General features: G+C 41.0%; 5 protein-coding genes across 19 annotated transcripts in view; 4 read left to right on the top strand and 1 right to left on the bottom strand.

Moving 5' to 3' along the window:
- Positions 1-1,246: 1,246 nt before the first annotated feature.
- stx2b (syntaxin 2b) lies at positions 1,247-8,508 on the bottom strand. 2 transcript variants are annotated; one of them, XM_084947139.1, is made up of 11 exons: positions 8,121-8,508; positions 7,946-8,020; positions 7,748-7,847; positions 7,091-7,165; positions 6,938-7,011; positions 6,214-6,322; positions 4,863-4,936; positions 4,573-4,710; positions 4,101-4,211; positions 3,845-3,953; positions 1,247-3,675 (listed from the first exon to the last, which is right to left on the bottom strand). In XM_084947139.1, exons 1-10 carry the CDS (start codon positions 8,148-8,150, stop codon positions 3,858-3,860), a joined length of 882 nt encoding a protein of 293 aa, XP_084803265.1. In that variant the 5' UTR covers positions 8,151-8,508; the 3' UTR covers positions 1,247-3,675; positions 3,845-3,857. The 2 variants fall into 2 exon arrangements, with proteins under 2 accessions (XP_084803265.1, XP_084803264.1); XM_084947138.1 differs by having other exon boundaries at positions 1,247-3,953.
- A 1,153-nt stretch (positions 8,509-9,661) lies between these two features.
- On the top strand, positions 9,662-44,115 carry adgrd1 (adhesion G protein-coupled receptor D1). Of its 4 annotated transcripts, none has more exons than XM_084946184.1 (26): positions 9,662-10,101; positions 10,211-10,247; positions 10,598-10,714; positions 11,186-11,281; positions 11,663-11,785; positions 11,889-12,065; positions 14,096-14,356; positions 15,737-15,804; positions 17,130-17,270; positions 17,393-17,443; positions 17,919-18,042; positions 18,349-18,456; positions 20,612-20,687; positions 22,319-22,460; positions 34,748-34,821; positions 35,450-35,573; positions 37,271-37,374; positions 37,585-37,696; positions 37,902-38,055; positions 39,218-39,284; positions 40,299-40,365; positions 40,470-40,561; positions 40,685-40,811; positions 40,894-40,935; positions 41,138-41,230; positions 41,320-44,115. In XM_084946184.1, exons 1-26 carry the CDS (start codon positions 10,048-10,050, stop codon positions 41,413-41,415), a joined length of 2,727 nt encoding a protein of 908 aa, XP_084802310.1. In that variant the 5' UTR covers positions 9,662-10,047; the 3' UTR covers positions 41,416-44,115. The 4 variants fall into 4 exon arrangements, with proteins under 4 accessions (XP_084802310.1, XP_084802308.1, XP_084802307.1 ...); XM_084946183.1 differs by having other exon boundaries at positions 9,939-10,101; positions 17,916-18,042; XM_084946182.1 differs by lacking the exon at positions 11,186-11,281 and having other exon boundaries at positions 41,320-44,112.
- Positions 44,116-44,503: 388 nt separating this feature from the next.
- On the top strand, positions 44,504-58,262 carry ulk1a (unc-51 like autophagy activating kinase 1a). 3 transcript variants are annotated; one of them, XM_084946179.1, is made up of 27 exons: positions 44,504-45,001; positions 45,108-45,200; positions 45,285-45,326; positions 46,626-46,658; positions 46,777-46,813; positions 47,996-48,169; positions 48,281-48,354; positions 48,450-48,551; positions 49,778-49,836; positions 51,236-51,318; positions 51,414-51,464; positions 51,560-51,648; positions 51,764-51,920; positions 52,032-52,092; positions 52,178-52,267; positions 52,481-52,594; positions 52,694-52,821; positions 53,266-53,360; positions 53,633-53,751; positions 53,997-54,112; positions 54,419-54,538; positions 54,918-55,057; positions 55,171-55,346; positions 55,437-55,555; positions 56,684-56,841; positions 56,974-57,109; positions 57,226-58,262. In XM_084946179.1, the coding sequence occupies exons 1-27, from the start codon at positions 44,912-44,914 to the stop codon at positions 57,279-57,281; spliced, it is 2,712 nt and encodes a 903-aa protein (XP_084802305.1). In that variant the 5' UTR covers positions 44,504-44,911; the 3' UTR covers positions 57,282-58,262. The 3 variants fall into 3 exon arrangements, with proteins under 3 accessions (XP_084802305.1, XP_084802303.1, XP_084802306.1); XM_084946177.1 differs by having other exon boundaries at positions 53,630-53,751; XM_084946180.1 differs by having other exon boundaries at positions 44,505-45,001; positions 51,764-51,863; positions 53,630-53,751.
- A 1,074-nt stretch (positions 58,263-59,336) lies between these two features.
- ep400 (E1A binding protein p400) lies at positions 59,337-87,410 on the top strand. 6 transcript variants are annotated; one of them, XM_084945885.1, is made up of 54 exons: positions 59,337-59,533; positions 60,737-62,088; positions 62,190-62,297; positions 62,408-62,492; positions 62,743-62,862; positions 64,515-64,909; positions 65,004-65,303; positions 65,558-65,743; positions 65,864-66,004; positions 66,092-66,164; positions 66,325-66,362; positions 66,456-66,513; positions 66,605-66,688; positions 68,527-68,640; positions 68,758-68,945; positions 69,062-69,239; positions 69,341-69,477; positions 69,636-69,805; positions 70,003-70,177; positions 70,271-70,407; positions 70,719-70,905; positions 71,084-71,253; positions 71,388-71,572; positions 72,969-73,256; positions 75,141-75,314; positions 75,773-75,910; positions 76,831-76,901; positions 77,030-77,319; positions 77,534-77,733; positions 78,593-78,762; positions 79,160-79,356; positions 79,493-79,604; positions 79,733-80,032; positions 80,144-80,218; positions 80,314-80,448; positions 80,546-80,590; positions 80,751-80,904; positions 81,037-81,272; positions 81,376-81,549; positions 81,646-81,693; positions 81,785-81,921; positions 82,047-82,103; positions 82,196-82,274; positions 82,692-82,856; positions 82,950-82,995; positions 83,120-83,226; positions 83,367-83,556; positions 83,656-83,747; positions 84,005-84,184; positions 84,403-84,580; positions 84,752-84,885; positions 85,013-85,174; positions 85,281-85,358; positions 86,295-87,410. In XM_084945885.1, exons 2-54 carry the CDS (start codon positions 60,772-60,774, stop codon positions 86,613-86,615), a joined length of 9,279 nt encoding a protein of 3,092 aa, XP_084802011.1. In that variant the 5' UTR covers positions 59,337-59,533; positions 60,737-60,771; the 3' UTR covers positions 86,616-87,410. The 6 variants fall into 6 exon arrangements, with proteins under 6 accessions (XP_084802011.1, XP_084802012.1, XP_084802010.1 ...); XM_084945886.1 differs by having other exon boundaries at positions 66,599-66,688; positions 75,141-75,305; XM_084945884.1 differs by having other exon boundaries at positions 66,599-66,688; positions 81,040-81,272.
- Positions 87,411-117,457: 30,047 nt separating this feature from the next.
- ncor2 (nuclear receptor corepressor 2) overlaps positions 117,458-121,896 on the top strand; it is a 90,121-nt gene continuing 85,682 nt past the window's right edge. For all 4 annotated transcript variants that reach the window (XM_084946870.1, XM_084946869.1, XM_084946865.1 and 1 more), the window contains exon 1: positions 117,458-117,712. The gene's annotated coding sequence lies outside the window, so the exon portion shown is untranslated. The remainder of the gene's footprint in view (positions 117,713-121,896) is intronic.

Raw genomic sequence — 121,896 nt, 5'->3', positions numbered from 1 at the left:
TCAAAGTCAAGAAAAGTTGGTCTGGTAGTTGAGGATACTTATTCCAGCCAATCGCTACTCATCGTTACAGATCAGTAGGGACTATGATGTAAGTAATGCAAGCACTTAAAAGAAATTATTTTATGTGTAAAGTAATACATTTAGCACAGTTGAGGAGACTTGTAAGTATTGCTGTGCCATACTGCAAATTTAGTACAGATACCAAGTAAATACAAGACCAGTATTGCTGATACCAAGACTTTTGAACTTCGAGCCTATCGCGCTAGTATCAGTCTGATACCAATACCAAGACTGGTATCAATGCTATTGATATTTGATCAAACTCTGCTGGTGAATAACACTGACCACAGCAGAGTAAGAACAGAGTATTACCTTTATTGACAGAAAATTGCAGTAACAGGGCAGTTTAATATATTTCTTTAGCACTCCTGACCAGTGATGGAAGATGATCACCACCTGTGGTGAGTCACTAAGAAGTTTAAATATCTCTTATTTATAGTTCACAAAATGTATATTTTTTTATAATTTCCCTTTCAAACTGACAGATGGCTTCTTACAATTCGCAATCTATTCTGTGGAACGTGGGAGATTTCCCACTAATGACTAACAGTAAACTATTATTCAAAATTTGAAAAGGCACTTACCCAAATAATTAGTCAATGCACAAAATACACTTTGTTATCACTCACCATGCTTTAACATCGACATATTGCCACAGAAATTACTCATCTGAACCAACTGCTGTGACGAAGTTAAATCACAGCTCTTAATGTCCCCTGATTTGACATGTAGGATGAATACTTGGGGGGGGGGGGAAAGTCCCAGAGCTCATATTTAAGGACATTCTGTGATATTTCATTCAAAGTACACCTCTGAAAGAGCCTTTGATCTAAGTCAAAGGAGAGAAAAAGAGAGGAAAGGGAAAAAAGACCTTGCCCTCCAGGGACTCACTTCCACTTTCCTAACTAATCTTGTTTGGTTGATTACACAGAAGACAAGTGCTTTGTGCAAAGCACTCATTAGGCCCGAAGTAAACAGCAGCCTCTGTTTCTTTCTGCTTCTTTTAAACAAACTGAACCTCCAAATGTTTGAAGTGTTATTAGAGCAGGCAAAATACCCCTAATTTTGTCTTGAATAGTCAGAGATTTTATTTATTTATTATTTTAAATATCTGGATAGCCCCTGTATATTTAACTAAGAAGTTTTTAAGAAAATAAACAAGGACAGGACTTTTCATTCTGGATTTTTTTATTTATTGCATTAGTTAATATCTGTTTTTTCAGTATAAAATACAAAAATCAAGCAAAAAACAAAAAGGTATCAAAATAAAAATGTGTGTTCTTGAAATATTCTTCCAAGAGTCTTACATTACTGCATGACTCTTTTCACAGCAGTATTTCAGTCATCACACTCAGTAGCTGTGACAAATGCACTTAAGGTTTCATATTAAAATGTCAAGAAGGCACATTTACAGTATAACAGTGGATTCAATGTGACTACATGAAATTCCTAAAGGTCTCTGAGCTGTAGTAGTTTAACATTCACATCACACAAATAACATTATATATACACAACAGGTGAAAAGGATAAAGCACATACTTGAACATGTAAACACAAAGTATGCCGTCAGTGTACAGAGAAGTGAGCTGGTCACATGTTTTGACACTAAAGCAGCAGTTTGATAAAATTGTGACATGCATCAGCTTACCCAATTCAGGGTACACAGCTGGGACAGGGTACCAAACTAGCACTTGGAGAGAGACAGCCATTCATCTACAGTCAGTTAAACAAACCCCACGTGTGTCTGTGGGAGTACCTAGAGATAACATGTGAACTCCACACAGAAAGGCCCCAGCTAGCTGAACCCAGGACCTTCTTTCTGCAAGGCAACAGTGCTAACCAGTGCACCACTGTCTGGGCAGTTGTTGTAGTTTTATTAAATTATGATAAAAGAATGATATGCTCTCATGTCTGTGTTTAATGTGAAGCAGCAGCCAGCAGCTATCCTAAGTGTCTATGGCATGTTTATTACTTTAAACATGCAAGTTATACTTAATCCTTTAATCGAACCCTCAATAAGCACCCAAATCATTTCCCAAAATGTCAAACTGTTTCTTCAGCACAAAAAAATCTATTTAACAGCAATATAGAACAACAGTAATCTGCTGTACTGAACAGACATGCTCTACTTCAACATAACACAGGGGCCAATGTTGTTGTGTCTATTGTAACTGGCTCTGTGTGTTGACTGTTGCGTCTTTGTTCAGGGCTGATAGCAATTATGATGTTTTACAGTTAAGAAGAGAGAAAGAACTGATATTTGGAATTGATATATTTTTGCAGTGAAAATATAAACCTTGAAACTTTAGAACCACACAAAACAGACTACTGCTGGACCACTACTCTGTGACCTAGAGCAATGTCCCAATCACATCCGATTAGTTACATGCATATAACGAACAATCAAAACTAAAGGCTATTCTGGCACAGTAAAGTACACACAGACTGGAGCTGACCAGTAGCTAGATGAGCTGTGTCTTGAAGGTAGAATAGCAGATATCCTTGAAGTGGTACATCTTACAACCTACTTCTGTTATGACAAGTATGCCCACCTCTATTCCAGTTTTATTGAATTCAGCCCTCATCCTTAAAACTCATCAAAAATAGGAACAAATTTCAGAGTAATTTCAGGCTCACCAATTTGCAAGACCAATTATGGAACAATTTCGGAATAAATAATGCTTTATTGTTTCATAAATTATTTCAGCATAAACATTTGATATGTTTTCTGTGTTCTATAGTGAATGAAATATGAGGATTTGCTTTTGAATAATTACATTGTGCTTTTTTTTTTTACATTTTATCCCAACTTAAATTTTAAATTGGGGTTGTGTAGGTACTGCTGGCTAAAATATATTTTGTCTCTTTATCATCAAATATAAGCATCATGTTTTTTCAGGCATGAAACTGGCAACTGAGACCAAAGGAAAGTGTTAAGGAGCCGAGGAATATTTTACCCACCAAAGTCTGTTGCACTGGCCTCTGCTGACCACGAGAAGGAATTCATGCTTCTAATTGGACAGACATGCCCTAACTGCCATAAAACAGTAACAATTAATACTTTAAGATGTTGTCTTTAGTGAGTGATTAAATTGCTAAAAAAGCGAAAAATTTAAATAAAATAAAAAAACATTCAAGAATAGCAGGGAAGATGAGACAAACAGATCTATATCTATATACACGAAGCTGCTAAGGTTTAGGCTTTGATTATTTTTTTCTTTTAATTAAGAAAATGTATTAATTAACACCAACACTTGTGTCCATCATGTAAATATGCCAGATCTGCTTTTTTCATTTGTAGTGAAGTGATGTAAACATTAAAACTTTCTTTTACCGTAAAAATGTATCAATTCCAAATATCAGCTGTCAGTTGGTTGTTATCAGGAGTCATTGTTTTTTAAAAAAATAACAATAATGGGGAAAAAATTCTGCTCATGACATCTGTCCTGCACCTCTGCTGGATAGAGGCTGACAGTCCTATTATGAAGCTTGTAAAAGTTTCATCACTTCTGACTGCTGTGGAACTGCACACGATGGAATTCATTACTCAAAGACTCCGACTATTATGATGAGTAAAAGTATGAAACCTCCACACATGGCAAGGCAGAGAAGCTTCTGTCAAAAACAGGAGAAACGAGTAGTCAGAGGAACTGGCTGCATATGAGAAAGCGCAGATCCAGTGAAGCATTCGGCAGATAAACATAATATATAAAATAGATTCATAAATTAAGAGATGGATGTTTGGCTCAAGAAAAGGAAGTTGTGGTTGTGGAAGTGTTGTTACCTCACAGCAGGTCTCATGCAGGGGGTTTGGTTAGTCCGACAGACAGGCCGACAATTAGTGCAATAACAGCAAGCAGGATCAACAGAGCAAAGGCAAGAATAATGTATTTCTGGCAAGTGAAGAGGAAGACGGTGTTATTTAAAGTTCATGAATGAAAAGAAATGCTGCTTAGACCTCAATCTTATATCAAATTTACCTTTACAAAGATTTATATTTTTTAAATTGCATCAAGAAAGAACCAGAAAGGAGCACATACCCTCCGGGATTTCTTCTGGTACCTGACTGCTTTTTTGGTCTCTTCCTTTGCACGACAAATGTATTCAGCTGCATTAGAGACGTTCTTCTCAATGTTGTTAACCATATCCCCCTGTAAATGAATGCAGATGCTTTTATTTATGGCCGGGATGTCAAACCTATTTTACATCCTGGGCCACATACAGGCCACTTTGATCCTAAGCAGTAATGTCTATAGTAGTGGAAAAACAGGGACTTTATGTCCTTTAATTTTGTAATTTTGTAAATAGTGAATGACAATTTGGGGGGGTACACCTCCTTGCTGGACAAGTCTTAGTGGCCACAAGGCTTATGTTTTACACCTCTGACTTGATACTGGTATTTGTGCTATGAGCTCCATTCTGATATACCTAGTAGACAATATTAGAAACAAGTTTTAAAAGAAAAATCAACAGATCTGCTTGTGAAAGTTTCAACTCAGATGAGGCTCTTACCTGAGTTTCTACCAGCATCGCCATGTCCATGAACATCGCATGGAGCTCCCTGATGCTCGTCTCCAAGCGCATGATGTCCTGGTGTCGTGACTCTATCTCGTTCACGGCTTGCCGTGTGATTTGGGAATCAGAAATGATCTGAGGGAGAAAGATTTAATACCTTCAAAAATCCATCCAAAATCACCCCATCGGCACACAACCCCAACTGCAAAAAAGATTTACTCATCAGCCACTAGATGGCAGTCGTGGCATTTTACCAAGCAAGCACATTAATGCTGGAGAAACCGTACATCAGAGGTGAAGATGGATGGATTTCCACTTTCTAACATGTCTTCTAGTTCTTCATTGGTGGTCACTCTTCCAGCTAGAATTAAACAAATAAACAAAGAATTAAAAATTGTCTGGCAGTTTTATTTGATTCATAAGTTTTGGCATTCCTAACAAAAGTGACTGTTTTGGACCATGTGTATTTGCTCCCACCCATGAAAGTAATATGCCTTCATTTGATGTCATTATGGAACGGAGGAAGAATCCCTCTGAATATATTTTATTTCTTTTGCCCCATCTCTGCCTGCTGCAGCTGTCAGTGGATTCATGCCAAAGGGTTGCATAAGAGGTACCTAAGGTACAAAGGAAATCCACACAACCCCCCCAAAGCTCCTGAAACAATCTCTACAAACAGAGGGCTTTCTTTTACTGCAACCATGCCTCCTGTTGTAAAGTACTCTCCCTGGAGTGAGAGAGACCGCTGTGCAGGTGCTTACTGTATATCACACACCTTTATCGGTGGCTGTTCCTCAGAGAGACACTCAAAGCAAAACACACCACGCGCTCAGCTCATCGCTACACATCAAGGCTTTTACTTGTGAACGGTGTCAGTTATTGGTGTTTGGCGACAGCACAAACTGAGTCTGGTCAAAGACAGGTGAACTACTGTTGCACAGGCCACTGAGTGCTCTGCTCGTATCCCGGGCAACGCAAACACAGAGAGGCGTCTCCAGTATCAGGCTCGCCCATCTGCAGAACTAGAGCCTCTCATTAATGCCGGCCGCAGGGACTGGCTCTGGGAGTCAACCCTTTTTTATTTTTTGCTTTTCACTATTGTTACTCACATGTACTTAATACAATGGATCTGCCTGTTTGTTACAGGGATACTGAACAGCAAGGACTTAACACAATAAGCAGAATGCATATTACAAATCTGGAGTTATAACAAATATGAATCTTATTGTACCTAAACAATCATTTCTATCTGATATAGAATATTTGTTAATGAGACTACGTTATATGTTGCTAAAGCGGGAACCATTTTTAGTACATTTCTTTCCAAAACACTGGAAATTTATTGTCTGGGCATTGCAGAAACCCTATGCTATTGCTCTTCTCTGTTTATCAGCACTAAGGCTGGTGTCCAGAGAAGCAGAGAGGAAGCTGGTGCTGTCTGTTTCCTGGATCCTGCCCTAACACAGCTTGAGGGTTTTACTTCTTTTGTCGCCCTTTTAGCACTACTTTTTTTAGGTTTGTCAAAAGAATTGAAAGTGTAATTAATTTCAAGTCCTGTATGGTCATCCATTGGTAGTTAATGTAGCCCATTATTCCTGGGCTTATTCAGATACAGGAGTACAATTATTTGTCACTCACTTATCTCCAGCTGTCTCTGGATTCTTCCTTTGCTTCTTTCCCTAAAGGACACTTGAGTCTCGTTGTACTGGGTCATGACCTCCACAAACTTCCTGGAGAGCACAGTGTGCTGAGGACAAGTCAAAACACAGGGACACAAAGTGATAATGTGCTGCAGGCTTTCCAGACTTCTGCTTATCCAGCTCAGGGTTGCCTATCCCAGCTGTTTTAAGGGGAGCGGCAGAGTAATCTGCCACAGAGGTAACACATATTGAGAAAACCATTCACCCTTATGTTCACACCTGCAGCCCATTTAGAAACAGTCCATCTAACCCAGTGCATTTCTTTGGACTGTGGGAGGCCAGAGTACCCAGACCGGATTTAAATCCAGCTCCCTCTTGCTGTGAGGCAACAGGGTGAACAGCTGGATCATCATGTCACCCCCTGCAAAGTTTTAAGACTTAATACCTTATAGTTCAGAAGTACAAGATACAAAGTACACGTTGGAAGTGTTGGAAGGTTATGATACAGTTTTTGCTCTTAAACTAGAGAAATATACCATCAACAAAATACAGAAGTAAAGCTGAGAACTGGATAGTCAGAAGTTATTTTGTCTGGATTTATTTATAATAAAAACAAAACAGCTTTTATCTGTATGAAGTTCTGCATACAGCTGACAGTGTAGTGCTTGGGTCGTCGTGTGATCAGGTATGTGATAAGCGCGCGTGTGTGAGGAGATCCTGACCTGTGTTTTCTGGATCCTGAAGTCTACGGAGGCCCTGTTAGCAGCATCGTCTTTGGGCATGCTCAGCTCAATGGCTGTGAAAAAAAATGTAAAAATGACATTGTTACACAATTTGAAACACATGAAAGAAATGTGGACAACAGCTGAACTCACATTTTAGTTTGGTTCGCACCACATTGGCATTCCCTTTGATATCATTGGTGAGTGCAGCCAGCTGATCCTTTGTTCCTTCGCACACAAACAGGAGATGTGTTAGATTTGAGTTTGTTTAGAAGAAAAGTCGTCATCCAGGTAATCCAAATATTTGATCTGCTCTGATTTCAGCTGGTCACTTGGCAACGACCCCAAGGCAATAATGGAGAGTTTACAAAATAAAGGACAATTTCCACGTCATGGACACTGTTATGAACTACATTAACTGATTCCATGGCAAAGTAAACTGAGTTATCCTGTGACCAGATTTTCCACTCACACAGTAAAGAAGGCTAGACACTGATTCGGATCTTGTGTTCCAGTCATAATTTTAAACCATTTGGAATTTGTAGATATTATTTTTTAGTAAAACAGCATGTTTAAATCCCTGATTAGGTCCTGAATCTCACAGTAGTTTGTCAGGTTTGATGCAAATTTGAGTGCTACTTCCTTCACAGGTTTCCGGTCTGCCGGCCATTCATCGCAACTAAGGAAGGAAGACATCTGAAGCACGTTGACTCTGTGCCCAAAAAGACTACTTCCATCCATGCATTTCTAAAAATAAAGCAATAAAAAAAACCCTAAAGGATGTTAACATCCTAAACGACCCACACTTACTGTCATCTGTGTTGGGTGCTGACAGGATCATGCTGTGGATCTTCCTCACTTCTTCCACTTGTATGGAGATCTTATCGATGACTCCTCTGACTTCTTCCACCTACACCAGCCGATAAATAAGTCAAGAACTCATCAGTGTCCTCAATTATTATTGCTTTTAGTCTTAATACACATCCTGGAAGTCACAGTAGTACACACCCTTCTGAAAAAGCTATCCATGAATCCATCTTGGTTAACTGTAACTGCAACATCCTCTTCTGTTTGTGAAGCGGCCTACGAGGATGAAAATGTGTTTGAGTGACTTTTTTTTTAATGCCGCTAGGATATTTCATGTCACGATCCACGAAGTTGAAGCTAAAACAAAAACACTTACAGCGGTCAGTTCAGCCAGTCGATCCTTCATCACACCGGTCAGCTCGTCTCCCGCTCAGCTAGTTGTAAAGCATATGCTGGCTCTATCCTGTACATCTCCATGTGGAGAGGAACATTGCCGCGCAGTCAGGTCAGGCAAATAAAAATAGATTTAGTTTAATCTCTGAGATCCAGGCCCACGAGGTTGTGAGATGACAGTCGCAGAAATAGGAAGTCAGTGCCACAGGTCGAGCTTTGTTTGATCAAAACTGGGTCCAAGACACAACTCAGAAATAAACCCAGAAAGGGCTGTTCCTGTTTCAACTCTGCCGATATTCCCCGCTCAACAAGTGCATCGGATCCGTAATAGATCCACAGTAATATCCCTCTCCCCGGGATACGCCTCTCTCTCTCCCTCTCTCTCTCTCAGTTTCTCTCTGTGAGGTCTCTCTCTCTCTCTCAGATGACGTTGATGGAGAATCTGGTCCTCCCTTAATCACATTTGAACTTTATGATAAGTAAACTAAATGGCTGCAATCATATTTCAAAAGGGCTGAACTATTACACAAATCTGAAACTATTTGAGGTACCATTGTCAGACTTTAATCTTTTGTGGCATTTCTGAGTTTATTATGAATCGATTTTTTTTTATATCAATTTGTTTTCTTTATTTAATTTTTTTTAGACAGCAACAACAGTTTGCGGTTACATGAAAAGGTTTTTTATAAATAATATATAAGCGCTGCTGGATGGCCGCTAAGCTATTATTCACCTGGCCACACAGTGGCGCTGTTTACCTGCGTAAATTGACTTTTGGAGCCTTCGACGGGACTCCTGATGACTTCCCCATATGTGGATGTCATCCAAACTCTAAATGCCCAACTCTCATTACGCATTTCACAAACCGAAATTACCGAGCCAAAAGTCAAACAAGGGCCCACTTCTCATCTGACAACAACATATGTCTTGTTTTATGTTTCCACTTGGAGTGCTTGGAGTTCTTCTTTAATACTGATCTTATTTACAGAACTTTCATACTTTAGTGTGTGTGTGTGTGTGTGTGTGTGTGTGTGTGTGTGTGTGTGTGTGTGTGTGTGTGTTGTTTAACTGTAACTCAATTTGTTTTTAAAAAGGGTTTCTGCTCCTTTCCCACATATCTAGGCATATCTGTGCAACTTCGCAGATTTACACACTGTTAAAAAGGAAGGAGCACTCAGCGTATTCCTATTATTCCTAGAAAGGTTTTGCATGCTGTTTGTCTAGCTACTCAGTCATCCAGGTTATTGTAGTCTTCAGAGCTTGAAAAGAAAGCAGCTAGACAACGCGACTCTCCACCAGTTGTCGGAAGAAGCTTGCTCGAAACGTCTTTAAAATCGTATGCTATTTACAAATATTTTGAATACAAACTCAGATGTGCATCTGTGGATCACACGGTGCACACCCTGATCTCACTCCCCGTGCAATCTCCAATTACGCATAAGTAACGCCTTTTACGCACAAACTTTACCGCCCCTTCTTAGAAGATCCAAAGAAAATGACTTCACGTTTTGCAATTCCCACGTTCAGTCCAGCAGCAGCCCAGCGGAGCTCAGCGGAGCTCCTGTACTCCTTGAGGCTCCCAGATGCAGGCAGAGAAATTCTAAGAAAACGGCTTTTTAAATTTTCGGATAAATATTAAGGATTACAATTTTCTGGAGTTGGGCTTCAGTTTTTTATCATGAAAGGACAACTTCTGAAGTTTTTCGGCCTCACGCCACAACTCTAAATTGAATGCTTTATTGAGTCAGTGCTTCTATTTATTTTCTTTGGGTATTTCTAACCTTGGACAAATGGACTGATCCGAAGTTTTATTTTTATTCTATTGGAACAATGAGCGGCGCTTATTGGATTCATCTTCACCCGTGGAATTAAGTTGTTTCAGAGAATTGGTGCTATATTTTGCAGAGACTATGGCATTTTGTTTGCGGATTCGCATTTTTACAGCTTTTGTCTCCTTTATTAAGGTAAACTTAAGAAAGGCACATCATGATGAAAATGACTAGCAATTCCTCCCATATAGCAGAACGAACTGTGCACTGCAGACTTTATAAGTTATTTTTAATTTCTTAACAGGTTTATGCTCAAGTGGCGCAAGCTCAGAAGCATCCAGGTAGTAAGAAATTTCTGGACTGACAATTTTCCTGTGTTTTCAGTTGCTAGATTAAAAATGAAAAAAAAAAAAAAGAAAGAAATAATTTGTAAGATCCTGTTTTACCATCTGCTAATTTCCATGCCAGAGGATGTTATTGCTTTGTTTACTTTTTCTGCTTAATCAAAATAGTCTGCTGCATAAACAACTTTTTTCCAGTTGTTTGCATCATTATTATCATCACTGTCTTTTTAACCCACCCCAAACCCAAAATGTGGTTCTGGGAAAATAAATTCTGATTAATGAGGCGGAGCTTGATTGGATGAAAAGCCCTTTCTGGATGCCTGTTTATGCTTGACTTGTCCATCCAGGCCTGGAGGTGTTGGACACGGCCTCGCATTACTGGCCGCTGGATGCAGTGGAAGGAATCCATGAACTGTGGGATCATAATGGAAACAGATCAGGTTATATTAACGGAAGCAACATAAGTATGTGAATATGAAAACACCTGTTCGATTTAAATGTGTTTTTACCACCCATCTTCCAGCCAAAGCTATCGTGATTTTAATTTTAATGCCAGATTTATGAGTGAAATTACAGTCAATTAAAAAAAATATATAGGATTTAAAAATGCTGCAGTACATCGTTTACAAAAATCTATAGTTTGGAGATGACATTTGCCTAATTTTTAATTAAATATCATTTGCAGCAGTGTTGTAGATTCCTCATTCAGTGAAAGATTAAAGTTAAAGAGGGATCGGGTATAGACTTGGGCATGATGTGTGAAGTCACACTGAGTTTTCTTTGACCGCTGCCACCTCGCACGCTGGTCACCATCACTCTGTCTCATACCTGTGCATCACGTCCCTCCCATTGCTTTCCTTTCACTGTTCTGTCTTCTGTTTTTTTGTCCGTATTGGTGTGAATCACTTTTTTTTGTCTCTGTTGTCTTTGTCCAGCTATCAGAATCCACAACCACACTGTGCTCCCTTCTTCCCATAATTCTTCCTATGTGTACAATGACTCTGCCTACACTAACATTTCTGCAATACTAGGTGAGGATCCATCACTTTTCCTCTCACTGAAAATCATTTGTGCATCACCCACTGCCTTCTGTTGTTCCCTCTGTATTGCCACACGGTTGAGCTGAGCCCTCCACACTTTTCTTCCCGTTCAGTCTTCGGTTCTTGCAGACTGAAATGAGGACTTCTTGGTATGTTGATGATAAGGGATTGTTCTTTAACATTAATTAAACCTGAAGTCAAGTAGGAGACTTATTGACTGGCTTCTGACATGAGATGCAAGTAAAGCTGCAAAATCTTTATGTTCATCATGCAAAACAGCGTGTGGTTAGATGACTATAAAGTCACTTAAACGGTTACAACACCTTCCTGTTTTTAAATGAAAATTTTCCTCTAAATTGTGCTTTGTCCCAGACATTGTTGAAGGAATGGTCAACAAGGGCATCTTTCTGAATGGAGATAACGGTGGCACCTTTCTTCACTTTGGAAACTACCAGAACACATGCATTAGTGACCCTAATTTATGTGGTCCTGAGGGTGAGTGCACTGCACTTAATCTATAATTGAACAAGTTATCATTTAGCTTGTAAAACCGTTCAGTTCCTGTACTGACGGCTGCTGGGTTTTCATCATCCCCTAGGCATTACCTTCTCCTTTTTTTGGAAAAACCACGAGTCAGCCTCCCGCTTTGCTGTCGCTTCTGGAGGAAAAGTTATCTCCAATGGCTTCTCAGTGTACACAAACCCTTTAGGAGGATATGTGGAGTTTTACACTCGTAGCAACAAGCACAGATGGCGGGCCAACATCGACGTTCCAGGTACTCTGAATACATTTCCTTTCACATAGTTACATTTCCCACAAGGAATCTATTTTGGTCTTGAACACACCATAAACTAATCGTTATATAATTGCATTCATGACTTCGTTAACTGAGACCAGATGTAACTACGGACAGTTGATTTGGCAAAGACGGGGGTATATTTCTCAAATCTTTTGCCGTAGCACTAAACATACAATTTGTTGGAGATGGCAGACAACATGTGCAAAATAATGTTCGGTGTTTAGTTTTGGTGTCAAGTTAGATGAGATATGAAACACAATAAAAGTCAGAGTGTGACCAATATTTTGAATTAATTTCTGAAAATGAAATTACTTTCTTTTCTTTTTTTTCATGAGATGGGCTGATACTGTAAACAGTTGACAAAATGGAATAAACCATGTGAGATTCAACATTACGTGAAACTTTTACCAATCGCTATTCTCTTCTCAAATGACTTGTGTCATCCTTGTTTTTCCTGCAGTTACTCAAGGTCTTGGTTGTAACTCAATTTTGATGCTAGTGTTCGGTTATAAAGATCCAAACGTCATCTGGTTCTCATACAATGACATGTTGAGCCTTGGGGACATAATGTCAAAATATGTCACATCTCTTTCTTCTGATTTGGGAGAAAAGGTTTTTGTGGGTGAATGACTAAGACTCGAGGGCCTGTGTGACCCAGTGTGTGATTGTAAGGCGAAGTTAATTATATAAAAATGTACATATAGAAGTGAATGAGAGACTTGCAAGCTGAGCTTGGTCTTTGGTACATCCAGTACTGCTTATATTGCCACCACAAATGACATGTGTTTTGGTGGTTTTGGCTGTCTGGCATGTGTGACGGGGAAGGCATTGTCTTTTGGGACTTCTCTATTGTTCATTAATTTCTCTGTTCTTGTGATGCACAATTCATTGTAAATATTGGCTGGAGTTTTTGGTTTGTGCAAACCATAAAATCTAGCATCTGGAACTGAAGGAGTAATAAATTACTCAATCAGTCAAAAGATTAAGCTCGATCAATTAATGGAAAAATCAAACATTTTAGTTGACAAAGTTAATTCAATTCAGTTCTGCTTTATTTATAAAGTGCCAAATCACAACAACAGTCACCTCAAGGCGCTTAATGTTAGTTGAGTTCTGGTTCTTCGCTTAAGACAGCGCCATCAGCTGGTCAAAATGTAAAATTGTGTAGCGTTCTTACTATTCTAACTATTCTTGCTAAACTAACCCAGCATCTTTCTGAACTTAATAGGCTATCTCACAAAAGCCATGTATCTATGTTCAGCCTCACATAGCTGTTAGCACGGCTAGGAACTTGTGTTTAAGACACACACAAATTCTGTTCAGTTCAAGCCAATTGTGTTTTTATATTCTCGGGTAGTAGAACAGGTCACCTACAATCTGGAAGGCTTGCGGGTCGATCCCTGGCTGCTCTCCGATGCATCCATCGGAGTCCAAATTTGCAAAGCACCTGGTGACAGCGGGAATGAAAAACTCCCTTTTAACAGGAAGAAAGCTTGAGCAGAACCAGGTGCAATGAGGGACAGCTATCTGCCGTGACCGGTTTGGGATGAGGGGTGGGAGACGGGCAAAAAGACACAATTTAAAAAACAAATATTAAATTTAAAAAGCTAGAACCAGCAAATATCAGTGTGAGTTTCATTTGATGAAAGCTACTGTGCATTGAGTACACGTCATCATTTACTTTCTGGGTTAAACCAAGCATGAAACATGGTGTCTGCAATATCAGTCACTTTAAAAAGGCGACCAATGACTGAGAACATTTGCAACACCACACACTCAGTGTATTTTCCTGCTAAACGTATTCACACATGAAAAGCTACAATACCTAAAACATTATAAAGAAATCCCAACAATCAGGTAACCCCCTGTGAGCAAGCACTTGGCAACAATGGGAAAGAAAAAACTTCCTTTAAACAGGAAGAAAGCTCTGGCAGAATCAGACTCAGGGAGGGGTGGATTCAATTCAACAATTGAGCGTTTCTTTTATTTTATGTTTACGTTATTAGGGCCATACTGGACGCACATCCTCTTTACATGGACTAAGAAAGATGGCCTGAAGGTCTACATCAATGCGACCCTAACTGCTGAGAACAAAAACGGAAGCATCTCAGAGGAAACCTATGGAGACCCCTACCCTGACCTCGTCATTGGAACTGCCAACAATAAGGGATATAGTCACTATGTAACAGGAGCCTTTGATGAATTCGTCATCTGGGAAAGGGCCCTTTCACCTGAGAACATCTCACTCTACTACAATGCAACTATAGGTAGGACCTGTCTACTATTAAAAGAAACTTCCTGACATTCTTGGAGATGCTGATTTATGAAAATGCTTCCTCCCTTTTGACTTTGCTCTGAGGAAATCATGGGTTAAAAAGCAATTTCCGTCTTTATCCATGCTACATTCCATCCACAGAATTCATGCTTAACAGAAGCACATCAAACCATGCAAATATAGCCTGCCTCACTGTCAAATGGCTCTTCTTGCAGAAACCATTTTCATGACCTTCAAGTGCCATGGCTTCCATATTTTTGCCTTATAAGTATTTATAAGAGTGCAAAGACCTGAGTTGAGATGCAGGGGCCAATCATTTTAATATAATGTGACAAGTTACAACACGCTAGGACAAAACACCCAGAAGCTTGTCTGTTTTTGTTCAGTAGAGAGCCATAAAAGGACACAAAATGGCATTTATGAGAATGTAGAAAAAAAATTAACATTCTGCTTTGTGGCGCTTTATATTGTAAGGTAAAATCTTACAATATGAAAACAGAGAAAACCACAACAATGAGCTTTGGGAACATTGGGAAGGAAAACCTCCCTTTTAACGGGAAGAAACCTCCAGCAGAACCAGCTGGGGATGAGGGGAGAAAGACAGGAAAGACTTTCTGTGGAAGAGAACAAGAGATTAATAATAACTATATTACAGTATATAGTTATGATTATATTTTCTAATATAAGATATTAGAAAATTTCATTTTAATCTGAAAAATATTCGACACTTAATGAAATGTACCTTTTTAGCTGAGCGGTTAAAGCATTTTTGGTTGCAGATAAGTCTTACCGATCAGTAAAGTTGAACTCCTCTTGTGTATGGTGTTGATATATAAAGACTGCTACAGAGAATTATTTTGTGGTCACGATAAAGCCAGAGAGTCTTGATTTCTTTATTACCTGACAAGAAGAGCCTGACTGCTGTGGTTACAGAGAAATATTTTTACCTCTGCAGAACATGCATATAAAATGCTGTATTGAACTAAAGAAGAGCTGACTAATATGTCTAATGTACATCCATATATGGTGTTTTTCTGGTAGCGGCTTAGAGCTGTTTTTATTAAATGACAGCAAATATATAAAATGTGTTTGAGCCCGGTACAGAAATTAGTGGCAGAGTATTATGTGGTGGAGTATCCCACTTTTGTGGAGGCTGTAAAATACCTCCTCTCATGACCGGGCATTACACTCACACTGTAAGCTTGAAGGTGATAAAATCCAGCCACACTACTGCAGCCTGACCCAGCTGCATTCAACAAAGGACCTAAAAAAAGTCACAAAAAGGCAAGGTTAGACTACACCATGATTAAAGACAGGAGTGATGCTAAGCTATACCCTGTCCTGTTTCAACCCTTTGTATTGTCTTTTCTAGCTTGGGACATGGTTTCTAAAACAACACCTAGAATCTCCAAGGAAGTGATCTCAACTACGCCGATGGCCGTAAGTGTCTCAGGGTTTCTTTGAACAATAAAAGCCCAGTAGAGGGGACAGTAGAGCAGGGTCTCGCCACAGAACACCAGTGAGAACTAAAGCCCTAAAAAATTGGTTTTATATCATTAAACAAATTAGATTATTTTTGTAACAGAGAATGACTGAGCACTCAGTATCTTGTTAGCTGTACAGAAGGTAATTTTAGCTCCTTGTTAGCAAACTACATTTGTTAGCTACTCACAGTTTGAAACCCCAAGAGCTACAAATCCATGGGCTTCAGTTAGCATGCTAAATGTTAAAGTTCATGATAACACAATTAGAAAAATGCTGTATGTCTTTTTGGAAGGACTGCCAGGAGAAAGCCTCTTCTCTTAAAAAAAGAAAAAAAATCATGGCGGCTTGTCTTTGGTTTGCAAAGCTGCAAACTAATCATAAGACTTCTGGAACAGTATCCTTTAGATAGATAAGATAAAAGTGGAGTTGTTTGGGCAAAATGCCCAGCGAGACGTTTGGCAAAAACCAAAGCATATCAGCACAAACACCTCATACCAATTGGCAAACACAGTGTTGGAGGGGTGATGATTTGTGCTTATTTTGCAGCCAAAGGACCGGAGTGCCTTGCAATTTTTTAGTTGACCATGAACTTCTCTGTATACCAAAGTGTTCTAGAGTCAAATTTGAGGCTAACTGTTCGACAGAAGCTTTACCCAAAATGGATCATGCAACAGGATTACAAGCACAGCAGCAAATGTACAACAGAATGGCTGAAAAGAAAAGATTGACAAATACTATACGACGGTAATTTCTCAGTTTTGGTATAGATTAGGATTAACTTATTGGATGTTAAAAATATAGTACTCTTACAATGTGTGGGTGATGAAACCCCATCTCTGTACCTCAACATCATTGGGAACTATTACCAGAGCGTCTTTGAGCCAAAACACATATGAAAGTCAATAAAGAAGTAACAATGAAGGACTTTTAGTTGAATGCACACAAAGAGTTTATTTCCTGTTGAGGCATTGTTTCCTTTTAAAGACAAATGGAAAAAAGCAAATAGATAACACATGTGAATAGAAGCAACCTTTTTATCGAAAGGCTTTGTTTGTAGGAAACAAATAAAGAAATAGAAGATGGTAGGCAGAGTCAGTCAACAGTGCACACTACAGCGCACTCCTTGTTGGGCACTAATCTGAAAAAGACCAATGCCGAAACTCTGGTCCAAAGAGTTTTCTCTAAATTCAAGCTATCAGTCACTAAACATCCTGTGTATACTGGAACTCGCTGCTCCTGGCAGTAAACTTCATTTGATGCCCGATGTGCTGTCTCCCCAGAGAGCCGCTGATATGAGTCCCCCTGTCATCAGCAGTCTCCAGGAGGAGCTCCGACCCACAGACTTCTTGCCAGTGCAGAGTTTCCTGAAGACGCTGCCCAATGGAACCATTTCTCGTGATACTGCGAACAACCTCACGCAGGTCTTGGAGCACAGTCCAAAACACATGTTGCTGTTGCAAAACCAATTCATACACACAGATACAATGCCCACCCATGCGCATATGATGCAACAATTCTATGATGTCCATTTTCTTCCACCCAGGGTTTGCTCAAAAGTGTGGAAGAAGTGATGTCTTTTCCTGGACTGACAGAGGTAAATGGGTTCACTCTGTAGTTGTGCAGTGTCCAAACATGACGAAATGTAACGTATGCAATGTGGCGAATACGTTAATGTAACACACCGAGGATATCTGGATGTTTAAAACTGCGTAACTGACTATAAAGATTTTTGCTTCCTCCACTGTGCAATTGTTATGGCCAAATCACAAACACAAGAGAGCGGTTTCAGTACACTGGGTGTTCAGAACAACCTTGCTTGTTTTTGTAAGAGCAAGCTGAAACAGATGTTCACATCAAACTTGGACAGTAGATACAGTGTAGAGTGAGTTTGAGCCAACCGAATTATCAAGTTTTTGTCAGGTTTTTTGTCAGGTTTACAGTGTAACTCTAGACGGTGACACTATCACCTGTTTTTATACTGTGAACAGTACTCTCCGTGACAAACAACAAAATCAGAAACAGTGAATCAGTTGTCAACTTTTTCTTGTTGGGTCATTGTTCTCTAGCAGCAGTCCACCCCTGTGGTCAGCGGACTGGTCAAGACAGTGGACAGAGTGATGGAACATGTAGTGACTAACCTGGAGGACAGCCCGAACTCTCTCATCTCCCTGGATGGAACATCTTTTGTTGCAGGTCAGTAAAGTGTCAGGTTCTCCATAAAGTAAGTCATTGTTTGTAGCTTTTGCGGACTCCAAGCCTCAAGTTGACATCATTAGTTTTGTAATCACGTCAGGCCAACATTTGTTCAGAGAAGCACAAGTTAAGCTTCTCCACTTTTCCTCTCCTGAGTTTTTTCCTTATTTTTTATTACTGTCTCTCTCCCAAGGGGTCGTTTGATGTTTGTGATTCCCCCCCGACAAAGCAAATCGGTCTTGTTACTTGCTTGTCACTTTGTTTTTCTCAACAGTTCTCCCTTTTCTTAACCTCTGACCTCCACAGATTACTCTCTGATGAAACTCCCACAGAATTTTGAGCTGTCACATTACCGCTTCCCCACAGAAGGCAAGAGCTACATCTCTGTGCCTGGAGAGGCGTTCGCAATGGAGTGTAAGTACTAGCATTACAGCCTCTGCATGTTCACTGACAGGTGCTCATCGACGTGCAAGGAGGAACTTTCGGAGGATTCTTTGCGTAGACAGACTAGTAGTTGGGTTTGAGTGTGAATACCTCACATTAGCCGTGCACTGATTCTGCCAAGAGAAAATTGTCCAGCTGGGAGACTCTTGTTACCGGACGGTAATTTATTATCGTAAGATTTAGGACTACTAACATGGCATACAGTTAAGGACAGGAGTGCCATGAGAGCTTTTGTGTGGCTTTATGGTGTACTGTAGAAACCCAGCTATGACTTTAATGTTGGCAGTTACCCTTTTATTCAGAACAGAAAGAATGAGAGAGAGCGCACTTTTTCTCCACTTTCCTCCACCGTTAAAAGGAATGGATCCACGTAGTGGTGCAAGGGAGAGCAGTAATTACAGTGGGCATTAAAACTCTGTTTGTTTGACTTTGTGTTTAGGTCAGATTCCCTTGGCTCCACCTGGCTCTTGCATGCACTGAGTTGCCATACAGAACGAACTCTTAATAATTTGTTAAAGGGCTATTATCAGAAGTGGAATACATGTTATTGCTTAACACATTAGAGCCAGGACCAAATTAACTCTGAATACCTGGCTGCCCATAGTGCTCCAAGGACAGATTTTATATTCTAATTAAGAACAGAAAATGCTGCATATTTTGCGTTTTGTTTTTTCTTGTTCTCTCGCTCTTCTGTAGGAGAGTTGTACAAGTATACTGGCCCAGTCTCTGCTGAGGCTCACTGGGATGCATTCTGTTGTAATATATATATGTATTCCACTACAGATTACAGAATACATGGCCCAAAATGTAGTTTGAAGCGTATTCTTAACTTGATGTGAGTAACGTATTCTGATGCTGTGTGAATTATTACTATTACTGAAGGCTACTTGCCGCCGAGCTAACATTGTTAGCTAGCGTTACCTGAGTTCATAGAGCGCAGACTGTAGACTTGATGGATAGCATTAACAACCTGCTAGCTGCAAACGATCACATGCAGTTCTGAAAACAATACCAGCTAGATTTTTAAATCTTAATATAAAATGAGTAACATTAGGGTGGACTTTAGGTAAGGCTGCAGTTTTTGCAGTGATCTCGCATAGAAAACTCTTTCTGTATCAGTAATATGTTTTCTTTTTGTCTGCTTTCAAAACTGCACACGATTATTTGCAGCTAGCAGGTTGTAATGCAGCTTTCAGTAATAGTAATACATCACACAGCAATGGTACATCGAAGATACTGAAGTGGCACATAACCCAGGTAGCTACTACAACTAAAACAAGATAGCTGCAGTAGGCTAACCTTAGTTTTTTAAAAAGAACTTACTCCCAGATGTTTCTTTAGGTTGGAGTCTTTTGATGATGAGAGCAGCTTGGTTGCTGACAAACAGAGTTTGCATTGCGCAGTCAGATTTCCAGTCAGAGCCTCTTATTGGTTTTGTTTGGGTTTCCACTGGCGTGAAATTACCAAAATTAGAGAGGAGATAGAGAGGGGATAGCCTAACATATGAAACAGAAAAAGACCACCGTGTAATCCATTGATTTTAACAAAGTAACTGTATTTCCAATTATCACCTATTTAAGCAGTAACTGAAACGGAATACCGTTACTCATATTTTGTATTTTAAATACGTAACGCCGGTACATGTATTCACCAACACTGGATGGATTATATATTTATTAACAGTATTCTGTTGCGTATCCATATTGTTTGACATCTGCTTTTGTTGTTCTAGAGCAGTTCCCAAGTGAAAGGCCTTTGAAAGGAGGAACAGGGCCATTAAGCATTTCCTCCAATTTCATTGTTTATCTTAAAGTATTAAGGTGGGACCGAGCTGAACGATAGGTCAAGTCAGGGGTGGGGGAGCAGACCCCCAGCTCTCCTGGTGAAGTCATTTAGACATTTCACAAGCTTTCCAACATCCACATGGGTTTGCGGCAGTCTTGCTTTTCACCCCGGTGCGAGTATAGGACTGTCCCATTAGCCCGCCGGTGCCACCACACTGTAGCAAGCCAATGTTAATTAACTTGCCTTCTTTGTGAGTGTTTTAGCAGCACTGCTTTACATTCCCGGCCCTCAGCTCATTTCTTTCACATTCAGTCTATGCGTGTTGTCTTCTTCTCCTCAGCTCAAACCACCATTGTTGGCCTTTTTTATCACAACATGCACAGCTACTACAAAGAGATCAGCCCTGTGATGACCAGGTAAGATGACACAGCATGCTACCAAACGTGAAAAGTAAAATCTTGAAAGGTCTAACTAATAATAAACAGCAACAAGAACAAAAGCGCAAAGTCAGGGACACTGTCTTTGTACTTCCTGTGTGGGAAATGGGTAAGCTGGCACCAAAGGCGCCCCTGCTTCCTGAATTGCAGAACAGCTGATGCCCCAGGCCAAGGCCTTATCTGTTTTTTTCTCTCCTATCTCTCGTCACACCACTGAGCTCCTGCTGAATGATACACCCTGCTATTAGCTCTTTCACTTACTGTTCCAACACTGGATCAGCTTGTTCCAGCTTTTAACCCAGTTTGACATAACGGTGATTAAGCATCTTGTTGTTCCCCACTTTTGCATCCATCTAAATTAAGTCAGAAATGTTTACGGCAGTACATTTGGAGGCTGCTAGGCCTCCCTTTGTATCGTAAGAGGGAGACGATGTTCGTGTGACCGCAATGTCAAATTGGGGTCACATGATCATCTCGAAAAACTTGTCATGGAATAATTCTGGCACTAAGTGTGATTCATTAAACAGACAGATGGTTAAAGTCTCATCTAAATGTCAATGCTCTGGTCCTGTGTTTAACACGTATGTGGGAATGCCAGTTGCAGATAACAGTGGTGATAGATGCTATTGTGAAACAAGAGATCTGGAGTACTTCTCCTTTTAACCAACTATCAACTTTGATCCCCTGATGAATTTGTAAGTTTGCTCACTTACCAAGAAATGAACAGTCTCCCATTTTTATGCAATCCTCTTTTAATGAAGAGACAGATAATCTTAACCAAATATCCAGAAAACAAAAACGCATTATGTAAAGGTTATAAATTGATTTGCTTGTCATTTCCTGAAATAACTATTCGATCCCCTACAACCCAGCCAGAATTCTTGCTTAAACAGACTTGTTGTGTGCCCACAGTCATGCACGGAGGAGGAAACATTAGGTAATGGATGAGGCCATGTAATGTAAAATCAGCCAGTACACTGAGAATGGGTCATGGATGGGTCTTCCAGCATAACAATGACTCAAAACATACTGCTAACTAGCTACTCAAAGGAGTAGCTAAAGAAGAAGCATATGAAAGTCAACTGCGTAGACGGTCTTCAGACTTAAGTCCTATAGAAAATTTGTAGAGGAGCTGAAGCTTCAAGTTAGCAAACGACAGCCAAGAAACCTAAAGGATTTAGAAAGTTTCTGTAGAGAGGAGTGGAACAAAATCCCTCCCAAGATGTGTGCAAGCCCGGTGACCACCTACAAGAAGCATCTTACTGCTGTGTTTGCCAACAAGAGTTTCTCCAACAAGTGCTAAGTCATGTTTTGCCTGTGGATCAAATACTTATTTCACTCAATGGTTCAATGTCTTTTTTTTCTATATTTTTGGTATATATTCTTCCTTTCTCCATTAAATGGAAGCTACTATAAAATTGGAGATGTTTCATTTCTTTGTAAGTGCGCAGACTTACAAAGAGTTGGGATCTGCAGGGCATCAAATAAATCTCCCCCCACTGTATGTCTGCCATTTCTTTCCGTCTCTTTCTTTTGTATGTTTGTCTGGCTTTCTGCTTCAGTTTCTTTCTTAGATTATCTAAGCCAGTTCTCCCCTTTTTATCTCTTAGGATTAATGAAGCAGCTGATTACAAGGATCACAAAATCCATGTAGCAAGCTGTCTGATTTCTTTGAAAGTGGAGCCTCTGCCAGCCCTGTCGGTCAACCTTTCTGGAGCGCCACTCATAAAGATTGTGCTCACCCATGTTTTGGTAAGACTGTAATTTGCATGTCCCATTTCTTCCTCTCTGACTCATTTATCTTTTTTTCCATCTTGGTGAGTAATACTGGGAAAACTAAGAGAGTTTCTGCTTGTCACAATTGTTGGGTGTGGGATGTTATCAGAGGGGAGAGCTCTGCCTATGGTTTCGATAGCGGTCGGATCTCTTCACATGAAAACTGTCGGCTCTATTTTTGGTATATGCTTACGTAAGACGATGGCTGTCCATCGCTGACTGACTGAGGTTTGCGCAGCTGGGCATTTACCAGCACAAAGAGCGAAGCCTGGTTTGGTTTTCATTAGGCTGCCTAGCATTTCCCTTGCGGAGCATTTGGCTTCTAGAAAGCGAGCTGATTATGGGCATTTGAGCTGCAAGCTTAGGGCACTTTAAAAGAAACAATAACTTTATTTTATGAACAACATATTTTTCTTTGGTACTTTATGGCAGGGACAGTGCCAGCTTTCCATGGGAAATTCAGTCAGAACTGGAAATTAATTGACCAGTGTCTATTGCATTAGCTTGTGTTCCTGTAAACTCATAAATGTGGTGGCAAACTTCACAGTCTTGTGTTTGTTTTATCTTAATTAGTTGTGTTGATAAGCTGTTAGATTATCATGCAATGGCATTAATGAGGCGGTTGACTTAAGCACACTGCAATGTATTTCTGTTTCTTTTACAAGTCCTGCATGAATGATCGACTTTCTGTAGAAGTGAATCAACCCCACTCATAAAAGCAAAAAAGAAACTCATGCAGCTTTATGAAACCATGGTAATATTGCTTTGTTTGCCTTCATCTTCCCTGGTGAAATAAATGTTTATGCTGTAATTATCTGGCCTGGTTTCTGTGACAATGATTGCTCTGTTTGTTTTAGCGGACACCATGGGAGAGGAGTTAAAATTTCCTTTGTTATGGTAGTGCTGGAGATGCTCAGCAGTTCTCCGCTCTGTTTCTGTTTTAAGGTGTTTCTATTTTAGTTGGATTGCCCTTACCACTGACGTAAGGATAAATCAGGTTACATGCATTCTTTCCTCTCTATCCCATTACAAATAGGCTGTTATACTTATTAGTAATGCATGCTGATTGGAACGCACCGAGCCAGCGTATTTCTGTTGCACATAGCTCAGGCTGTGATTTATTACGAGGAGCCACATCGTAATTTGGCATGCAGAACTTTTGGCTCTGGTCGCATCCAGAACAGGTTGTTTTTGCTAAAACTGCACAGACCTGTTGTTGGATTTAGTCAAAAAGAAACTATTTTGGTTGTTTTACTAGTTTTGGCAAGGTGTCGATACTTATCACCTCCCTAGCTTGAAGGCAGGGTGGGCTGCTCACACAGTATGTGGCAGACATTACCCGTCATAGTCTATGTTGGTCTTTACTGTCCGTACTAAACCTCAAACATGTCTGCTCATGGCACCGGTTCACTGGGCTGGAGTAAGTGATTTGCGGCTGACCTCTCTGTTTACCCCCTGAGAATAGGTAAGTGCACAGTGACTTCATTAAAGCCCAGTGGGAGTGTTGAATGTGTCTAGCACAGAAATATGTCAGCTCCCTCATCCGTCTTTTCGTGCTGTCGTGGCTACAACAAGCTCTGTGTTTCGTCTCTGGTACTGTACAGTCAACTACTATCCTGGCTCAGACACAAAGTCTCATCCATTTTCTCTATCTGACACTTGGAATGCTAAAACATATGATATCATGGAGTGATGGAGTCACCAGCCTGTAAATAAACCTTTGTTATAGCAGGTACTACTCACTCAAGTCAAGGTCTAAATCATGTGGTTGCCATCTGAGTGACCTTGCATCCTTGACTGATGCTCTGAGCTCAGAGACTCAATCACTTCTGCAACCACGCTTTGTGGCATGGAGCTGGTTTGATAACCTGACTAGGTGTTATCATCAAAGGCCCACAGGCTTTCTCACGCCTTTGAGCTGCGGTGGTGATTGGACCCTGGCTCTTTTGGTGATTTATTACGGCTGTCTGACTCTGGTTTACTTTGAGAGGGGTGAAGGCGGCGAAGAGGAAAAAAACGGTGTGAAGCACTGAGGTCTGTAGTTAAACATTAATATATACATTTAAAAAAAAGAGGCTGGCACCTTCTTTTTATCCTCTACTGGCATGAAAGCATCACACTGATGGTATGAAGTGAACAAATGGAAAGATTGACTTCATGGGTGAGGTCTATTTATAGAATTAAAACTATGAGGATTAAATAAATGATTTTGACAAGGGTGCCTGACTTTAGAGGCATATAAAGAAGTGTGTTAGCTGAGAAGGTTTATAAGAAGATCCAGAGTCATGAGTGGAATGGCACGGCAGTATTTTGCTGCTAGTCTCTCAATTCACTTGAATGATTTTTATGCTGATGTTTAGCTTTTAATGACTTCTTTGAACTGTTGTTTTTCCCAATTGGAATGACTGTACACAGCATACATCTTTAATGACTTAAGGAAAGATTTGGGTGCACAAGTTTAAATGTATATGTGTGACAGTGACTTCTGTCGGTAGCCTTATGCAAAAGTAGGTTATAAACTCACAACTTTAGTAACTTTGCACATCTGTTCAACTGCTTAATAATACAAATACCTAATCAGCCAGTCACATGGCAGCAACTCAGTTCATTTGGGCATGTAGACATGGTGAAGACAGCATGCTGAAAACTTGAAAACTGAGTATCAAAATTGCAAAGAGGGGTATTTTATGTGGCTTTGACTGTGGTGTGGTTGTTGGTGCCAGACAAGCTGGTCTGAATATTTCAGAAATTGCTGATTTGTTGGGATTTTCCTGCACAACCATTTCTAGGGTTTATAGATAATAGTCTGAAAAGCGAAGCTATGCAGATCTGATTGGAAGGCAGTAATAATTCCAACAACCTCTTGTTACAACCAGTATGTGCAGAAGAGCATCTCTTGTTGGCAACCAGTGTTGGGACTAACGCGTTATTAAGTAACGCGTTACAGTAACTACGTTATTATTGTGGTAACGAGCACGGTAACTAGTTATTATGCCAAAACCAGGAACGCGTTACTCGTTACTGGGATTCAAATAGGCTCGTTATTCGTTACTTCGTGTGGTGGCTATCGCGGAGCTTCCACGGATTCAATAACATTAGCAAGTGGTGGAAGCCAGCAGGTGGATGAAGGAAAAGGGAGGCAAGAGGAGAGACCCGAAGCAGCCGCCGGTCCGAGTATCAGGTGAACTGAACTTCAGGTAAGAAGTTATGACCTGCAGTGTATCTGAGTCACATATAAATCAAGTTTAGGTGGAGTTTATTTTCGTTATGCTGACTTTTTCGTACTGCGTACTAGCTAGCATGACGGAGTTTCTATACAGCTGGGTGGGTGCTATGATGTTACTGATGTTGAACTTTATTTTGTTCATAGGTTAATTATTAGAGTTGCCAACTGTCCCGTAAAAAACAGAATCGTCTCGTATTCAGAGAAAATATTACGGGTTTCGTATTGAGGTGAAAAGGAACATTTTGTCTGGGACTTCAGCTACAATGAAAAAGACACAAAGCTGGATTTATTCTGTGTTTACGCTGCACAGCTGCCTCTTCTCCTCTCATTCTCTCCCCTCCCTCTCCTGTTTCTACTTCAATCATGAAACTGATCAATGATCAGCTGATCGGCTTTTCTCTCTTGTTTATTTATCGCCTACTTTGCGCCAGAAAGAGGAAACCAGCGGGTGTCGCGCACGTTTAAGCTTGATCAGCTGTTGTTAGAATTTATTTAATATTACTTTCTACTATCAGCTGATGTTTGCTGGAGCCACAGCTGTAAAGCTGCTGGTCATGATGTCGGTTTGGATATGTGGTGAGAGGGAAACATGAAGATGAAACCAGGAGATGTCCTTACTGAATCATCAGAGCTGAACAGGTGATGGAGAAACAGGTTTACCTTTTAGGTGACATGAATGAGTTGAAGGGAAGTTATGAACTGTTTCTGAGAGACAAATAACACCAGGATCCTTTTTTTTACTTAGCTGACAGCTGGTAACTGTGCAGGGGCGGGTCTAGCAAAGTGTTGCCAGGGGGGCAGGTAGGGCATTAACAGGGAAAGGTGGGCACAAGGAAATACTTTTCTTTCTTATTCTCATTTAAAATGTCTCGCTTTTAAAAAAATAATTATCTGAGTCTTACAACAAACGATTGATAGATTAATGCATATATACCATCAGAACAGTGTACATCACTGTCACAACAGAGTTTGTTTTCATTCAAAGGCTTTATGATTTTTCCTATAATAGTCAAATTCCCCGGGACGATTTTTTTTTTGTCCCAGTCCAGCCCTGTAAGCAGCTCATCTGCAGTCCGGTGTTCCCTACATCTTCCTATTCAGAAGGCAGAATTTCCGAGTTCTGAGTACAATCAAAAGCACCACGACTGCAGTTTTTGTGTTGGATGTAAAAAGCAGGCTAGAATCATGGCGGCGGTCAACGACGGTCCAGGCGTGGGATTTCTCTCGTGGAAGTGTGCACATTATTTTTTTCAATTTCTATTGGTAGGTGGCACAGTGCACTTGTGGCAAGTAAGCAAGCTAGAAGACTGGCAATCTTGCTGGGTATCCAGTTACGGAAGCAACACATTAACAAGACAATTCTGAGTAAAACCAAAGTTACTTTCCCTAGTAACTAGTTACTCTGAAAGTAACGAGTAACTTGAAGTAACTGAGTTACTTTTGATAGAAGTAACTAGTAATGTAACTCAGTTACTAATTTAAAGTAACTTACCCAACACTGTTGGCAACACATTGCCTGGTCCAATAAATCTAGATTTTTGCTCCAACATTCAGACTCAGAATGCTGCATAAATGAAAGTATGAATCCATCCTGTCTTTTATCAGTGGGTCAGGCTGCTGCTGGTGGTCTAATGGTTTTCTTGGCACACTTTCAACCCCACAGTACCACCTATTGTTTAAACACTGTTGCTGAGCACACTGTACGCCTCTTCTGATGGCTGCTTCCAGCAGGATGGTGCGCCATGTCACAAAACTCAGATCACTTCAAACTGGTTTCAATGGGATCACTGTACTCAGGTGGCATCCACAGTCACTGCATATCAGTCCAATATAACATCTTAGGGATGTGGTGATTCTCATCTTGGACATGCAGCTGACAAATCTGAATTTATGTGATGTTGTCGCGTCATTGTGGCCCGAAATCTCTGAGGAATGTTTCAAGCTTCTTGACGGAACTGATCCAGAAAGCATTACAGCATTTTTGAAAGCAAAAGGGGGTCCAACCTAGTACCTGAGAGGTGTACCTATTAAAGTGTCCAGTGAGTGTGTTATGCTTCTACTCTTAAGGACCTCAAATATTTACCAGGTAGCCATACAACCTCTGAGAGGCTAACTTTTTGATTTATTTTCAACTTTCTTATAACAAAGAAAATGAGAGTTCAGCAGGAAGTAATTCTTGTAATAAGGTCAAGAGAGAAGAAGGAAAAATGCTTACTTGTGCATGAAAACATGTCAAGGCTTGTTAGTGTGGAAAATAATGGACTAATTGTTCAGTACCATTGAAAATAAACACGCAAAGGTTATTCAACACATACTGATACCCACGCTCTTATTCGTTTAATCACGCCAAGCCATGCTGATCCTGATCAGACCTTTCTGCCACAATAGCATATCTGCTCTTTTTTGCCAGTCTTTTTATAACTCCAGCACACGCCCAGTTTGAACCTTATGGGCAAAACCTATCACTCTGTTTTTCTCTCTCTCTCCCTCTCTCTCCAGATTTCCCAGCCACCCACACCCACCCGTACACTTGCGCACACAAACACAAGACGTGTGAGCCAACTCACTGATCAATCACAGATGGAGGTCTGGCTATTGCAATTCCCACTGCAATAGACAGCTCCTCCCATTTAGCGCCCCCTTTCTGTCACCGCTCCAACTTTGCGACCACCACCTCTCGCTACGTGATAAAAAGCAGATCTCTTTTTTTTAAGCAAGCCCCCCATCTGTGCCCACAGACACAGGGAGTTTTGTTAAAAGAATGATGAAAAAAAAGGATTTGGTACTTGTGAAGTAATGTTCAAAAAGAATTTCATTGCCTAGTAGAAGCAGTCTTATGTCCGCTCTTTTAAACTCACGGCAAAACGATGAAATAGCAATTCAAGATTGTAAATGTGCAGAACAGATTTATAGCCGTAGATTTAAAAAAAATCTCGCCAAGATAAAGACAAAACAAAAAAAGCTGCTTTTATGGAATAAGTTAGTCTTTAAAAAGTCAAAGTGAATTTATTTCCCTCAAACAAGCTCTTCAGTTTAATAAATGGCTGAAATATTCTCCCTCCCCCGCTGCAGGCAGTAATGTTAGTCATGCAGTGTCAGGGAAACTAAGACCTAAACTAAGACTGGGATCTTTGTAATGAGGGATATTCCTGCACAATATAGCAGATTTTTTGGTATCGATACCATACCAAGTACATACAGTCAGTGGGCTAAACAAAGTATTGATCCTCTCATGCTAGCATCGATGCAATACCAATATCAGCATTGATACTGTTGATTTGGAGCAATCTACCCACCTCTAACAGTTGATCGTGCACACAGGAAGCTCAATAATTTTGGACAGCACTATCAGTGTCACACTAGCTGGCAAGGAGGCTCATCATCTCATAGTGACAGTGCTTATTTTTCATTTAAAGAATTCATTTAGTTAAGTGCATCTATTTCTGTTGTTTATCCACACTCAGGATGCATCGATCTGGTGCTTATATAATAAGGAGTTATTGCCGTACTCTAATCGAATGGAAAGGGCAAACAAATGTATCCAATCAGCTGATTAACAGGTGTCGTCGTCATCATCTGAATCTTGGAATTTTCTCATGATAAGCACAAAATTAAAAATGCTTTTCTTTATGTATTGATAAAGATGTATGATTGCTTAAAATTTTCATGAGTTACAGTTAGCGTGAGTCGTCCCAAATAAAAGCTCTTTCTTTCTTGGCGTAGCCTCAGCGTCGATATGTTTACATACCAATAGAGGTGCAAGCTTTATCGGGGAACATTATCACCTAAAAATCTTATGTATTGTTAAACTTCACCACAAAGACTCTAAATATGCAGCCCTTTGACTTTTTTTTTTAAATGTGAATGTGTCATTGCTCTGAAGCAGACCAGAAAACAGAGAAACATTGCAGTGGTTCCATGTGAAACCCCTTTGGATTTAAACTTATGAATTCATGCATGTGAAGCTGGTGATAAAAAGGGGGGAGGGGATCACTTTCTCTTTTCTTCTTTTCTTTTGAGTCGACTTCATATCAGCGATACAGTACATCTGCAAATCAAAACCATCTCGCTGACTTTTAGAGCTGTTTAATTGTTCCTGGTTTTCCTCACACCCAGCGTGACTATCAACACTCGTCTCGTTGTTTTCGATGTCTACCTCCGAGGCTGAGCTGGGACCACAGCTGCATGTCTTTTTACATTTCCCCTGACAGCATGATCTCACTCATGGCCAGTTGTGTTATGCTGCATGGATTTTTGTTGTTGCTCCTCGTGCTGTGTGTGGATCAACCTAAGTCCGGACTCTGATTGAAAAGCTGTGTTACAGCAGCGGCGCGGCCTGCGCCTCATCGCAGTCACAGGATGTGTAATGCTTTAGTTTATACTGAGTAGAAGATTTTTTTTCTCAGGCTCCGTGTGTGTTTCTGTGACTGAGGAATGTTCCACCATACCTCGTTGTGCGTTGCCCATTCATAGTGCAATAAAATATTTCCTTCCCTTACTAAATTTAACAGCAGTCAGTTCAGCTTTCTAAGCTTATACGTGTATGGCCTCATTGTTTTTATGCAGAGCAGTTGAGCCACTGTCAAACCCTGTGCACCTCACAGGCCTACTCTAAAAAGTGAAGGTGATTTTAAATTATGCCTTTCAGTTTTGCAAAAGCAAGATGGATCATTGTTTTTATGGCGCTCGCTGCAAAATAAATACGTGTACCAAATCCAGAAATTGCAGCCCAAATTACACCTCAGCTCTCTGCGTTTCAAATCGATTTGGAACATTTCAGGGAACGGGAGACGAACGCTCCTTTTCTCTTCTCACGCTCACACCGCTCTGTAATTTCTCTCTGGTTTTTAAATTTAGCACAACTGAAACTGTCCGATTACTCTTGCGGCCGCATTTTGTTGTATCAGTGCTGGATGGATGGAATGAGTGGGTGAAGCAGGACTGACCTCAAGCTCTAGAGGATAGTAGTGGATATATAAAAAAAAAAAGAATGTTTTAAGACTGAGGTCAAGATTGCTGTTACGTTAGCTCAGACTCAATTTGTTTCATTGTTGTCAGGGTTCCACGATTTTGTGCTGTTTCTGAGTTTTTAATCTTTAGTTAATATTACCTTCGTTGAGTTTCTGTTCCTGTTTTTTTCTGTGTGAAGGATTTTTCTCTGGTTCACTTTCTAGTTTTACTTCTTCGGCTTCTAGCTCTGCTACACGTGGAAGGCCTAAAAGACTCCACAGAGGACAGACAGGCTGGCACACTATAAATTGCTGGGTTGTGTATGATGTTAAGATTTTGTGCTGTGTGTTATTTTTATCCTTCATTGTCTCACCCAAAAACCACGGATGGATGGATGGATGGTGATCAAAACCATAAAGATGAAGAACTGATTTGGTTTAGAGGGATATGTGCGTCAGACAGCAGATTATCACTTTTATTCTGAAGGTGGTGTGTATGCCTGGTAGAGATGTGCTGCCATGAGCAAGACAGGAATGGGTTGTCCTAACTTCCTCCCCTCTGGTCACAGCAGATGGCATTCCCTCCCTAAGCCTGCTGCAGGTTTCTTCCTGTAAAAAGGGAGTTTTTCCTTCCCACTGTCGCCAAGTGCTTACTGATAGGTGGTCGTTTGTTTGTTGGAGTTTTCTCTGTATTACTGTAGGGTCTTTACCTTACAATATAAAGTGCCTTGAGGCGACTGTGAGTGATATATTAAGCTATATTAATGAATGAAATTGAATTGAATTTCAGAATACAAAACAATCTGTCTCACATTGGCTGGTTGTTAGTCAGTCCAGGATGTACAACAGCCTCTAATATCAGCTTATACAGGCTCCAGTGCATCTAGTACATGACTGAAAAGATGGAAGTTACAGGTGCAAGCATTGATCCAACACCAACAGCTCTAAAGCTGGAGTCTTTCCATTCAAGCCCTCGGTGAATGGCTTCATGCAGTGTTGATTAAGGCTTTCAGCACTTAGTAAATGTCTCTTTACTCCTCCTGAGTTTAAGCGTGAAGCGAAGCACTGGTGGACCAATGTGATGCATCACCTTAACATTTAACGTAGCTGAAAAGAGTCCAGATAAACCTTTTAGAGGAAAGATTAAAGTCTGACAAAGTGAGCTATTGACCGCAAAGACATTTTCTTGTTAGAACTGAGTTCCCTAATGTTTGTGGAAATGCTCCCACAGACAAAATGTCCACTCTGCTGATTTGATGCTTAATTCAGAGTTTACCCACTTTGCTGTTGGCATTAAGTGAAGAAATGTTTATTTGTTTATTTTTGCTTTTAAGTATTTTAACAGCGCATTATGCTGTATAAAAATAAATGTGAAATGAGTCTGTTTTGAGTAATTTAATAACGGCTTCTCTTGATCATGACTCAGTTTATACAACTATTCACTGTGGCAGTGAAGAAAATCCCACCTGAACCCTGAACAAAGTAACAGGATGTGTGATTAAGCCAAAATAATACCTCACTGTTTTTTTCTTACAAATTCAGTGACAGTAGCTAATCTCTTGACAAAAATGTTATCAGAGTCTTTTGGGGAAAAATATTTAAAATATCTAATCGGGTAACAGTTTATTACATAATCTTCTTATGAGAAGAAGAAGATAGGAAAGCTATCGACTGCAAAAAAAAAAAGAAGAAATCTGCCAAATCAAAGACTTGGATTTATGGGAGCAGCTACAACTGCTTTTAACATATTATTATTATTATCAAAAGAAGCGGTATGACTGTCCTATACCCCCCCCCCCCCCCCCCCCACACACACACACACACACACACACCCACCCAAAGAAAAAGCCAGAAACAAGCATGCGCCAGCATATGCTTCATATCCCAAAAGTTATATCAGTGTCGCAATAGCTTCAAACAGGACCGAGCCCCTGCTCTCCCAAGTGATAATCCTCCGCTTAACCCGTTGCACCGTCACATCCTATTCTACTCACGCAATCGGGTCTGAAAAGACCTCTGATTGGCTCCTTCACAGACTCCGTGTGCGTGGAGTTGGGTTCTCTCCTGAAATTCGTGAATGGCAATATGCTGAAAGGTTGTTTTGATTTCTTGTCCGGTGACAGCAAAACTGTGTTGCCTTCTTCAGCTGTAAGATTTTTAAAGGTTTTACTAAGAAACTTGTGAATTGGGATAAATTGCTAAGTGTGAATCATGCCTGCCTGCCTTTTGTTGTGCTTTAAGTCATTTGTCCACATTGATGCATCAATAATTGTTATTAAATAATATTATATTAGATGTTATATATGCAAGCATTTGTATCTACATTAATTACATTTAACTGATAAATCTATTGCACGCTTAAATAACTAAGAATTTTAAATGGTTAGTTTTTACTCATACTGGCATATCCGATATGTTTGAAACCACAGGCAGCTACAACAGACACTGTAGTGGGACATTGTAACAAAGAGGCACCAGAAACATCTTGTCTATCTATGATTTATCAGCCTCTCTCTCCCAGGCTCTTCTCCTTTATCAGCCTGTCACTCTGCATCACTCTCCTGTCACTAGTTTTTCCTCTCCCTTATTCCTCCCTGTTCTGCTCGCCTTACAAGGCTCAAAGTGACTTCCAGGGCGGTGTTTCCTGGCCCTCTGTTGTTAATAAAGACTTGGAGCGCCAGCTGCAGTCTTGGCTGGTAGATGCTGAGGCCCCGGGGCACTGGGGAAACAACAGCGTGCTCTCAAAGCTCGACCAGATCTCCAAGTACATTTTAAGCGCTCACCAGTGACTTTCGGGGTCCTGCATCTCTCCTCAGATATCAGCTGGAAAATGCAAACTGGACACACCACAAAACAGTTGTTAGAGCAGGAACATGGCCAAGAAGCGTGCTCATACTGTATGTGTGATGGTCTGTTAGTTAATGTATGTTTCACTTGTGTCTGGTACGCATCAGGGTTTGATGATTAGTGTTTGAAGCTGAGTTTACATTGTATTGTTAATAAGAATAATTAGTCTTCCTATGCTCTACAAAGCCCCAGTTAGAGCAGATATGGCCCTTTAGTGGTGGACTTCCAGTGGGCAAGTTGCAGTTTTTCTTATTTCCATCTGCTTTCATTTACACCCAGCAAGAAAAAAAGAGCATATTAGAGCCCACAGGAGACCAGTAAATTCATCCACGGGGTTGCTTGCAGATCACCAGAGCTGGCCAGCTGCTGGTGATGACGGGGTACTTTCTAAGCGCTCTCATGGCTCTTGCCCTGCTTGCTGTAATGGGCCACATAAATAGCTAATTGTTAAATCCATCTCGGGGGTCGCAATACACGATGAGTAAGGAGGTGAATCTGCGAAACAGACAGAATGAGAGCACGCCGTGACATCTAGGTATCGTGCTATGCTTTTATAATATGAATCTCGGGGCCTATGGGCCATTTAGACAGCCTGACTGTCAGTTTCACTCTCACTCTCACTTTTTCCAGGAGGAAATAGTGCAGACACACTCCATGTAATCATATAGTTGTTGAGTCTGAGAGGAAAGGCAACAGTGCCTATGAAGAGGTGTGCAACACTTAGTGTTGTTTTCCTCAGCTGACAGATTGAGGAGGGTAGTGGTTTGACCCGTAATCAGGGCCAAGTCCCAATTACTGCAGTCTTGCACTGTAGCCATTAGCTCACTGTCTCTGGAGACTCCAAATCTCATTTTAAGGGAATGACTCAGAAAAAGTGATTTATAATCGAATAAGATTCTCGAAGACAGCAGGGATTTTCGCTCAGCGTGCTAATCACCTTAGCCGAGTGACGATCTGCACTTTGTCTTTCCCAGCGAATGATCTCAGATCTCCTTAGCTGTCATGTTTTACGCTGGTCATTTAAGCATCAATGAAGAATTTATTGTTACTTTAATATTGCTTAATGTGTGCATTGAACACAGAGGTAGAAAGATCGAAAAGTCAAGCAGCCTGTAAGAAATAATGATGCTGACTGCTGTCTAAAATATTCTAGTTTATACGCACAAACAGTCCACAAGCGAGCACGTCCACATCTCACACACTTCTCTTACTCTCTGCCTTTTTGACTTTTCTATTTTCAGACTAAAGAGCAACAGGACCAAGTACAGAATCAGAGCAATAAAGTCTTCCTCTACTGTGCCTTCTTGGACTATAGGTGGGTTTGTGTTCATGATTTCGACACAGAACTTCTGAATTATCCATTCAGATCCAGCGCCAAAGGGATGTTTATCTTGATTGTTCACTCGTTGCATGCATTTCTTTCTCGAGTCTTTAAATCATAAGAAATCACTGGTGATTGGAAGAAGGTGGTGGGTTTTTTTTTTTTCTTTTACTCTTTCAAATCAGAAACATCCAGTTTTACACGTGTCGCTGTTTCGGCTTCTTGAGCCGCAGCCCTCAATGTAAAACAAAGAAAAAAAAAGCTGAAGCTCTGATATGCGGAGCCAAAACACTTTTTGGTAAGCTTAACTCATTTTTAAAAATAGGGAGTCCAATACGTTGGATTCAAACACATCCTTCTCCTACTCCACTTTGCCCTGAAGCTTAAGAAAAATGTGAATAATTGGGTCGCCCTGTCAGATTGCACTAATAAAGTCAACTTAATCTCTGTGTGCCTCCCACGGGGGGATATTGGATTATACTGAGTGCACCCTCTCAGCAGCGTTCCAGTAAAGAATTGCCCCGTCTGTTTCTCTGTATCCTGTTTGTTCTAGTTTTTTATGTTTGATCTTGCATTAGATACATTTCCTCTGCTAACAGCACCTAATTGTCATTCATTTCAGTTCTAAAGAGGGAGTATGGTCCAACAAAGGCTGCGTGCGCGCACATGGAAACATGACGTACTCCGTGTGTTTGTGCAACCACCTTACCAACTTCGCCATCCTCATGCAAGTTGTGCCCTTAAAGGTATGAATGTTCTGGCTGCTCTTCAAAAGTCTGAATATTAGGCAGCATTTGCAACAGATCTCATTTTTCATTTTGTTGTTTTGAAGGAGTTCAACACAGTTTGATGTTTGTAGTCTTCAGCTTTGTATGTTTCTCCTAGTTGTACTGAAGCTTCTAATCTCACCAGACTCCAGACTTTTATCAGCACGGCGCCTGGTAGCCAGTAACTCATTCTTCTATTTTTCTTGTTCAGTGGTGGTTTGCAAACAAATTTTTGGTGGAATAACTGCAAGTAGTAGTGTTTTACATACTATCAGACTCCTGCAACAACAAAGGAAGATGTATATTTTAAGAAAACAATAAAACATTTTAAAATCATTTAAAATTATTACAGTTTAATGGAAGACTGAGAAGTGAAAATGGAATCTCTGTAAAATATAATATTCAAGTGCAGACAGAGCCAGTGGCAGACACCTGGGCCAGGTGATGTGGAAGCCAGGCAACTTGGTCGGTGCACTCTGCAAGCAACTTTACAAGTGAATGCGCAGCATGAGTGAGTGAAAGGATGGAACCACTATATTACGCCATCCAACAAATCAGTTGGATTTAAAAGTGTAGCCCTCTCACCAAGACACAAAATACGCTGGTTAGCTTGTAGAAGAGTAAGTAAACAGGAAGCAGTGGTTTACCAGTGCCTTCTTTACTTCTCTATCAAACCACTAGTTTCACTGGTGGTTTGATAGAGAAGCGCTTTGTGCAACCATGATTTGTGTGGTTTTAGGTCACTGAACGGGTCAGTGGAGCATTCCTCAAAGTTATGGGCTCTCAAGGGGCAAATAAACAAAAATCTCTTTAAACCATCCTTCATTTATTTTTTTCTGTTTTCTCTTTTTCACGTTTACATCATCTGCACGTGGAGCACTTAAAAGCACAAAACCTGTGCATGATTTTTTCCTCTTATCTAACTCTATTGCATCCAAGAATACGAACCCATGGGAGTATGGTTAGCATCCACAATGGCTTCTTAAAATAGAAAAAGCAGACTTCTTATTGCAGCTTAAGTGCGCCAGTGCTGTATTTATGGCACACGAGTCTATTTGATGCTATGCTTTCCCTTAGCGAGTCTCTAATTAGTGGGCTGCCTCATCCCTCAGTTGCAAGGGAACATCTCACGTATCCCAGTTCTGGATGGCTGAGACTCCTCTACTCTTGTAATGACAAGGCACATGAGTAGACAGTTAATGGAAAATTAAACCCAAACACTCAAAATAGCCTGAAATCCAAAACAACATCAACACACTGGGCTGGACGCACACTGCGTCGATTATAAACATTTTTGCTTTTGCTCAAAATATAAAAATCGGTGTTTAATCTTTTGCAATGGCTGTAAGAGGACATTACCTCAAAAACTTGTGAACAAAACATGTAAACAAAAGCAGAATATATAGTTTTGTGATCAAGAATCATTTTAATTGCAACATCTGTGCTATTCTATTTGACATGAGAGGTTATAAATAACTTTTTGAGGCTATGATATTGTGCCCACTTGTGGAAGTACTAATGGTCTTTGTTAGTCTTGTGTTCACAGTAATAAACTCTAGAGACTCCCTTTGTTGAAAAAGGATGCACTAGATTTGGATGTATGTGGGATGGCACATGTACCAACACTCCATGTGCTGTGTTGTCAGATCTGATGCTGACAATGCCTCTCTCCACAGATTTCTACTGGCCACAAGGTGGCACTATCAACCATCGGTTACGTTGGCTGCTCTATTTCCATCTTCTGCCTTGCCATCACTCTGGTCACCTTTGCAGTCTTATCGTAAGTATTACTTTTTAAACAGTAAGTAAATTTACAAGAACTCAGTGGAATTACCTTTTTTTTTTCCTTCATATGTGGCCAAAGACATGTAGTGTGATGAGTCGGATGTCAGAATCTGGAATGTTTAAATGCAACAAAGCCTTTTTTATTACCATAGTAGTCTATAAAGTTATACTGTAGTTAAGTATTTTTCCTTTTGCTTCTTTTCAGGTCAGTGAGTACCATCCGTAACCAGCGCTACCACATCCACGCCAACCTCTCCTTCGCCATCCTGGTGGCAGAGATCTTACTGCTGATCAGCGCTCGCTTTGACCCTGGCACGGTACGTACACGGCACAGTGACTGCTTGATGATTGCAGCATAATGATGACAGGAGTGGCAGTGGTTTTAATGGTTTTACAGCTGTTACCAAGACAAGGATAGAAATACATCATGTTGAAAATGATGAGAAGTATAAAAAGCAGTATAAAAATGAGGGTTTAAGAAAAAAATACACATTAAAAGAGACAGTTTTGATCTTTTCCCAGCTGCCATGTAAGGTTATGGCTGTCCTGCTACACTTCTTCTTTCTGAGTGCTTTTGCCTGGATGCTGGTGGAGGGCCTTCACCTGTACAGTATGGTGATCAAGGTGTTCGGATCTGAAGACAGCAAACACTTCTACTACTATGGCATTGGCTGGGGTGGGTCTGTCTTGCTTCTTTCTTTTTTTTTGAAAATATGTATTTAAAAAAGATAACTATTCAGTAATATTTTCCTCATTTCTGTCCTTACATCATCTTATTTTATTGTCACAAATCTGATCCAAAGCCCTGCCTCTACCCTGGGCGACCTCGTCTAAAGATGATTTCGTTAAAATTGATCTTTCTTTGTCAAATATAATAAAAACAGCTGTAGCAGTGTTGAATAAATCAACTTTAAGGTTCACTACATTCCAGTCTATCTTTTAGGTCTCATCATCTTTGTGAGCTCGAGTGTGATGGACAGATAAAACAAATCTGGAACATACGTGTCCCATCTCTGGCTGCTGGGGAACGCCTCTCTTACATGTTGAACCCATTTGTGGAAAAACATTGGCTTTTTTTAATTACTTCCTTTCTTCTGGCTAGAGTATTTTTTTCATTTTGTGTTTTTTTTTACTGCACATTACTCACTTGAGACTTCTTCCCTGTCAGCTTCAAGTACAGTTGTTATCAAAAGAAAGTAAATACATGCTTTTATAAAGAATTATTTCTCTGTTACGCTGTGATAAAGGCTTTCAACTACTTCATCCTTCATTTCCTCACTCTAAGTAAAAAATTCCTCCCAGCATAGTGTCCTCAAAACCTTTGGACCTCAGAGGCCAAGAGATCAAAGCAGTGAAATCTAAGGACTTGTTTTCAAGGAAACAAGCAATTAGCAGCACCGCGGAGAAATAAAAACCTCTACAGGGAGTTTATACAGGCCCAGGTCCTGCACGGTGCACAGTTCCAAAGTGTTTGCAATGAAGTTTATCCTGTGGAGCTTTGACAACAAGGCAAAGAAAGGAAATGGGAAGGGAAAAAAACTCTGCGAGCAATCACCCTTGGATTTAAAACAAAACATTTATATTTGTAGGCATTTCTATGGCATTTATCTAACATAATGTACAGTAAGGTACAGTGAGAACATGTAAACTGTAACAAATATGTGTTTTATATACTATAATTACCACAAACTAAAATATACAGCATACTATAATAAAGCTGCCATGCTACTCTATGTGTAGGTACTGTACGCAACCCCCATTTGAGGAGTGTATGGAGGAAATAGGTGTCTATGGTGCTGCTATTACTGAATATGTGTTTGTTTGTTTTTTTGGACCAGGTTCTCCGTTCTTGATCTGTGTCGTGTCCATGACATCAGCACTTGACAGTTATGGAAAAGTTGATAAGTAAGTATAAAAAAGAAATCTTTGGGGAAATGTACTTTACTCCATTAAGGCTCTTTGCAGTTGCATAATAGTGACATCACCTGTGTGCAAGAAATTGCAAACAGAAATTGTTATTTAAAAGCATTTGGTTACCAGTGTGTTGCTCCATGTTTGCATTGCAACATTATTTCCTTTTTGTTCTGAGGGAAAACAATCCAAAGTCTAAATGAAGGAGGTATCCTCAGCTCGGATGCATAATTTACTGTGGGTGGAGAATACTGAAGTTTTCAGCTGGCTTTTCCGTGAAAAACATTCCAAAAACAGAGAAATTCCAGTGCATGTTAAAATGCCTACTACACTAAAATACTTACTTAATTTGATTGAATCACATTGTTGAAACTTTATATTAAGGTCAGATAAAGTTTTACACTTTTTTGTTTTTTTGTATAATTGAACAGCAAGTCACAGAGAACGGTATAAAAGAAAGAAAAAAGATCAAAATTTTCAATTCAAAATTATTGCGAGTTGGTCATCAAAATTCTGATATACCAAACGTGAAATTTTGAGACATTGTGGATGGCAAAAAAAAAAAGTTTGTCCTTTTTGTGGTGACAAAAAGCATCGTGGGCATGTAAAAATAGAGCCAACCTTTTACTTGTGAACTGTGGATTCCTCTTTAGTAAGGATTACTGTGAGAGACCATGAGTTGTTTACTTATTTAGAGCAAAGTGGCTCTAAAGTCATATTAAAGATACATTTTGGCCTACATGTTATGTGTATAAATGCTCTCTTTTTATATTATATACAGTAGTGTTGGTTTCTTGTTGTGGTATTTGTCATCATCCTGGATCTACTAGAAAACATCGTTATACAGTTATACATGCATAGACTACATAAACACTGACTAAAAATCTTTTGGGGTTGGAATGTGATTATCAAATAATCGTCAGTAAAAGCCTTTCAACATTTCTTCCATTGGATAATCTTGTTTTTGTCTTCTATCTTTTTGAACACTGTCTCATCTGTTTATTTCAGCTGCTGGCTGTCACTGCAGAACGGAGCCATCTGGGCATTTGTGGCACCGGCTCTTTTTGTGATTGTGGTGAGAAATTTGCAAAACTTTCCTTTTGTTGTTTTACACGAGTCACAATTTGTCACCTAATTTACAAAAAGTCTGTTTTCTGTTCAAACACGGCTTTGTTTCAGGTAAACATTGGCATTCTGATATCCGTGACCAGGATCATATCTCGAATCAGCGGAGAGAATTACAAGGTTCATGGAGACGCCAATGCAGTCAAGTGAGGGGTTTTTTGTTTATTGCTTTTTTTACATAATCAGGCTAATTCTTGTATTATTATCAAATGCTGATATTTGAATAAAAATTCACAACATAACCATGTTATCTCTTGGATTGTCTCCAGGCTGACCATAAAGGCAGTAGCTGTGCTTTTGCCTATACTTGGCATTTCCTGGATCTTTGGTGTTCTCGTGGTCAACACACAGTCTTTGCCATTCCTTTATATATTTGCAGTTTTCAACTCATTACAAGTAGGTTCTTTACAATATGATCAATGTTAGATTTTGTAACGCTATTTCTAAAACTATGTATAAATTCTTTTCTCTCCTTTAGGGGTTCTTTGTCTTCTTATTTCACTGTCTTCTCAACTCTGAGGTATAATGCTGAATATGTTTTCACTTCCCCACACACAAACAACTAGAATTTGATATTATGTATATGATATTAGATATTTAGTCTAAATAGCAAGAAGGGGGACAAAGTTCTCTGCTGTAACAACTTCTAACTTGTGATGAATGCACAGCATACTTTGCCTCATATTTCTCAGTGTTTGTGATGGATTTACTTCTTACTGTAGGTCAGAGCTGCTTTCAAACACAAAACCAAGGTCTGGTCTCTTACCAGCAGCTCCATCCGAAACATTAATGTGAAGCCCTTCAACTCTGACATAGTGAGTCCTGATCATGGGAAAAAAAAGAACAGATAAAGCAAAAATGGCTGCTTGAGTCTGACTTTCTCTCTGTTTTTGTTGTTTTATAGATGAATGGACACAAGGAGGGTGTAACTCCCACCAAGATGAACACATGGGACAAGAGCACCAACTCAGCCAACCGCATTGACCTCTCTGCCGTGTAGAACCCCACATCACTATTTCCACCTGTGGTGGGAGAGCAGTCTGAAGCCCCCAGAGTGTCCTCCCACGTTATTATGTAATGAATTGGACAGTAGTCTGCTTAAGTTAAAAATGTCACCAAAAGAGGTGTTTTGTAGCTACGCGATAGCTTCATCTTTAAAGACAAACAGATTCTTAGGACTGTGCCTTACTATCCACTCAAAATAACATGCCGCGTTCCCAAAAAGAAAACCAGAAGGAGAAAGAAGGATCTGTGAAGTTATTAGAAAGATCCATGAGCGTAGCTCGAGGCCTGATGATGAAACTCTGTAGTGTAGCATGTCAGCTTGTCTACCTGCATACTGTACTGTAGATAGGGGAGCTAGGGTTAGATGGCACAGCTTTTATGTATGTTTAGTACATATGTAGAATGAAAAAAGGAAGTTATTTTTGATGCCAAGGGTGTACTTACTGTTCGCACTCAAAGAGTAACATTTATTAATATTTTTTATGACAAGAAAGAAAGAAATAATTGAAAATATTAACTTTATCTCTGGGCATCGAATGTCGTTTTCAAAAATTTCAGAATCTCTGTTGGTTGTACTTATTTTTTCCACAACTCCACAAAGTTAGCGCCACCTACTAGCTAGCTAGCATAGCTTAGCACAAAAACGGGAAGCTAGCTAGCTTGAACAAAGGAGACGAAATTCACCTACCAGACACCACTAATGAGGCTCATTTGTTAAATATGTACAAAAACAGATGTAAAAATAACAAGCTGTAGCTTTACAGTCATGTGCCAGATTAGCGGTATCAGTCTTTCTGACGAATCTGTGCTCTGCCAAACTAGTTTGCTGCTGTTTAGCTGTAGACTCAAGAGCGGTGGTGTCTAATCTTTTTATGTAACTCTTGGCAAGAAAGCAAACGAGCTTATCTTCCAAAATGTCAACCTGTTTATTTGAATCACAGGGACGTGCTTATCATAGCCCAAGCTGTCTCACATGATAAAATAGTGCAATTACATCCAATGAAACGCAGTAATAGGCTAAGTATTTTCAAGATATAGCTGAGTAAAAAACAAAACCATGCCATCGGATAGAAAAAGACCAAGGAAAGTTTCTGTTTTCCTTTAACTTAGTGTTATATTTATGTTTTAAAAACTATGACAAAGTGGTTTGACCAACAGGCAACAGAATTCATCATCATAAGGGACACATTGTAAATTTTATCTGGGTGAAACCTTTTTTATATTCACATGATAAACACAGCTTTAATTCAGTTCTGGTGATGGCACAACACAATAACGACATAATAACCATGGATGATGTAAAAGTGGATTAGAATCTTATAACGTATTTATTTATTTTGTGAATCTGAATCTTTATCTTGTCTTCTGCAAAGTGTCACAGCTCAACAATCAGTATGTTCTTATGTTAAATTTGTGTGTTTGTTTCTGTTTAAAGTGAATAAAATTAATTGACTGGCACAGTTGCAGTACCTCACATCTTAGTAAGCTGCCATATATTATTCTTTTCATGGAATAATGAAGACTAGTTGTGTATCGAACACCGTTCTGTGAAGTTTTGATTTCGTGTTTAGCCTCGTCTGTTGCTATTTCTTCTATAACAGAGGGACTGGATAAGGTTATTGCTTTTTTTTTCTTACTATACTGTGAGAATTAGAGGAGATGACATTATTTAAAACATCATCGATCTTACACTGAGACATCAATAAGTTTCCTAGAATTGGATTTACTGTAAGTCACAGATTTAAAATGAAATATTTCAGTACTCCCAAGCATGTTTGTGATCTTTGATGTTTGTTGTCTTACGGTACTATGGTTTGAGCTTTCGGTTATCTTTATTAAAAACCTTTTAGTATAAGAAATCAGTGTGTACTTAAATAAACGATTTTCAGCATTATAAAAACATATTTATATGACTTATGGGACAGTTTTGGTGGATACAAGTGTGCGCACCTGTTATTTACACTCTTATAAAATTCATTTTTGGCAAGAATGATTTTCTGTCAGACAAAAACTGCATTTCACAAAAGTACAAGAAAAACTGCTAAACACTATTGCTTTTTTAAATGTATTAAAGAGTGACTGAAGATACATACTTGATTTGATTAAATCACATTGCTGAAACCTTATTTTAAGTTCAGATAAAGATACATGTTGATTTAAAGTTCACTGAACTAACACTGAACCTTGCTATGACCAAATCCTGTTTAAATTCAAGAAATTGGTTGTTGTTTTTTTGCTATTGCTTTGTGTGGCCATAGAGAAAATATTAGCAGAGAAACTCTTCATTTGAATGCGTGATGGCCATTTACCATTTGTTAACAACTGAACTGCTAATTACAGAGCTTAAAGAGCTTAACCCCCTGTGGGCACTGGGCCGTGGGGTTGGGTTTAATCGCGGGAGGCCAAGAGCCTTTGTAAATGGTAAATGGCCTGCATTTGTATAGCGCTTTTCTAGTCCATAGGACCCCAAAGCGCTTTACACTACATTCAGTCATTCACCCATTCACACACACATTCACACACTGGCGATAGCAAGCTACATTGTAGCCACAGCTGCCCTGGGGCGCACTGACAGAGATAATGAATGCATATTAGTTGGGGGAGGAAAGATTGAGTTTATCTCACTAAGTGAGGTTAAATGTAATGGATTTTATTGTAACAGAATGCTATTCATGTCTCTACTCTAGTAGTCCTCCACAGCATAACATTAGTATTTGATTTTTATTTTCTGTAATTAAAAATACAGCAAGTAATGAAGAACTGTGTTGAAGCTTGTTTCTTCAATTGAAAAAAAAAGTTTCTCAGAGTTAAGTTGACATGTTATTATTCAACCTAATTTCTACGTTTTTAATGATTAAGTATCTGCGTGAGTTTTTAAAAGTTATTTCCCCAGACGTTTTCGCCAGTAAGTAAAAAGTATGTGATACCAAACTTTTAAATTTTAAGATAATACAGTAGCCCCAAACCCTGAAACAAGCTACCAATGCGAAGTGGCGGACTTTACGAGTTGTCCCTGAAGGCGACACCATGAAACAGCTGGCTGCCTGTTTGCGCATGCTCACCAAAAGACATGAATATCCCCTGGGTAGATGGGTAGAAAGGTGAGGAGGAATACAACAAAGTTTAAACATAGTCGTGTGGACACTAACTGTGTTGACGAGCGGTCATTTGAACTTTTACCTGTTCTAGCAAAGCGACATGGACTAGTTAACCTCGTTAAATAAGCACAGTGTGCTGCTAATATTTTGTTTACATACTGTTTACGACGAGGTTATTTCAACTTTTTTTGCTTGTCGAAACTTTTTTATGTTTTTTTATCGACATTTGCTATGAACACAAAGCTTGCTTCGTGCCATGACGGTGTTTTTCATCAGTGGTATGGGATTTGCTAGCAGGAGAAAACTGCCGTGGGACCGCGCGTTTGTTTCATTTGGAAAATCAACCACTTAAACACTGTCGGATATTTTAACACATTTATTTTTGTAATATCCATGGAGTCTATCGGGAAGTTTGAGTTCAGCAGGAAAGACCTGATTGGTCATGGCGCATTTGCAGTTGTGTTCAAAGGCAGACATAAAGAGGTAACTTTCATATCTGATGTTAATTTTGATTTATGTGGATCTCTGGAGATGAAGAGGTTGTGTTGTTGTTGTTGTGCTTATGTACTCCCTTTGTTTACCTTCCAAGAAACGTGATTGGGAAGTTGCCGTGAAGTGCATAAACAAGAAAAACCTTGGCAAGTCTCAGTGTTTGCTTGCCAAAGAAATCAAAATATTAAAGGTATGTATTTTTTTAAGATGGTGCTGTGGCATGTCTCCAAGAATACCTTTGACAAATATGTTTTTTTCCCCACACCTCTGCTAGGAACTGAAACATGAGAACATTGTTAGACTACTTGACTATCAGGTAAGGTTGCTCCCCCCACCCTCATCTTCACAGCACATGCACAACAAAACACACAGACATGCTGTACTGTTGACTTTGCTGCCACATGATGCAAATGTTGCTGAAACACTGGCAACCAGTTACACAGCCAAGCCCAGAGCTTGATCTGAAAGTTTTAAGGTTCCTCCATCACAAATAAATTATTATATAAAATGCATAAAAGTAACCATGTGATTGATGGTCACTTGTGATGTATAGCGCTAAATTTTGGATTTGCTTCTCGGGCTAACTGCTAGAACCTAAAAGGCTTTTAGCTTAGCAGATGACTCTAGCAGAGAACATTAATTTACCTGAGTGTGCGCTTTCCTCTTCTCAACTTACTGACACTCTGATAGCCAGGCAGGCAGACATGGGTGAGGTGATCTATTTCTGACAGATGGCAGACTGCAGCCAGTGAGACAATGGCTTATAAAACACACAACCCGAGAAACACCCACACACAAGAAAAATGACTGCAGGTTACACGGGGAGATTTCAGGGGTGATGGGAGAAGCTTATGCAGGCATTAATGTGTGTAATTTACCTGGCATCTGTGCAATCTAAACCCTCTGGTATCTGTTATAGCCAGACACATTACACCACCACTAGCTTTATTATGGCTCTTCTCTGTGGTTGTTGTTGGTAAAGGTGGTTACATATATATGTGGTTTTATTTATATATATATATATCATTTTAATCCTGTATTTTTCCTGTAGTGTAATGAGGTTTTAAAACTGAAAACCACATTGCACCATAATAGCCTTAAGGTATTTTATGCAATAGTGCAAGTGCGAGTGGTAAACAGTTCTAAGGTTTCAGTACGGCACACAGAGAGCTCATCGGCTTTAACTTTGTGTAATAAAAGCAAGACGCAACTTGATTTCCCACTTGTTACTTTCCATTACAGTCAAATGGACCTGGCTCGCTGAACATCTCTCGCTCCACTTCATATTACCTCGTTAGCTTTTTCAGTGGTATTGACAGGATCGGGTTTCCCTGCATCAAAGATGAGTTTCTAGAAGCTGCTGCTGATGGGCCAAAAGAGTCTTACAAATCAGCTGATGTAACTCGTTGTGGCTATTGCAACACTGAATAGCCTGAACTTCTAATCCAATGTTTACAATGCCAGTGTTGTATTTAAGCAGTTTAAATATTTGTGACTTTACTGACTCAAACTTCAGCTCTGTTTTTTTTTTTTAGCTATCATGTAGCCAGTGCTTAATAATACTGCATGTAGCTTCATTGTGAATGATTTGCATATTATCTGCTTGTATTAACAGGAGACTGGGGGATGCGTGTATCTTGTTATGGAGGTGAGTTGTGTTTGAAATGCTAATGGTTGGTCTTGTTTTCATGGGAAAATGCAAATCTCATCCTCTACTTGGGCAGCATTGTCAGCCGAGCTGACGCTTTTCTTTCTTGTCTTTTCAGTATTGCAATGGAGGTGACCTGGCAGAGTACCTTCATTGTAAGTTTGCTGCAAAACAAATGGCTTAAAGCTCAGAATCTGTGCTGCACAGTTTTTGCAAAAGCACAAAAGAAAAACAGGACATTCACACCTTATCTTTCCATTGCATTGGGGTGCTTGTTAACATGTCGTACTGGTCTGGCTTTTAAGGGGCTTAGCTCAGCTTTTTTGTAGTGTTTTAAGGGACTAATAGGATTCTAACAGGGCAGTGTGACCTAAGAAGTCAGGTTTAAAGTTCATTCTGTGAATTATCATGAATACTACCAAGTACTTAACCTAGATAAAAACCTGTTGACCTAAAGTTTCTCTCCAGTGTTTGCCTACAGCGTGAAAAAACAGAGCAAAATGAGCAGCCTAAAAATAAACCCCCACCTTTTTTCTTTTTTCTTTTTTTTACAGTACAACATTAAATAAAACTTCTCTCACTTGGAAATTCCCCTACTTCAAGTTTCAAGCCGTGTTTCAAATAATGATGACACATGGAGTTAATTTTTCCTGGGGCTAGGCTTGCCCCGCTAGTGTGGAGTGTCGGTCTAATACGGCCCCAGTGCCAGCGGTCCTTAAAGGCTAGAGCTGCCAATTCTGTGTCTCTGCCAAGGAGACACATACAGCTATTTGCAGCGCAGCACTCGGGCACATTTGGCAACATTCTCGCTGCTCCCACATGACCTCACCCATCTGTCACTCCCTTATGCTCTGTCCTCTGGTGGAAAACAAGACGGCTATGGGGTGCTGATGCACTGGGAGGGAGGGGGGTGTTTGGTGCAGCAGTAGGTGGTGGTGGTGGTGGAATTTGTGGGGGGGGCTAGTGTGTCAGACAGCCTTGACTTTAATTTCTAATTGAGGCATTATGAATAAAATCTTCCTCCGTGAGGCATAGCAGCATTGACGCTGACACGTTACACCATAAATAAGTTACGGTGAACATGTGATAGCAAACAAAGTATATATTTATATCGCAGTCCTTACAGTATGTACATGTCAGATATTCCTCCAGATATCTGCTGGTAGCTGCAGCATTTCTATGCTTGGCTTTGCTTTCCTAGTGTATTTTCATATTTTGAGCTTTTTTTTTAAAAAAAAAAAGAAGTCTCACATAAGTAAGCTAATGCATTTTCTTTTTATCCAGCATAATAAATCTTCCATCAGGCTGAATTTCTTTTTCTCTTTCTGTATCGACAGCTAAAGGCACTCTGAGTGAAGACACCATCCATGTATTCCTGCAGCAGATATCACGGGCCATGAAGGTCCTACATAGCAAAGGCATCGTCCACAGAGACCTCAAACCCCAGAACATTTTGCTCTGCCATCCAGAGGGGCGCAGGTCCAGTTCCATCAATACCACCTTTAAGTTAGGTAATGACTTACACCAGCATTGCATTAGATGGTCTAAATGTAAAATTAATAAAAATGTGTTCATATAGATTTAAAAGGAAAACACTGTCACCTGTTTCTCTCACCCTCCAGCTGACTTTGGGTTTGCGCGTCATCTCCAGACAAACACCATGGCAGCCACGCTGTGTGGCTCTCCCATGTATATGGTAAGCATTAAAGTAGCTCACTCTGGTATCCTGTGCCAAGCAGGTGTGATGGAACCGTGCCTCTAAGCTGTTTTGGGGTGTTTTTTCGGCCACAGGCTCCCGAGGTCATCATGTCCAGGAACTATAATGCCAAGGCTGATCTGTGGAGCATCGGTACCATCGTGTACCAGTCTCTGACTGGAAAAGCACCATTTTATGTGAGTAGCACTTAAAAAAAAAACAAAAAACGAAAAAAACCCATGTGAACCAATACTAACAAAGACTTGCTAAGGTCCCTTGCATAATCACAAGCAGTCATGAAATTGTTTTGCCTCAGTTCACACAAAGGACAAACTAACTGATGTCAAAGTGTAACATGATGCATCTTGTTCATAACATTAAAAATGGAAAAACATGATTCGCGACACTGCCTGCTGGGTGACACTTTTCAACATCTTCTGTGTTGTTAGCTGGAAAACGTTGGAGCGTCTTGTTAGAAATGAGCCTTGTTTACCTAAGATGGGATGATGAGAGAGGCAGCTGGAAATTACTGTGAGCCATTTCTGTGAACCCAGAGTAAATGCTGTTTCACAACCCCAGCTATTACTTTCCCCTCTTCACGTGTCTGCTCAGATGCCACTGTTGCACTGTTATTTGCAAGCTGCCTCAGCTGTGATTCACACATATATAGACACATGCCAATAGTTTTACCTCCTCGTTGGTTGTGTATTTTGTGCTAAAGTTGCCCCTTCTGTCCCCGTGTAGACAGAAAAACATTGTGTTTGGCCCTTTTGTCCGTTACGTCTCTTGAGGTTATTTATATTGCAGTTTATTTCCTCTGACAATGAGAGGGAAGGTTGCCTTTTATTTCTGCCTGGCAGGTCAGTGAGTTAAGTCCAAAGGTTAGCGAAAGGTGAGGCGCTGCTGCTGATGTCTCTGAGAGTGATGTTTGCTTGGTTTAGCTGGCAAGCATTCGTTACACTTTCGCCTTTCTGGAAACCTGATTGTGTTTATGCTTGGGCTATATGGACCATTACACAACAGTTCATTCAGTTCAAATGCTTTTATATAGTGACAAATAACGACAACAGTCACCTGAAGGTGCTTTATTTTATAAGACAAAGACCTCACAGTATTAGAAAGAAAAACCACAACAATCAGACAATCCTTTATTAGCAACTGCTTGGTGACAGTGGGAAGAAAGAACTCCCTTATGATGTCAAGAGACCTCCAGCAGACCTAGGCTTGGGTTATGGGGTGAGGGGATGGAGAAGAGAAAAAAGCAGTGGAGAGAGATCGAAATTTACATTTGTAAAGCTTTAGGCCAGAAGATCGGTTATTCAGATGCTTGTTTGTAAAGTCCAGACTCATTCATTTGCATTGTTATAGTCTGTGGGTGGTCATCTCCAAGTCTTACTCTCGTCTCTGTGTCTTTTGTATACAGGCCAGCACACCACATGAGCTTCGTCTCTTCTATGAAAGTAACAGGAACCTGTTCCCCAAGTGAGTACGAACAGCTTTCACCCAAGCACTCCAGCCCCGAACATTTTTAGACATTACCCTGCAGGTATATATTTCTAGCACCAATGCAAAACATCACAAAACTTAATTGTTTCCCCAAATGGAAAAAAGACTGAGTTGAAAACATTTAAAGATGAGCCTGGAACAAAGCAACATGCATAACAAACAGAGGAAGACGGTAGAAAGGCGACATAAACTGGCATTACTAAGAAATCTACCCTGGATGCTGATAATGTTTGTCTATAAATACACATTTCTGTCTACGTAAATGATGTTTGATGTATATTTGGACACATGCACACACATATATAATTAGCTCTGAGTAAATAAGTCGCACAACACTTCTAAGAATAGTGCTGTTGTGGAAGAAACCCATCCGGACACCTGACGGGAACGATCATCGACAACATTCTCCATCAGCAACTCTCACACAATTCATATTTTAGAGTTACAAACAACAGTGTGGAAATATAGAGAAATTCTTCTTCCTGTGAAGGATTTAATTCTCTATAAACAATTCTGCCTCGGCTTTGTTATCAGTGCATACAGAGGCCTTTGCAGCTAGGCCTCGTGGCTATTTGCAGTCGTTTTGAACGCAGCTTCTCTGATGTTCAGAATTTGGACTTGGAAAGTGTTCAGAGGGATTTATGGATTGTTTGCCCACTGCTTTCATGGTGTACTTTGCCTGCCTGTGTGTGGCTTGGAGCCATGCTTATCTTTTTCAGTGATTAAGCCGGGAGATGAGAAAGGCTCTGCCTGTGTGTGTGTGTGTGTGTGTGTGTGTGTGTGTGTGTGTGTGTGTGTGTGTGTGTGTGTGTGTGTGTGTGTGTGTGTGTGTGTGTGTGTGTGTGTGTGTGAGGGAATAGTTTGTTGTTTTCCTTTGGCTCTATATATATCCTGCCCTAAAGTGCCAGCTACTGGTCTGTATGGCTATTACTTTCCATACTACCCACATACTGTAGGTCAGAACTTACATAAACACATACACTATGGCTGACTGCCTGGAGTGTCATGACACCTCAAGGTCTTGTACTGAAGCCATAAATTAGATTAAGATTTCATATTTTAGAGTTCACAGTATGGAACGTACTGAAGCAGTCTGTTTCTTAAAGCCATAAATATCCACAAAATAACTCAGTGAACAAACTTGAACATGAAGTCAAAATATTAGCATGATCTAAATAAAGGCTGTAATACACTGTAAAAAGCTACATAATAATGGTCTCATACTTTCTCCTCTCCCTACATCTTATTTTGTAATTAAAATGATTAGAATGATTAAATAGTGATAACCTTTAACAATTTGTTCTCCTGGGATTTGTATTATTAGCTGTGTTCTTACACATGCAAGTTTTAATAGAAAGCTGTTGTATTTTGCCAGCATCCCAAAGGAGACCTCTGATAACCTAAAACACCTGCTGTTGGGGCTTCTACAGAGGAATCATAAAGATCGGATCAGCTTTGGTAAGTCTGCCCCTTTTTATTAGTAAAAAACATAATTTAATAATTGAATTCAAAGTATTTTGTTCATGTCTTTATCTCTCTTTTTTTTTTTTCAGAGGAATTTTTTAACCATCCCTTTTTGGAAACAAGCTCATCAACAAAGAAATGTAAGTGTCGTGTTGTTGTGAGGACAGCTTAGTATCAGTGACGCCGTTATAGCTGAGGTCGTAACACAAGTGCTTTACTCTATTTTTTGTCACAGGCTCATCAGTCCCCGTGCACTCCTACCCCAGTTCTGGCTCCGGCAGCTCCTCTAGCAGCTCCTCCACATCTCAGCTGGCCTCGCCTCAAGTATGCACAAAGTTTTCTCATGAAGTGAAGTGACCTGAAACCAATTGGTCATACTGTGAAATCCATAATTAATATTAGTTTTCGTTACATCTGTGTTTTATCTTCACTCTGTCAGCATTCCGATGGAGAGATGCACCAACCTCAGCCCAAGCTGCCTTACACCCCTGTGCAGGACAAGCCTGGCTTCCTGCAGAAAGAAACAGCTAATCAAGATGGTAGATATATCCAATCTCTCACAGAAGATTATGTCTTGGTGCCTGCCCAGTTTCCCAGTAAGACCTCTGAGCATCAGGAGCACATCAGATTTATCAGGATGTTTTAGTGCATTATTTTTTTGACATTAGCACAAAAAGACTGACTGCTCCTGTTGTGCTGCTTTACAGGTGAGCATATATGCGAAGTAAATGTTGGGTCACCCCCAGAAAGTTCCCTTAAAGACCGTAGGTGAGTGTTCCCTTCATGGCCTGAACACTGTATGGGTTCAGTTAAGTTTTATTCTTTTATGTAATTTTTAAATGTGTTTGTATAGGAGCTCACCACTGGCCGAAAGGGGTGCTGGTCTCACTGGAAAGACACCCCCACGCTCTCCTATGCTGCGCTCTCCGCCCAAGCCTGTTAGGTAAGAGTAAGCCAGACTGTCAGAAAGCCAATTTTAGAGTTCAGCTGGTGGAAAATAAAAGAGGTCCGATATGGATAATTTAATTGAACGTGCAGCTAGATCAAACAGTATTTATATTCACGGTATATAGAACATGTTTGTTCCACTGCTGTTTATAACTGCTTTATAAAATCAGCTGCCCACTCTTCTATGTTTCCCCTTTTAACCACGCAGCAAGCCAGCTGAAACACTTGGCGGTAACTTCAGCCCGTCTGTTCCCATTCCCGTCCCAACTCAGATCCAAAACTACCAGCGTATGCAGTGTGTCGGCTCTCATGGCTCCACCAGGCATGTCCATCCATCTTATCTGTGCACCAACCCCACCTCAGAGTCTTACTCTTATGTGTTCTCTGTTTCCTTTGTCTAACAATGTCTCATCTCATTCAGGGTCACGTTATACTGTCCCAGCAGTCCCAGCAGCAGTGAAAGCCCACCACAGTATGAAGAATGTGGATCTCCCAGTCCAGTCTTTACCTTCAACTCTGGAGGGAGCCAACCTAAACAGTCATTCATCTGTATGTGTCATACACAAATACATAATTTTTAAATTGATCCCAGTCAACTTTCATATACACAGTTGACTGGACATTGGAAATGCACACAGAAGAAGATTGTTAGAAGAAGGTTAAAAAAATAGTTAATTATTATCAGAGACCGATGTTTATGTGGCCTTTTTTTAATGTCTGAAAGGGGCTTTTGTTAAGCAGACCTATTCCACTGTAACCTTCCAACAGCAATACACACACTCTCAATTTCACCATCTCACACAAACATTTTTTTTTGTGGATTTTTAAATTTGTTTTGAGGTAAACTGTCAGTATTTTATTTTCTCTGTAGCTCCTTTTGCTCTCACTCATCTGTGTTTTTTATTCTAAACTCCTACAGTCAACGAATGCGTTTACAAATATCATGTGCTCTTTAAAACAGTTGTTTTATATGTATAATGTTCTGTTCTCCAGTGGGAACAAGTCCAAAGACGTCAGAGCAGACTCTCCCACTCAGCACAAGAACTGGGCTCCTCGCTGCTTCTCCTGACATGCAGGACAGGCCCAAGGTCAGCTTCAACATGCCATACAGACACAGTGTTGACTTAATATTAATAAACATTTTACAGTTAATATTAAGTCATCCACTCTACTCTGCCATTCTGTCTGTGACATTAGAAATTGTTTTGCAATGCACACACTGCAAAAACCGGGGTGATTTCCTTCCACATCTCTTTAAAACAGCAAATTTTTACACTTCCTGTGGTGTCAGCGGATAATAGAAGATATAAATGGGCACAGAGGGAAAGATGTTTCAACATTTCAATTTCCTTTTCAGCAGCAGGTTCAGCCAAGAATGCCAAACAGAACCAGGACAGTCCCAAACCTGCAATCCCTTGACCCCACTTCCCAGGCCAACCTCAGCCGTAAAGCAGCAATTAAAAAGGGCCCTTTTAAAAGGTATGAGCAGTGTAATACTTCCACACTGTTGTTATAAATGGTTGAAATAAAGAAAGAAAGAAATTGTAAAATCATTATGAATTTTTGACAATATTTTAGCATTCTGGAAAATTACAAGCTAATATCGCAAGTCTAATTAAGATTATGGGAGCCTGCTACTAAGAGATAACACACAGTCAAACATATGCTGGTTGATTAATTATTAAATGCTCACAAGGGTGTCTGTGGATATATTACATGTGCAGATCAGTGAGCACGGGAAGGTTATCTGACATGCTACTGAAGGCGGCCCTCGGAGCTCCGCTCTTTGAAGAAGGGAAAGACGAGAGCCTCAGCAGTGAGAAAAGCATGGAGATAACAGGTATCAGTGCAACATGCTAAAAGTAAAACCAGTCAAATGACTTCTAAAGGGACAGCGTCTGTTTTCAGTACGAACGAGTCCATTCATAAAACCACTGACTTAAAGTGATGCAGAAGAAGGTTTTACAAAATCACCGCACATGTAGGGGAAGGTGACACATGTTTGGTACATGCAGTAGGCACAAAGAGACCTTTGTGAAGTATCTAATTTAGTCACCATGACCACTGCATTACTTTACTTCAGTTCATCTAGGCTACCTTACCAATGGGGTAGCAGCCATCTGACTCTTCTTACTTGTTCCTACAGCACCCTCTGCTGGCTGTCATGGAGTTTTCCAGTGCTCAGACAGCCCAGTTCCTGTGATTTTCTCTATGGGCTCTCCATCCAGTGGAAACTCACCTCCTGATACCATGAGGAGGTTCTCAGGTAGGTGTCCTGACTTCCCTCACTACTAACTTTCTACTGAGGGCTTTTATTTTGAACCGTCATTTTAGTTTTGCTTATAGGAAGGTTTAAATAAGTCTCTTAATTTCAGCATGCTTACGATATAACCACTTAATCTGATTATAATGTGCTGCTTTTTGAGTTTGGACATCACTGAGACTCTTAACTTTAAAAGAAAATTGTTGTGATTAACCAAGGAAAACTAATATTTCAGGTCATTTTCCATTTGTTAAGTGTTTATATTTTCCATCTTTTTTTTTAAAGCTAAAACGTGTTATCAGTTAAATCCATTTACATATTCATGAATTATGTATCAGCTGTATGTGGTAAAGCTAACTTTGCCTTTTGTTTTTAAATACAGACACTCCCAGCTACTTAAACTCAGGTTGGCATCTTCAACGAAGAAACCGTAGGCACAGTGACACTGAAACAATGAATGTTATTCCACCCAGCGGCCTGATTTTTCATCCTCCAGAGCTCCCTGAAGACACATTAATGGAGGTACAGTCAAATGCCGATAGTGGTGAATACTCCAGGATCGTCAGTAATTTACATTTGCGGTTTCCACATGAAAGGTTTCCACATTGAGAATATTTTATGTGCTCTTTTCACAGGAGGCTCACACCGATGCTCTGACTGACTTGCGGTTCACTTTGGCTTTCGTCCAGTGTGTCATGGAACTGGCTTCCTCTAAGGACCCAGGGCTCGAGCCCATCACCAGTCCCGACGTTTCCTTCCTGGATCAGAGCTTGGTGGCTGATCAGATCAGCCTTCTAAGTAGAGAATGGAGGTAAGAGGCATTACAGTTTCTCCACACATGGAGTAGCTCTCTTTGTTTAATAAAAAAAGAAAATCTTAAAACTTCTATGTAATGTTCCAGCTATGCAGAGCAATTGGTGCTGTACATGAAGGCTGAAGAGTTTCTGTCATCAGCTCTGCGCAGCGCTAAAGAAAATGTCAAGAAAGGCGAGCTGTTTCCATCTGCTACAGTCAAACAAGGTGAGACCAACATTCCCTTCTGTAGATTTGTAAGGTAAAGGTAAACGTTCATAGTGTGAATTTCTTCAGAAATTGTGCTACCAATAGAATAGCTTGACTTAATTTAAAAGGAACTTGAACTATGATCCAGAACCTCCCATAATTTAAATCACATGACCATGTAGGTCAAAGTGTTTCAACATTATTTTACATATTTGGTTTAAAGCTCCAGACTGTGACTGTCTTTGTTACACAGTTAAAACCAGTTCTCTGCTTGCAGACTGCGCAAACTTAGGTGATTACCATAAAGAGTATGTAAGATGGACTTATCTTTAAGTCTGAAAAGTAAAGCCTTACAGTGGCATGCTCTTTAAGGCCACCAGGGGGCAATCCCTATGATTTCAAAAGGGCTTCCGCTCCTATAGACATCGGCAAGCAAATTGCCTTCTTCCCTGACATCTGTAAACACTTTAATCATGAGTTTATACCCAGAGTCACTTCTCATGGGTCGTCCCGAGTAAAATGTTAAGTCCATTTTGTGAATTTTTATTGTTCTAAGTTTCAGGAATGATTGTTATGCAGGGTATGTAGAGAAGATGCTGGCCTATGACTCTGCAGATTCGCATTCAGATCCACCCCTCATTTGTCACATCCAGTAACAAAAACCAACATGTGACATTAAAAACGCCCATTCTGACCCTTTAAAATTAGATTTCACAAAATAGTGGGCGACGTCATGGAGGCTACATCCATCTTTTATATCGTCTGTGGTGTTTACTCAGGATGCCCTATATTTGTGGCTACCACTGAAAAAGTAAACCTGACTGAATATTCCTGCCTCACTGTCATTTTCTCTGCTCTCACGGGTCTCTGTATTTACTGCTGCCACACATACATACAAGCTAAAAGGAGAATGGAAACGGTGACTAAAACTGAGATGAAAGAATGCACGTTGGCCGCAAAGTGCACCAAAATCTGTCAGTCAGGAAGACATTATAAGAAACTGAAGTCATTCTTGAAACTCCTGTTGTAGGAGCACAACCACTTAGGCAGAAATATTGTGTGTATCTGTGTGTATTTATTAACAGTTAATGAAAGTAAAAATGTTCCTGTATTAATTCGTTTTTTTGTTTTTTGTTTTTTTTGCAGTAATCAGGAAGCTGAATGAATTGTACAAGAACTGTGTGACCTACTGTCGCTCCCTCAGCGATCAGCTGCAGACCTTCTTGCTTAACAAGCAGAAACTTATGGACAACTTCAATGCACTCACAGCAGAGAAGCTCATCTACAACCACACTGTGCACATGGTCAGCTCATTTCACAGGAGGATATTGATATTCACTCCAAGATGGACTCTGTCCTGTATATGCTATCAATCGTTATCTTGGCTCTTTAAATATATGCATGTGTGTCTTGTTTCCCCCCCCCCCTCCATTCAGGTAAAGTCTGCTGCTTTAGATGAGATGTTCCACCATGGCACCACATCAGTGCAGCGCTACCATAAAGCCCTTGTGCTCATGGAAGGTCTGTCCCGAACCCTCACAGAGCAAGAGGACATTGATGGCATAGAAAAATGTATGTGGAAGCTCTGTGACACACAACCCATTAAAGAGAAATTTTAAATGCTAACATTAGTCATTGTATTCATGCATTTGTCATGTGGTCACTGAGTTGTTCCCTTATCTCTTTAGGTAAGCAATGCATTGAGCGGCGGCTCTCAACTCTGCACACAAAGCAGTATTTATGAGCTCCACGACTGCATCAATAGCAACTGCATTATCTTGCCTCATCCATCTGCCATCACTGTCTGCACTTTGATCTCTCCTAAGGGAAACGACCACTGGAGCATCTGCTCCTCTCATTTCTTCATCCAATCTGTAATTGAAAGATAAATGCACAGTAAAGGTTCGAAAAGGCTGGAAGTTCTTGAAAAACAGGTTGGGTTATGAATGTTTAAAAGCTATGATCAGGTAAATCGTTTTCAGTATTTGTTTTGTTACAAACCGTACGCGTTAGTGTGTTTTGGTGTTTTGCACATAGAATGATGAGCTAAATTAAGAAATGATTGCAAGTGTTTTATACTTGAAGCAAAGATTACTTTGTGGTTTTCTGTGTTCGAAACATTTGAGTTATGTGTCTGGTGAGTAATCACCAGCCTGCGGGACTGAAGAGTTTGAATGAGATGACCAAATATTGCCAATGTGTAGCAATACTTGTAAACCTGTGCCTGTTTTTTTCTGTCTTTGCATTATAACAGAAGAGTGAATATGAATGTATTGAAAGTATGTTCTAACCTGATACACAATAACTGCCTTACGACTGCCAGTCTTATGGCCATATAGTGTGGAGTGCAATAAGTATTCTTTGACATTTGAATGAGATTTTAGTTTTACACATGATCCAAAAATCCCTCCCTTGGGTGGGTGATATACTCAGCTATGAGGTACTTGAAGTGACTTTTTTTCCGTGTGTATCTATGCATATTTGGGGGTTTTTCTTGTGTGTGTTATACATTTGGAGATTTGCTGATTTTGAATTTAGAGATGTATGTTTGCATTCAATCCATGTGCAAACCGTGCATGGCACTAGGTGATTTTAACTAATTGTTTGAAGTCTGTTTACCAAATGCCTTTTGTATTGTTTTAAGACTGCCTGTCAAATGTTGCCAAGTTGTTATATGGTGTTTGATCAAAATAAATATTTATTATAAAGTCGCTGACAGTTTGCAGTAGAAATCAATTTCAGTGTTCTTACTCAAATGTTGACTTTTATCAAAGCTTCTGTTTAATTCAAATCCATAAGTAAGTATAGTTTCTTTATAATCAGGATTTAGCTTAAAGTATTCAATTTACTACATAATATTCTTGTTAACTAATAAGCTGTGAATGTATGAATCGTCCAGGCTTTATTTATTTATTTACCCGCCAAGATTTATTCAGTGTTATAGTGAGCAAACATGCACAGAGGACACACTAGAGTAAAGAGAAAAAAAACCCCAAACTATTCAACAAACGTAATTACATTTTATAATGCCAGGATATCATTTACGTTGCATATTATATGCATTCAACAAACCTAGGTCTTATTGTCTTGACTTGTAAAATATTACATCAAACAACATTGCTTCTATGTATGGAAAAGGAGATGAGACATGCTTTTATTTTCCAGTCCACAGTAGTCACATTTATACTACGAATACATTTTGAATGTTCTCAGTTCTATGCATAGATCCTATGCAGTGGTTTCCTTAAACTTGTTTTTGATACAGTATTTATCACAAGTTTTCAGTGCTTTCTCTCACTGTGTATCACTAAATAAATCTTTGGAGACAGATAGTAACAAAATTAAATTGCTAATATTCTTATTAGAGCATTGTTCTTCTTCTTATATTATTACTTAAATATTCAGGGCTACCGATATAAAGCGGTCATAAAAATCTTCAGAATTAAAGCTTAGATGAGGAACATCAGTTTTGTAACATTATAGGGAATTTTTTCCTGGTATAGCATCAAAACTGCAGTATATTATTTTGGTTTAATATATATTTTGAATTTATAAAGAAATTACCTGTATGATAAAAAAAAAAGATGAAAGATTAAACAGCTCAAAGTCAGAATTCCATTATCATCTTTAATATTCAGTACCTTTGTAGGAGTTATATTTAAACACCAAGCTGTCAGTGCTTGCTTGTAAAAATCGAGCAACCTTATAATGATTTTATCAACCGCATTTTCATCTAGAATCACAATCGCTCATGCAACCCACCATTTTAGGTTACGTCATATTTTTGCTTCCTCGGATTCAGAACGGGATCCGGGTTACACAGCAGGCTGCCGCGGTCGCCATGTTGCTGAATGAAATTAACTTAGCTTCAAAACAGTGAATAGCAGCTATCAATATCAAGATTTTATTTTTCGCAGAATAGCCCGTGTTGCAGTATGTGACCTATTGTAAATATGACTTGGGATTTATGAAACTACTACAGAAGCCCCATTCCCTGTAAGTAACGCCGTTGAAGTAATAACTGTGTTTATTCATTGGTAGCTGGCCTGTTAGCAAAAACAAGCTAGTCAATAGCATCGGCTAGCACGCATCATGTAGCACGGGTTATTGTAATTACTCAAAAGCTATACACAGTGTTATTGTAAATGTTACAGGTTAATTTTTACATTCCATATTACTCTATTTATATATATTTGGATCATCCATTCACCTAGACCTGATTGTTCCGATACCTGCATTTATTATTTTTCATCGCAGCTAACCTAAGCTAACGTTACGCCCCGGAGAAATTGTAGGCGGGTGAAGCTAACATGTTAACAAGCGCTGTAAATATAAGACCGTATCAAGAAACGACTGCTCTACGGCTGTCGACTGGAAATGTTGGTTGCAAATGTAATGTTGTTCTTACGGTGTTGAAACGACTGGGTTTCACCAACTCGTAAATTTCTCAACGCTGTTCTCAAGGCGTCGTTGTCAAACGACGTTGGCAACACCTCGGTACCGTTAAGGTACATCATCTTTGTTTTAAATGGTCGTTAGCTTTGGCGGAATCAGTATCAAACCAAATAAGCCATATCGTTTTTACCACAGGACAATGTGTATATGGTAGCTGGCGTTCACCTGTAGGTGCAAACAGATGTAAAAAATAAACAAAAGCTGTACGTCGGTAAAGATGCTCTGATAAGACCTCCACCTGAATAATTAAGGGGTGTATGTAGGTAACAGTCCATGTCTTTCTTGCACACGATAGTGTGCAAGAAAGACATGGACTGTTACCTACATACACTCAAACTGTAATGACATTCGAGATAAGATTTACTGATGGCAGTGACTGATTTTTGTCTGTGTCATTACTTGAGTGTGTGCTTGTTAAATGTTCAAAAATATTGTATGGAGAAGCTAAAAGACTGATTATTTATAACTAGACACAGTGAAACAAAAGAAAAAAGGCAACCCTGGAAGACATTACTTGGTTATTGCTACCAGGGTCTCCAGTTTATCACAGGAAATGGGTATTACAGAGACAATCCTTGGTCCTGATTTATGTCATTTCACGTGAAGTTGTTGATATGTTGACATGTTATGGTTAATTTTCAGATATTTTCCTCCCAGATGACGAGCAAACTTTCTGCATCACATATAGTCATTAAAAAAGTAAAAATAAATAAAAATTTTTACTCTCCTTTGTCCTTTTCACAGATTATTGTGTTTAAAGATTGTAACCGTATCACGCAATGCACCATGGAAGTGGATCACAGAATATGCAACGACCGCTTCAGAGACCCAAGTCTGTCAGCGGGTCAGAAACAGAGGAGCAGCAGTCGCAGCCGACCATGGCAACTACACAGCAGCAAGCTACAGTTAACCATCCTCAATCACCTGTGACCCCTTTTTCCTCCGCTGCCAGTCCTTCAGCTCCTCAGTCACCCAATTATCAGATAATCATGAGTCGTAGTCCAGCCGCTGGCCCGAACATGAACATAACATTACAAAATGTGGGACAGATGGTTACTGCTAACCAACAAATAACCCTAACCACACTTCCCATCCAGAACCCCGCATCCCCAGGATTCCAGCATACGACACCTCAGTGGAGGTTTGAGCATACTCCACCCTCCTACATCCAGGTCACCTCACCTGTGCCCCAGCCCATTCAACCTCAAAGTCCTACCCAGCATAGTCCAGCCTCTCTGCAAGGTGTGACGAGGCCAGCAGCTCCTGCAGCAGCATTGGGTGTGCACGGACAGAGTCCGACACGTTTTGTTGACGCTGGCATGTTAGTGAGGCAAATCAGTTTAGGGAGTCCATCAGGCAGTGGTCACTTTGTTTACCAAGAGGGAACAGGACTGGCCCAGATTGCCCCAGCCACACCTGGCCAGGTACAGCTGGCCTCTCCAGGAGCGCCAGGGTCTGTGAGGGAACGACGGCTTTCTCAGCCTCATTCACAGACTGGCGGCACCATCCACCACCATGCACCTCAAAGTCCAGTGGCCACCACTCTCTCAACTCTGGGCAGCCCTGGTCACATCACCACCTCAAACCTACCTCCCCAGATCAGCAGTATCATTCAAGGACAGCTTAGAAGCCCTTTGATATTTGAGAAGACTCAACAAGGTGTGGTTTCTGGAGTAGGAACCACAGCCACATCATTCAGTATACCTTCCTCTATACCACCTTCTAGCCCATCCCTCACCAGTCCATCTCAAGGGATCCCCAGCAATTCTCTTGCACCCACCAGCATGACTGTGGGCACTGTAAAGAAGCAAGCTGCCAAGAAATTAGAGGAAATTGCTCCTTCCACACCAGAGATTGCTCAGCTGAGAAAACAGTGCTTGGAGCACCACACCAAGAAGATGGAGAATCTGAAAGAAGTGTTCAAAGAATATCTGATTGAACTTTTCTTCCTGCAGCACCTCCAAGGGAACATGATGGACTATCTAGCTTTTAAGAAGAAGCCTTGTGTTCCTTTGTATACTTACTTGAGACAGAGTGACTTGGACCTTGAAGACGAAGAGGAGGAAGAAGAACAGTCTGAGGTTATTAATGATGAGGTATTACATCAGCTGGCTCTTGGTCTGAGATCAAATATGTATTTTCTTTCCTGTCATTCCGTTGAATTTTGTTCCTCTTTTAATTGGGTGTCTTTTTTCAGGTAAAGGTTGTTACTGGAAAGGATGGCCAGGCAGTGACACCAGTTGCCATAGCAACACAGCTTCCTCCCAATGTTTCTGCAGCTTTCTCTACCCAACAGCAGTTTCAGGTGATAGAGGAGGCACTTATTTTAAACATTTATTTTAATGAAATGATCTATAATGCCCTTAAAGTCTGTTGAAAATATCTCACTAATTTCATGAGAGGCTGTTTTTGCAGGGACACCAAGGAGCTACTTCTGGCACCATTACAAACCCTGGAGACATCGATGCATTTAAAAGGCAACAGGCTATGGTGCAGGCAGGTAGGGCAAAGATCGTAAACTCCTGTTTTATGTTGCTTTGTTTTCTCCCCGTTTGCTTTGTTTTCTGTTTGTTTTCTTTTCTCCCTCTAATTGCTTCTGCTTTTAGATATTTGGCATCCTCTACTAGCGCTCTGTGTTGAAGTCTTAAACCGAGGAAGGAGAGGTGACCTGTACGGTCTTCAGAAGGTCATTGCTGTGTGCCGAGTGCTTTTTTTTGCGTTATGAGGGTATTGTGTGTTTTAAATCCCAGATCAGGCTAAGAGGCCCCGGATTGACGTTGGTCGCCATGGGCTGATTTTCCAGCATCCTGGTGTAGCTCCTTTAGGATCACCTGGCGTTCCACTCCAGCAGCTTATGCCAACTGCGCAAGGTAGGAGTGCTTCTACCAGGCCGTTCTGTGTTCTGTTCGATGCTGCTGGACCTATGCCCTTTGCTCATACTAAGGAGATGTTAAAAAGGGAATCACAACATTCATCTTCTACAAACAAACTCCAAGCAGCATCAACAAACAGATCTTCCATCTGCTGGATTTCTCAGCAGTCCTCAGGAAGTTCAGGCTTAAGCTCTCTCTGTCAGGATAAATGGGGAAGAAGACAATCCAAGTCTGAAGAATGAGTAGCCACTCAATGGGAAGATGCCATGTCTTATGATTTTCTTTTTTTGTTTTAACTATTGATCACCTGTCGTCATCCATCTCTTCTTTTCTGAAGTTTGTTCCTGTTTGTCGTCTTTATTTGGAAAGACCTTCCCGTGCTGATGGATTTTCATCTTATCTGGCGGTGGATCACAGAAAGTGGGAAGCCTGTGGGAATGAATTCACTTTCCAATGGGTTTTGCTTGATCTCCCATTTTATGAATCCACATGTCATGCTTCCCTTTGGTTTCCCATCGTCATTCCCTCACACGCCCCTCTTCAATTGTCCGTCTTTGCGTGAGCCATCAACAGGAACTCAGAATCATCAGTCTTCAAGACTTTTTATTTATCTCATGTCCACTTTTAGTTTATTTCCTTCCATGTTTTTTCATGACATTTTGTTCTGACTTGGCTTCTTTCCCTCAGTCTAAGTAGGAGGGGAATCATTTGGAGGAGTTGTGTTCACGGCACAGGTGTTTGCGATTGTGGTGGTGTGGGTGTGTCAGGGCCAGGTGTTGATGGCGTCTAGGCAAGGTGGTGTGACGTGCAGGGAGGTAAGGCAGGTGATGCTTTAGTGTGCACAGCTCCGCTCAGGCCTGCTATCTGCAAGACCCCATGTCTGTCCTTTTGCTCACCTCTGTGCTTTGTCGCTATGTGAGGCATCCAGATGCCTTGGTTACGGCTAGAATGACATTGCTTCATGCATGCCAAACATACAGTGTTTTTGTGAGTGTCCGCTTTAGTTCTTTCCCCTTACTTCTCCCTGTCTCTTTTTTTTTTGACGTTTTTTTTTTTCATGTTTCTTTGTTACATTTTTTTCTTTCTAAAACCTTTCTTCTTGCATGAGTAATTTTGAATGTTTTTAACCACATTCTCTCAACATTTGAAATGCAAGGTTTTAGTTTTGCATTAATCAAAGTAGTATTTTATTTGAGAGACATGTAGATTTTCATATTGATTTCATTTCCTCTGTAATCATTTTGCTGTATGAGTTTCATTAGTTTCTGCTCTGATCATCAGGTAGTCGTAGACTCCTGTTAAGTACAGTACATGTAGTTCATTAAGAGAAGGTTCTGAGGAGCTCTTATAGCTGAAACTCAAACAAATGTTTAATAGTTAAAAGTACAATTTTATATTCTACCTTTTAGACTCAAAATATATAACTTCTATAAGGGGGTCTCTCAAATGAATATTAAGGGAAAGCTGCCGAACACTTAACGGCATCTATTAATCTGTATTGTAGGAACACAAAAGCATTTATTTAAAAAAACAAACAAAAAAAACTGCACATTGGACAATAACATTAACAACTCATTTTTTTACCATTTGTCTCTGTGTCACTTTCTATACTACCCTTTTGTCCTATACTTTGGTTACCATGTATACAGGCGGGATGCCGCCTACTCCTCAAGCAGTCCAGATCGCAGGACAGAAGCAGAACCAGCAACAGTACGACCCATCCAAAGGACCTCCAGTGCAGAATGCAGCCAGCCTGCACACTCCGCCTCCTCAGCTGCCTGGCAGGTTGCCACAAGGTGCCCCTCCTATGACAGGCTTGCCCATGGCACTCTCCCAGCAGGCTCAGTTAGTAGAGAATCCAACTCAGCCAGGGGGTCAGCTGCAGGCACAGGTGAAGGTGCAGACAGGTACCGCGGTCCTGACCACAGTGAACCCCCACACGCAGCTCCAGGCCCAGCTGCAGCATCAGATGCAGTCAGGTCTTCATCTCCAGTTGCAGCCCCAGCAGCAACAATCCCAGGCCATTCTGCAGTCCGGACAAGCGGTCAGTGTGTGTGAAGTGGTCAGCCTCCATGCAAATTGACTAAAAGATGATACTGTAAACTTGATATTACCAGTGTTTTTTCTTTGCTCTACAGACAGTGGCACTTGCTCGCCCCGGAACAGAGTCAAACCAGGCAGTTCAGAGGATAATGACAAACTCGGTATCAATGACATCTGTGTCTCCTGCTCCGCTCTCTGCTCCCAACTCTGTTCCAACCCCACATACTGCAAGTCCTCTTCGTCCTGTTGGTTCTAACGTCAACCCAAGCACCCAGTCAAAAATGACTGGAACCAATGGCATATCAGCAGTCAAAATAGGTGGCTTTGGTCAAAGCACAGCCGTGCAGCCTTCACAGGAGGGTTCTCAAGATAAGCAAGTGGAACAGGCCAAATTGGTGAGTACCTTAGTTTGGATACAGATGTCAGCAGTTGGTTAAAAGCCTTGCCTGGAAAAGATTTGGTGCCTTTTAATGTTGTCATTGCATGTTTTTTGTTCTTTTCAAGTTTGTCATATTCCATATCAACAATTCCTGTTGATGTCCATTATTTTAATTTTTTTGATGTTCCGTTGTTGTGCATTGTCATAAATGTATTTAGTAAGTTTGAATCTTATCAAAATATAAAGTCTAATGGACCAAATGATTGCCAGGAGAGTCAAGTGCATCAGCGCATATCTGAGTTAAGGAAGGAGGGCCAGTGGTCTGCCAGTAGGCTCCCTAAGCTTGTGGAAGCCTCACGTCCAAAGTCCCACTGGGACTATCTCCTGGAGGAGATGCAGTGGATGGCAGCTGACTTTGCGCAGGAAAGGAGGTGGAAGGAAGCTGCTGCTAAGAAGGTATGACAAACGTATAATAATTAACTGAAGAAAAGAAGGGTAAATCACAAATTGACACAAAAACAAAAAGGAGGAAACCCTCAGAAAGACAAACTTGTGTCTTGTGTGTCTCTGCCACAGCTCGTTCGCACATGTGCCCGTTATCATCAAGAGCAGAAGAAAAGTGAAGAGCGATCAAAGAAAGAAAGGGAAATTCATCTTCGTCACATTGCCAGCACAATCGCCCGAGAGGTGGAATTCTTCTGGTCAAACATTGAACAGGTGTGTTTGTTTATTCTTATTTATAAAAGTTTCAGGACTTATAAAGATGCCAAATATCTGTTTAGAATGAAACCCTTTCCCCATCAGGTCGTGGAAATCAAACTCCAGTTTGAAATTTATGAGAAGAGGCTCAAAGCACTTGGCTTACAAAAAGCCAAAGGTACGTCCCATCGAGCAGGTACTGAACATGAGAGACAGAACATTTACTCTGTATCATCAGCTTTTACTTTCTGTTGCTCCTTGTTCCAAGCTAACACATGCCAGGTTATCTGACCTGGGACAGTTCTTTTTCTATTAAACTTGCTTTATTTGCTTTACAGTATCTGGTCAGTCAGCAGCTGAGAAGGCTGATAAAGAGGTAGGTACTGCACTGGCATACCAATTAATAATGATATAGAAGCACATATTGTGTCTAAGATAGAGTTTTACAATTATACATTTTCTTTTGTAGCAGGTGACCACTTCAGTTAGAAAAAGAAAATCTAGTTTGTCCTTGGTTGATGAAGACGGTAAGTGTCAAATAATCAAGGTATATATGATTAAAAACAGAGAAAATAAAAAACAAGGATTTATAAAGACTGATTTTCCTTTTAGTTACAGATGAAGAGAGCACCATCGAGGAACAGGAGGGCATGGAAGGGGAAACGGACCACAAAGCAGAGTTGGTTGACCTTGCCAAAGATGGTACTTACTTTAATATTTCTCTGTAAATAGCTCTATATGCAGATTAGGGCTGCCACGATTAGTCGACTAGTCACGATTACGTCGACTATCAAAATCGTCGACGACTAATTTAATAGTCGACGCGTCGTTTGAAGCTTTGTAAGATCACAAAAGACGCAGAAATGAGTAGTAGGATTTAAGAGTGTAATAACGGACTGAAACAGAAGATGGCAGCACTGCATGTACAAGGATGCCAGCTGCCGTTAAACCCCGAAGAAGAAGAAGAAGCTGTGTCCCAGAATTCATAGCACAGCCCAGCTCAATTTCCAACAATGGCGGCAGCTAGTTAGTTTTAATATTACTCTTATTATTCTTTCTGGGTCACAAAATAAACGTTTAGCATATTTTCAGGCGAGAATGTATCTGTGTAAACCTCAAATATCGGCTCAGTTTATCAAGACACCACATATTTTCAAAAGCGCTCCGACGTTTTCGGAGACGTCTGTTACCCACTAGCTCGATAGCTAGCCGGGGTTACAGGCTCACTAGAGCCGGTGAGAACACCAGACTTCCGCCAAATCGTTTTCAAACCCACCGCCGTCTTTCGCTACTCAGGTGAAACATATATAAGTGACTTAGATAACTTAAAAATGTTATTGTTTGGCTTTTTTTTAGTATTTTATTTGTTCCTGAGTAAATCGGTTTGGCTGAGCTTAAAGTTATAGTTTTTACACAGCTGAATAAACGTCAAGCAGACAACTGATTATCAGAAATGTGAGATGCTCGAGAATATACTCCGGTGTCCTGTTATATTTTAGATAGCAAGGAGTTTATTAAACTTCACCGAAACAATCTGCAAATTTCATTAAAATTTAATAAACTATCATCTTGTCTTTATTTTTAGTTAGCACATACCTTAAACACTTAAAACTGTAAGCTAATGATAGTTATATAAGAGAAGATGCTGCTGGTGCAATAATCTGATCTGATTAGTCGACTAATCGCAAAAATAATCGGTGACTAGTTGACTATCAAAATAATCGTTTGTGGCAGCCCTAATGCAGATTCAGGATGAAGGAAGAGAAATTAGTGTGTTATTGTCTCGCTACTGCTGTGTTTATTCAGTTAAATTAGTTTTTGGTGTAATCTAATGGTGCTTAAAGGGACAAGCCTTTTTGGAGACTAGGTGATTTCATAAACTCCACTGTGAGCTTTGAGACACGACACCACACTCTCGTCATGTGCAGGCTGTGCCTCAATTAAGAATGTTGGTTAGAAGAACTCGTAAACATAATAAACCACCCGCAACTGCATACCTACCTCTTAAAATACAACTGACTGTTTGTTTTATTAACGTCACATTACAATGCACAGAGATCGGTGAATTTAAAGTTTGACCCACCATGGCAATAAACTGAAATTTTGAAACAGCTTAGGTAGTATACAGGCTAAGAGATAGTTATGTCAGGTGATTGTATGCCAAATGTGGTTAGACTATTAACTTAATATTCCACTTTTCACAAATTATGCATCCAGTTCTACAGATGAGCATCACCTCTTGCTGAAGCTCCATAGTAATAGTATTGAATTTTCATCATTTTTCCACCTCTTGCATGAGTTGAATTGATTTCAGAAGATGAAACAGTAAATGGTGGATCTTGATTGGCCACAGGATGGTGCTGAAATACATTGGCAGTTATATAGATGATTGAAATAGATTAAATTACTAACGCGCAGAATTATACATTTTTGAGTTTTTTGCTACTTAGTTGATTAAAACCAGCAACTATGAAGATTAATTATCTTTGTTTCTTTTTTTTTTTTTTTTTTAATAAAATGTTTTTGTGTTCGTCTTGCAGCTGAGATGCCCCTTGATGCTTTGATGAAGCAATATGCCGGTGCCTATACTGACACCTTTGATTGGCCACAGCCTGGTTGTCACAGTGATGAGGATGAAATGGAAGAGACTGAAGGCAAGTTTGTAATTATAAAGTTAAACTGTGCAGATAAGTTTATTTTTTTTATTTTTTTCCCGGCCATTTGTGAATGATGAGATTCCAACATACCTCCACTTAATTTTTATTTTCTAGAAATAGAATGTGCTATCAGTCCACCGGAGGCTGTGCTGATTGACTCCCTTCTGAGTGTGGACCAGTACCGCGGTGCTGACAAAGCCGCTTCCTCTGACTCTGATGGGAAACCCTGCAAAGACATAGCCGAAGTAGCTGCAGCCACAGAGCTCATCCTGCCCAAGGGCAGCTTCAGAACCACTTCATCTGTGAGACACATTCAGATACTCACTCACATTCACGCATTTAAACAAAAGAACATGTTTGTTTTGGTTTGTAGTTTTTTCAAACTAATTTTTTTATTCTCTCTTTTTTTTTTTACTAGACCCGCAGCCCAGCTCCTTTTCTATTGCATGGGTTTCTGCGTGAGTATCAGCAGATTGGTGTGGACTGGCTTGTCAGCCTTTACAAGAAGCACCTCAATGGCATCTTAGCTGATGAGACGGGCCTTGGCAAGACTGTACAGACAGTTGCTTACATGGCCCACTTGGCTGGGCAAGAGGGTATGTTTGTTTTTGGTATTCTTTTTGTTTTACAATAGTGAACCTTTTTCCTGTATTTATAAATTTTGACTGGGATAAAGACAACCGTGTTTTGACCACAGGCATCTGGGGGCCCCATCTCGTTGTGGTAAGAACATGCAAGTTGTTAAGTTGGGAGGTGGAGTTCAAGCGTTGGTGTCCTGGCCTTAAGATCCTCTTGTACCTTGGCAACAGAAGGGAACGGCGGTCTAAAAGAAGGGTAATTTCTTGTGTATTTAAATACAATAATATCATTGATATGATATTAAAAAGTGCTTTGAGGTGACTGTTGTTGTGACTCAGTGCTATATAAATTAAAGTGAACTGAAGAAAAAGTGTTTTTTAAGTTACCTGGTGTATATGGTTTTTGATCTGCAGTGGTGGGGGGAAGCCAACAGCTTCCATGTATGTGTTACATCCTACAAGCTGCTGATGAAAGACCAGAGTCATTTTCTAAAGAGAAGGTGGAGGCACCTAGTCCTGGATGAGGTGCAGCTCATCAAAAACATGACGGAGAAACATTGGGAAACAGTTTTTGCTCTCAGAAGGTAAGCTATATGATAAATGTTATTATTTCTAGTCAATGTGCATGTTGTTTTGGGTGAATTGATTGCCTGATGAGATAAATTCAATGTGAGAAACTTTAAGGCTGTCTCTATGAAATTGGCCTAATTTTTTCCTGGATCGTTAAAAAATTGCTCAGCTGACTGAATGAATGACAGAGATATTTCTGTGCATTTTCTAGTGAGCAACGGATTCTCCTCATCAACACTCCTCTACAGAACACTCTTAAGGAGCTGTGGACCATGATCCACTTCCTTTTGCCAGGAATCACCAGGCCTTACTCTGATTTTCCTGTTAAGGCGGGCACAGACCAGAACCAGGATTACTGCCACAAGCTGGTCATCCGCCTACACAGGGTGGGTATACCACCAGCACTCTTCTATAAATCTGTGTTACTGTGGTGTTTTCCTTTAAATTAAATATGAAAACCCTGTTACTCTTAACTGTAGATGATTCAACCTTTCATCCTGAGGCGCTCGAAAAGGGATGTGGAGAAACAGCTTCCCAAGAAGTACGAGCACATCCTAAAATGCCGACTGTCGAACAGGCAGAAGAGCCTTTATGAGGATATCCTCACTCAATCAGGGTAAAATATTTACCCCTCTCTCACAGTTTCTTTTGACACACAGCCCAGTTTATGGTATAATAAAGTTTTGGAAAAATAGCACATCATGAACTGCAATTAGATAGTTCTTTTCATTTCTATTAGTGTGTATTATGCATCCATGAGACATCAGATTTATTTTGACCTGATCTTTCTGGTTAGAAAAGATACTTTATACTTTATAATTATATAGTGTCTGTTCTTTGGAGAAAACTGTAATGTGTCAAGGGAGACACGTTTTGCACATGTCAGTTTTCTATAATCATTTCTTCTATGTGGCTGTGTTCCCCTAGAGCTCAGGAAGCACTGAAAACGGGTCATTTTGTCAGCGTGCTGCAGGTTTTGATGCAGTTACAGCGAGTTTGTAACCATCCTGAGCTGGTGGCACCCAGAGTGACCAGTAGCTCCTATTTCTTCTCCTCTCTCGAATATAACGTGCCATCACTGGTGCTGGGAGCAATTCAGACTGATTCGAGTAAGGCAAGTGTTTTAGTAGCGCTGCCAAACATTGTTAATGTTAATGGTAACAAGATCAGTCAGTAAGTACCTGTAATATAAAGTCAATCCATGACAAATTTGCATAATGACTAATCTTAAAGTGACTCTACACTGTTCCACTTCTAATATTTTATCTATTCCTAATTTATTATCTCCATAGATTGCCAACCTGTCCATATTTGATCTGATCAACAATGAGAACAGACTGACCCGGTATCAGACTGAAGAGGCAGTACCCAAACTAAAGGTTACTCAGCAGCTCATAGAAGAGATCTACAACAATCCAGATCCACCACCAAGGCCCAAACCATGTCCAATAAAACCGATGAGGTCTGCGATATAATCTTCAAATGCTCAGATAGAATGAAATGTTCTATGTGAAGATCTTAACAAGTTTTAAAATAAAATATAACCTCAGTATTATGGCATATTTAAATCCTGTGCATTTGTTTTTCTCTGATTAGATTGTTCCAGCCAGTGCAGTATGGCACAAAACCAGAGGGCCGCTTTGCCGCCTTTGCAAATGCAGCAGGTCAGCGTCCTCCAACGAGCTCTCCTGCTACTGGCACCTCTCCATCCATCAGTCAGGCAGGCCAGACCAGGGGCAAGTCCCTGGTCACTACTTCATCGACTGCAGCCACTGCTCCTGGTAAGATCATTTCAGGGGCCCTATCCAGTATAGGACAGGAAATTAGATTCTCACATTATCTAAAGGATTCCTGGTGGTGTCCACTTCAGACTTAAATAGTACCTTTTACCTCTCATATTGTTTTTTTTTTTCTTCACCTGTAAATAATGTGCCTAAACTAGTTTTAAGCTTGTGATGTGTGCAGTGTTATTTTGCATGATTTGGAGTACAAGTGAGCCTAATGTACTGCTTAACAACTATTAATAGGTAGCCTTAGAGGTATACATTAGTGTTTGAAGCTCATTAAGAACTGTACTGCCTGCACATATTTTATGCACAGTGCTGCTATTTGAAAAAGTCAGATGCTTGTCCTTCAACTTTTTTGGAGAGGTTTGGTATACTTTGACTGAAAAGTTTTACTTTAAGGTTTCATATATTTAAATTTGTACTTCCATGCAGCAGTGGTGGGTTGGCAATATTGTTTTCCCCTGATATCAGCACAACCTTTATGGCAAGGCTGAACATAACACTCACTACTGGTTTCTGTCCTCGGTGACGACTGAGGATTAAGGAAAAGTCATTATATTTTAACAGAGGATGCAATGACAGTAATGGTAGACAAGTCCAATAAAGAGATGGAGGCAAAAGTCAAACATTGCAGCCTTGGCTGTTACTGACTACACTTTCACAGATTGAGCTGACAGTTTAAACACACACATTTCCCATCATACCAGCTTTTACCATAGTGGTACACAAAATTCACAGATCAGTAGTCATCTCAGTTTTTCAGTTATTTCAGACCAATGAATAGATGCAATGATACATTGACATATTTTTCATTCATATTTAAAAACAAGTTTCAGGTTCACATTCAGGTTTCTCTATTTAACTATAATTTCTAATTTAATAATTAATTACCTTAGACACTGTCATACTGTCAACAACACTGCCAAAAATAAAATATTAGATAAATAAAAATATCCATTAAGAGAAGTACACCATATGTATAATTGCAAATACATAAAGAGTGCAAATACATACGTTTAACAACATTCATTGACATTGCACACCATCTTCCATCTTTCAGTGCAAACACTGACAAGAGCTTGTGAAGTGTCAGATAGTTGCAGATGGAGGTTATGCCCGACTGTTCCCATTTCTGTCTTCTGGATCACTGGACATGCCCAAGTGTATCCATTCTTCCCGTACTGAGTAGTTGGGACCAATGCACATATTTTAAGTAAAAGTGTTTGCAGTTATTATCATTGACATCAGTAACAGCCCTAATAGTCGTAGCTCAGTTGGCCCACCACTGCTGAAGGAATTTATGGAAAAACTGTTTGATCATACTGATTTGACTAAATATTGGGTTACCCCTAACATGGAGTCCCATACCCCATTGCCTTGTACTTCACAGTGGTTGGAGCAGCAGCTCAGAGAGCCCAGGCTACAACTCCTGTCAGCAGCAGCAACAGCACTGTAGCCTCCTCTGGGAATAGTGGCATTGGACAGCATGTGTTGGGGGCTTCCCCTGTGGCCTTAGGCCAGAGCTTAGCTGGCACAGTTGTGGGATCTGTTGCTCCCAACAGCCAGCCTGGATTAACACAGGTCCCCAGGTCGACTTTAGCCCCCAGCCATGCCATCCAGCCCAGCTTAGTATCCCAGAGGCTGGTTCTTACATCCCAGGCCCAGGCACGGTTGCCTAGTAAGTGGCCTGCCCTCCCCCTCTGTCTCAGCATTTTCCCTCCACCTCTGGCACTACAGTACTGGCTGCTCTTCACTGAAGCCTTTACTCGAGGCACTGCTGATATGTGTTCACTCAGGAATTCTGGTTAAATATCTTGTATTGATTATGGTGGGGGGAAAAAAGTCCTCTAAAATTAGATCTGCAGCCATATCAGCAGCATCTCCACAGCCATAGCATTCCCCAGTTTCTTTCTTAAAACCTGCATGTACACTATGAATGTACGCCACTGCACTATTTAACTTATGTTAAATCCTTGCACTTCCTTATAATATTTTTTTCTTCCACGTACTAATATTCTTTTGTCTCTTGCATCAGCCCAGCTGCAGGAAGAACTCCCAAAGCTTTGTTTCTGTTTTTGCTGTCTCTTTTATTGTTATTATTTTAGTCTGAGCTTCAGCATGAATCACTAAGCATGTGAAAATGGCTCCACAGTCAAGACCTGAGAAACTGCAGTATTTAAATATATTTTTAAAAAATGAGAAAAATTTAATAAAACTAACTTATTTATATAAGTCTTAAATGGTTTCAGAAAACTTTTCAGAGTTTTCAGAAACCATTTGAATTTGGTTATTTTTCAAGTAAATTTTAGGTATGATTTTATCCTAGGATGTGTAAAAATCCTAATGATGTGTGCAGAAGTCAGATAAACTTGACTTAAGGATTCATGCTCCACCCCCCACAAGTAAAAAAGTCACTGGTTCGAACACCAGGCATTCAAGATAAAATCCGTGTGTCCGTAAAGTGAAAATGTACCCCATCAACACCATGGCAAAGAAGGCCCTTAATCACAAGGGCGTCATTGGAGCTTCTTGATGGCCAAGACAGCAGACTGTACTGGTTATACTGGTCAGATTACAGAGGGTTTCATTCTCAGTGAATCTACTTTGAGTTTGTAGTACTTGTTTGGGGTAGACAAACATCCAAACACAACAACAAAGAAGAGGCTAAGCTGGGGGCTGTAAATCCATTGATCTCTTCTTGGAATTGGTTAAAATCAGCAGAGAAAATATATAAATGCAGCTAAGTATCTAAGACATGCTTTTAAGCCCCTTTTCCATTAGTATCTCCTTGGATCGACTCAGATCAACTCTACTTGGATTGACTGGTTTTCTATTACAGTTTAGTAACTCCTAATGTGCCTGGTGTGTGTCAGAGCATCCCACAATGTACTGACTGACCAGCCAATCGATCACATGCAGTCTGACGATGTCACATTTTAGTACCTGTTCAGATCGCTTGGAACCCCGGACAAGCAGGTACTAAAAACGTACCTGGTCCCAGATACTTGGACCTAATGAAAAACCCTGAAAACCGTGGTGAACCATGCTGAGTTGTTTGGAGTACGTACTAGTGATAGTAAAGGAAAAGAGGCTTTAGTAATCCACTCTTACAGTTTAACCATATCAAACGGATCTGCTATGGCTTTTGAGAGCGCTCTCCATCACCATCATCAAATAAAGAAATCTCTTTTTGGCGAATGCTGTTCCATTCTTGAGCAGATATTCAATATCAAGGTGCAACAAAACTGTTCTGATGACACATGGTGGCCCAGTGTAACCCTAACCCTTCGACACTTTGTGTGTCCCTCCCTCCCCCCTCCTCTTAATTAGTCACTTTTGAGTTTCAGGCTCCCTGTCTTACCTGAGGACTGTCCTTAGGCATTTTCTTCCCCTTCTGTTGCAGAGAGGAGCTGTGCTCGTTCCACTGATTAATCCACCCTGGTTCTGCATGTCTTGTCTTTTTTTTTTCTCACCCTTTAACTAACTCAGTATATTGCTTTGGAACCATAAAAAGACTTTTTAGTGCCATCTGTGTTAAAGTTTTTTTTTTTTTCTGTTAAAGGTGGAGATGTGGTGAAGATTGCCCAGCTGGCTAACATAGCAGGCAGTCAGAATCGAATCTCCCAGCCAGAGACCCCTGTTACTCTGCAGTTTCAGGGCAACAAGTTCACTTTGTCCCCAAGTCAGCTCCGTCAGCTCACCACTGGACAGCCCTTGCAGCTCCAAGGTACACTTGGTAATGTATATCCCATCGTCACACTTTCTTTCCTCTCCACATATTTTTCTTCGTTCCTTGTTTTGTGTCCAACTGACTCATCCATGTAATTCTGTTCCTTTTATTTGTTGTCAGCAAAAGGTTTTTGTAAATTTTAAGACATTATTATAATATTCTGGATGTTCTAATGTGTAAAACTCTTACCATATATTTACAACGTCCTTGGTCTGGTTCTGGTGCCAGACCTATGCCTTCACCTGTCAGCAATTTAATATGTCTTGAATACAACTGCATTGAAATTTGTTTATTCGACTTTTGCTTTAATTTGCTTTTATTCCTGTTTATGTCGTCATTAAATCCTTCATTCAAAAACCACGACAGTTCTTTTAATTCTAGAATTTAGATTTTCACATTTCATGCCTGTGTTATTTTCTGAGTATGCGCCACTTAATTGGTTGCTTAATGTCTCATGCATTCAGGCAACATCCTGCAGATTGTGTCAGCTCCAGGGCAGCAGATTATTAGGCCCCAGGGATCCATGGTAATGCAGACAATGCCTCAAGCTGTTCCTGCCTCCAGTGCCTCAGCTACTCCAGCAGTGTCAACAGCTCAGCAAGGTGACTTGGAAACAGTGAAGACTCTGCATTATTGTTTCTACCTCTTAATCGGTTATTTTGAAAACAGCTGACATTATAATTACATCTGACATTATAGTTCTGACAGTTGTGTGACATAATATGCCAGTAGGGCTGCCACAAACAATTATTTTGATAGTCGACTAGTCACAGATTATTTTTGCGATTAGTCTAATAATCAGATCATGCATCCATTGGACGTACAACGTACAGCTTATTGCACCAGCATGCATCTCTGAAAACGTCGGAGCGCTTTTGAAAATATGTGGTGTCTTGATAAACTGAGTAGATATATGAGGTTTACACAGCTACATTCTCGCCTGAAAATATGTTAAACATTTATTTTGTGACCCAGAAAGAATAATAAGAGTAATATTAAAACTAATTAGCTGTCGCCATTGTTGGAAACTGAGCAGGGCCGCGCTATGAATTCTGGGATAGGTTGGGCCACGAAGTATACACCCGACCCATCCTTCAAATCTGGGAAAATGAAGTGCGCATTTGTCTGCTGCATTTGTCGGAGTCTTTGAATCTGGACAATCTTCGTTGTGTCACTGTAACGTAATCGGCCTACTAATGCAGTCACAGGAGGATGCGGTTCCTGAATTTGGACACAGCTACGATACCGGACACTGCTTCTTCTTTGGGGTTTAACGGCAGCTGCCATCTTCTGTTTCAGTCTGTTATTACACTCTTAAATCCTACTACTTATTCCTGCGTCCTTTGGGATCTTACAAAGCTTCAAACAACGCGTCGACTATTAAATTAGTCGTTGACGACCGTAATCGTGACTAGTCGACTAATCGTGGCAGCCCTATATGCGAGATTGGGCATATAATTGCACCTCTTGTCCTCCTTTCCTTCTGTTGACACTGTGTGGTTTGTTTTTTTTTTTTTTTAAGCGGTGAGTACGAATACAAATGCCACGTCAGCCCCCATCAAGCCGCCTCCTGCAGCTCACGCTGGTTCTCAGGTCAGCACATCACTTTGCAGAAAACTCCTATTTATAATTTCAGTTTTCTGTTTCATCAAATAATTTTAGTCTAGTCACATTACAGGAAGAGCAGTTCTGATTGTACCATCTGTCACTGTGATACTCAGGAGTCGTCAGAAGAAAAGACTCAACTGATGAAAGAGCGATTGAGCCGTCTCTTCGAAGCAAATGAGCAGCGCTGCAGCCGCAGAGTGTTGTATGGGTCAGACCTGCTACAGGCATGCACTTTAGGTTCAGAGCCCGGTCACTCTGCCCTGACTGCTGGAGGCTGGAGCTGGGTGGGCATGGAAAGCTGTATCAGAGCCCAGAGAACCTGCGTGGCTACCACCTCTGCACTGAAGTCCTCTCTGCACTCTGTGGACGACTGTCTGGAGGCTGCCAGCAGCCTTTTCAAAAGGTACTTGAGATTTGTTTGTTCTGTGTTGTTATAAATCCATTCCATGAATATTTTACAGCGTGTCCTAATATTTTCTTAAATTCTATTATAGCTACAAAGGTAAAAGAAATGACCAGCTAAGATTTTATTGTTGTATTGCAAATCAGTTTTTAATTTTTCCTCTTTTAATCCAAATATCTAATGAACGTCTATGCTTATATGTGCTGCCTTTTAGACTGGTATGCATGGTGCCTCCAGCTGTGGCTTCAGCTCCTCACCTGTATGCAGCCAATCCCCCAGTTCCCTACAGACTTGAGCAGAAGTCCCTTCGCCGTCGGCTTCAGGAGGCCTCTCTCCCTCACAGCGCAGACATCCACTTAGCATCCAGACATCTCTTCTGTTGTCCTGACTTGCAGTTAATGCAAATGGACTCAGGTTAGTCCATGTAACACACCATTACACCTGGTTAAAACAAACAACTCTGACCTCTGATTTTGTTCATCAAAGGTGAAGAAGCACCTTGTTTTAGGCTGTAACTCAAGAACTGATGCTAGTTTTTACAAGACTTCACAAGTTATTAGTATTCAACAAAACAAAAGTGCTAAATATTTATTCATATTCAATAATTTTGACTTTTACCATTATCATTTAAAATCAGCAAAAGATGAAACCTGCAGCTCTCTCTCCCTTTTTCATTGACTCTACGTTCACTTCCTGTTGTTTCTCTTCAGTCTGTGGATTGCTTCATTGAGGGGAAAATGTAATTGGGGCCAAAAGTTTGACATATAACCACAAAAGCTGAGAAACCAACATGACAATTAAGAGAAATGTATTCTGTCTTTCTGTTCCTCACCCTCCAATCACATCTCTGCACCTACACATGCATTACTGTGTGACCTGAGTTATTGATGTTGACTAGAAGTAAAATACAAGAGTAGACAAACAAGAAATCCAGTTACTTCAGTGATAAACTTGAGAACAAAAGAATGGATACATAGAATATTAAACATAGGGCATTAACACATTTGATTGTAAAAAGAGGTACCAGAGCCATATAACTAGGTGTCAGTGACCTGTGATGACTGTCAGTCATCAGTGGCACACAAGCCACAGCAAGCTAGAACTGTCACACCTATTCTTTTAAAGCTCTATACGGTGTTCTTACTAAAAACATCACAGAAAAAAGGTTCCAGGTAAGGACAAACATCTCCTGCTTACACAGGCTGAGTGACTCCTCTCACGTTTTGCCTTGGATCTGCCTTGGATAATAACATGATAATTTTCTTTCCCAAAGGTAAACTGGAAGCTCTTGCCATCCTGCTGCAGAAGCTGAAGTCAGAGAGTCGCCGTGTCCTCATCTTTACACAGATGTTGAAGATGCTAGACATCCTGGAGGCCTTCCTAGATTACAGACAGCTCACTTACGTGCACATTGATGAGAGCTTCAGTTGTGATGAAAGACAGGTAAAATCACACCACATTTAATTTGTTCCTTATAAACATTTTTGCTGAAATCAAGTTTAAAGAAATGAATGTTGACAGAGTCATTTTAAATATTTTAATGTGAATTAAACTATTTTTCCCCTTATCTGTCTTTTTTTATTAGTTCATGTTTGTGTGGAGGGGATCTTTGAGTTAATTTGTTTTCAATTACAAATAAGCTATAGATGCAGGCAACTAACTGACAACAGCAGTCTCAAAAATAAACAATGACGATAAAAATGTCTAAAGCATCTGTTTCATATTAGAAAGGATAGTTTGTTTATTTACATGACAAAGCAAATGCATGAGTACATCGTGTTTTAAAACTAAACTGCGCCATCAACTATTTCAACTCTGTTCATTCGTTGCGTGCCTGCAGGAAAATATGAAGAAGTTCAACAGGAACAGGCAGGTGTTCTGCAGCATCCTCACCAACCGCTGCTGTTCTGCAGTTGGGACTGTGTTTGACGCAGACACCATCATCTTCTACGACACAGACCTCAATCCCAGCATGGACGCACGCACCCAGGAGTGGTGCGACAAAATAGGGCGTTCCAAGGATATTCACATATACAGGTGATATTATAAAAACAAGGCATTCTGATTTTGTTTCTATTTTTTGTGCTCCTTATTCCGCCCCCAGATAAAACAGTTTTACCTTATAACAGTGTTACTGAAAGACTCGGTTTTATTTACTTTTGCATGTCCCAAGGTTGGAGAGTGGGAATTCTATTGAGGAGAAGCTCCTGAAGAATGGTACCAAGGACCTGATAAGAGAGGTGGCTGCTCAGGGTACTGACTACACCTTGGCTTTCCTCACTCAAGTAAGATAAACTCACTGAAGCTTCTACCGATATTCAGACTATAAATATATGGAAAAAAGGTTTAGATCCCGCATTATTTAGTTCTACCCAAGACATGAAATAACTGTCCTGATATTGTGTGTTTGTAGCGGACAATCCAGGATTTGTTTGAAGTGGAGGCAGGCTCGGGAGAGAAGGTGGAGGAGTTTGTCGTCCTTCACCAGGAGCCTTCAGCCTCTGAGGCCATCTCTCCCAGAGTAGCTAGACCATACATCCAGGCTCTCCAAAGCATAAACTTGGATGCCCTGCCAGAGGATGAAGAGCAGCATCGGCAAAAGCAGGAGGACGAGTTGCCAGACCAGGAGTCAACAGAGCGGGACCAGGAGTCAGAAATCCACACCAAAGAAGAGCCTGCTCAGATAGAAGAGCTTAATGCAGTCATGGAACAGGTGGGTTTGCTTATTTTTTAATTTATATATGCAGCTTGAAAACTGGTTAAGCAAAAATAAACATTAAACGCTGGTTTGTTTTGTTTTTTCATTCACTCATCATTGAAACAGCTTACACCTATCGAAAGATATGCCCTGCATTATTTGGAGTACCTCCACGTCAGCGATGATGAAAAAGCTCTAAGGGTAAGAGTTAAGGCACATCTTTACAGATTTATTGCAGTGAAAATGTGGAAATCTGTTCATGAACAGGTTTTTATTTTTGTTGTTTTGTTCCTCAGGAGAAGTTGGAGTGTTCAAAGAGAAGCTGGGAGCTGCAGCAGTTGCAAAGGTTGAAGGAGGAGCAGCAGCAGCAGCACATGATGGAGGGAGATGAAGATCTCTTCACCTACACCAGAGAGGATGCCTACAACATGGTGGGTGGGACGGTTTGATCTCTGCTAATCAAGCAAGAAGTGGTACGTGGATTATTGTGCTGTAGTTGACCTGAACCTTTTCTCTGTACTTCAACAGGAGTATGTGTTTGATGCGGAGGATGGCCACACAGAAATTATGCCGGTAAGATGCCACATGTGACCTTATCTGTAAATGTTTACACAGATTCTTGAATGATGTAGACGCCTGTATCTCTTCCTCATTCGATGTACTTACATTGAGCCACAACATGAAATCCTATTTTTCCTATGGACGGTTTTTGACATGTGGTTTTCCACCATAGCTTTGGACTCCACCCACACCACCACAGGATGACAACGACATCTACATTGATTCTGTAATGATGCTGATGTATGACACCACACCCATGCCAGAGTCCAAGTTGCCTCCTGTCTACATTCGCAAGGAGCATAAGAGACTGAAGATGGATCCCTCAGGTAAGAAAATATCTCTCCTTTTAGAGAAGTTGTTGTAAATCTTGGGTTAAAGACCAGAAGAATGGACAAAATGCAAAAGTATCATTGCAAGTTTGTTTGGTTTTCTCCCCTAACTTCAGTGTGTTTCTTCAGCAGCAGCCAGAAAGAAGAAAAAGGGCCACGGGGAGACGGTCATTCCTCCCCGTTCCCTTTTTGAAAAAGCCAGTATGCTCAAAGTTCGCCGCGAGGTTAAAGACCAGAAAAAGAATTTCTCCCTCAAGCAGCAGGCACCCTTTGCCAAGCCCCTCCCCTCGCTGGCTAAACCTGCCACGGAGGCAGGGCAGGACAATCCAGAGTGGCTCATCAGTGAAGACTGGGCCCTGCTTCAGGTACTGGCTTTATTTACTCCTGCGTCCATGATGCTCTAAGCATCGTTAATCAATCCTGTGTTGCATTTCAGTTAACAAGTTATCTTTGCTGTGTGTCTGTTAGGCTGTGAAGCAGCTGTTGGAGTTGCCGCTCAACCTGACAATCGTGTCTCCTGCGCACACTCCTAACTGGGATCTGGTGAGTGATGTGGTGAACTCCTGCAGCCGCATCTACCGCTCACCCAAACAGTGTCGCAATCGCTACGAGAACGTCATCATTCCCAGGGAAGAGGGCAAGGTAATGAAAACAGGGTCATGTACTTTACTGTCTTGCACACATTTTGCTTGTCTCAACAATCACTCTTGTTTTTTTCCTTTTCTTTTTTTTTTTAAGTTGATGTATGAGGCAAACCCCAAGAAGAAAACCAAGAGTATATACAAGGTACTCTGTCTTGCTTGGTCTTTGCATTCAGCCGTTATTTCTTCTTGAATTCTGGGGCTCATTTTTATTCTTTTTGTCTGTCCACGTTTAGTCTAAGAACAGCCGTCCTCTGAGGACCTGTCAGATCTACACACAGGATGACAATGCCACTCACATCCAGCTCTACAACAGCCGCTTTGAACTCATGAAGATCATTGCCAGCAAGAGAAGCCCACCAATCAAACCACTGTAAGTACTGAGAATTTGAAAAAAAAAAAACCTACATTAACAAAATAAAAAAAAAAAAAAATGTAGTGCAATTATGTTCAGATAAGATATTGCCGTTTAAATGCATTCATCTATACTGCTTACAGACTCGGCATGAATCCATTTCAGAAGAACCCCAAGCATGCGTCTGTCTTGGCAGAAAGGTGCGACTTAAGTTTGTAATCACTGGGAATCAAAACCTGAAATCATTAAGCAAACAAAGAAGTGTAAGGTTTTATTATTTTCTCATTTTCAGTGGGATCAGCTACGATAAGCCGCTACCTCCCATCCAGGTGGCATCTCAACGGGCTGAAAGGATTGCCAAAGAGAAAAAGGTGCTTATCAGCAGTGTGCCACCGCTTGTGTTTTTATTTATCCAGGTGCTATGCCATGCTAGGAGAATGTAAGACTTATTACAGCAAATGTCTGTGAATAATTCTTTAGGTGCTTAGAGAAATCTGGTTAATATTAGTTTCCACCTGTCAGGACAGTTTTCATGCATGCGGTGCACAAAGGTAGTAGTCTGCACACTGTAGCTGTTGGATTTAAAAGCAATTATGCTATTATCTAGATATAAATCAGTGATCACTTCAAATGTTTTAATAGTATAAAAATCGGAGAAAAAAAACAAGAGTGAACTACTAAAAACAGACGACCATGCATCATCTTCAGTCTGGTTTTCATCCATCTTTACAAATATATTTGCTTTTGTGTTGCCTCCATGCATTGTTTGTGGATGTGTGTGTTTGCAGGCACTTGCAGAGCAACAGAAGGCTCAGCAGTTGGCCCAGCAGCAGACTGGAGCCCCCCAGGCTCAGGCTACACCTGGCCAAGCCCAGGCTCCTGCTTCTGGCCAGGCCCAGGTCCCTCAGGCTGCAGCAGTCGCCGGAGCTCCTGCTGTGCCTAACGCCGTACTGGTGAGACTCAGTAGTTGAGCTACATGTTTTTACATAGAGTCAGATCCAAAACGAGCTAATGGAAACTTTAAACATGCTTATCATGTTTCACAGGCTGGGGGCATAAAAAATGCCACTGTGGGCACTACCATTCAGACTGGTACGTACACACACACACACACACACACACACACACACACACACACACACACACACATATATGGTTTAGATTACAGTGCAGCTTGTGTCCCAGTAGTTAATTCCTTTCACTTTGTTTCTTCTAGCCACTGTTGGGGGGAATGTGATTGTCAACACAATAGCTGGAGTTCCTCAAAGCCCTTTCCAGCCCAACAAACGCCTGGCGTCTTCGGTCATCCCAGGAACGCTGTCTGTGAGTCGTGCTTTATTATCACTGGTGACCTGGCACTATTAACATACAGTGATATAAATAGTATTTGGATTGGAATAAAGCAGCAAACTCAGTCATCGAAACCTTTATTCATACTATTGCTGTTATTTTGATTAATGTAGCCTGCAGGTACAGCTGGAGCACAGGTGGTCCATGCACAGCAGAGGACTGTGACAGCTACTGCTGCCCCGGCTGAGGTGGTTGCCATAGCTACAGGTCAGGCTGTTAGAGCGGTTACCCCAGTGACAGCATCTGCAGTAGTTTCTACCACTATGAGCCCAGTGCGCTCACTGGTCACTCAGGTCACACCAGGTAATGAGCTTATCACTGGCTTTCCTCAGGTGCACATTTTGTTTTACAGCCCTGACCTTTCCTCTGTCCTTTTTCATGCATCGACTGTGCTGTCTCAAGGAAAGCCAATCAGCGCAGCCCAGCTCCATGTGCTCAGACAGCATCTGCCACAGGCTACATCCCCTCAGATGAAAGCCGTTAGCAAAGCCCAGGTACGTCACTACCACCTTTGTAGAATAACTACACCAAATGCAACAGTAACAGTCTCTTATAGAAAAAGTCATTTCATCTCTTGCATAAGGTGGACATGTGGTTATGATTACACAGATGACAATAATTCAGTTTTACCCACTACACAATGCAGTGCACTATTTTGTCAATGTGTGTAAGTTATCTGTATGACCTCTAAGTTAACTTGCATGGAAATATCTGTGTGACTTTTTTTCTTCTTTTTTTTCTTCTTTTTAAGGTACACAAGCAAAAGTTGCAGCAACAGGCAACAGCAACTCAGGGCCAGCAGGCTGCAGGGGCCCAGCAGGCCGCACAGGTGCCAGCTGCACAGACTGTACAAGCTAATCCTCAGCTAGCAGCTGTGACAACACAACGACCCGGAGCTGTGCTGGCCACCAACCTGCAGATGAGCAGATTGGTAAGATTAGAGAAATAGTGATTAGATATTGATGCAGTTGTGCAATACAACAAGATAAATGCTATTTTCAGCATATATTATCAAGAGAGATCTAAAAGATATAACATTAAGAGAGACTATTACAATTCACTGGTGGATCCCCAGAAACACTGTCCTCTGCTTATGTTAGTGATTGAGCTTGTGCCAGCTTTCTTACTCTTGTTCTTTTCACCCTGCAGACTGCTCGAGTACCCAATCAGAGCCAGATTCAGGCCCAGGCAGGACAGACAGCTCAGGTGACTCTGACCAAGCCTCCTGTAGTTTCTGTGCCAGCTGTGGTCTCATCAGCCGGAGTCACTACATTGCCAGTGACTGTAGCAGGCATTAGTGTGGCTATCGGTCAGGCCCAGAAAACAGGTGTGTTGAAATTCTTGAATTGCATACATCACAAGATGCAACAGTATTTGCTGCTGATTATATCTGCATCATTTGGATTGGAAACCCTTTTATAGTAGCAAAATGTATGTTCTCATCATCACGATCTTCTAATATGTCTTTTAATCTGACGCACTTTCTCCGTTCTGTCAGGTGTCCCCTTCCAACAGATGCAGGTCCAGCAGCTGATTCAGATGAAGAAACAGCAGCAGACAGTTCAGGTGGCAGCTGCACCCCAGCAGAAGGCAGGGCAGCCACAGCCAGGACAGGCCACTGTACAGCAAAAGGTAATGTCTTTGTTTACATATAGAGATTTGTGTTTATTGAGAGTATCGGGAAGTAATAGTTCACTAGTAATATTACTGTATTCGATAGAGCCAGTCACAGTATTTAATGTATTTTCATTTCCCTTAGATTGGCACACAGCAGGTGACAGTGCAGACCGCCCAGCAAGGTCAGCAGCCACAGCAAAAGGTGACCTATACCACCACCCAACTCCAATCGGGAATCAAGACCCAGTTCTTCGCTACATCGCTCCCCCAGGGCCAGAAACCAGCTGGAGCCCAGCAAATCCAGGTGCATCATCAGTGGCAACCCATACAACAGTACTTTCAGTGAAATATCGAGATTGTGTGTGTGTGTGTGTGTGTGTTAACATTTTCTTGTTTACTGCTCATATCAGCTGCCTAAGATCCCGCAAATAGTGCAGCAGCAACCAACTGTGGCCAATATTCAACAACTTGTGTCTTCTCCTCAGCAGGTAAGAGTTTTAGGCTTTTTACTAGATTGATTCTAGAGACATTGGAATAACCATCACTGCAGGCTTTCAGGTGTGCTGCCATTGACAAAATGCTTATATTTGATCTGGTATTATGTCCTCACTGGTGACAGCTGCAACTGAATGTTTTGTGTTTTCAAGTTGTCCATCCCATTCACCCTCTCACAAACATAAATAATCAATTTTATTACATCTGGCACAATTTTTGTCTTACATGTGAATGAACTGATAACTCAAGAATTTGGACACTAATTAAAAGGCTTAAAATTCTCCAGCACAGAATTCCAGCTCGAGGCCAGGTTGACGTTAATAAATTGTTAATATTGTTTGAAAGGGTTTTTTTTGTTCTGTTTTGTTTTTTCACACTTTCACTCAAGCAGGAATCTAGTTTCCTATGTTTACATCAATAAACAGGCTGTTCATTTGTTGCACACAGTTAAGAGATTAAAGGCGGAGGGAGCATTAAAAGTTTGAAAGATGGGCATGTTTTGTCCTTTGAGGCTTGTATTTAGAACCAATTGTAGACTACAGCTTTCAGCTGAAACCAAGGGTGACTGTTTGGATTGTGTGAGCGAGGAACAAATACAACAAATAGATGTGCTCTTGTCTTTGTGAAAGGGGTCATGCTATCATCCGTCCCGCTTACAGCACTGTGCTGTTTTAATTCATCATTGATGTGAAGTTATGCACAATTTGGTGAAGCTGACCAGAGTGTGTAAGGTAAAATATCAGATGAGATTTCTGTGGGGTCACTTTGTTTTGTTGTCTTTGTCACACTGAACCTTTTGACAGTTCATTTTCATTTCCGATTTTATTTGATTCATCACAGATTTTCTTAGCTTTGATATGCAGGAGAAAGGTTCGTATCAGATCTTTGAGACAGGATGGAAATGTTTAGTCTGTGTTGTTTCTCTTTAGATCCAGGCTCAGCCTCAGACTGTGACTCTGACCCAGGCTGCCACATCAGCTCCTGCTCAGGTGCAGATGATTCCCGCTGGTACGGCGACAGCCCAGGTGGTCCAGCAGAAGATCATCCAGCAACAGGTGGTGACCGCAGCCGCCTCACCCCAGATCCAGACACCACCTCCACACAGCCCAGCCCAGCAGCCCGCTGCAACCTCTACTGCCGAGTCCCCGGTGCAGCAGTCCGCTCAGCCACAGCAGGCCTCCAAGGGTCAGGCTCGCCAGGGGGGCATCAGAGCCAAAACCCCTGCCAAGCCCAGTGGGGGGAGCAGTTAGGAGATACACACTAATGAGACTGTATGTACCGAGCGTTTTCCCGCAGTACAATGACGAGGTCGTGCTTTCTTGTGGATCCTGCAACAACAACCAACCTTTACTTTACTCCAACCTCTCTAATCTTGTGTTCAACATAATTTCAGTGCTTGTATCTAAATCATTCTGGAAGATCAATCATGATGCTTCTGCCAATAATTCTGCTGGGATCCATAACTATCTCTCACTTGATCAATAACATTCTGCTCTTCATTTGTTTGTTGTAGAGCGTTTCACGAAATTTCCCCCACACCTACCACATAATCCCACCGTATGACAGCAGTCACGCCTTCTGCACAGTGGTTATATGACTCAACAGATGTATGAGGCTGAGGATTATGGGTGATTTTTGTTTGTTTGGTTGTTTTTTTTTTTTGTGTTTTTTTTTTGTTGCATTGGGAAATGAGCTCTCTGTTAGAATAAGTGTATTCATAAATAGTCTTGTTTTATGTCCGATTCTCTTGTTGTCTATAGATACTGAATGGAGAATAATGCACGTTCCTTTAGTCTTTTTTTTTATTATTATTATTTCAGCAAATACACTGTAAACATGTACTTTAGTATTTTGTTTCCTCATAAATTCTCCTTTTTTTATTGATGTGAAAGGAAAAAAAACATGTAAATATCAACAGCGGACATTTGTACTTGTAAAGTAGTTGTGTTTTCATTGGATTTTTCAGCCCAATTGTAATAAAGTGTTTTGTTTTTATACACAAATTCATCTTTTCCTTTCATTAAATCGTTGTAAGTACTTTGAAATCTTGTGACTTCTTACATCTTATTTCAGCACGCATCCTCTTTTGCTTTTACAGCCTTGTACACTGTGGAAATAAACACTTGATTTGAAGAGTTAAGACTAGAAAAGAAATGAGTTTGTCTGCAAGACCTGTAAGATTATTACACTTGGTAAGATTTCTTCAGTTGAAGGCCAGAAAATAAAAAAAGAACTTGAAAGACCCTTCACCCTAAGCCTAAATTGAGCTCTAGCTGCAGAGCCACATAATCTGGTCTGCACTTACTCAGCACCTTTAAACCTACAGAGCCCTTAATGTTGTTCAGTTTCATCCGTTTACACACACACGGCGTTGGAGCAACAAACCCAAGAACGCTTTAGGGTGCAGAGGAGTCAGACATCAAGTCACTGAAACCACAGCTGACCCCGTCTGATGTGTGCATCAGCTTCAAGTTAAACCACCGTTACGCCGCCTCATTTTGGTCCATATTGATATGATAGCATGACACAGTTGCTGCAAATTTCCCAGCTGCACATCCATGATGTGAATCACCATTTTCACCACATCCCAATGTGCTCTATTGCAGCGGTCCCCAACCCCCGGACCGGTACCGGTCCGTGAGTCGTTTGGTACCGGGCCGCGAGAGTTGAGGCTCAGGTGTGAAATGTATAGTTTTCAGGGTTTTTATCGGTTTTCAGCGTTATTTTGTTATCGTTTTTATCGTTTACTCGGTTTTCCTTGGTCTTTTCAGGTGTGTTATGAATAATTTTTCTTTTTTTCGGTACCGGTACTAGTTTTATTTTGTTGTATTTATCCGCGACACCTTAAAGGCCGGTCCATGAAAATATTGTCGGGCATAAACCGGTCCGTGGCGCAAAAAAGGTTGGGGACCGCTGCTCTATTGAACTGAGGTAAGGTGACTGTAGAAGCCATTCAAGTACAAAGAAGTAATGTCATGTTCAAGAAACCAGTTTGAGATGAGCTTTGTGACCAGGCGCATTATCCCGCTGGAACCAGGCAACAGACGATGAGTACACTGGTCATAAAGGGATGGACATGGCCAGCAACAATACTCGGGTAGGCTGTTACATTTTAGTGCGCAAAACAAAATATACTCCACACCATTACACCACCAGTAGCGTGAACTGTTGATCCATGCTTTCATGTTGTTCATGCCAAATTCTGACTCTGCCATCCAAATCTTATCAGACCAGGCAACACTTCTCCAATCTTCTTTTGTACGATTTTGAATGGTAGCTTCAGTTTCTTGTTCTTAGCTGACAGGTGTGGCACCGGGTGTGGTCTTCTGCTGCTCCAGCTCTGCTGCTTCAAGGTTTGATGTGCACTTCTGCACACCTCAGTTGTAACGTGTGTGACTTCCTGTTGCCTTCCTCTTAGCTTGAAGCGGTCTGGCCGTGAACTCTGAGATCAACAAATCATTTTCACCCAGAGAACTGCTGCGCACTGTGGAGTGCTCCCAGCAGATGAGCAGTGTGTGAAATACCCAGAGCATTCTCCCCTTTCCTGATGCTCAGTTTAAACTTCAGCAGGTGGTCTTAACCTTGTGTACGTGCACTGACTGAACTGGGCTGAACTTTAAGTTGAAATGGTTACTGTAACAAACTCTTTTGTCACGCATCTATTAACAAAAAAAATATGTTACACTAAACCCCCCTGAGTACAAAGAGATGGATAAAGGTTTTGCTTCTTGGCATGAAGTTGTGAGCAATCAGTGTTGGACTTCCTGCCTGTTTGCACGCTGACTTTCTGAATTAAGAAAATTGGAGGGTTGCTGCAAATTTGCTTCCAAAAGTGGCGCAAATGCAGATTTGTGATTGTCCAGAAGGGGTCGCTGGTGTATCAGAATCGCCTTGTCTGCTTTCCGAAGGAGGCTCCACTACTACTCAAGATTTTCCAGCTCAGTGATATTTCCCATCTGCTCCTCAGTGCACGCCCTGCCTCTTTCACTGGCACTCGGTGGCCGGCCCGCATTCACCGCTAAACGAGTGAGACAAGAGAGGTGAGGTGGAAGAAAGGACTCAGAGATGAACAGATGGACAGAGCTGGTTTCTTTTGGCCAGGACGTCATTCCATCCCTGAGCCCAACCTCTGTCATTGATACTAGTAAAATGCGTCCTTTTTCTCGTATATCTTCGGTGTTTAAATAGATAAATGCAGAAAAAGATCTGCTCACCTGTTATTTAAATGGCAGTTTACAGCAGACAGAGGCAGCATGAAGTGAAACTTCATATACCCCCCCCCAAAAAAAAAAATGGAGGGGGTTGTGATTTTAAACCAAAGAAACAACAGGCGCTTTGTGATCCGGGCACTAAGAGTGACACATTTCCAGCAGCAGGCTGTGCTTCCAGAGAGCCCTCACAGCAGCAGGTTGTTGTTTTGATATTTTCATTCCCAATGAGAAAGTCATGCATTTAGGAGGAGGAGGGTGCGGTATAAGCAGTGTGGCGTAAAGGCTGCTGAGTGGTGTCAGTCGCTTTTATCTTCCTGCTCAGACACTAGCCGCCCACCAAGTGAGTGTTTACCTCAGCCGGGTCTTTAAAGCCTCTGAAGAGTGTCAAATATGCGAGGGAGAAATGAGGGCTGCTCTTGCACTATTGTGTGTGGCTCTCTCCCCCCCCCCTGCATTTGCACAGAGCCGTGAACAAATGCCCCTGAAGCATGTGGAAAAGCAAAGGAGCCCATTTGAGTGACAGCCTCTGGAAAACCGGGATGATACAACGATTACATGTATTGACACAGCTCCAGTGAAGAGATCAACATGGCAAACGGCTTTGTTGTTGCCTAAGAAACAAGCAGAGCTGAAGGCAACGCGTGCACAAGCAAGCTCAGCAGGCCTGTATGGAGGGCCAAGGCTGCCTAAATAAATGGCCAAACGCTTAAATAAAAGGAGACATTACAAAGCTGCGTGAAACAACCCATCTTCAAATGATATTCTTGTTTGCTTTTGCCTACGATTGAGATACTTTCACATTTACTTTCCGATGTTATTGGTTTGATGAGTTGGTGTATTTATTTATATACTAGTTTCCCTTCCCCTCTCTCTCTCACACATACGCACACACATACACAGACACACACTCGTATTCTTTTTACAGTTCTTCCGGTACGCAGCTGAGAACTGTCAGTCAAACTGGGTCATGGGTTCAGCTTTGCACCTGTTGGTTGATCAAAACAGGATCACAATACAAGCGGTTGCCTCATTGCGGGAAGTTGCTAAAGAAGCGAGGTTAAACAGCCCAACTGAAAATAACGCCGTCAATCAGTACAGTGGAACGGAAATGTAAGCGAATAGGGGAATTTTCGCAAAAGCCAATAAATAAATATACCACAAAATGAAGACAGAGCTGACTCGTTTATTCGTTATGAGTGCACAGAGTGACAGATAAATAGAGAGAGTATGGCAGTTTCTGCCCTCTGTGAATGAGTGTGGGGATAAAAAAGAAAGAGATCAGGTATTAGGGAGTCCTTGGGAGCGAGCTCTGCCTCACCCTGCAGATGATAAAAGTCCAAATCCCCTCTCTCTCTCTCTCTCTTTCTCTAATGTTCTGGCCAGCCGCTGATCACACAGCCCCGGGGGCTCGGCGCTAATGATGCTCCTTCAATGATGCTGATGATCACCGCCGCTGGAAAAGAAGCAGGCCATCTATACTGAAAGGTTGCCATGGCAACCAACTGTGACCCCCTTTAGTGGAAATCACAGGGCTGGTGGAACAATGGTTTATGTAGCACACACTGGCAACGCAGCCCTCTAAGCTCCTCAAACACGTCTCGCTTCGGGCTTTTATTTTATTTACGCTTTTCCTTTAAATAGATGCATCACATTAGGAACATGTCAGACCGTGCTGTCCAAATGCTGCTCATGTGCCCTTGAGCATGGTATTTGACCTTTTGTCACTGCTGCTGTGGAGCTTTTCGGCAAACGGTGGAACTTCGACACTTCGCAGGTTTAAAAAAAGAAAGCCTTTTAGCATCTCATGAATAGCATTGAAAGCCAGCCGTTTCGATCCATACTAATAAACATTAAAGCTTCTATCAGAGGTGATTTCTGTGAAGTCCTCCCCTCTGTAACGAGACAGCTTCACTCAGTTTAGTCATCTCCCCGTGCTCCTTAAGCCTCCTACAACCCATGAGACTCCTGAGGCCAAAGCAGGACAGGCCTATTACTCTAACTGATGAGTCACAGGTCTGCTGGCTGATTTCACTGAATTGCAGTGAGGCGGTGGGGGTGGTGGTGTTGGAGGTGGTGGTGGTGGGGGGGGGTATGTGCCGGTGGTAATTGCTCTGCATGTAAGATGCAGCGAGAGAGAGCTCACCGGAGCTGACACGCTCCACTTCCCTCACCACAGTGATAGGAAGTGTCATTCAGCACTTTGAAAACATACCACGTAAATCCACAATATAAGTCTGCCACTCTCTGCTCCCACCTCCCACTCATTTCCTCTGAATCTCTCCCTCTCTGTCTCCCTGGGCTTCTCTTTCTTACCTCCGTACCTCTCGCCTCTTTCTCTCTGTCTGCTCCTGTCAGCCCACTACGCTCGGCTGTTCTCATCTTCCACGCAAATGTCTTGTGGCATGACAGTCATGTAAGCGAGTGGCTGTGAACCACAAAGATGATCTCTGTCTTCTCTCCGAGCCTCGGCGATAACCTTGGCTGAAGTGTGGCCCCTGCCCTTCCTTTCCAGCTCCGGCCTTTAATGCGCGAAATGCCTGTCGTCTGCCTGCCGTTCCTGCGCGCGTGTGCGTGTGCGTGAGCGTACATGCGGCTTGCGTGCCACACCTAGGTCCGTACACTTCGAACGCTGCTGATACGATTATTGTTGTTTTATTTTTCAAGTAGACCCGAGATACATAGCATTTGCAAGTGACAGTTAAAGTACAGACTCTCGGCTTTAATTTGAGGTTATTTGCATCCAAATTGCAGGAAGGGTTTTGGAATTACAACTCTTTAATATGTGGCCCCGTCTTTTTCAAGAGCTCGAATGTAATTGAGCAATTTACTGAAAAGCTTTTTCCTGGAGTGAGGCTCTTTTTCTTTTAGAAATTTGCTCAGGAGCAGGACTCTTTGGACAGATAACACTAAAATTTAAGATATACCAGAATGATGGAAGACAAAAAAAATTGTAGGAAAAGTAAAAGACGTATAAAAAAAACATTAGAGGAGATATGATGCATTAGCATGTGGAGTGACACCTTGTCACTGGTGTTTATAGATGATGTGATAGAAGACAGCAGCAGCTGTATCAATTCTGCAGTTTATAGATATCCACATTTAGTAAAAGCTTACAAGTCAATCAGCTGATCTCAGTCCAGCTGATTAAGGCAAAACTAAATGCAGAAAGGCCCACGATCTGAAAGGTGGAAACCCATTCTCTGCTGATGTCCTGACCAAGTTTGAAATAAAACACCTAATTTCTGACTGTACAACTGCATTTGAGCTTCTAAAAATAAGAGGAAAGTCTTCTAGTGTCATTTGCACTTTTACTTTGGAGTTTCTCATTTCCAGGCACGCTGGCGATATCCACCTCCTCGATCAGAGCACAAAACATAATGTCCCCTGTCAGTATTCATGTGCAGAACCGTAGGCTGTCAGTTCTTCCATATCGTGATATAGTTTCTGAATTTCACGAGCAATGTGGAGGATTTAGCCTACAGCCTCTCATACTGAGCGTGTCATATTGGCCCATTTTTGATCACAGATTGTAACAGATTATACCCCAGCTATTAAGAATTTTATATTTAGAAGAAAGACAGGCTGAGTATTTTTAGTTTTAGCCTTGGCGTGCTTAAAATAATGTTTAAAAGACTATTTCCGCTAACATGAGTGAAACTGGCGAATGCTCGTACGACGGCTGCGAAGCCAGAAATGTAACTGGCTTCGAGGGGAACGGGGAGGACCGTATCCAGTCTGAGGGGAGACGACGAGCTCCTTCTCTTCTTCCCGGCCTCTGTGGAGCGCAGCCCAAAGCGGCTAATGTTTAAACCACCCAGCTGTCTTAGTGGAACCACAGCGCAGAGCCTCGTGGTGGTCTGGGCTAGGGAGAGAGATAGAGCAGTGTTTGGGAGGGGGATGGGTGCATTGGAAAGGGAGATGATGTGAAGAACATCTACCACACACACACACACCATCCCTGCGTCTGCACCCCCTCTCATCCGCTCTGCATGAACCCCCTAAACAAACTCACACACATGCTGAAAGATGAATGTCCAACAAATGGAGGCAAGAGGTGAGTGAGGGCCGTATGACAGGCGTATTGTGCAGCCCCCCCGGCAGCCCCCCGTCTGAGAGGCCAGTAATCAAGGGGGCCCAGTCGGCGGGGCCAAGGGGGTTATGGGTGGAACGGGGTGACTGCTGCTGAGGTGGGGGCAGTCGCTGTCTCACTAGGATGTTATTTATTGGCTTACTTTGAATCTCCTGCTGCCGCCTGCAGTCTCTGTCACACCCACTGATCTTGTCCCCCCCACCCCCCACCCCCACCATGGATGGTCCTGTAGGTCGTTCTCTACCTCTCTTCCCCACATGAAGTATATTGTTCAAAAGCCTTCTGCTAAATACCAAGGAATCAAGAGTTATCTACCTTATGTGAACATAATTCCACCTCCACGGCAGCTGAGATCGAGTACCAGCCACCAGCGATGAAGATGGATGTATAAAGAGCATCACCTCTTACTGTGTAATATCCTCAGGTGAAAGTTTAGATACTTTTCAGCAACTGACAGAAACCTATCATCCGGAGAAATGCCATTAAAGATGGCATTTTGAAATAAACCGTCAAAACCACAGAGAAATGTAGAACACAATGCACCCGCCTTAAGCTCAGACCTACGGGGAAATTACTCCCAGGAAAAAAACACTTTAAGGTTTGTCATTACTCCAAAAACAGAGTAATATGCACTGCTGTGAAGAACTAAGTACCTCCCATGATTCAGTGGCTTGTTGCTTCAGTTCATTGACGTTTGCAGGCATTTGTTTATGCACAGCTCTCTTAAGATCCCGCTACAGCATTTCAGTCCGGCTGACGTCAGTGAAACATCTTGACGCTATAGACTTGCTGCTGTGCTTGGGATCATTGTCCTGTTGCGTGACCCAATTTGGGCCAAGCTTTATCTGTGAGACAGCTGTCCTCACATTTGACCCTGCATTATTTTGGTGTACAGAGGAGTCGACTCAATGACTGCACGGTGCTCCGGCAAAACAAGCCCAAATCCTCACCCGTCCACCGCCGTGCTGACAGCTGGTATGAAGTGTTTGCGCTGCTTTGTTGTTTGTTCGTAGCTGAGCTGCAATGTTCCTCTTAGAAAGAAGAAGCTTCCTCCTGGCAACCCTTCCAAACAAGCCACACTTATTCAGCCTCTTTCTAATTGCACTGTCATGAACTTTAACATTTAACATGCTAACCAAGGCCAGTGGAGTCTGTGATGTAGCTCTTGGGGGTTTTTTTTTTTTTTTTTTGCATTTTCTGTGAGCATTGCACGGTCTGACCTCGGGGTCAGTTTGCTGGGACCTGCATTCCTGGAAAGATTGCGACACTGTCGTAGCACAAACCGTTTATTTATTTACATATTCTTTTTCGGTGGAGGAAGCAATAGATTCACATCTGTGAATGTGTGATCTATCTACAAATGTGAGTCACAGGAACTTTTTGAATATAAAGGACAAAAAAAAAGATTCAGTAATTTAATCTATTCCTTTACTTTTTGGGAAACCTTATGCGTTTCATTCTACCGCTGATGGCTTGGTTTGTGTTTGTATAATTTATTTGTTCCATTTTTCCCTGAAGATTTTTTTTCAAGTTTAAAAATCTTTTTTCTGCTCTCCAATTCTCCAGAGTGACTGGGTAAAGTGCTATGAACTCCAGCTGTGTTTACGCACCTTGTATGACCCCTCCATTTGATCTGTACTTTCAGGAAAATACGAGACCACTTGAAAGGAAATAATCATCAAGAACTTCTTATTTCTGTATTTTGTTCCCATGTTAAAAACCCAGTAAAATTAAGTTATCAGCTAAAACTTATAAATATGAGGTGCTCTGCAGAGGTTAGGGCTCTGATCATGAACCAGCCTCTCTGTTAAATGCATAAAACGCCCCTATATACACCCATTTGTATATTTGACCTGTTATCTGAACAACCAAAGTGCAAAGTACCACAAGTCACAAACAAGAGATCAGACATGGCAGCTTTTGTTTTAGAAAAAATAACCCTAACTGTGCTTTAGCTTTTCTTTCTGCCTCTCTGTTTGAGGCAGTGAATGTATATTAGAGGGATCCCAGAAGCTACAAAAATAATCTTCTCCCACACAGACGTGCCCAAGATGCTGGCACAGGAAACTGCAATTTGGCAGAAACAATCCCACACAATTTGTTTGCCTCCTGTGGCTCTTAATCGTGGGAGGTGACTGTTAGCGCAGTCGCTTCACAGCACAGAAGGTTCAAACCTCCTGGTCAGCTTTCTCCTTACTGTGTGGAGTCTGCGTGTTCTGCTTTCAGCCTGTGTGGGTTTCCTCCAGCTGCTCTGGCTTCCTCCCACAATCCAAAGACACGCTCTCCAGGTCAACCGGTGATTCTAAATTGACTTTACGTGTGGATAAAGAGTCTGTGCTTGTCTGTCTCTCTGTGTTGGATGGAGGTAGTATTAGGGATGGGCAGGTGGTCACTGCGTTACTTTTGCTGATGTTTTCCGCTACAATCCTGCAGCACATTTTCTGCGTCTGCACAAACTCTTGCACCATCAGACGTATGAGGGAAAACCTGTAGACCGACTGATGGTGCAGGATAAAAATCAGGAAATCACAATGAGTGTCTGTGCAAAAATGTGGTAATCAATCTGCACTAAACAGAGCAACAGACCAACCGATCAATACACCCACTGAAAAAAGCCACGCCACAAGCTGAAAACCACAGCACACAGCGTCAGTGTGCTGGTGTGAATGTGACCAGTAACCCACTGTAGGACTTTGGGGTGTCCTAAAACAAAGCATCATATTTATGGCATATTTCCTCCAAATATTCCAGATATTTGATAAAAATTACCCGTTTTATTTATTAGGGTTGCTATTTCAGCCAGGTAACACCCTGGACATCACTACTGGTTTCCTCATAGGCTGCTCTTTCATATAACCTGCACCACCTGTATTCATTTCTACATTAATTAAACTGAACAAATAAAATTAGCCATTCCTTTCCAGTTCCTGTGCTCGGTACATGACAGATCTTTTCTTTCAGTGGAATTTTTTTTGTGGAATGATTGGAATGCCCCCAGCATGATAGGAAACATGTGTGTTAGATGAAGCAGTTGGCTGATTTTGGTTGTTGGGAGATAATGAGATAATGGGATTCACAGTCACGTGGAGCGTACAGTACAGTGGATTACGGATGCATGATCCAAAAACACACATTCCAGCCGCAAACACTTGTGAAACTTAACACAGCGAGTTTGAGCAATGCAGAGGAACAGGAGCCATTAATCCGAGGATTGTAATTCTGGTCTGGCAGGATCCACAATCCCCCCTTCCACTGCCCCCACCCTCAGCCTCCTGGACAGCTACCATACTGAGGATTTGGGAATTCAGACAAACTATACCTTATAACATTCCTGTTTCAAAATAGCTGTAAGCCTTGTACATGCAGCCAAAGTGCTTCAGGCTAGGGGGGGAGGGGGGCAGGTTGGCTTTAAGCTGCAACAGATTAACAACCAGCAGCATTTTTTTTAAGCCACACAGATGCAGGGACTCTAGTGATGGCAATTCCAGTCAGCTTTGGTCCAGACTGAAATATCTCAGCGAGTCTCGCATAGAGTACCACATTTTTTTCCTTCTCTGTTTCTATTTATATCATTTCTCTTCCGCTGAGGATAAATTCCCTGGTGATCCCTGGATTTTTTTTCTGGGACACCATTAGCAGATCCAGCTCAAGATCAATGAAATATCTCAAAGTACCAGATGGATGTGTTCTAAACGCATTCATGGTTATCAGATGGTGCATCCTGGTGATTTCGGAGCTAATAATCACTAATGAGAATTCATAAAAAGCAATAATGGCCATCACATCTTCACTTCTCCAGCTGCACACACTCTGCTTGAATCATTGCACATCACCTCACTGCAGAGGTTCTTTTTGAGTTTAAACGTGCTGCTGTGTTCCAGTATTATAGCTGATCCATAATGCACTCGATCATCACTCATTGCCGTTGTTGTGAGGCAGAGGCTGCACTGCTTCAGCAGGAACTGCTGCGGCGCCCGCAACTTCCAGCCTGCGAGCACGTCGATAACGAGCGGCGTGCCTCGCTGACAGAATCGTTTACTGCCCGGAGGGGTTGGAGACGAAAGTGGAGTGTGCATGCCTGCCTCTAACCTACTTAAAGCCTCTCGCTGCACAAATGGAAGTGTTGATATGCAACATGAGATCTCTTGGTGAATTCCTCCCTGCAAGTAGACTGACCAGAATAAATGTGTGAGATTAATGCCAGAGGAAGCACTGATGCGGTTGCTGTGCATGGCTGTGTGTGTGTGTTTGCCTTTTTCTTTGCTTGTGTCAGCATGTAAGTGTACAAGGATAATATTTAGCAAGTGTATCATATTTCAGGGGTATTCAGTGCACCACGCGGGCCAAAAGCTGTGCGCAGTTCCTCTCTCCACATATACGGATGGCTGTTATGTAAAACAAAAAAGTGTGCAGGTATGAGAAAGAAATAGAAACAGGGAGGGGGAATGCTGTCCGTCCAGGGCGTGTACTCCTGCTGTCAGCTGAGCAGCTATAGCATAGTTTCAGCTCCTTAATTCTATTTGCCTCTCAGGGGAACCTCCCCCCAAACCTCTGACACACATTTTTAAAGAGCTTTGTTGGGCAATTGGAGGAGGGAGAATGGAGGTGTTGGTGGTGGTGGGTGGGGGAGGGGGGCAGTGTACTTCCAGCTCTTACTGAGCTGAGTCTGGAGAAGACATAAATCACACACGCACAGACACGCGTACGTGCACGAGTCATGCTGCTTCATGAGGAGATGGAGTCCAGTATCTTGGTCAGGGGCCTCGTTCCTTGCCTGAAATGTTGGAAAGGGGCGGAAAGCAAAAAAAGGAAAAAGAAGAAGAAGAAGAAGAAGAAGAGGGAATGGAGAGAAGAGCAAGACATCTTGTCATCTTCTGGGTGCTGTTACTGGGTGTTGTGGTTTCCAGGACTGGGTTACAGTTTTTCCTGTGTGTATAATTACAAGGACACGGTGATTACTATGCTTATGTATTTATCTCAATCATGCAGAGAGGGGGGGTATATTTTGGTCGCTCCTTTTCTTCTTCTTCTGTTTTTTTAAAGCTCAACTTTAACTTGGTTTTCTCGTGACTTTTATACAGTTAGCTGTTTCCCAACATCCACCCTGCTTTGATTCCCTGCCTGTAGATTTTAGTCAGGAATCTCAGATGTTCATTTAGTACAGTCCAAGTTTTGTTGTTTTAATTTATCAAAGCTTCAATTTACAAAGCTGAAGCCAGCAGCTCTGTGGAGGACCCGTGACCTATACCAGCAGCAAAGCAAAACCAACACTAATCGGGTAATTGGCATCCTTTTATGCCCTGCTGCCGATGAGCCACACTTTGCTCATAACCTGCCAGAGTTGTTCCCACACTTTACAAAAAGACAATAGAGCATGTAAGCATGGTATTATTCTTCAGAATTAAAACTATTACCCAAAAGTGTCTATAAACCCTGTATTTACATTAAAAACATGTAACGCTACAAATCTCAAAGGATACCTAAAAACCCCAATCATGTTTCCCACCCTGCCTCCTCCTCAGTCTCTCCCAGAGCCTTTAAATAGTGTTCAGACCCGCAGGGACACATTTGCCTGAACACCCTGGAGAAGACAAAGGAGAAAACAGGTGAGCGGTTGCGACACTACAAACCCACTTGCAGTAAATCAGCACCCATTTTTGCAATCATTGCACAAATAAATTGCCCTCATTTTTCCAAACTACGTGATAATCAGTTATAGTTGTGATTAATACTGTCTCGTTGTATTACAGCATCTGCTCACCATGCACTAAGCAGAGACAGAATCACACAATTTGTTAAACTTTACAGCAAATAAGCAATAAATATTTAAGAGTTTCTAAATGTGCAAATGTATTTCCAAACGTGCAAAGATCTCATCAGACAAAAATACAAATTGCTGTAAATGAGTGATGAAGCGTCTTCATTACACTTATCTGAGAATAAGAGGGTCATGTTTTGGTCCTATAGAATTATATGCATGCAGCACTAAATCCATAACCTAAATCAGGTATAGAACTGACTGTATTAGCTCTGACTCTAATCTAACAAATGCTTTTAGAGTGTTTACCCTTCAGCGAGATAGTTGAGCTTCTTCTCCAGCAGACACAGAAGCTATTTACACACACCACCTATTTCCCTCCCACAGCCATTTCTGCGCTGCGCAGCGCCCCTCTTGTCTCGACACTCTGTCATAACTGTCAGCCTTGCATTACTAAGTGCACCTACACAACCACCGTGCGGGTGTTTCAGCATCACTTTGCTGAGAAATACTGATTATTACAAGCAGGGTATCCCAAAGTTTCAATGATTTAAGTGCCGGGGAGCTAGCACAGGACTGCGGGCCAGACAGGAAAAATGCACACGCAGACACCTGTCATTAGTGTTTGTAATGTGTCTGTTCAGGACGTTATGTTAGTAAGGGTGATAATTGTGCTTATTTAGTAATATATGTCTCAACGCCAGCTTTGTTTGGCAGTGTTAGGGAGGCTTATTATGCTGTGGTGGCTATAACAGGAGAGAAATGCTCCTGTAGTCTCGTTCTGAGCTGCCAAATCATAGCACGACATGAACTGTTGCTATAATAAATTATTCTTTCTGTGTCATGCTCGAAGGCTTCATTAAAAAAAAGAAGCGCTACTGCTCCTTAAACTATTTAAGGGGTGAACTAAGTTTATATCTTAAAAATCCTGCTACTGTGGATGACCGCTGTGTAATCTGGTGTGGCTTGCATGCACTGCATTAGGAATAACACTAAATTGAACTTTGTTCCCTTTATAGAAGCACAGCTACATTTTTTATTGAAAGGACTAGAAGTGAGGACCTGTGTCCAAACCTCCAAATCTTAAAAAGCTTAAAAAGGACAAACGGTGATGGAGTAAATAATATGCCTCTTGAAGTACACAACAGTAGTTAAATACCTCAAGGCCACACAAGCGTGCAGATCCATTATTTTTTTTTAAAAGGATATTTGAGGGTGATATCTAATTCCAGTGTGATACCGAGAACAAGCTTGAGGTAAGCCGTTTTTCCAAACGTCTACAAGGCAATAGGGGCCAACTTGGCCTCTCCTCGTTGTTTAAACAATCTAGTATCTGCTCAGATATTCATATTTAAATTTTAACTGGGCCTCATGATGTTTTATCGGTTTGGCACACTGTGGAAAAAGCTGCTCGTTCTCAGTTAACACGGCACACCCACAGTCCTACTTTTCATAATAGGGCGCTCATCGCTGGAGGAGTTCCTTTTACTTTCACTTTTCTTTAGTGGAGCAAAAAATGTAACCAGACTCTAACATCTGTGACGAGGGGGGTCTTAGAGACATTCAGTCACTCGCCTATATAGTTTGAATTATCCTCCTCTTCGCTTTCCCTTTGCCCACAGGTTTGATCTTCCTTGCATGCTCGCTGCGTAGCCCAGGGGAATCCTTTATGCATCCTTGAGCTCCATGTTATAATAGATGTGGCTGCTCAGAGTTAGTGGTTTGGCCTAATATTGAACTTTTCTTGCGCTTCCCCCACGTGTGGGAAAGAAACCTTGACCATCACACTGGTGTAATGGATTGGTTTAATATCGGAGAAAACTAATTACTTCTTTCTTTTTTTAATACAGACACTACATTTCAATCCTGGAAGATGCCACCTCAAGAGACTCGCACCTATTCAGATGAGAAAAAGAAACCACATGTGGTAAATATTTATTTGATGTTGGTGATCCAATCACAGCTGCGGAAAAGTGCTTTTCATGCTGTATTTTTCAAAAATTGATCACATTGAGTTAATCCCTTTTTGAGTCGTTTTTGGCAAAAGTGACTATTATATTTCCTTTATTTATCTGGGTAAAAAGTGTCACTGACATTAAAAATGAATTTTCAAGAGCGATGCGGCCAAGATGGCAGCAGAAATTGCAACAATAGTAACATCAGTGTTCTATAAAGATATTTTTTAATGGGCCAGAAAAGACTGATTTGATTCTAAAGTAGGTACAATGACACAGAGTCATAAAGATGCTGCAAAACAAGTCATTTTTCATTTTATATCTAATCACTTCATAAATTCTGTTGACTATAGCCTAGTTCTTATTATAAGGAAAAATATTGCACTAATAAAAACACATAGAAATCAGAAATCCCTCTTTGGCAGTTGATAGCTTTTTGGCACAACACTGGCCCACTTGTCAACCAATCAGCATTCAACCAACGCACGGCGTCATCCACATCGAGCAATGTGCAGTTGGGACTTTGGAGGATGGCAGTTGGCTGAAAAACGCTTTCTGTAAGCTGTCCGTAGGCAGACACCTCTGCAAACACACACAATCACAGTACCATAAATGAAGCATCAGCCACAAGCCAACAGACCAGCCCTCTGAAACCGCTGCGAAGAAACACTGGAGGGGAAAAGTGAAGCGACTATTGTGGGGGAGGTGAAGTGAGGAGGAGAAAGAGCATATTTGGTCTTAGCTGCAGTAGCTGATTGTAGATGGGTATAAATCACTGGTGTTTATATGTTAAGCTTTGATCTGTTTATTCAGTCTTTTTTTTATAACTTATTCAGATTTACTCTCGGCGAACGGGGGATTTATTCTGATTGGTCTGGTTTCTTCCTGCCTCTAGTATTTTCATAGCAGTCCACCCTTCACATTTATTACTAATATCACTCTGCAGTTGCTGAAAGAGGATGTTAGTTATTCCATTATTCGGTTTACTGGATTAAATATCACATGAAATAACTTCACGGGGTGAAGTAAACACAATCCAAATGATTTCGTCAATTGCCGTTCAGTGTTTGCACACCAGTGGACTCATTTGTAACTGCGTAACCAAAACATTCATCTGCTCACTTCCAGCCCGGTTTATCACACTTACACAATTGTTAATTGTTGTTTGCTCACAGTGCTGGAGCCTCAGCAGAATCGTTAGCTCCTTTCAGCGCTGTGCTGAGCAGATACTTCAGCTCGTTTCAGCATTTAAACTTAAACTGATACTGTATAGAGCTTTGCCATATGTGGCACAGACATCCAGTGGTGTCCAGAGGAGGAATCCTGCTGGTGAATTTACTCTTTTGAATGTTTTTTCTCTTTCTTTCAACAACTGTTGGATGGATTAATACAGCAATAATCAGTTGACAGCAAACTTCAAGTTTTACAAACAAAAATACTAGATACTAGCCCTAAAATAATACATACAGAGAAAAAACCCAACAATCATATGATCCCTATGAGCAGGCACTTGGGCGACAGGGGGAAGGAAAAACTCCCTTTTAACAGGAAGAAACCTCCAACAGAACCAGGCTCAGGGAGGGGCGGCCATCTGCCACAACCGGTTGGGGTGAGAGAAGGAAGACAGGATAAAAGACGTGCTGTGAAAGAGAGACAGAGATTAAAAACAATATGATTCAGTGCAGAGAGGTCTATTAACACATAGTGAGTGAGAAAGGTGACTGAAGAAGAAACACTCATCATGGGAATCCCCCAGCAGCCTACACCTATTGCAGCATAACTAAGGGAGGATTCAGGGTCACCTGATCCAGCCTTAATTATATGCTTTAGCGAAAAGGAAAGTTTTAAACCTAATCTGTCTCCCAAATCCAAACTAGAAGCTGGCTCCATAGAAAAGGGGCCTCAAAACTGAAGGCTCTGCCTCCCATTCTACTTTTAAATATTCTAGGAACAACAAGTAAGCCCGCAGTGTGAGAGAGAACTGCTCTAATGGGGTAATATGGTACTATAAGGTCATTAAGATAAGATGTGGCCTGATTATTCTAGACCTTGTATGTGAGGAGCAGGATTTTGAATCAAATTCTGGATTTAACAGGGAGCCAATGAAGGGAAATAAATATAGGAGAAATCTGCTCTCTCTTTCTAGTTCCTGTCAGTACTCTTCCTGCAGAATTTTGGATTGACTGAAGGTTTTGGGGGGAGTTTTTAGGACATCCTAATAATAATGAGTTACAGTAGTCCAGCCTAGAAGTATGCAAAAACGTATGCATTTCCTTCTAATGATGCTGCCTATAGAGGAAACTAATGTAAACGGATCTGATCCTAGCAGGGGACCCTGTGGAACTCCATAATTAACCTTAGTCCGTGCAGATGAATCCCCATTCATATGGGGATTCATATTGGTTGTCATAACTCCCAAGGAGGCAAGAAGAACTTCAAATCAACCATTTTCCACACCTCAGTTTGTTTGCAGCCTTTAAACCTTAGGCATGGACTAAGAAGAATTTTAAAACATTTTGCTCCTTTACAGAGGCATTGTATAAATGATACCAAAATGTCAGAGAAAAGACACCGCCTGAGACAAAAAGATCACCCCAGCACTCCTCAGTACAATTATTTTGAAGCTCTCAAAAGAGCATTTAAGCATTTTATCAAGGAAAAACAACATCTGGAGAACATGGTTGAACAAAAGTAAGCGGAGGAAACTCAAGTGACAGAGAAGCCCAGAGAAATGCAGTGCAAACTCCAAAACATGGAAGAAATACATCAAGAGATGCAGTGCAAGCTCCTCAACATGGAGAAGAAAAACAAAGGGCTGCAAGTTATGTTTAATGAAGCGCTCCCAAGAAATACACAACTGCAAAAAGAAAAGGAACAACAGGAGGCAACAAACACAGAGCTGTAGTGAAGGCTTAAGGAAAAACACCAAGGGATGCAGTGCAAGCTCATCACATGGAGAAGAAAAATGAAGGCCTGTGAGGTATTTTTGCTGATGTGCGCCAAAGAAATGCATCACTGCTGAAAGACAAGCAACAACTGGAAACATGTTCTCCAAGACTTTGAGAAGAAAATACAGAATTACCAGTATTTTACAACAAAGCAAAAGACAAAAACACTGAAATTGAGGACGAAAAACAAGAATATATCAACAAAAATGCAGAACAAAATCCAAGCAATGGTGAGCAAAAGACTTTGCAAAGACTGTATAACCAAGTACAGCACACAAACACTGAAATGGAAGAGGAGAAGCAACAGTAAAAGAAAAAACACAAAGACCTCCAGTGTACGTTTCACGAACTGCAGACACCAAGAGTTACTGGCCATCCATGACAAAGTAGAACAAAAAAAACAACCAAATGCACAAGGAAAAGAAAGTTCAAGAAGAAAAATACAGAAAAAAAGAAAGAATAATTCACCTTAGTTGGACAATTGGACATAAATAAAGTTTCACTTTAACCATTTGCCTTCATTTTATGAAGAAATGTATGCGTTAGTGTTGACAAAAACAGGAAGGGGGTCAGTTGGAGCTACATATGAAGGCCTGCGATGTGTGGGGGGCTTTCACAATATGAGGAATAATTCCATAGATTGTGGAATTAATTCAGAATTAGTCTGTAGACTACGGATCTTTGAAACACGTACCATCGCATGCATAAGAAAACTATGGATAAGAAAACCCCAAACACACAAAATGGAAGAATTATTCAAAGTTGGCGTATATTAACTTAAAATCTGACGCACACATCCAATACAATCTACATGTGTTAGAATGTTTTGGTTTGAGTGAATGTTTAAGCACATTTTCTTGGTTGCAGCTGGTGGTTAAATGAGAATGAATAGAAATGCAGACGTAGACGGATGATGAAAAAATTACCCAAAGTGGATGTTTTTCACTGTAACTGAGCAAAAACCATGAAAAACATGATTCGTCTCTAAAAGCTTCTACCGGCCATCTGGGTGTCCCCTGAAAAGTAGTAAAAAATCAAAAAACTAAACAAAAAACATCTTGTGTGTGAATAGCGATCCATTCGGACTGTTTGAAGCACATTCTTCATCTCAATGTCTAAAAAAACTCTCCTAGTAGTACTTTTAGACCTAACAGTAGCTTTTGATACTGTCAATCATTCTCTTCTTTTATCTTGTCTTGAACAGTGTGTGGGCATTAGAGGTGTAGCTCTTGACTGACAGAATTTTCTCTGTTAAAAGTGGTGAGTTTTCTTCTTCTGTGGCTTCTCTCTCCTGTGGCGTACCTCAGGGTTCTATTTTGGGCCCTTTTAGGTTTTCTTTTTTATTTATTGCCCAGGCTGTCAATTTTTTAGAAATTTAGATCTTTTCATTGTTTTGCTGATGACACCTAGATCTGTTTTCTATCAGGTAGTCGGCATAGTATAGCGAGGATGGGAGTGATGTGGAGTTTTGAAAGAGCTGAAGGTGAGAGATTGACTCTTGATTGAGACCAAATTATTGAGGAAATAGTCCAAATGTGACAAGATGAAGGCATGGATGGCTTTTTTAAACATCTGCTTGAAGAAAATTTAAACTTTTGCAACATTTCTTAATTGGGGAAAGCATGATTATCCAACCTTTGCAATTTGGAACTGCAGAAAATAACCCGCTGTTCTGCCTTTACTTGAATATGATATGTTTGGTAACCCTTTTGACTTTCCATCCATCCACTAAATTTCTTAACCATTTATCCAATTCAGGCTTATTGTGTGCTAGAGCCTATAGCAGTTTTTGTAGAGTGAAAGGAGGGCCACACCCTGGACAGGTTGCCAGTCTATTGAAGGGCTGAACAAAAACGCACACACAGATGCACACACACACACACACACACAGATGCACAAACAATTCTGCGGCCTCCCCTCCAAGGCGCACAGAGCCATAAATCCTGTCACAGTTCCCAGACAAGTCTGGCCTTTGCTTGTCTTCTCTGTCACTCTGACTCATCCAGTGTACACAAAACTGGGGAGCCCGGACTTCGGCAGCTCTGTCTTCTCCTAATGTCAGTGGGGAACATGTGCAAGAGAATGTAAATATTTGATTAAATATGTATACGCTGGGGCGATGACAGTCCTTTGGGTAGATCCTGTGCATCTGTGAATGCATTCAAGCGAGCAGCTTGATCAGAGCGATATGAGGAGAAAGGAGAGAGAACGGATTGACATTTCTCCTGCTAGAGCAAACACTGATGGGGCGATATGCGCGAGATAGCATATTTACATTTTACAGCCTTTGAGACTGAGTATAAAACGTCAGTCAACATTTAGTCACTGAGCCCGCTGATTCTCACTGAAGAAAATGTTTGCGCTCGGGAAATTATCTAATTTGCCCGTTGCACGACGGAGTCTTGTGCGTGATATTCTTGGGATGACTTGAACATGTGCAAGGTGTTAACCAGTTCTTGGATCATCCAGCGGCAGCTGACACTACCTCAAAAGAGCGTCATTAATTAACATGCCATTATCAGAGCTGAATGCTGGCTGGGGGAGATTAATGCTGAAAGGAGCTGCTAGTGGATTAAAGGTCACATCCTGTATGTTAATCAGCCAGCACCCCTGACCCCTGGAAGGAAACACAGTAGAATGGGCACATTATTGCCACCTGGCTGGGCACCAATCATTACCGGGATCAAAATGGGGGCCGTTGCTCTGGGCAGATACAGACAGTGAAAAGAAAGGCTTTGTCATTATTAGGCCCTTTGCCCAATAATGACAGGAGAGATACAAATCTGCAAGTGTGAGATTATGGTTGAAATGTTGCACTTGCAGTGGTTGAGTCAATCCTTTATGTAGAGCAAAGGTCACAGAGTGCAATGCTGCTCCCAGGCAGCAAGTAGAATTGGTGTTGTGAAGTTACACAGCTGCACTGAGGCATGAGTTCAAGTTTAGGATATCACTATCACAGAGTTTTGGTTTTCTTTTCTCCAAACAATAGAATCAGTGTGCATCTTACACATAATCTTTGGTGATTATGGCATAGTTTTTTTTCCCCATTCCTTTACAGTCTCTATGGACACAAACACACAAAGACCCTGTTCAAGTCTGCTACTAACACATTGCATCCTCAGTGTGAAAAAGCCTTGAGGACTTTCCAAGGTGGATGGATTAATTTCTGGGTGTTCAAGAGAGAACGCCAGCAGGCTGGATTGGCTCTTCTATATCATATTTCTGCAGCCCACACACACACGCACACCTCCCACTCTCCCACATCTGACACGAATCTCTCAGGTCAGATGTGACTCACTAGCTCTGGCAGTGTAAGACTAAATTCTTCTTCTGTTACTCTCTCCTATAATGTCCACTCAGCTCTTTCCACTGCCTTTATTTTATTTTTTTCCTCTTGTAGTCACCCACAGCAGACTTTCGCATAGTTTTACAGGAATTTACACACAGTCAAAGCGAGGCCTTCACTATATTTGTATAATTGCCATTCAAAGAAGCTGTGGTGTATTTCATTATATCATCAAATCCCTAAATCTATTAAATCCCTTTTCATTCACCAGAAGATGACAAAAGGCGTTTCGGCAGAAAGACACTTGAGGGTCTTTGCTAAAGGACAAAAATTCAGGTCATGTGGAAAAAGGAATACTCGAAGTGGATGCTCGGGGAGCGACGTAGCAGCAGCTATTCCCAGAGGACCCGGTATTCCTGCATCAACGCTTTCCACGATGCAAGGCTTGGTTCAATGCTCGTTTGATGGACTATTTTCCCTCCTTCCTAAGCAGGGCTGTGTACATTTTGACCTTGATGTCAGCACAACCAAACAGAAACTGCTGAATAGGATATCACCCTCTTCCTCAAGGACGCATATAGCAACATCCTCCTTTGTGTGTGTGTGTGTGTATTCATCTATTCTGTGCACATTGTTCTTTGCAAAGTACTGCTCAGATGTTTGGTTTGGTTTTGGTTTTATTCTTATATCATATGTGAGCATGTTTGTCTTTTTTTAAATACATACAACAGCACAGGACATGGACATGACACGTTGGAAGGGGGATAAATGGTGGTGGTGGTGGTGGTGGGGGGGGGGTAGTAAGATTTAAGTGAAATCAAATGACATAAGAATGCAGTATCAAGAACAACAATAATCATTATCCTGATATATATGTTTATCTACACATATATACCCACAAATATAAAAATGCAAAGCTGCAAACTTACCGATATATACAGGGTGGGCCATTTATATGGATACACCGTAATAAAATGGGAATGGTTGGTGATATTAAAGTCCTGTTTGTGGCACATTAGTATATGTGAGGGGGCAAACTCCTCAAGATGGGTGGTGACCATGCTGGCCATTTAGAAGTCGGCCATCTTGGATACAACTTTTGTTTTTCCAATAGGAAGAGGGCCATGTGACACATCAAACCTATTGGTAATGTCACAAGAAAAACAATGGTGTGCTTGGTTTCAACGTAACTTTATTCTTTCATGAGTTATTTACAAGTTTCTGACCACTTATAAAATGTGTTCAATGTGCTGCCCATTGTGTTGGATTGTCAATGCAACCCTCTTCTCCCACTCTTCACACACTGATAGCAACACCGCAGGGGAAATGCCAGCACAGGCATCCAGTATCCGTAGTTTCAGGTGCTGCACATCTCGTATCTTCACACCATAGACAATTGCCTTCAGATGACCCCGAAGATAAAAGTCTAAGGGGGTCAGATCGGGAGACCTTGGGGGCCATTCAACTGGCCCACGACGACCAATCCACTTTCCAGGAAACTGTTCATCTAGGAATGCTCGGACCTGGCACCCATAATGTGGTGGTGCACCATCTTGCTGGAAAAACTCAGGGAATGTGCCAGCTTCAGTGCATAAAGAGGGAAACACATCATCATGTAGCAATTTCAAATATCCAGTGGCTTGAGGTCTCCAATGATGAAGAATGGACCCAGTATCGTTGTACCCCATATACCACACCAAACCATCACTTTTGTTGTTCCAACAGTCTTGGAGGGATCCATCCAATGTGGGTTAGTGTCAGACCAATAGCGGTGGTTTTGTTTGTTAACACCATTCACATAAAAGTTTGCCTCATCACTGAACAAAATCTTCTGCGTGAACTGAGGGTCCTGTTCCAATTTTTGTTTTGCCCATTCTGCAAATTCTGTGCGCCGATCTGGGTCATCCTCATTGAGATGCTGCAGCAGCTGGAATTTGTAAGGGTGCCATTTGTGAGTAGCTAATATCTGCCGAAGGGATGTTCGACTAATGCCACTCTCCAGTGACATGCGGCGAGTGCTACGCTGTGGGCTCTTGCTGAATGAAGCTAGGACAGCCACTGATGTTTCTTCATTAGTGACAGTTTTCTTGCGTCCACATTTTGGCAAATCCAACACTGAACCAGTTTCACAAAACTTAGCAAGCAGTTTGCTAACTGTAGCATGGGAGATGGGTGGTCTCATTGGGTGTCTTGCATTGAAATCTGCTGCAATGTCCCAGTTACTGCGTTCACCAGATATCAACACAATTTCGATCCGCTCCTCACGTGTTAACCTCTTCGACATGTCAATGGCTGTGAACATAGAGAAACTTGTAAATAACTCATGAAAGAATAAAGTTACGTTGAAACCAAGCACACCATTGTTTTTCTTGTGACATTACCAATAAGTTTGATGTGTCACATGGCCCTCTTCCTATTGAAAAAACAAAAGTTGTATCCAAGATGGCCGACTTCTAAATGACCACCATGGTCACCACCCATCTTGAGGAGTTTGCCCCCTCACATATACTAATGTGCCACAAACAGGACTTTAATATCACCAACCATTCCCATTTTATTATGGTGTATCCATATAAATGGCCCACCCTGTATAACAGATTTACATAGATACATATGTGCCTGCTTATATAGGGACACACATCTGTTTACACACGGATACAGATGCATGTGTTTGGATATGCATATCAATACTGAACTTCAAGTTGTGAATGTCAGACAGAAAGCGCTTCTATGAGTTAATGAGACATGTGAATGCTCAAAAGCGTTATATAAGGAGCATTACATTAATATGCAGCAGTTAAGCTTTTTTGCTTTAGCTTTTTTGACCCAAACCGATTTTTTTTTTTTTTTTTTTTTTTTTTTTACCAAAATGTCATAAATCTCACTGAAGAGAAATCTTACAAACCTTTATGGTTCTTTAAATCCATAGTGCCACCATCAGGTTAAGCTTTCCATTTCCACTTTAGTTTATGCCCAGATATCTGTAAAATGTATGCTTTGGGGTTTTTGCTAATTTGCACATATTAGCATCCTAACACACAAGATGGCAAACATGACTCCATAACATTAACAGGAGTTTTGTTGGCCAGTATTAACATTTAGTTTAAAGCACCATTGTGCATTAGCATAACCTCTCAGTGCCACTAGCGTGGTTATAGACTGATAATAGTGCTGCATGCATTTGTTTCCACTGTACTATTAAAAAAAGTGAACTGTCACCTAACCATGCAGTTCCTCACTGCTAAATATAGAACAGTTTTTATATATTTTCATATGTTGAGCATTAGTTAACGCAGTGTTGTTGTTTTCTTTCCAATTTCACCACTCAAAGTTCCTCTTAGAGCTGGTGAAGCTACAAAATAAAACTTAGCTAAAACATTGTACACTACCTACCCTGAATGACCAACAAGCTAATGTAACAGAAGGGCTAAAGGCTGGCAGGTACTAAAACCTGAGGGGAAACAAAAAGAGTAAGTACTGAGTATTACCCTTTTTCTACATTAGCTCTGTGAATGCTACTGTTGCTAATATTACTGGTGTAAATAGTAGACTGTTTGCTGAGACATTAACAGCGATATTAAGTTACAGACTGAGGTTAACATACTCTGCATCAAAGCTGTGTTTACTGTTTGTTTGCACAGCCACAGGACAAAATATCAGCTAGCTGCTGAGAACACCTCACAGATGCTTGTTTTTCAATCAGTTTGAATGCAAAAAAAACATTCAGTTTTCAGCATGTCTGACAGTCCGGTAAGATCTGAGGGTTGAGGAATTAGAGGCGAATATGTCTTTATCTCTTTTGTTTTGTTTGCAGACAAGCCAAAAGTAAAAAATTAAAAATTAAAAGAAGAAAAGAAACAAAGATGCAGGGAGGCACGTTATAGGCACCTACAGATGGGAGTGGAACTGTTAAATCTGTGTAGCTGTGTGGAGCAGCTAGCTCAGTCTTCCACTGGCCTGTCAGGGCCTGAGTCCTGCTGCATTTCCCAGAGGAGCTACATCTGCATGTCTGGAGACGGTGTGTGTGTTAAAAGAAATGCCCCCTAAGGCTCACTGTATATTACAACACAGAGGTCGTAGAGTAATACGACAGATAAAAGTGTTCAGGGGTGAAATTCAGTCAGCTTCATTCTCTGAAAAGTTAGAGTTGCTTTCCCACTGCAAATACCTCATGCCGACGGGACGCGACCCTGGAGAAGTTCTCTTAGGGCAATTGTGAATTCTTGACTTGACACAAGGAGTGAAGTCCTCAATTTTGTGATCAAAGTCCAACGTTTACTTAGCTGACACTGGAGTAGCTGAGAGAGAGCGAAAGAGAGAGAAGGGGGGGGGACTTCACAAGGATTTCATTCTGTGTCTCTGTGGTTTGAGTGTTGAGCTTCCTCCTTTTCAGCCACACTGCTAAAAAGCTACTCCCTCAGGGCGACTTACTCAGCCTGCACAGACACTGCCACTATCTTGTGATCTCCCTGCAAAAAGCACATGAAAGATATACAGACACGCACACAGACACACACACTCACATGCACAGAGTGAGGGATGTGTGTCAGAGATTACTTCAGTCACAGTATCTACTATTGCACTCTATTCTTATCTCTCCGCTGTTATCAACTCCCTCTAGACCGTAAGCACTGTTAACATTTCACCTCATTTCTAGTGTAAAACACTTCCAGGCCTTATTATCGTTGTCACGCGGCGTGTTTTAATTCCAAAAACTCTCTGTTAGACTAAAGAACTGTTTGCTGTGGCTTCACATTTTCAGTCCAACCTTTTGGGATCACTTTCAAAATCCCAGCACTGTTTATGGTACAGCATGATCTCGGGCATGAATGAACCTGTACTCTTCCAGTTTATCACCGGCATTGCTTATGAATTAGGTGAACCTTATCAATCATTTACGAGCCTCTCTGTGTTGTCATTTTCTTAGATCATAGCTCCCAGCGTCGTCTCGCTCAAAGAGTGTACGTTTGCACCTCACTGTCGACATGCAAGAAAAGATCCAAGCTCCTCCATGTGACCATGTGGGAAATGCCAAAAGAGTCCATTTCCAGCATGCATACGATCATGAGTTGGAGCAATGTGCTGAGTAGTATTCTGTGCTGTATATTGAGCAGCACCACCACCACCACCACCCGCACAGCTCACTGAAGTAACCCATCCCCCAGCTGAGACATTTATGTGACTACATTACAGCAACGTCCCATCCCCCCGCTAAGTGAGCTTTTCTGAGCAGGTCCCTGGGGTGGGTGTCAGTGTGGAAAGCAGACCTTTTTCCTTGTCCATGGGATGTTATTGATGAGGTAAGGTAATGGATCCCCCTGCTGTGCTCACAGGGCCACTGAAGATAAATCAGACAGTGGGTAAGACCCAACCAGCCATTCCACCTATCTCCACACTGAACTGCCATTTCATTAGCTTTATTTATGGGGGTTTTGCACTCTTCTGAAGCCCTCCCCTCTCTGTCCTCCCACTGAAAATGCTGCTATCCTTTAGTGCTATGGCAACCTATATACACCCCCACCCCATTCTTCCTCTTCTTCTTTTTTTTTTTTCCATCGAAATGGTAGTATTCGACCTCCCACACATTTTTCCTGGAACTAGTGCTAGCCTCAGTCTAGTTTATGTAAAAGTCAGCCTACAGCCTGTTATCTCACAGTGGACAAAGGGCTGGAATGGAAAGTGAAGGACATCCTGGACTTTTTACATTAGATCCAAGTCTATAGAGCTCAGCATTTCCTGCAGAGCTGTATTTGAGTTGGCTGATCAGTAGCAATTCACCTCTGGGCTTACAGCTCTCCGTGTAACAACAACCACAAAAAAAGCAGCCACTTGAGTAAGAAAAGAAATTCGTTTTTGGACCTTGCTGGAAAGGACTAGTTGAACTCATATCATCATCACAGATCAAATGTAATATTATGTTTTTTTCTGTCAGAAAATGTGTCCAAAATTGGAAAGCAGGCACAATTCACTGCTCGAGCTGAACGAGCTCACTTCTACGCCCATGCCAGCAGAATATGACACTGATTCTTTGTAGCTTTTTCATCACTATTGCTTCTTAACTGCCAAGGTTTAGATCACAACTTTGATAGCACGCTTAGGAAAGTCCACAGCATCAGGAGCCGATTGCATCTGTACAAAGCATCAGTGTTATCGCTGTTCGTCCTATCTGTTGATTGTAATGCATCCAATCAGAGGGCAGCTATCTATGCTGACTGATATTTCTGACGAGCTTTACAAATGCCAAACCTTCATCCATATGCAAATGTATAATATATGCTGAACCATGTGTCTATCTACCTATGTACTGAAAGTGGTAAATGCAGTGAATCATCACACATCCTCCTCACATCAGTTTTCCATTGAAAAGAATTTTTTTTTAACTTCCTTTCATGGTGAACACTGATCTCATGACAGTCCTGCTGGAACATGTCCATACAAGGTCCACTTTAGTGTACTCCACATGAATCCATGCAACCTGACAGATGGTTGACTAAGCTAAGCTCCTGCAATTTTTGACTCGAGCCCAGTTCCATCGGTTGACTTGGACATTGGACAAGTGTGAATATGCCTGTCACGCCCACACCAGCCAGAGGAAATTCAAGCATGATTTGTCACATGAAAGCAGAGTGTGCATCATATAGATGTGTTTTTACATATCTATCTATCTATCTATCTATCTATCTATCTATCTATCTATCTATCTATCTATCTATCTATCTATCTATCTATCTATCTATCTATCTATCTATCTATCTATCTATCTATCTATCTATCTAGAGAGAGAGAGAGAGAGAGAGAGAGAGAGAGAGAGTACTGGTTATTTCAGTCAATCACTGAAATCACATTTCTGCCTTGCACAGATTTAAACTTGTACTCCAAACCAATATCTGTGATTTCGTTTTTTTTTAAAGCTGCTAAATTACATGGATGCATGATGTAACAAAGACACAGAGCACTATCCAACTTTGTATTACATGTGGGCGAGGCTGGAAAGATTCATATTATGTCTCAGCAGTGAGATTTAGTCTACACGTGATCTTGATAAAAGGCAGGAAAAGAAAAAAAAAGAGAGAGAGAAAAAAGCGTTTGCTGGCTGTCGGCCAGGTGTGGACAGACTCAGGAAGTTAAGCCGGAATTCCAACAATGCAGGCAGTCGTTAGAGTCTTCAGCGAAGGTGCTGCCATTTCTCCTCTCAGTGCTGTCTTTGTTGTGGCGGCGAGGAGGCAGTTAGGTGAAATGCTGTGGCTGTGAATGCATTTCAACCCTCGCTCTGAATTGTAAAAACCGCGAGTGACGTGTGAATGATACAAAGCAAACAGTGGCATCAAAATCAGGCTCCTCTCTCGCGCCTGCGTCCAGGGGGGAAAGATAATTTTCCCAGGCTGTTTGACTCGAGCCCAGTCGTGACAATAATAAATGCCGGCGGTGACAGGATGAATTATGCCTCAGCTAAAAATGTACATCACAGCAATAGGAAGAAGCTGACATGTAATTACACCAGAGATATAAATAGCGACACATGCCTCAAAGTATCCATCACCTTCATCTTGAAATCACATTAGAAATGGTACACTCGATTTCAATTACGGATGTTTTTTTGTATTTTTTTTTTATTTCTATTTATTAGAACAGACACATTTCCCGGATTAACTGTATTTGAATCCAATTAGTTTAAGCCTAAGTGAACATTCCTTAAATACTACCCATGAATGCACTAAAAAAAAAAAAAAAATACCAGAGTCTAATAATGTGTTTCTAATCGGCCACGGGTTTTTGAAGGATGGCACCATGCGGCATGAGAGTATTTGAATTTGTAATCAAAGCTGATCATTCAGAAAGGGGAGCTCCATTAATCTGGCAGACTCCGGATGGCGGCCCATCTTTTAAGAAGTGCTGTTTTGATGAGGATTTTCCCTCCAGCCTCCTCTCACTTGTAAAAGGCTTTCTACGCTGCTGCTGTTTTCACCTTGTGTGTCTCTGCGTGCCAGCGATGCAAAATGTGCTTATGGATACACCAACTGTAGCAGTCTGTGTACAAATGATGTCACCGTGACAATGTCACACAAGTGCAAGATACACAACTTTACAGGTGTGCGGTTGAGATTAAAAAGCAGGTCAGCTCATACTGCTGATGGTCTGATCTAAAAGAAAGGAGAACTGCACATTACACCCCCGGCTTCTGCTTCATTCATTTGTTATATTTGTAACTCCTTATTTGCAGAAATTTATCTGGTGATAGAAAGATGTGGGCTGAGAACTCAATGGAGTTGTGGCTGTTGTAATGCCATCACAGGATGGTGCTTAGTTGATGTTTTATTTCGTAGCCATTATGGATGTCTGCAGTGCATCTGCCAGCTGATTGCCTTTAAAATCTCCAAAGTCTGCTTAGTTCATGCTCTCACCCCTGGTGGTGCCTTTCATGTGGGCTCTGGATCTACTGAAGCAATCCTTTAGTTGCACGAATAACTTGTAGAAAAGATACCCCAGAGGATCCAAAAGTGAGCTGCCGAATTTGCTTTGCATTCAGGAAAAAGTGCGCCCTGTCCAGATTTATCAGTTGTGAGAATTTGGAGAGAAAGGCAAAGAGAGTGCTGTGTCCATTTGGCCTTTGTCTGGAGCTTTGTTTAACATTATGAGGAGTCTGGCTGCAGATAAAACACAGCTGTTGACATTAAAACTGGCAAGTGAGAAACATTTGCACTTTATCAACAAGCTGATAAATTGGGCATTGCAGATCTGGGAGAGATTGTTCAGACAAACGGCTGGGTCCAGAAAACCCAGCTGAAATAAACAGTTATCTCTCCTGCTCTGTGATGGCTGAATGAAGAGATGGTGGTTATACTGATGGTTAGAGGGGGTCTCCCAAACCGCAGAGCAGAAAGAAAAACACAGGGAAGAAAGAAGAAAGGAAGAAAAAAAACAATCCCAACTGACATCATAGGAAAGGCTGCTGCTTAAATTTAGGGCGAGATAAAGTCTGGCTGGAGTGTGCCAGATAGTTATATGGCAAATACAGGTTGCCAAGTACATGTCCAAGTGGAATAACACAATAAATAATCATAAAATTAACTGAAACTTAGTACCATAGACTGTAAAAACCAGGATTACGTTTCAGCAGATTTTTTTTTTTTAATGATTGAAAAACAACAACAACAACAAAAAAACACAAGGCAGCCAGACATTTTCCACAAAATCCTCTCTGTGACTCAAGTAGATGCAGCATGGGTGGTGACTTTAGAAGCCAGTGTGAAGTAGAGAAAGCAGTTTCAGATCATTTGCAAGGCACCGGCTTCAGCAGAGTCATCAACTCAGTTCACAGCATGGCATGTTGTGATCTCCTGAATACTATCCTTCAATGTTAAGTCAGTGTATTCACAGCTTGTACTTCTCCATGGGAATCAAGCAGCACAGATGTAGACTTCCTGGAGTTTTAATGCTTGGGTTGACCCCCTTTTTTTGGAGGCTCTGGGTTCATAAAGGAGCAGGGAGGGGTGTAGCTGGAGAGGGCCAGTGAGTTTGAGTCTAATGTGTACCAATAAGTCCAGGATAAGATGGAAATTCTTGTGGACTGTTTGTAGAGTGTGTTAGATTATGATGGAAATTTAAGCAGCTGCACCGTGTATGCTTTATACATATATATTTGTTAATCACCTAAATAGCACACCTACAAATCTATTTGGAAAATTAATCATAACATTTTATTTACCAATGAAAATGAGTCATGCCAAATTACTATAATTTTGAATATGCTGTGGGCATGGGAAATGTGCAGTGCTTTGAGTAAAGAGGAGGAGCGAGAGAGCTTATGGACCTATTGAGAAAGACAGAGGCGGTTCAGCCCTGCTATGGTCTCAGCAGCAGCAGCTCAGGGAGTAGTACTAGACCACTGTGTTGTGCAGGAACAGGCACGACGTATCAGAAAACCGCTAGCGGATTAAATGAAAACGAAAACTACTCTTTCATGTGGATTAATCCCGGGGAGAGACGTTCAGTCGAAGCAAGAAGACCTTTAAGCGAAATTAGACCGAGTGACGAGGATTGGGACGTTAGTCACAGTGCGATAACACCACCGAATGATTTCTTTTGCCCCGCCGCTAAGGTTAGTTAGCTTTCATTGCTCGCTGTCCATTGGTTTGGGGGTCTGTTCTGCTGTTGGATGACGGGGTCCGGCTATTCTTTGGAGGAGAAACAGCAGTATTGACCTTTTCGGGTCTCTATGCTGTGCTATAGTTACACGGTCCGTCAGACCTGTATGAAATTAAATGTTTTAGCGGTGTTCGACTAGCTGGTTACCCATCTTGCCACAGTAGTGCTAGTTGGCTGGTTATTCCCAGCTAGTTAATTATTTTATAAATCCGGAACACGTGCTACATGGCTAGGCTAGGCTAGGCTGGCTAATGGCTAACTAGGGCTAGCTTCCCAAGCTAGCTGTCAGAATGACCGAGTAGCCAGCGCCAGTTTTATTCAGCTGAATTAATCATACACTGGTGGTGACTCGTTACTGACGCTATTCCACACACAACACGACCAATATCCGACAATATTAGTGATTGTCAACTTTTTACTATACGGTACCAGAAAATGGGTTCAAGCTAAGTCATTTAGCCTGCTAACTTGGCTATGCACAATAGCGCCCGGTTTGCGTTTGTAAACACTGGTTGTACATGAAGTGAACGTAATGCGCTGAATCGGCTTTAGCGGGGACGCATTGGTTTGTTGTCAGATGGCTGATAAGCTATATTTGGTGTGCAGTAGTTTTGTAAGCAGCTTGATGTCAAGTCTCTAAAAACAAAAGTAAAGAGGGACTGTAGGGAGTTTGCGTTAGTGTTTGGCTTCTCAACATTGCTGCTGAGTGAGTATACTTGCTGGAGTTGGACTGGGGGTTTTGGACCTCTGTGTATTTTCCGGTAAACTGCATTCCTGTCTCTACAGTCAGTCTATGTAATGATAGTCCGTCATAAAACATTCTAATTTTGGTGGTTCGAAGTAGTTAATCGCTATTGAGACACATCTGTTAATTCTGTAAAGACTGAAAACACTTTGGTTGGATACCTAAGGTAGTGAGTTACAAATAGTTTAAAAGACGTTTTCCTAATATTGAATGCTAGGGAGGACGTTCAGCTTGATGGTGTCCTTGTTGTCTAAAGTTATTTGTTCTATAGTGTATATCTTCAACTCTTGTAACACGTACTGTAGATAAAAGCCGATTATCAGCAATCAAATAATAGTCATTTGTCTTGTGAAATTTGTGTTGCTGTGATTGTTCCCTAAGAAACACAAATTCATATTTTGTCTCATATCTTACTTTTATGTGCCTACGTTTGAAACGTGTGCGAACACACAATTGCGAACATACATAGTGGTATGGTAATGTATATTTAAAAACTTGCAAACCTTAAACTGTAACTGTCTGGATATCTGGGATTAAATGATGTATTTACTGATCTGTCCTCTCTGGTTTGACCAAGTTGGTAAGCCACTTTGATGCACTTTATCACGGATGACCAAAGAGTCAATGCATTTTCCTGTTTCCATTAGTACATAGATTATGCACGTCACCAATGATAAAAATAGTGATCTGTGGTAAGACCACAGGTTTGTAGCAGAGCTAAAAAAACAACAACAAAAAAAGGAGTTGGACAACAAATGAATGAAATGTGTTTCACTCAAAATCAATCAGTATTAAATGCAATCCATGTATTTATGTTGCATGTCTTATAGCTATTCCAGTGCTTTATAACACTTGTGTGATAGGTTATGCTAAACAACTGATTGCTTTAGATTACTTCCTGTCAACTGAAACGTCTAACTTTATCAGCAGGAAGTTTTCCCGTTAAACATCTGGTACAGTGCACAAGTCAAATTGGGACAAATTTCCATAATATCTAAAGATAGTTGGAAGATAAATAAAGGGAAAAACCCTCTGATTTATTTCTTTTTCACTCTGATATTTATACATCAGATCCCACCTCTCCCCCAACACTAGCATGGTTTAACCACCCATTAACCACCTACTGCTCCACATTGCTAATTAGCATAAGCAACATGAGCACATGGGTAGTTAGGATATTATGATGTATGTGTGTGTGTGTTACTGAAGCTATTTTTATACACATGCTCTTTATAGCAACAAGGAGGGTGTTTTGTTACTGAAAATGGCTAATCACCTGTTTTGTTTAATGCCATTTTCACCACCAACGTTGGCTAATGTACAAATAATGTTCCTGCAATTACCAGTAATGATGAAGCAATCCCTCAGTTTCTCCACCATAGCTTTTATGTAATCTTGTGATTGTCTCATTCATCTAGTCATCCTTGTTTGTCTGCATTTACATTCATGTATTGGATTGAAGCCCACGCTGTTGTTAAAGTAATGACAGTAATGGCTGTGGCAGCAGGTCGGGTGGGGGAAATATTGTGCCGGTACTGCGTCATGACACCGTAATATGTTATTCCGGGGGCTTCAAGCTAAGTATTATTAGAAACAAATATCATTTTCCTAAGCTTCAGCCCTCAATTTTTCTGGACAGCTGCATATTAAAATCGGTTGGACTGGACATTAAATGTCCTCTAGTACAAATTTTGTGTGATGTTTGATTGCGCAGGTTGTTTAGCTTATTTAGTACATTAATGTAAAATCACTCGATATTACAAGCAGTTATAGTACTTGTAGACACTTGGTGTGTGATCAGGCAGGCTGAAAAGCTTTTAAACCTCCTAATAATCCATAATGCACTCAAAATCAAAAATCTAATTCTGATGTGAATCCTCAAAATTGGAGTCTGTATTGCATAGTGTCAGGATTGTAAAGAGTTAAATCTGAGTGAGGCGATATCTCCCCCTTTTCCAGAAGGGTAATGGGGGCAGGAGATAATCCCGTGCTCTGCATGGAGCCTCAGGGAGACCGTTACACCGCTAGTTCAATTTCTTCTCTTATTAAGAAACACAACAGAGTTATGAAACCGGAAAGGGGAAGTTCTTGCTCATTTCATTTTATTTCATTGTGAAAGATGAATCCTTACAGTAAATTCTTGTGGGAAGACAAAGCACATTGCATCGTCATAAATCAAAGATTTCCATTAAAATTCCAAATGTCTTTCTTTCATAATAATAAATGTCACAAGTTCTTTATTTCTTATTTATGTCGCCATTAGCTGCCTCTGATATAGCAGGTAATCTTCCACAAACAACAAAATATACCATATACAGGAAGAGCATGTGCAACACATCTAACTCTTGTAACTAAAATCATATTCTAGATGAGTTAAAAATGGTGTTATAGTCAGAGTAATGTGAGCATTTGCAGTACATGCATAGTAAAAGACTGCCTCAAATTTGATTACATTTTTTTTTCTTTTTTTGCATTTGTTACATTTGAACTGTCAGATCAGTCTTGAATACACTCCAGACACATACATGGTCAGCTGGACACCCGATAACAAACTAATGTTCTGTTATACTACTTTGAAGTCAACTTGTTCATGCGTAGATGTTGCAATGTACTGTAAATTTTCTATAGATTTTGCATGGTTACCCCCCTAAATAAACAAACAAAAAACATGAACATCCACATGGATCTTTGCAATCAAATTCTAAACCTGAGTTGATCCTAGTGGACTTGTGGATGTAGAAAGTATATAATGAATGCTTGAGACTTGGGTGTAGTGCCTAAGCATGTTTTTAATTTGGGGAAAGAAATATTAAATATTTGCCAAAACACCTCAACTGGGTGTTTTGGCAAATAGGCAACACCATGGTGGAGATGGTGAACCCAAGTGAAGCGATGCAGAATACCTTTTTGTAACTCAAATCATGACGCGTGTTTAAAAGATTTACAGTCCTAACCACGTTTCATTACAAGGCTTTGCCTTTTCCTATGCTATCATCATAAATAAGAATGTTTTTAATGGCTTGCTGGTTAAATATATGCTACACTGGCTCACTGTTCCTTCTCGTGGTACATATTTGAATTACAGGAAAGTACGGCCTGGTTATAGTCCAATTTTAGTTGATATTTCTTCAGCACAGTGCACACAAGTTTTGAACTGAAGTCATAGCGGTTGTTTCTTCACATTCTGATAGTGGATTTAGCACAGCATGCATATTAGGCAAAACAACGTCTGTCTATATACATCCTAACTGCTAGCTTTATATGCTGTATGTCTTCAGACTTGACCAATCCTTGTAAAAATGAAGAAATGTACAGATATGTATTCATGCACATGTATGAATGTATGTAGGTAGGCAAATGTAATTTTTCTTGATTCGGACTCAGTTGAGTGT

This window comes from Perissodus microlepis, chromosome 12, assembly GCF_051167445.1.
Source record: "Perissodus microlepis isolate ML-2025 ecotype Zambia chromosome 12, ASM5116744v1, whole genome shotgun sequence".
Lineage (NCBI taxonomy): Eukaryota > Metazoa > Chordata > Actinopteri > Cichliformes > Cichlidae > Perissodus > Perissodus microlepis.
The sequence above is the reverse complement of the archived record's forward strand: the minus strand, read 5'-3'. Positions and strand labels throughout refer to the sequence as shown.

Bases quoted from the DNA above. Each gene is read 5' to 3' on its own strand.
- stx2b (XM_084947138.1), bottom strand. From the start codon at position 8,150: ATGAAGGATCGACTGGCTGAACTGACCGCT. The intron at 7,848-7,945 runs GTGTGTACTACT...CGGCTGGTGTAG, and splicing joins TGGATAGCTTTTTCAGAAGG to GTGGAAGAAGTCAGAGGAGT. The intron at 7,012-7,090 runs GTGAGTTCAGCT...TTTTTTTCACAG, and splicing joins GGTGCGAACCAAACTAAAAT to CCATTGAGCTGAGCATGCCC.
- adgrd1 (XM_084946183.1), top strand. From the start codon at position 10,048: ATGGCATTTTGTTTGCGGATTCGCATTTTTACAGCTTTTGTCTCCTTT. The intron at 37,697-37,901 runs GTACGTACACGG...ATCTTTTCCCAG, and splicing joins CTCGCTTTGACCCTGGCACG to CTGCCATGTAAGGTTATGGC. The intron at 40,366-40,469 runs GTGAGAAATTTG...GCTTTGTTTCAG, and splicing joins CGGCTCTTTTTGTGATTGTG to GTAAACATTGGCATTCTGAT.
- ulk1a (XM_084946177.1), top strand. From the start codon at position 44,912: ATGGAGTCTATCGGGAAGTTTGAGTTCAGCAGGAAAGACCTGATTGGT. The intron at 45,327-46,625 runs GTAAGGTTGCTC...TTGTATTAACAG, and splicing joins TTAGACTACTTGACTATCAG to GAGACTGGGGGATGCGTGTA. The intron at 46,659-46,776 runs GTGAGTTGTGTT...TTGTCTTTTCAG, and splicing joins GCGTGTATCTTGTTATGGAG to TATTGCAATGGAGGTGACCT.
- ep400 (XM_084945883.1), top strand. From the start codon at position 60,772: ATGCACCATGGAAGTGGATCACAGAATATGCAACGACCGCTTCAGAGA. The intron at 70,408-70,718 runs GTAAAATATTTA...GTGTTCCCCTAG, and splicing joins GATATCCTCACTCAATCAGG to AGCTCAGGAAGCACTGAAAA. The intron at 82,275-82,691 runs GTGCTTATCAGC...GTGTGTTTGCAG, and splicing joins GGATTGCCAAAGAGAAAAAG to GCACTTGCAGAGCAACAGAA.